Source organism: Cupressus sempervirens, chromosome 7 (assembly GCF_028749045.1).
Source record: "Cupressus sempervirens isolate cs-2001-9-10 chromosome 7, ASM2874904v1, whole genome shotgun sequence".
NCBI lineage: Eukaryota > Viridiplantae > Streptophyta > Pinopsida > Cupressales > Cupressaceae > Cupressus > Cupressus sempervirens.
In genome coordinates, this window is record NC_143124.1 from 241,746,064 (window position 1) to 241,890,242 (window position 144,179).

Consider the following 144,179-nt stretch of genomic DNA (forward strand, 5'->3'; position numbering starts at 1 on the left):
AAGTCTACTACAAGAATTTTAGATAGCCTTTTAGGCTTCTTGGTTTAGTTTGTAAAGTTTTATGTATTGAGAAGTGGGAATTAAAGTTAGAGTCATAGAAGTCATTGAATTCAATTAATTGAGGGTCTATAAGAAAAAATCATCATTTAGGAGTGTTTGTAGAAGATTCTAACAAGTTGGATCCTATAAGTAATTGAGTTGGCTAATAGGCTACAGTGCCTAAACCTCTCAAGTTTCTAAATCTTCTTGTGCTATTGTTACCGCCACCTTCCTCTGCATCAAAAATCTTCTTATGAATAGGTAAATGCATATTACAATTTTTTTAAAAAAATATTTAAAGTACTTGGAGTTTTAGGAAATTTTAAAGGCATCGATTCATCATTGTCAATCAACAATGATGTTTGCATAGGTCCCATGCTAGACACATGGGTAGCTCTAGGAAATGATGGTGAATTATCACCAATACATGCACTATGATTTATATCTAGCATAAAAGATGGTGCATCTCCTACTAGAAAAAGAATATTCCACAATGTGATGCACCCAAGATTAAAGTAAAAATTATCAACTCATAATTAACACAAAACAAAATATAGCAAACCAATTATTTTCCAGTTGGACATCCCCTAGTTGTTGACATTGCAGTCGACAATCACGTATGGACATCCATCAACCTCTTAGGAGTCTCTTGGACTTCATGACCTGAACAATAAATTGTTAGCAAAGACAATCTTAAATAATAGAAGTAAGAGTTAAGTTATGAAATTTTCGAATGTTCTACATAAAAAATTCCTTCTAACTTGTCAACTAAAAGATTATTTTACTAGTGGTAGTCGAAGATTTTCTACTATCGGCCTCACCATGCTATCCTCGACTAGGTTCTAGATCAATCGCCAAAAAATCCTATAACAAGAACACATATTACATATTTTACTTTACAACATAAAAGATGTTAGAATTCTTTAGAATAACTGAGAGGGGGGGGGGGGTGTGGATCAATTATTCAAGTTCAAATAATGTCCAACTCAAATTTTTAATGAAACAATAGTAGGCCCATGCATTCTACTACTCATCCAAGTTTAATCCTTTATCTTAGTAGGCTACTATAAATCAATATGCAATAAAGAAACACAAAGAATCAACACATAACACAAGGATTTATTTGGAAACCCAATTTGGAAAAACCACCAGTAACATGCTACCTTCTTTTGTCACCCTTCTAAAGTGATACCCTATTAAAGGCCTACCCTATTAAGGCTACAACATACTATTAAATGTGACCCTATTAAAGGATTTCAACACCCTATTATGAGTGTGCCTTGTTAGAGGACTTAAGAACATTCAAGTTGGAATGTCATCCTGTTAAAGGATTTACATAATGCTATTAGGCCCACCCAAATCGATGGGACTTTCTGTAACCTTCTTAAAGGTCTCTCCACCTAGCTATTAAGCTAACCTAGCAATGTAGGATTTCAATATCTAATACAATGGTAAGAAAGTATTAGAAAGATTTTGAATTGATATAGATTGCAACTCAAACCTTGCAGATTTTAGATCACTCTTCAGTTCCTCTTCCTGGCTTGGCTTTCCTTTCCTGTAGTTCAGATAGCTTGTTCACCCTTCAAAGTTTGTCTCCTTGAGTTCATCAACTCATCATGACAATGCTCACTATGGTCACTTGATCAATTCGGTGTCACAATGCTTTGTTCTTCCCCACTGTGTCTTTTCTCTTGATACTTTACACTTGTCTTTATTTGGCTTCTTCACTCATGACCACACCTTGATTTCTAAACCGTAACTCCTTATAAACAAGTTTTTTTCTTCATTTCCTGCTTAATTCTTCCCACTAATCAACTTGAATTGTCTTGAGAAAATGATATTGTTTTCCCTCCAAATAGTTTCTTTTGGAAACATTAAGGTAAATCCATTCCGTATTTGCCTTGAATTAGTTGCCATAAAATTATGTGATACCAACTCATCATCCTTATAATTTTATTAGATCACAAAAATCAATGTAAAAAACTTATTGTTACTAATATGGAAAATCTTTTGACTTTTCAAATAATGCAGCAACTTTTCACTGTCGAATTACTGATGCTCGACACTTACCTCATTACTTAGCTCCAACTATATTTTACTAGTGCTCAACACCTGAAGTAATTTTCTCAACACTTGAAGCATTTTTGGATCACTTGGCACTCAAAGGATTGCTCAACACCTACTAAAATTTGAACTTTCTCGACTCCAACTAAGAATTTGGTCAGCTTCAGCTAGCTTGCTTGGCACCCACATATGAACTCAATTAAGCTTTACAAATTGACTTAGTTGATCCTTACATTTCTAATATATCTGAGTCTATCTAGCTTTTGTTTCTTGGAATATATCATCAATACACTATTTCATCAATATCTTAACTAATCCTTATACTTCAATGCAACATCATAACTTCAACCCTTCTCTAGGTGCTCTAGTTACATCTTATTGATTAACTCCTCCTTGTTAATCAACTAAGTGATAGGGTTTTGGATCACTTAAGCAATTGTCATTCCTATAAATAGAAAATTTGGCATCAATGACAAAACAATGATTGAAAGCATTCTCTATCATTCAATGATCTTCAATCATTTTCAACAATCTCCCTCTTTGGCATTGATAGCAAAACAAAATTGATCAATTGATTAAGCCGGTCAACTTAGTTTCTACCAAACTTATGTGCCAAACTTGTTGTCATTGCATATCCATTTTATATTTTCCTCATTTTTTGATGCTGAATCCTATATTCTACTTTTCATTCCAAGTATCCCTCTTAATTGTTGCATCCTTTCACTATATTCTTGATCTTTTGTAGTTTCTCACTAATTAGTTTCTCATTTCTCCTAAATCTCCCACTTTTACATCTCCCTCTAACTTGTTATTGATAAGTTTCTTGTATATCTCGCTCTTTGACATTAAATCCAAAGATGTAGCATCTTTGACATGCTTTGATCTAAACTTTTCTTGTCCAATCTTTCTCCCTTTGTTACCATGCTTCTGACTGATTTGGAATTTCCATTCTTATTACTATCTTTTGCATCATTCTTTTAATATTTCATCGATCAACTTCTTCTGATGCAGCGCAACCTCTTTTTTGCTTCAAACTTCTTGAGCTAGGGGCTTTACCCCTAATTTTCCTCTGAGATACTCATAAGCATCCTTGGGTAATGGTTTAGTGAAGATGCCTACAATTTGCTCCTTTGTGTGAATGTATTCCATGTTTACTTGTTTGTCTTCAACCAATTCTCTAACATAGTGATATTTGATTGCAATATGCTTTGTTTTTGCATGCATCACTAGATTCTCGGATATGTTTATTGCACTTGTATTTTTACAATATAGTGTCAGTGGCTTGGTTACTTCTTCCTTAATTCCTTTCAATAGATTCTTGAGCCACACACTATTTGTTTAATTGACTGCTACTACTATGTATTCTGCTTCTGCTATGGATTGTGATGTATATGTTTGCTTCTTACTGGTCCAAGTAACCAGTCTCTTGCCCAAGAATAGTTCATCTCCACTTGTGTTTTTCTTGTCATCAATGATCCCTCCTAAGTTAGCATCTATGTAGGTGTTTAGTTCAAACTTGTCACTTTTCTTGTAGTATAAACCAAAATCATCTGTTCCTTTAAGATATCTCATTATCCTTTTGACTGCCACGAGATGATTTTCTCTAGGATTACCAGAGAATCTTGCTACTATTCCAAGTTCTAATGCTATGTCTGGTCTACTATGTACAACATATTGTAGCTTTCCAATCATAGATCTGTACATTGGTTGTTTGACTTCAACTAACTCATCATTCTTGGATAGCTTGTGTCATGTTGCCATTGGTGTGCTAATAGGTTTGGAGTCCTCTAATACAAATTTTTTGAGTATCTCTTTGATGTACATTGATTGGGTTACAAATATACCATGTTCTAGTTGATGTACTTGTAATCCAACAAAAAAAATTATTTCTTCAAACATAGACATCCCAAATTTATGCTTCATTTTGTCAACAAAGTCTTTGCTAAACACTTCCTTTCCTCCAAAGATTATGTCATCCACAAAGATTTTAGATATAAGAATGTCCTTACCTTCTTCTAATTTGATATACATTTTGTTTTTTTCATCAATTCTTTCAAATCCTATTTGCACTAAATACTTGTTAAGTCTTTCATACCAAGCTCTAGGTGCTTGCTTCAATCCATATAGAGCTTTTTGTAGTTTGCATACCTTGTCCTTGTTTTTTTCATCAACAAATCCTCCTAGTTATTCTATGTAGAATTCCTCTTCTAGTATACCATTTGGAAATGTAGACTTAACATCCATTTGGTAGACTTTGAAACCTTTGTAAGTTGAATATGCAAGTAAGGTCCTTACTCCTTCCATTCTTGCAACTAGATCAAAATTTTCTCCACAGTCTAGTCCTTCTTCTTGTGCATAAACTTTGTAGACTAGTCTTGCCTTATTCCTTGTGATTTCACCATTTTCATCTATCTTGTTTCTAAACACCCACTTGGTTCTAATCACATTCTTATCAATTGGTCTTGGGACTAAGGTCCATGTCTTGTTCTTTTCAATTTGTTCTATCTCTTATTTCATAGCATTTTACTAGTCATCATCTTGTATGGCTTCAATTACTACTCTTGGTTCCATTTTTATGAGCACACATGTCTCATTTCTAAGCCTACTCCTTTTCATTAGTCTGACGTCCTTGTCTCCAATAATCTAATCTACTAGACGGTGTCTTCTTACATGTTTTTCCAATACTAGTTCCTTTCTTGTTTCCATGTTTCTTTTAGCATCTAAATTATCATGCATGTCTCCATCAGGAAATTCCTCATTTTCTTCATGTGTGTTGTCTTCTGAATCTAATTTTGTATTATTTGTATTTTGTAGATTGACATCTGAATGTATCTATAGCTTGACATTCGCTATCTGTGACTTGATAGATACTAAATTTTTTTGTTGATTGTTATTTTGATTTGCAACTTCTCCTTCATTAGGAATACCTTCATAGAAGTATACAAATGTCTTGTATTCCTCTATTTTCTTGGAACTTTTTAGCATTTTGGACTTCTAGAAGCTCATCAAATTTTACATTTGTGCTTTCTTCTACTTTGTTAGTATTGACATTTAAGCACTTATAAGCTTTGCTTCTAGTAGAATAGCCAAGAAATATGCCTTCCTCACTCTTTGCATCAAATTTTCTAGTCCTTGACTCTTTAAGTATATAGCATTTACATCCAAATATTTTGAAATGTTTGACATTAGGAGAATGACCATACTATAATTCAAAAGGTGTTGCATTTGTACCTTTCTTAACTTGAACTCTATTGAGTGTGTAGATTGTAGTACTTATAGATTCTCTCCAGTACTTGAGTGCAACATTCTTCTCCATCATTAAAGTTTTGGCATAGTCAATAATTGATCTATTCCTCCATTTTTTTATACCATTCTGAGGTGAAGTCCTAGGTGCTAATGTTTTCTTTTTGATTCCTCTATCATTGCAAAATTCTTCAAATTCTCTTGATGTGAATTCACCTCCTCTATCAAATTTGAGAAATTTCACGCTCTTCCCTGTCTCTTTCTCAAATCTGGCCAAGTACCATTTGAACATTTGGAAAGCATTTGATTTGTGTTTCAAGAACATGACTGTCATCATTCTTGAGTGGTCATCCACAAATAGTATTATATATTTATCTCCTATGTAGCTTTACACTTTGATTGGACCAGACAAGTTAGTATGTACTAATTCTAATACTTCATTGGAAGTATAAGTCTTGCTTTTGAAACTTGACTTGGTCATCTTCCCTAGTTGAAATTGTTTACACATTATGTTCTCTGGCTTCTTCAACTTTGGTAGTCCTTTGACTTTGTTCATTTTTCTGATGCTGATCAGGTTGTCAAAGTTCACATGACATAGTCTCTTGTGCCATAACCATACATCATTTGTTTCTGCTATAAGACAAGAAGCATCTTCCATATCTAAGTAGAATATATTACTTCTAGTCTGGTCACCTTTTACTATTAGAGTTCCATGGGAATCATAGATCTTTGTAGTTCTATTTTCAAATTCTACCTTGCATCCTATGTTGCATAATTGTGAGACACTTAATAGATTATAATTCAAGCCTTCAACATAGTATGCATTATCACATGATATCTTTGAAAAGTAAGCCTAATACTACCTTTCCCTTTAATTAGACAAGGTGTATTGTTACCAAACCTAACACTATTTCTATCATATTGAGTGAAAGAAGTGAACTTACTTTTGTCACCAGTCATGTGATGAGAACATCCATTATCTATGATCCACTTGTCATTCTTGTTCATGCAGGTTACCAAGGTGGTTGCTTCATCTTTATCTAATTCATCCTTCATAGCCACATAGACTACTTCACCATCATTGTCATATGAGTCTTCTTCAACAATGTAGCATATTTTTCCCTTTGTCTTTGTAATCTTTGTTACCATCTTCTTTCTTATTCTTTAATTTTCTTTCATCCTTGTAAATCTTCTTTTGTGTACATCTAGTTGCAATGCGACCAACTTCATTATAGCCAAAACAAATTATAGGCAACTTAACTTTGAATTTTCCTTTTGCTCTATGAAATCTTCTTGCTAGCAATGCCTTCAATTGATCTATGTCATCTTCATTGATGCTACTATCACTTGATACATGTTTTCCTTTTCCATTTTTCTTCTTTCTTTGTACTTCCTCATTGTCTCTTACTATCTTCTTGGCTTTGAATGCAAATTAAAAGTTGTTTGGCTTGTAGTTGTCAAAGTTGGAAAACTCAAATGTAGCAAGTCTTCTAATTATTCCTTCAAATGTCAATGAGTTTCTTGATACACATCTTAGCTCTTGGATGGCTGAAACTCTTGTGGCATAAATAGGAAGTAAATTTCTCAAGTATTTTCTATTTACTATTTCTTCTTGTAGTTGACCTCCTAAACTTCTTATTGAACTTACCACTTCTTTCATCCTTGCACTGTATTGAGTAGCATTTTCTCTTTCTTCCATCTTCATGTCATCAAACTTTCCTCGTGAGCTTTCTCTTTTTCTCTCTTGACAATAGATGTTTGATAAAGTTTCCCACATTTGATGAGTAGTATCACATCCTTTGATATCATACTCAACATAGCTTAATTATGCTCCTTCCTTTTGCTTAGATCTTCTATAGTGAGGGGTCTTGTAGGGTTTACATGATCAACTAAGATTGAGGTCTGCACATAGTCACTTATTGATCCAAGGTGCAATTTCATCATAATTTTCTAGGCAAGAAAGTTGTCTCTGTTTAGCTTGGGGACTTCTCTTTTGGACATCTTGATCTTCCTACTACTAGTACCTTGAAACAAATCAGCAGTAGGCTCTGATACCAATTATTAGAATTTTTTAGAATAACTAAGAGGAGGGGGTGTGCATCAATTATTCAAGGTCAAATTATGTCCAACTCAAATTTTTAATGAAACCATAGTAGGCCCATGCATTCTACTATTCATCTCATCTTAATCCTTTATCTTAGTAAGCTATTGTAAATCAATATGCAATAAAGAAACACAAAGAATCAACATATAACACAAGGATTTACGTGGAAACCCAATTTGGGAAAACCACTAGTAACATGCTACCTTCTTTTCTCACCCTTTTGAAGTGATGCCCTATTAAAGGCCTACCCTATTAAAGGCTACAAAACATTGTTAAATGCGACCTTATTAAAGGAATTCAACATCTGATTAGGAGTATTCCTTATTAGAGGACTTAAGAAAATTCAACTTGTAATGTCACCCTATTAAAGGATTTACATAAGGCTATTAGGCCCACCCAACCACCTAGGTGTTAATCTAACCTAGCAATGTAGGATTTAAATATCTAATACAATGGTAAGAAACTATTAAAAACCTTTTGACCTGATATAGATTGCAACTCAAACCTTGCAATTTTTAGATCACTCTTTAGTTCATCTTCCTGGCTTGGCTTTCCTTCCCTGTAGTTTAGACAGCTTGTTCACCCTTCAAATTCTATCCCCTTGAGCTCATCAACTTGTCATGTCAATGCTCACTATGGTCACTTGATCAATTTAGAGTCACAATGCTTTGCTCTTCCTCACTATTTCTTTTCTCTTGACACTTTACACTTGCCTTTAGTAGGCTTCTTCACTTACGACCACACCTTGGTTTTTGACCTATAACTCCTAATAAGGAAGTTCTATTCTTCATTTCTCTCTTAATTCTTCCCACTCATCAACTTGAGTTGTCTTGAGAAACTGAAATTGTTTTCCCTCCAAATAGTTTCTTCTAGAAACATTAAGGTAAATCCATTTTTTATTCACCTCGAATCAGTTGGCATAAAATTCTGCAATACCAACTCATCATCCTTATCATTTTACTAGATCACAAAAATCAACTTAATAAACTTATTGTTACTAATATGGAAAATCTTTTGACTTTTCAAATAATGCAACAACTCAGCACTATTGAATTATTGATGCTTGGCACTTACTACATTACTAAGCTCCAACTATATTTTACTAGTGCTCAACATCAGAAGTAATTTTCTTAGCACCTAAAGCATTTTTGGATCACTCAGCACTCAAAGGATTGCTCGGCACCTACTAAAATCTAAACTTTCATGGTTGCAACTAAGAATTTGGTCATCATAAACTAGCTTGCTTGGCACCCACATATGAACTTAGTTAAGCTTTACAAATTGGCTTAGTTCATCCTTACATTTCTAATGTATCTGACTGTATCCAACCTTTGTGTCTTGGATTATATCATCAATACACTATTTCATCAATGTCTTAACTGATCCTTATACTTCAATACAACATCATATCTTCAACCTTTCTCTAGGTGCTCTAGTTGCATCTTATTGATTAACTCCTCCTTGTTAATCAACTAAGTGATAGTGTTTGGATCACTTTGGAAATTTTCATTCCTACAAGTAGCAAGTTTGACATCAATGACAAAATAATGATTGAAAGCTTTCTTCATCATTCAATGATCTTCAATCATTTCCAACAAAATATTATAAAATATAAATCCTTATTGAACTTTTGTTATAACTAAAGATTCATTACTTCTTGTTTCATAATGATGAGCTTGCACTCTCAAACTAGATAGCCTCTTCATCATCTCCTTGGATGGAATATTTGCTTCATCCAAAATTCTCATTATTTCTAATTTTTTTTAAAATTTTTTTTTAAAAATTATTATTACATTGGGAGTTTTAGCAATATCATCATCAGAAAGCATAGCCAGTGGCTTGGTACTTACTACAGGTGCTTTTCCCTTATCCTGAACATCAAATTGCGATAGGAATATTAGTAAAACTATCATAAAAACTCAAAACTTGTAAATAAAATAATTTAATAATATAAAATTTTTAAACTATTTAATTTGTACAATTTCAATAAGGTTTATGCTTGCTGAAGAATGGGTGAGAATAGCATCTTGGTGACCTCTAACATCTATCGAACCCCATATCATCCTATCACAAAGATTAAACATAAAAGCATCAGCTAATTGAAAGAAAAAAAAAAATTATTAACAAAATGGTATATAGTACTTACAATCATCATGATAGTAACTTTTTTTTGTATCTATGTGATTTAAATGGTAATCTATTAGTAGTTCTTCCCCTCTAGTTATTGATTTATTGCACAAAACAAAAAATTCATTCCCCTCATGTGCCTCAAATATGCAATTGGGTTGCTTACCAGTTGAGAAAGGTCATGTACTATTTATAAAAATTTCAATATTACTTATTTCTTTTGGTTTCCCATCAATGTACATAGAAAATCTTTCACTTTGATCATTTTCTTTTTCTTGTATATAATTAGCTGATAGTGCATACCTATGCATACTTTTTTTTATATCGAACAATCCGCATCCAATCATTGTAATTGTAAAATGGACTAACATACTTGAACAATTTGACAACTTTTTTTTAACATAGCTTTATCCCATCGATGTAAAATAGGCCCAACCATGTAATGAGGATGGAGCAATGCGATATATACTCTCATTAGCACAAAAAACTATGTTAATTAGAGGTAGCTCATTCGGTACCCATTCTTTCTCAATGTGTGTGTACCAAAAGGGCACTTTGATGTTGCCTTTGGTCTCATCATCATAAGAACATGACCCCCCATTAGCAAGAAAAAATTTCATGCATTTATCAAATTATTTTTTAATCTTTTGACCTCTAGTTGATCTCCCTATTTTAGCCATACTACATGTAGAGCTTTCACCTACCATTTTCACATTTTCCTCATTTGATGTTGGTCAATCTGAAAAGTACCTATTTGGTGGATCTTGCAATCCATCATATGAAAATTTGATAATATTTAAATAATATATATAGAATAATCAAGTCGTGACTCATACATGTAGTTCTTCTTTGTCTATATATGAGAGATATAAAATGTAGTAAATTGAAAGTGATTATACAATTATATTTCTATATGGAGCTTCTTTGTCTATTTGTACATTATATGATTATACAATATGTCTATTTATAGCATATGTGCTCAATGATAAACAAGAATAATATAAGAGAATTATGTCTATTTACTGACTTATACCCACTGATCCATGTGACTATGCACAATCCATACCAAAGGGGTCAAATTTCCTACATATGTTAATCATTTACCTTAAGTTAGCTAAAAATTACATGATACGCATAACCATGGACAAATTTACCTTATATATGGAATGCAAGATTGTCAATAGAAGGCATGATGATGTTTGTAGTCAATTAACTGTTTGCAAAAATGGTGATAATTAGACACAATTTAAACATTGGTAATTATAAATAAAATATGTTGTAATCATTAGAAATAAACACAATAAATATGTAATCAAATTTTCTGCATATGTTAATCATTTATCTTAAGTTAGCTAAAAATTACATGATACACGTATGCTACAAATAACTTAGAAGGAAACATGAACAATAGGCAACATTGTAAACATGAAAATTTTTACCTTATATATGGAATGCAAGATCATTAACAAAAGGAGTGACAATGTCTATAGTCAATTGACTATTTGCAAAAAGGGTGATAATCAGACACAATATAAACATTGGTAATTATAAATAACATATGTTGTAATCATTAGAAATGAACACAATAAATATGTAATCAAATTTCCTACATATGTTAATCATTTATATTAAGTTATCTAAAAATTACATGATACACATATGCTACAAATATAACTTAGATGACAACATGAACAATAGGCAACATTGTAAACATGAACAAATTTACCTTATATATGGGATTAAAGTCCGTCAACAGAAAGGGTGATGATGTCTATAGTCAATTGACTATTTACAAAAAAGGGTGATAATAAGACACAATATAAACATTGGTAATTATAAAATAACATATGTTAATCATTAATCTTAAGTTAGCTAAAAATTAAATTATACAGGCATGCTACAAATAACTTGCAAGACAACATGAACAAGTTTACCTTATATATGGAATGCAAGATCATCAATAGAAGGGGTGACAATGTCTATAGTCAATTGAATATTTGCAAAAAGTGTGATAATTAGACACAATATAAACATTGATAATTATAAATAACATATGTTGTAATCATTAGAAATGAACACAATAAATATGTAATCAATTTTTCTGCATATGTTAATCATTTATCTTAAATTAGCTAAAAATTACATTATACACGTATGCTACAAATAACTTAGAAGAAAACATGAACAATAGGAAACATCGTAAACATGAATAAATTTACATTATATATGGAATGCAAGATCATCAACAAAAGGGGTGATGATGTTTATAGTCAATTGACTGTTTACAAAAAGGGTGATAATTTGACACAATATAAACATTGGTAATTATAAATAACATATGTTGTAATCATTAAAAATGAAGACAATACATATGTAATAAAATTCCCTACATATGTTAATCATTTATCTTAAGTTACCTAAAAATTACATGATACACATATGCTACAAATAACTTTAAAGACAACATGAAAAAATTTGCCTTGTATATGGAATACAAGATCATCAACAAAAGTGGTGATGATGTCTGTAGTCATTGATTATCTTCTTCTTCATCATCCTCATCATCATAATCATGATAATAATTATGATCATCATCATCATCACCATCATCACCACCATCATCGCCATCATCACCATCGTCATTGCCATCATCATCGCCATCATCACCATCATCATTTCCATCATCACCATCACCATCATCATCATCATCATTACCATCATTATTATCATTATCACCATCATCATCATCACCATCATCTTGATCAAGTCATCATCTACTTCTTCATCATCTTCAATGTCTTCTTTTTTTATAACATTATACTTTATCGAACTTCCTCTTGGATCATGTCTAACAACAAATGACTAACCTATTTATGTGGAACCCCTAAATAAAACACTTGCTCACATGGGCTTGGAAGAACATAGGGTTCACCTCCAGCTGGGTTAGATGATCTTGTATTAATCATTGTAAATCCATTGTCATGTTGAATAACCATTTTATCTAGATCATTTTGATTTAGTTGTAACCTATACCATTTGATGATGAATAGAACTACCTTGAAGGAGTTAAAATCACACTTAATTATATCATCCAAGATGCCATAGTATTAATTTTGAGACTGTTGATGATGTATGTTATTTTTAGATGATATATTGGTGACCTCAAAAATTGTAGTTATCCCATAATCACAACTTTTCTTTGTATCATCCAACTTTTTTTATGCAAAATTTGTGGCCATGATAATAGATAGCCTTGTGTAGGTTGACCTATGATTTTTCAAGCATGTGTAAATCATTTGCATTGCTAGTTAATATGAAATATACATCAAGTTATAATCATTAATAAATTTATATGTACCTCTCCACCTCTTAAACCGTTTACTAGATCAACTACTATCAGCATAACATGGGAATCTCCACTATGATCAACTTCTATAACCAATGAAGCAACACCTTCCCATGTTAATGAACAACCATTTTATTGACATCATTGAACCCATACCATCATCCAATCAAGATTGTTCGCAATATACAAATGTATTGCATCCCACTCTCAACCACCTATTTAAAAAAAAATACACCAATTATAAGTAACTTATATTGAAAATTTATAAGAATTAATTAACTATAATAAAATCTTAGATTTACCTCTCACTTTCCTCGATCTACCTTTTCCCATCAAGTACTCCCCTTCAAATTTTTTAATTGAGTTGGGATCCCAAATACAATCTACATGAATCTTTGCCACAAACTTAGGAAGATATTCACTATTGTAAACCATAGTCTGGTATACCATATATCCCTCCACCATAGAACCCTCAGGATGTGCTCTTTGTCGATCCAATCCTATGAAAAATGTCAAGTGCCTCTCAACCATTCACATTGACTTGGTTGGTATAGGTCCATGCAATTCAATCTCCTCAACTTGATGTATGAGGTAGTGTTCTTATGCTTTGAAAAAACTTGGAGGCAGACACTTTTGCATCTCACACATAAGAAGAGGAATTTTTATCATCCAATATTTTATATCTTCTTTATTGATTTCTTTAGATAAAAACCACCTAATGTATTTTCCAAGATCATATATAACCTATTTGACATTGTTGGCAAAGTGGTGTGGGAGAGACAAAGGTAGAACATATTGCAATATTTATAAAATGATCTTGTCAATATTTTATAAAAGAATGCAATTAAAACTACATGCAGTATACAAATATATAGTGAGTACAAAACAACATGAATTACCTTAATAAATATATGCCGATCATGTATTTGCAACCCTATCCCAAATTCACTTTTCTTTGATATGAGATTATTTATGTTTGCAAAAATTCTTGTGGGAAATCATACTTTTTTAATGAATTCTTTTATAGCATTTCTCTTCTACTTTGACAATAACCAACTAAGGGCACTTGTATCAATCTAGTGTCATTGCTATTTGATCAAATGGAATTTTTCATTGCATGGTTGGATTCTTCAATGTCACTGCAAGTTTTGACAATTTGGTCTTTGTCATGCCTTCCATCCAAGATTTTTCATAATGTCTTTGTTACCTTCTTTCCAATATGCATAGGATCAAACAAATGTGATGCAGGAGCATCGAGAGGTATAAGGGTAATCTTGTGTCACCCAGAAAAATTTACTTAGACTTAGTTTCTATTTCATGTCTTTACATTTTTGGATACCCATTTGGGTCAAATAAAGGTTCCAACTCTCACAGTTCAACTATCAGTGTGCTAGAAAATCCCGAAAAAATAGGAGCATGCAATTTGGCCATCATTTTGGTGACCTAGAAGGTGTGAATTGGCTAGATGAATTTAATCGTGATTTAGAGCATTCCAAAAAAAGAATCAGGTCAAAAGGCCCCACGGTTTGAAAGTTATTGCAGTTTTTTGAGTTTTGGAGACCTCCTAAGAATGCTTCAAAGTCAGGTTAGGGGCATTAAATGACCTCAAAAAGGACCAAAAAATGGGGGATGAGTGAATCTTTTCCATAGGGCTATAGAGCGCTTCAAGAGCTTTTCAAAAATGTAAATGGTTCGTCAATCGGAGCTACGGTTCAAAAGTTATGCCTCCCGAAAGTTCGATTACCATTTCTGGATTCTTGTAGATTTGCACCGACTTCTACCGCCACTTCTGGAACTTTCTATTTGTTTGGTGGATGCCTACTATTACTTTCTAGAATTTACTCCTAGTTCTTAACCGTCTGGGGTCTATTTAAGGAGATTTTTGGCATTGTAAAAGGCAGTTCGGAGTGGAGTTTGAGAGGAGGTACTGAAAGTTTATTTTCTCTGTACTATTTATACTAGCTTATTTTCTCAGTTAATATATTTTCCCCTTTTTTGTTGTGTCCATTCTATTCTTGGTTTGTGTCCCCATCAAGTGGTATTAGAGCGAGTTTTCCTAAGTGTGTAGACAGAGCACCGACTGTGAGGCAGTTTGCACCAGGATTGTGTGGTTGTGGGTTTGAGTTAGAAGATGCCTCCATGAAGAGAGAATGGTGGAAGGGCTAGAGCTATTAATCCTGAGGAGGTTAGAGCCCTCCAGAGGCAGGTACAAGTATTGCAAGAGGAGCTCTGTATAGGAGCAAATGTTGCCACAGATGACAACAGTGAGGATGACAATGAAGAAGAAGTAATGGGACCAGAAGAGGAATTTGATGGGGAAGTTCTGAATCCTGAAGAGGAAAGGCTTTTTAGGGCCATTACTAAGTTTGGGAAAAGGCCTACAATTGAAGTGGGTGTATTTTCAGGATTTCTGAAACCAGATGAGTTGATCGATTGGATCAATGAACTGGAAGAATACTTTGAGTATGAGGATATCAGGGACCAAGATAGGGTTAAGTTTGCAAAGGCCAAACTAAAAGGCCATGCCAAAATCTGGTGGCAAGAGGTTCAATTGGAAAGAAACAAAAGAGGAAAGGAGAAGATCACAAGATGGGATCACATGGTGGACAAATTGAAGAAGCAGTTCATTCTTGTGGACTATGACCTTGATTTGTTTAAGAAGATGCATGGGTTAAAGAAAGCAGGAAGATCAGTCAAAGAATATACAGAGGAATTTTACCAACTCTTGATTAGAGCAGGGCATGCAAAAGCAAATAAGGAGAAGGTTGCTCATTATATCAATGGGTTGCGACCTAGCATCCAGGAGGAATTAAGTCTGGTAAGAATGACTAGCGTTGAAGAGGCATACCATTTTGCCCTATGAGTTGAAGAGAAGCTGAATAAAAGTTTTGAAGGAAGACAAAGAGGAGGAAGGGGAAGCGGTAGATCATCTAGAGGCCACAATGAAACCCAAAAGAAAAATGAAGATGAGGGTACTAGCAAGAACCAGAGGAATGATGGTTTCAACCGCTCCCATGACCAAGACTTTGGAAATCAGAGAGGAAGAGGTAGAGGAAATGGACAAGGAAGATGAGGCTTCCATGGTACCTATTTCCATTGCAATGAAGAAAGTCATCGTGCCTTTGAATGCCCTCAATGACAAGGAAGGACAGATAGGAGAGCTGAGGGCCAAGCTAGGGTTGCTCATGTGGATGAGGATGCACAATAATCACATTCAGAGGATGTAGAAAGAGAAGAGACCTTGGTAAATGAAAGAGTCCTACTAAGTGGTGAGATCAAACTAGGGTAACAGAGGAGTTTGTTTTGTACCAGATGCAAGTGTGAGGATAAATGTTGTGACATGATCATTGATGGTGCTAGCACTAATAACTTGGTATCAGAGGAGATGGTCTCTAAGCTAAAGCTCAAGAGGGAGAAACATCCCCAACCCTATCAAATTTCTTGGGTAAAAGATGATCATAAGGTCTTGGTAAGTGAACAATGTTTAGTGAAATTCAAAATTGGGAGTTACTATGATGAAGTTCTCTATGATGTTATTTCGATGGATGTTTGCCATCTATTGTTGGGTAGACCATGGCAGTTTGATAGACATGCAGTACATGATGGACATGCAAACACATACTCTCTGACAAAGGATGGAGTTTTCCACAAATTGAAGCCCATGAAAAGGGAAGGTTAAAAGGTATTTAGCAGTGTTAGGATTTGTCTTGTTGATGGAAGAAAGTTTCTAGATGGCATGAAACATCAACATATGTGCTATGCTTTGATTCCTAGGAAAGATAAAGAAGGTAGTAGTGAAATACCACTTGAAGTTTCAAATTTACTAGGGGAGTTTGGAGATATTATCTCTGATAATGTTCCATATGGATTGCCACCAGTAAGGAAAATCAGTCATCAGATAGATCTGATTCTAGGAGCTAGTTTGCCTAACAAGGCTGCTCACAGGATGACTCCTACTGAAACAAAGGAGCTAAATAGACAGGTTTAGGAGCTGTTGAGGAAGGGCTTGATTCGAGAAAGCCTGAGCCCATGTGCAATACCTACAGTACTTGCACCAAAGAAGGATGGATAGTGGAGGATGTGTACATATTCTCAAACTATAAATAGGATAACCATCAAGTATCGGTTTCCTTTGCCAAGGATGGATGATCTTATGGACTGCTTGAGTGGAGCTTAGTACTTCACAAAGATAGATCTGAAGAGTGGTTATCACCAGATACAAATTTGAGAAGGAGATGAGTGGAAAATAGCTTTCAAGACCAAGGAGGGTCTTTATTTGTGGTTAGTCATGCCCTTTGGATTGACAAACACCCCAAGCACCTTCATGCGGATCATGAATGAGGTACTCAAGAAGTTCTTGGGAAAATTTGTTATTGTTTATTTGGATGATATTATAATTTTCAGCAAGGTTTTGGAAGAACATTTACTACATATCCATAGTGTCCTTGAAAGGCTAAGGGAAGAGAAACTATTGATTAATCTGAAGAAGTGTATCTTTGCAAAAAGGGAGTTAGTCTATTTGGGGTTTGTTATAGAACCTGAAGGTCTCAAAATGGATCCAAAGAAGGTAAAAGCCATCTTGGAATGGCCTACTCCAAGGTCTGCTACTGAGGTAAGATCATTTCATGGTCTGGTTAGTTTTAACAAATAGTTTATTAAGAATTTCAGTGGCATATGCGCACCCATAACTTCTACAATAAGAGGGGATAGAAAAGAGTTCAAATGGACTGCAGCAGCTACATGAAGTTTTGAATTTCTGAAAAAGAAGGTGACAGAACAGCCTATGTTGGCACTTCTAGATTTTAGAAAGGTTTTCTAGGTGGATTGTGATGCCAGTGGTAGTGCCATTGGGGCTGTATTAAGCCAAGAAGGTAAGCCTATTGCATATTTTAGTGAAAAATTGAATGATGCAAAGAAGAAGTATTCTGTGTATGATCAAGAGTTCTATGCAATAGTTCAGACCTTAAAAAAATGGAGGCATTATTTATTTCCAAAGGAATTTGTTTTGTATACTAATCATCAGGCATTACAGTACCTAAATAGCCAAGGTAAATTGAATCAGAGGCATATGAAGTGGGTAGAGTTCTTGCAGAGCTATACATTTGTGTTGAAGCATAGAAGTGGAAAATCTAATAGGGTTGCAGATGCACTAAGTAGGAGACAGTCATTGCTTACAGTAATGCACGTTGAAGTAGTTGGGTTTGATGAACTCAAGAATTTGTACCCTAAGGATCCCGATTTTGCTGAAGCATGGAAAGCTTGTAAAGAACCTGTTGCTGTAGATAGAACCAAGTGGATAGACTATTTGATTCAGGATGGCATGTTGTTCAAGGGTAGTCAACTGTGCATTCCAAGGAGTTCCATGAGGGAAAATCTGATTAAGGAGAAACACAGTGGAGGGATGGCAGGACATTTTGGTTGAGATAAGACCATTGCCATTCTTAGAGAACATTATTTTTGGTCTCAAATTTCACAGGATGTGAAGAAGTTTGTATAGAGTTGCCAGGTTTGTCAAGTTGCCAAGGGGTTTAGTCACAATACTGGCCTATATCAGCCATTGCCTGTTCCATCAAGGCCATGGGAGGACATAAGTATGGATTTTGTTCTTGGATTGCCAAGGACACAAAGGGGTAATGACTCAGTATTTGTGGTAGTTGATAGGTTCTCCAAAATGGCACATTTCATTCCATGCCACAAAACTCATGATGTTGTCCATATTGCAGACTTGTTTTTCAAAGATGTGGTAAGACTACATGGTCTTCCAAGGAGTATAGTTTCTGACAGAGATACTAAATTTGTGGGGTATTTCTGGAGGATATTGTGGAAGAAGTTGAGAATGGACCTAAAATTCAGTTCCACGCATCACCCACAGACTGATGGCCAAACAAAAGTGGTAAACAGAAGTTTGGGCAATTTGCTGAGATGCTTAGTTGGGGATAAGCCCAAGGGATGGGATTTGATTCTACCACAAGTAGAGTTTTCTTACAATAACTCTATAAATAGGAGTACTAGAAAATCACCATTCCAAATTGTATATGGGAATAGCCCAAGGACTGCACAGAATTGAGGAAGATAGAGCAAGGGGAGAGGACAAGTGCTGAAGCAGAAGAATTTGTTGAACATATCAAGCGTCTACATGAGGAGGTTCAAGCACACATTACCAAGACGAATCAAGAGTATAAAGCTAGGGCTGATCAAAGGAGAAGACATAAGGAATTTCAAGTAGGAGATTTAGTCATGGTGCACTTACGAAAAGAAAGATTTCCAGCCGGTACTTACAACAAGCTGAAAATGAAGAAATTTGACCCCTGCAAAATTTTGAAGAAACATGACTCAGGAAATACATATGAGGTGGAGTTGCCAGATGGTATTCACATTTCTCCCATTTTCAACATTGCAGATTTAACAAAGTATCATGATGATGGTGCAGATGAGGAGCTAGTGTTAGAGCCATGTCCAATTCCTGCTTCTAAGAAGGAGGAGATAGAAGACATTCTAGATCATCGTGTGGGTAGTAGTACCAAAAATAGGCAATATGAAGATTATTTGGTCAAATGGAAAGGATGACCGATCGAGGACTCAATTTGGATTTTAGCAACTAAGGTTTCCTATTTGGGATTTCCTCTACAATCCATAAAGTGACATGGTCACTTTTCAATCTACCCTGGGTGTCTAATGCAGGAACATCGAGAGGTATTAGGGCAATCCTGTGTCACCCAAAAAAATGTAATTAGACATAGTTTCTGTTTCATGTCTTTACATTTTTGGATACCCATTTGGGTCAAATAAAGGTTCCAACTCTCACAGTTCAACTATCAGTGTGCTTGGAAAATCTCGAAAAAATAGGAGCATGCAATTTGGCCATTATTTTGGTGACCTAGAAGGTGTGAATTGGCTAGATGAATGTAATCATGATTTAGAGCATTCCACAAAAAGAATCAGCTCAAAAGCCTCCACTTTTTGAAAGTTATTGTAGTTTTTCGAGTTTTGGAGACCTCCTAAGAATCCTTCAAAGTCAGGTTAGTGGCATTAAATGACCTCAAAAAGGGCCAAAAAATGGGGGATGAGCAAAGCTTGTCTATAGGGCTATAGAGCGCTTCGAGAGCTTTCCAAAAATGTAATCGGTTCATCAATCAGAGCTACGGTTCAAAAGTTATGCCTCCCAGAAGTTCGGTTACCATTTTTGGATTCTTCTAGATTTGCACCGACTTCTACAATCGCTTTTGGAACCTTCTATTTGGTCGGTGGATGCCTACTAGCACTTTCTAGAATGTACTCCTAGTTCTTAATTCTTCAAGGTCTATTTAAGGAGATTTTTGGCATTGTAAAAGGCAGTTCGGAGTGGAGTTTGAGAGGAGGTACTGAAAGGAGAAATTATCTCCAGATTTATGCTATTGTAAGCCCTTAGGGCATGTTTTGAAGTTTATTTTCTTTGTACTATTTGTACTAGCTTATTTTCTCAGTTAATATATTTTCCCCTTTTCTGTTGTGTCCATTCTATTCTTGGGTTGTGTCCCCATCAAAATGCATAATTGGCAGTTTCTCATAGTATGAAAACCTAATAAATTGTGTAGGATAATTTTTTAGTCCTTTTGGAAGTTGGTCATTGATGCCTTGATGACCTTCACAAGCATCAATTACATCATCAATAAACAAAACACAATATCAAAATATAAATCTGAAACAAAAAATGTTAGATGGAATGACACTACCTCAACGATTTATTTTATTGTATGCCAACTTCCATAAGTGAGGTGTCATTCTCTATGGCTTTGACATAGTCTCTTCCTTCCCATTGAAAAGATGTTTTTTGGTAATTTGGTAATTATGATTTCTGTGCAACAAGTGTTTATTCTCATCAAACACCTACTTTCTTAAACTTTTTGAATGATTAGATTTCATCTTTGGACCACAAAATGGACATGAAAATTTTCTCTTTGTCTGAAGATCTACAAGATCATGTATAATTGGATAAATTGTGTTAACTTTGACATACCAAAAAAGAGGTGTTAAGAAGAGAACATACCACAAAAATGTGTTAGCCTAGGGGCATCATGTATTGTCCATGCAAGCATTGCATAACATTGAAATTTTCTTTATCCTATTGGTCTATAGTTGTCATACATAGTAACGCCATTCCATAACACCATCAAATTGTCGATAAGGGATTCAATATATGCATTGATATCTTTAACTTAGTATGTACCTAGTTGAATGAACAAAAACATTACATAATTATTATGACCATTTTGATGGATTAGAAATAATAAATTAATTTAGATCACCATTAAATCAAAAAATACCTAGAACAATCAGTCTCAACATTAAGTGCTCTCTTTTTATGGAAAATGAAGGAGGTATTTTATTGTTGACAACAAAAATAGGCCACACTTAGTAAGTAGATCTCATCTCTCCAAAAGGATTGACACTATCTATTGCCAATGAAAGCTTGAGATTATGAGGTTCTTCTTTAAAGTGTGGCCATTTTTTCTCTATTTCCTTAAATGTCAAACCATCTATAAGAATTGACATAATGTAATCTTGACTTCTATTGTGTGCATGGTAATCCATAAATTGTGCCAAGCTATTGCACCTAAATAATCATTGCAAACGTGGAATAATGAGAATATGCCAAAGAACCTTGTGAGGCACCTTTTTTGTTAATAAATCAAATTGATATCTACTAGTATGAAAAATAAGGCATTGTGTTGTAAATTCATGCTATTTATGATATATAATATGATCATTCAAACATGCATGTATTGTTTGATACTCCATTCCAATATCTTTTATGATGGTAGATAATTCTTGGTATGAGCGAGGTAGAATGTTTGATGGTGATAAAAAAAAGTCACCTATCAACCTATGACCAAAAATATAATTTGTTAATTTAAAGAATATTAATTTCTACATGAACCCAATCTTAATTTTAAGGGAACTATGAGTAAAATAATGAAAGAAGATAGCATACCTTAATATATGTGCCATTGCTACATTAGATAAACCATTCATAACCTTCAAGTTCACCAACAACAATACAATGGCAAGAAGAGTTGTTTTGGAGCCTTTATATAGGGACTCATGTTCCTTCTCAAGTATAGGTACATCAAGCTTTGCATATCATCATAATCATCTTCATCATTGTGATCTTCATTATCGTGGTCTTCTTCCATGGTATCATTGCCTACTACTTAAATATTCAAACCTCCATGTTCTTTCATTTGGAAATCCACATTCTCTAAATTGTCATGGTCCATAACTTGAAACTCAGGGATGTTAACCTATATGAAAATGATGACCTTATATTAACCATGACCATGGTGTCATCATCAAATAATGTTTTATGTAATATATAAATTATTAAAATACATCCCAATGAATGATATTAATTTCCCTCTTCAATGTGACCATGTTGACTACAATATTCCTCAGTTTTTTCGATTAGATATAATTGAGTCTTTAAGCCTTTACAACTTTTACAAGGACAATAACATTTTCCATCACCTTTTCTTTTTAAGTTAGACCATAGTCTAGAAATTGTCTCCCTATTTTTTTGTACATTGAAATCATCAAACATGATCTTTCTTAAATGAAATGACTCATTGGTGGAAGAAGGAAGATTTGTTTGCAACCTACAGATGGAGTAGTAAGAGGAAGACACATATAGAAATGGATACTAAAGTGAAACAGATAGAAAAAGGTATAGATAGAGAGATAGATTGATAAAGAGATAAAGAAATATAAAAAATGAAAAGAAACAAATACTTAGTTGACCTTCCATAAGTCTACCTCTACATATTGCACTTGCAACATACAAGCACTTCTTGAGAAAATGGGTAGTAGTAGCCAAGAAGGGAATAGGAGAGTCCATTTGGCTCAAGAGGAGGATGCACAAAGAGACCAAGAGGCAAGAGGAAATGCTGATCTAGATAGAGGAGATTCTCTAATGTTCAATAGAACCCTAATAAAGACTATCAAAGAGCAAGAACCTCCCCAAAGAAAGACATTATTCAGAACTCTCGGCAAGGCAAGAGGTAAGGTTTGTAAAGTTATTGTAGATTTTGGTTCAATTAATAATATAGCCTTAATACAAATGGTACAAGAGCTTGGATTGAAGAATTTTCCTCATCCTAATTACCTTTTAAGGTTTCATGGCTAAATAAGGAGGAGCTAGTCATAGTAAATGAACAAATTCATGTTCAATTTCAAATAGGGGAGTACAAAGAAAAGATTGTCTATGATTTTGCAAAAATGGATGCTTCTCACCTATTGTTAGGTAGGACTTGGCAATTTGATGTCAATTCTATAAAGAAAATGGAATTGGTAGGCATAAGGAAAGATGGGAGCTGTGGAGGTCACTGGGTTGCTGCTTTTTGGCCTTACAAACTTGGGATTGCAATAGTCTTGGAAGTTTTTGGCCTCCAAATTGATGAAGAGCATCTAATAATTTTTCCAAATTGGCAACAACCCAAAAATTAGATATGTCAAAATTCATTTTGCTTTCATAAAATTGGCAAGAAGAGGAAAATGATAACATCACCAAAGGTTATTTTCCTCATCCCTATACCAGTTGTAATCTTTAAATCAACAATGAAATATACATGTGAAATGCTTCAAAGAAAAATATGACATATACTATTGAAACCAAATCTTGCATATTCCATAATCTATTCTCCCTAGGCCTGTATCAAAGATAAACAATCCTTATTATCTAGATTTGGAACTATCTAGTGACTATAGCTGATATTTGTAGTTCTTCATAGTGGCACTGAAGCCAAACAATGACAAAAATTATATTTAAGAAAAACCACTAATCTTGAAAAACATTAACAAATTCCATCCACCTAATACCAATAATGAGTTGATTGATTCCTTCAATCTATTTCAATATTATTAGCTATCGACCAAAGGTTACTTCTAATTTGTTGCAAAAGCATCTTAGCTACATGAAGTTTGCAAGCTATATTAAGATATTTGGAAGCCAAAATATTATCCAATATGTGATGAGATTTAAATGTAGATTGCCTAATTCCAAAGGTAAAGTTTGTGAAGGCCTTGAACTAAAATATATAAGGAACCAAACTTCTTGACAAGGTGAACCAATTAGTCTAAGTAGTTTAATTTGTAATTGCATTATTTCAAGTTAAGGGGAGTCAAGAGGGAAGCTTAAATGTGAATTTATTTTGAGACCCTCTAACTATTGACTTTCATGGTCAATGTGTTTAATTTTTAGTAGAGGTTATAAGATTTCAATTTAGTTTCTAATTTTATCTTTTTTCAATATTCTTCTTCTCTCAAGTTGTTAGCCATAGATTTTTATTTTTATTTTTTAAAATTTTCTATCAGTTCTATGATTCATGATTTGAGGTACATGTTATGATTTCTATTTGGAACATAAATTGATTCAAAGAATCAATTTCACAAGTTAGAAGTTTGTTTTTTTGAACATGGACATCCCAACTCACAATAGTCTATTAAATTTGTGGTGGAGTGTAAATTATAGAACATTGGTCAGTTCTTATTTCTTGGAAACTATTCTTATATAATATGAAAATAAAATTACTTGTTTGGGTTAATATTGTTTTTTTTTTGATAAAATATGAATAGATATCATGTATATTTGTTTACTTTGAAGAATAATATCAGGTTTATAATATTTGGTATGTGATTTTCAATTTATAATATCAACCTCATATTGTGTTGAAGCTCGATTCTGGATTTAGAAATAGATCTAGGGAGACTTGACTCGTTGACTTTTTATGATCTATTTGCCAAGAAGTTGGATTTGAGGAAATATTGTCTTCTACATATCAAATAAAGAAAGATGTGTGGAAGGATATGCCTAGAATATCTGTAATGGTGTAGGAGCCATATCCAATCACGTAAGTCCACCTTGGAACCAAATGGAGTTAGAGGATCAATATCATTTTTGAATGTTAATTGGGAAATATTGAAGCCAATATTTGCAATTTGTAGTAATCAATTTGATTTAAAAGTTAAATATCCTAGAAGTCTTCGTAAGGACTTAGGACCAACATATTGTATGGGTGGCCAATAGTGCCAAATAGGGATCTAGATTGATTTTATGGGTCAATTAGGTCCTAAGAATTAATTAGAATAAATATTGATAAGTTAGAATCAGAAAAAATTAAATGAAACAATAGTTAGAAATTCAAAAACAATGAATATTAATGATTATATGTAAATTAGAGGGAAAATGAGTTTTAAGGCATAAAAAAAATTGCAAACACTTATAACCACTTGGGGTCAGTTATGGAAGTTAGGAATAATATTATAACCAACCTTTAATGCCTAGAAAATGGGGATGGTATGGATTGGTTAAGTATTTTGTACGGACTGTGAGGAAGACGGTAATAATAAAAAATTAAGGTTTTCTTATATTCTTGGTATCCATTTGATGTGTTGTTTATTTTGAATCATTTCTATGGATCAAACATATTAGTTTTGATCATTTTGAATCACATTCATCTTCCTTATATCAATTTTTGGCAAATTATGTTGACTAGTTTGTTATAGGTGTTGGAGTTTGCATTGATTTGGAAACATAAATTAAGGATTCATCCCTAAAATGTGATTACTATGACTTGGGATGAATCCATGACTTGTATTATGATAAAGTAACCTTATAAATACAAGAATTTAGGTAATATTGTAGGTGATCACCTCGAGAAGTTGATTTGTATGTTGAAGGACTAAATTTGTGGAAGGATTCCATAAGGAAATGCTTGGTTGGGAGCAACAGCCAATAATCTACCTAAAAAGGAAATAGTTTTAATGAATTTCATAGTCTTGTATGGACGAATCAACCATTTGTTAAGCCTAGAAGTGTTTGAAGAGGGTACATTGAGGAGGGCCTAGCCTTAAGGGCTTGTGGAAGATCAAATTGGGGCTTTGATAGTTGCAGAGACCTTAGGGTCATTTTGAGTTGATTTTTATTTGTTTGGAGTCATATTAGAAGAATTTTGAAAGTATCATTGTTCTCATGGAAAAGAGGTAGGCACAATTCTTGTGTAACTAGGGGGACAATTAGTATGGAATTTAATGGTTGAGTGGCAATAGAAGATATAAATTCAAAACCATGTAGCATATTCAATGATATCCTATTGTAAAGAAAAAATGTATCAAGATTAACATCAATACTAGAATATAAATTCACATATTTTCTTAATCTAACAAATATAATTCTTTGTATACCATTATCAAGCATAAGATCACCTTGAATAACATCATCTACTTGAAAATAGAGAAAAAAAAGAAGGTAACCATAATATTTACTCATGATTTGAAAAACAAGATCACAAGTGTGTATCTATCAATGAAACTCCCAAATAAGATATAATTTGCTAAAAGCATAAAGTTAGTAGAAAATTTGAGATTTAAAATTTTCTAAGATAATTAATTTGTTTAGTCACCTAGTTCAAGTATATGTTGTAGTCTTCCACCAGTCAATAGTGCTATTATGATCCATGATAGACTTATAAAGTCTAAACTGTCAGCAGTTAAATAGTTCATTGGGTAGCAATACAATTATGAGAAATACTACATTTATTTTAGTGAAAGACTTCCAAAATGATAGTATTGAATATAAGATGCAATTGATGATGTAGATAGTTCACTTGTAAGAGTACGCTATTCCTTTATAGTTACTCTCTTTTATAATGTTTAATGTGAATATTTTCAGAAGTTTCAGGGCCAGTGCTATTCATATCAATTGCCAAAACTTTTGCAAGTTCATCTGAGGATTTGGAGTGCTCTACAAAAACACAAGCTAATAATTTGATCGCTTTAGATTTAGTTAGTACAAAGAAAATAGACTTTGCTGAAAGGTTGGATGTTACTCTCTATCTGAAGTACATGATAAAGTTTGTTTCAAATGAGTTTATTGATTAGATTTGGATGTGTTGGGAATATGGAAAGAAAGAATAGCATTCCAATTATAGATTTTGACCTATAGAAGATAGACAATCTGCTACACAAAATTCAATGTAGTAGTACAACCCATTTTACATTTCACACTATTAGTATGGTACCTCAACTTACAAACCCTCCTATTTAGGCCCTCATAAATAGGGCTTCCTCAAACTACGCCTTCCCCCAATCAATGATTGTTTAAACAAGAAGGTATCACCAAAGAAGTCTTCCCCCAATCAAAGATGAAAAGAAGAATGTAAACAGTTAAATTATTTTTCAAATTTTGTTTCTTAGAAAACTACCCATTCCTAGACTTGGAAATTAGAAAAAGTTTTAAATTTTTCAACTCACCTATTCACCTATTTTTGAACTCTTTATCAAATCTTCAAATGATGGTTTAAATTTTTCTTAAACAAAGGTAATTTCAGTTTGTTCCAATCCAAATTTTGTTTATATGTTAGCAAGTATCAAATTAGGGCTTTCACAATGATTGAATACCTTTAATAGTGGGACTGTTGCAATGTATGCTCGAAATGCTACAATTTATGCTCAAAATGTTGCAATGAAATAATGCAATGTATGCTTGAAATACTTCTGAGAATTCTAGTTTAGGGTTGCACTAGAAATCCAAAATGTAGCTTATTAGTGTAATTAATAATGTCTTTATAAAAACATGTGGGTTAAAATGGAAAGACAAATATGCACTTTTAATTCAATTTAAGTAGTTTCAAAATTCTCAATATTTTCTCAAGAAGTTGTCAACTTCTCTCCAATATTTGTCGAGAATTTTATTTTTTGCCTCACCAATAAGTGGAAAAGAACTAGAATTTGTACTATGGTTCAAACAATCAAGTATAATAGTATAGATTCTTACAATTCCACCTATCACCACAAACTCACCTATTTGTACAATCACTCTTTAAGGCTTCACCAATCTCCTAGATGACTCTTCACCTTCCAAGAAACTTATGCAAGCCCTCTGTAGGACCTATCAACTCCAACTTTACAAAGGAATCCCATAAGCATGACTCAATCAACTCAATCAAATTAGAAAAACTATCTTTTAGGTTAAAAGGTTCATTACCAATGCCCACAAAGAGAATTTCCAAGATAGGCCTAAAACAAACCTAAAATAGTTAGGCTTCCATATTGAATTTTTGGACCTTAATTCAAAATTCTTCCAAAATACCTCCAAACCAAAATGGACTTTTAGACTCCCATTTCAAAGTACTTCAACATTAAAAAGTTTACGTTTTCAACTCTTTTCTAAACTCCTAACCCACAAAACCCTAATTTTAAGGGTTTTAGTCCTACTAATTAGGGCATATGCTAGTTCAAGGTTCTAGGGCATACCCAATGTCAAATCTCAATTCCTATAGAACATTTCATATGTATCCTAATGTTCATCTTCACTAAATCAACACCCTTCCTACTTCCAAAAAAATTAACTAACTTTATCCTGGTTACTCACATCGAAATGCCTAATCTCAACAAATTGAATTGAACTTGGAGATTGTGAGTTACATAATTTTTGAGTGTAGAATCCTATAATAGATTTGTCTACCTCCCTCTCTAGACAATATCTCAATTTCTCTATGGTTCAAAGTTGAGATAGCAATTTTGTTTTAAAACCCTAGGTATCATCTTTACTAATAACAAAGAGAAATAAGTTTATGTAAAAGCTCTTAAAAAAAAAACTATTAATAATTTTTCTTAATCCATGCAAAATGCAATACAAAACTTGTATAATTTCCAAAGCAAACAACGAATTACAGGCTATAATAGAGAGAGAGAGAGAGAGAGAGAGAGAGAGAGAGAGAGAGAGAGAGAGAGAGAGAGAGAGAGAGAGAGAGAGAGAGATCCTCATGCACTTATCTCCCTAGACATGCAAAGTGGATTGTTCCTTGCTAACCCAGCCCACAATTCAAGTAGTAGGTGTATGCACTTCTTTCCCTGGCCAATTAGCAAATGTCTATCTCCATCCCCAATGAACCTTTACTCTATAGGTATACATGGGAAGAAACTCAGCAGGAAAAGATTGGATGTCTATACCAAGTAAGCGAGAGGATGTAAATGCTCAACTATTCTACATTTGCCAAAATGCTCAAAAGTGAAATGCAGAATTATGTTTGGCACATTTTTATATCTTTGTGTCAACATGTTGGTCACAATTGAGACCAACAAAAAATAGAATGCATTGGTCATAATTGTGACCAACACGCGCATGCTATTTAAAAAAAAAAAAGTTTCCTTTATAATGTGACCAACCATTAAGCAATTTATATTTTGGTCAAAATTTAAGGTCAAAATTGGTTAAATGTACTAGTGAAGTGATCCCTCCATTGGATGTACTTGCTCCATCCCTTCTTTTCCATGTCCTATTCATCTCTACCCTAATTTTTTCCACATCAACTTTCTTTTTACCCTTTTTGACTTCTAACTTGGATGCCTTGGCCCTTGTTGGACAATACCTGTTGATATGGCCAGTCTTTAAGAAACTAAAACATGTAGTTTGACTCAACCACCTACTGTAGTTTCCTCAAAAATGTGTTTCTATGAAATTATTAGGAACATGCCCATACTCATGACAATAATGATAGCTCTACCTAGTATTATAATCCTAGTTATAGTGGTGTGCATGATTGTTTCTCTTTGTAGGTTGATTAGGTGTCAAAATAGGCTTTGACTTGCACTCAAAATCTCTATGTCCATAACCTTTGTAGTTGTAACAGTGACCATCAAATTTTGGTGTCCTCATGGTCTTTTTTCTATATTCTTGTGTCAAGTGTCCTTGCTTGTTGCACTTGTGACAGTGACCCTTTTTCTTGGGTTTGTCTTATTGATAGGTCTTACTACTCCTACATACGTTAGCAGTGTGTCCCTTTTTACCACAAAAATGAGAAGTGGGTTTAGAGTTCTTGCATTTGTCACTCCTTTTCATAGCACTATTTTATGTCTCTCCTTCTTCAATACTAGTGAATCCTAGTCCTAAAGTTTCATTGCTAGATCTTGGTGATTTCAAAAATTGTTCAAAGTGCTTAATGACTTCACTTGATTTTTTGAAGATCATAGCTATCTCCTTCTCTCTTTTCAATTCATTTTGCAATTTTTCACTTTGCATTTTTAGAGTGGATATCTCAATGTCCTTCATGTTTAGTTCATGATGAGCATTCATCATCTAGCTAAGCATATCTAACTACAGGTTGGAGATCTTTGTGAGCTCTGTGGACTTCTCCTCAAGTCTATTTGCATGGTTTCTTTTTTCATCCTCAAGCATGGCCCTATCCTATATGGCTCTTTTCTTCTATTTAGTTATCTCACATAGCATCATGGCTTGTGACTCTTGCTCCATTTTAAGTGATCTTATCTCTTCTGCTTGGGGTTTGTTCCTCTCTATCAGTTTTTCCATTGTTGCATCAAATTTATTGGAATCTCCATTGGAAAACACTTTTGTGGTATCGATTTCCTTGTAGTATATGTCATTTTTATCTATGGCTATGTCCTTCCTTCTTTTTAAGGATTTTCTCAATTCCTCTCTAGCTTCCTCCAACTTGTGTAGAGTGAGGTGTACATCAATCACCTAGTTGTCTATGATCTTCCCAAGTTTGAAGACTTCCATCTCCTGATCTTTTCTCTATGTTGTTGGGCTTCTCCTTATGATTACCTTGCTCTGATACAAATTGTTGGAACATTCAAATGGGAAGAGTACTTCTAAGAGGGAGGGGGGGTGAATCATAAGTAACTAATTTTTAAGCTTTTCAAATCCTTTAAAACACATAACTAAAAGTATACTGCATGCATATAAACATATAAATAATCATAAAGTAAAAGCATGTGTCAACACATAACACCAGATACTTAATAACCCATAAGCCCTCTAGGAATAAGAAGGTAAAACTAGGGTGGGGATGATACCTACAAAATCACTGCAGCAATAATTTTTTGACCACTTCTAATGGTCTACTTTGTTAAAGTCCTGTCCTATTAAAGGCTTTACACTATGTCAATAGTGACCTAGTAAAATAATTTAAAACACTTTACATGAAGTGTCACCCTATTAAAGGATTTACAAAAGGTTGTTAAGCCCACCTATTTCTATAGGACTTTTAATCACCCTCTTAAAGGTTCTTCCACCTAGCCATTAAGCTAACTTATCAATGTAGGATTTCATTTTCTAATACAATGGCTATAAAGTTTTAGAATCATTAACTTGATAGTTTGCAATCTTCAATTGATGGATTTAGACACTTGATATACTCTCTCTAATGTGGTATTTTCTTGATCTAATCTCTGTTCGTATCCCTTCTTTTGTTCTGATCACTTGAATGTGCAATTGTTGTTCAATTCACTAAGTCCTCAACACCCCTACTGCTAACCCTATTCTGCAATATGTTGTATGCTTAACAATTTCCATAACTTCTTCTTCAACAACTTGAAATCATGGTTTTAAGGCTTCTTATAAAGACTTCATAGACTTGGGGTTAGAAATGAAATCATGAACTCAAATTTCATGCTTAAATCCTTAGATTTAGCATATTGGTTGCATGTTGTCTCTAATTTTCTAATTGGTTGCACATTGATAGCATAGGTAAATGAAAATATTTGATCTTATCTTCTTATCCCTTCATGAATCATCCAAAAATGGTTTTAGACCTAAGGTTGTAAAGCCACAAACATATATGTTGATTCTATGTTACTTGGCACATATTGAATTATTGGTGCTTGGCACATATACTATCCTAGTTTTCTTAAAACCTATTACATTCTAACATAGCTTGAAAAAAATTACACTATGTTTGGCTTGGCACATGTATTTTTCTAGCCCACTTAGCACATGTTTCATTCTAACTTGCTTGACATCAACTATGACTCAACACCTATACATCACTTGACATCTATTGATCACTTGGCACCTATTGAAATTTTGGCCTAGCATATACTATAGCTCAACATGTATAGTGTACTAAGCATGTATAGAAACATTGGTTAAGTGTGTTGACACTCAAATTTCAAGACCATTCTTGAGACCAACATAAATAAGTCACTTTCAAAGCATTTCAAAATTAGGAGTGTCAAGTGAATTCTTCCCCAATAAGCTAGTTGGTCAAGGCTATAATATTATAAGGACACAATGGTGTAAGGAAGGGAGGCTTATGTTATTCCCATTTTGAGATAGTCAAGGTTTTGGGATCCTTTTTAGAGTTATTGGGATCAAATTAGGGGATTGTCTACCCACTCTCTAACTCTAGAGACACTTAAGGGTTTGGAGACTTGGAGGAAAGGAAAAGGAAACTCTTCTTCAAATATTCAGTTTCCATTTGTAGAGAACTAACTTTGGTGATTCTTTCTCATGTAGTTATTCTTTACTAAAAGTCTTGCATAATGGTGTTCCATTCATTAACATGTAGAAGTTGTTGGAAATATTCAAGACTAGGCTAGGTTACTGAGAGGGGAGGAGTGAATCAATAAGCTTAATAACTTTATCAAATTCAGATCTTAATTGCAATAATCAGATAATCATTTAATTCATTAAATTAAATCTAATTGCATGCATGATAAACTAAAAACATAAACATCCATGGCACATGAACACAATAATTTGGTGACCTAGAAACCTTCCAAATAGAAAGTAAAATTGGGGTGGAGATGATACCCACAAAACTTCAATACTGCAACATAAAGTTGGCTTGTTAAGACTTACAATGATCACTTATGATGATTTTCCCTATTAGGAGCAATTAGGACTACTAGGTTCACCTGGTTAGAGGATTTACAAACATACAATGAAGTATGCACTCTGTAAAGATATCTAACAAAAGATTGTTAAGTCTACCTTGTTAGAGGATTTTGGACTATTTCACCTATTAAAATGAAATAGAGAGATTCTTTGAAGTATTGATCACTTTTATGTGATAGAGATGACTCTACTACTCCTTTGCTAATACTGTCTTACAATACACTTTGCTGCTAATTCACATTCACATGCTTCTTACATATTCTTCACTCTTACTTTTCTTTCATGCATACATACATCTCTCTATATGGATATGATATAGTATATTACATATATACATCAATCCAATTTAAAAAATTACAAATTTGACCAATATACAAGTTAACACCATTATTACAAAGTTGACTCAAGTAAAGACACTTGGGTTCTAAAGACTAACTTGGTGAAGTTATGATACTCGATGTCAACTATCATTACTTGACATCATCATGCATTTAGTAGAAGTGGAAGCTCAATCCATAATAATCATCTTAGAGTTGTAATACCCTAAAATTGGATCATTGCCATTATACCAATTCTGGTCTATTACTGATCAATCCTAAGACCTATTCTAATAGGCAACTCTTATTCTGCTACTTGCTACTTGACTTAATTGTCAATTGCTTGAAACCATAATCTACATTAATCAAACTCATTATTTAATCTCTATATTACGCACTCAGATTAGCCACATTAAATCTATTTGATTTCAATTTAATTTAATCTAAAGTGTGTATACTTCAATTAAATTAAATTATCTCCTAGGGCTAATGTACTATAGAATTAAATTTATTTAATTTAATAAATATGCCTATTTTGATTAATTAAACAAAATTATTTAATCAAATGGAAAAACTATTTCTAATTATTCAAGTAAAATTATTTAATTAAATGGGAAGCCATTTCTAAATTAGTTAAATGAAGTTATTTAATTAAATAAGAAAAGTGTCTCTAATTAATTAAATAGAATTATTTAATTAAATGGAAAAGGTAATTATGAGAGCATATCTCTTTAAATTAAATTAAATATCTCTCCTAATTTTCTCTTCATTTCAAGAATGGAAATTTCTAGTTCACTACTAATCAAATTAGAAATGACCTAGATCACTCACTCTGACACTAAAGTCTATCTGAGTTGACTAAATCTTACTCTCAGATCTGAGCCACTTAACTCCCTTTGATTTGGTAATCTTCTTTTATGACTAAACTTCATCTTCAATCCTAACCATTTATTGAAATCAATCTCAACCATTGGAGGTTTTTAGGTAATTCTATTTAAGAGACCCTCATCTCTTCATTTTGAGAGGACGAATTAGGATTTGCATCGAACTGTTGCCAAATTGCATACTCATTTAAGCTTATTACATTCTCATAGATTTTCATTGTTAGCTTAATTCTCATCCAGATCTAATATGCATACATCTTTAGCATAGTTTCTTTTATATGTTCTTAGACTAGTTTGCATATCTCATTTAAGATTAATTTGCATATTCACATAGATTAGTTACATCTCATTTTCAAATCCTTCATTCTTAGAAGGTCTAGTTGCTTGCATGTCGATTCTAAGGATATTAATAGGCAAAATCCCTTTAGATAGAAGGCAATAGGTCAGCTTGTTGGATGATTTTTGGATGGACAATCCAATGTTCATTCCAGGATGAATCCTCATATAAATATCGTGTTGAAGTGTGTGTGTTAGTATAGGCCACATTTACACATATACATTTCTAGTGCCCACCATGAGGCCAAGAAAATCAACTTTTCTAGTCTCTTTCTACATTCTTTTAATTATTTTTATATTCTCTGTCCGTATTGTTCCATATAGATTCGAGAATCTTTGTGCAAGACTGTTCATTTTCATGTGAGGATCTAGAATCTTCGTGTGAAGATTCTTTTCATATTGTGTGAGAAAGTGTAGCATTTGTGAATCTTCATGTGGCACTCATTTTCTTTGAGTGGGCCATAACATAATTTTGTGCAGGCTGTAGAACAATTTTGCGTGGCTCTAAAAGAGATTTCGTGTGAAATCTTGTGATAGCAACTTCAGTTTTAAGCATTTTTTGATTTATAGATTATCTAATTTCACTAATGTGTTTTATGTTAAATCTATTTCTTTGATTTCTTGTAGCTTAACTATTGTTTATAGGACATTTGTGAAGGATTCCTTTTAAAACCCACTTGAAAACAGATTAATAGTTTAATTGCAGGACGATTGTTGAAGATACGCTTGTCAAATATCAATATTTTCAAACCCACAAAACAATGCGTGTCTTCTCTTATTGCTTTGAAAACTAGATAACTAGGGCTTTTGAACTTCTTAGGATGCAAGATAGAAGAATAGGGGAATATGCTCTTCACTTCTTGAAGGTCACGATTGAGAGTGAATAAAAAACCTAGTCACTTCCAAAAGACTGCATTCTGAATGAGGCAAGCAACTTGGTTCTCCAATGCTTGCTCTCTTCTATGATAAGAAAATGATTTCCTTTAAGGGAATCAAAATCTTTAAGGAAGAATGAGTTTGGATTGATTAAGCCAAGTCAGTAATTAACTTGCTTTGCATGTTTGGGTGAGGAAATAAGGTAGAGGATTATGGTCTTTCCCCTTGAGGAAAATCAAAAACTCGGACCCTTAGATCTAAACCACCAGTCTGTGTCTATCCTTTAGAGGGCCTATTGGAGTGATCCAACCTCCGAGAATAAACCAAGTGAGCACACTCCTTTCATTGGATATTCCAACTCACTATAATCAAGAAGCTTTGTAGAGAAAAAGACTCCAAAGCTAGATTAATTTCTTCCCCCTGATTTTTGATATTGCATATCAAGGGGAAGCTCTGTCTGTGCACTGGTCAGTTCTAGCCCTAGGCTTGCTAAGTAGGTAGTGTGCACTTTTAGATGTTGGTGTGGGCTGCTAGTCTCAAATTTTCTTGCGGAGCCATCAGGAATTAATTTGAATGGAAGCCAAGTAAAAACCTCTAGTTAGAAGCCACCTGGTTTACCTCTGAAAGGAGGCATAATCTTTTTTCAAGGAGAGGGAAGAATCTCCCCTATAGAACTCACCATAGGCATGCTAGTAGATGTTGGAAGGTGGTATATGTGCTCGTCCCCTACCACAAGGGTGCTTGTTTAGTGTATACTATTGAGTCCTTTGAATATATCAAAAACATGGGTGCCCTCTAGGGGGTGATATGGCTATGTGAGGTACATGCATGAGCATAAGATGTGGGACAAAGGTTTTTCCTTCTCTACCAATTTTTCTTTCTAGGGATAAAGCGTGTTTGTTATCGAGTCACAACAAAGTCTAAACCATTTTACAACAAAAAAAAGTCAAGACTCTCCTATCCTGTCGAGTTACTTTGTCCTCGGCAAGACTATTTTCGACTGTTGCTTGCTTCCCTCTATCTTCTTTGAACACATTCCCTGAATTTGCAAACTCAAAACATTGTCCAAACGTCTTGCTAAGTAAACCTCACTGTTTGTTCAATTGAATTTGTTTGATAAATTCTTCTATTCTATCTAAACAATCTAAAAATCTTGTCAAAATCAAATGCTATTGGAAAATTGTTCTGCCTTCTCACATGAAAAATTTTCAATCTCGGGTGAAATCATTTTTTCCTTGAACGAAATCATTTTGTCCTCATGTGAAATAATTTCTTCTGAGGTGGTTTCCCAAGTCCTTGCACAGTTTGTGAAACTTCCTCATGCAAAATTAAAACACGGTTTTTGGTCTTCATGTAGTCCAGAGTATTTTCTTGCACAACTCTTAATGCTTCCTCGCACAACCTATGAAGGTTTCTCACATGATACTTTTTGTCAGCATTATGACTTTTGGTTTGTTTTAGTTATCTATGGCCTGCACGCTGCCTTTTTTAGTGTCCATTTATCACTCTTTGTCTATGAACAGTCCTAAAATAGTGGCACTTTTCTTAGATGAAGACTTGTGTCTTGCACTTTGACTGGGCTTGTCTCTTAAGTTACCTTTTTCTTTATCTCTTAATGCTTGTCATACCTTGTGTCACATTTCTCATAATCTTTGGCTATTCTAGCCTTTAAATCAGGCCATTTGTGCTTTGTTGGACAACATTCTTGCCATTATCTTGTCCTTTTTGAGACTCAGTCTTAGTGTAGTCCTTATCTAGGTTCTAGCTTCTTGTCCTTGTCTATGACTGTCACGACCAAAAGCAGCAATGTGTTTTATCCTCTTAGACTTAGACATGGTCATGCTAGGGGTCATAATCATAGTAGAGGTCACTTACCTTTTGCTACACAATCTGCATCTAGCTCGGATAGTGAGACATCTTCACAATCTCCCTCACTTGCCAAGTCACCTCGAACTAAACAAATATATTGCATCGACTTGCAAAAAATTAGTTATCTTTTGTACCAAGAAGACCCTGAGGTAGGTAGACGTCCTGTAACACCAAACATGATGTTTGATTCCTTTTTTAGAGGACCTTTTGAAACACAACACATTCAAACTGAACACATTCCTACAATGACTCATCGTGAGCCTGAACACAGTAGTCATAGTCGACATCAAGAACCACCTAGGAATGATAAAGAGAAAGAGAAAGACTATGACACTAATGAGGAATAGGAAGAGGTGGAAATACTCCTTGAACACATAAAAACATGCCACAAAGGCAAAAACTTTGAAAAGGTCATGGGAATCCTACTCAATAAAGAAAAAGAAAAGTACTTTCTCAAACTTTCCCAAGAGGGAGGTAAGTTGCCCTCTCATTTTAATCTAGAAACCATTATCATGCCTGAAGAAGAAATTGAGACTTCTAAACTCCAAAAACAACTAAAACTTATGTAAGACCAATTAGCTCAGATGATGCATGAGAAAGAGAAACCCACAAAAACATACACATTGGATGCTCTTTGCCCCTTTCCATTTGACAAAAGCATAAACAAGCCACTTTTTCCATGAGACGTAGAGCTCCCCAAATATGAAAAATACTTTGGTACTACTGATCTCTAAGATCACTTGCAAGAATTTGGTGCTTTGTCCATGGAGTTTATACATGACCAAACCTACCTCATGCGATTATTCCCTAGAAGCCTTGGTGGTCAGGCTTTAGAATGGTTTTCACATTTACCTCCTAGTATCAAGACGTTAGATGAAATTTCCAATCTCTTTGTTCAACAATATTCTCATAACATACAACAACCTATCAATATTCGAGATCTATGCAACCTTAAAGAAAAAGGTGGAGAACCTTTTCTCACATTCCTCCAACGGTGAAGGTAACTATACACTAAGTATTCCCATAAAATTCCAAAAATAGAGAAGCTTGAAATTTTCACTGATAACCTCCTACCTAATTTTAGATATAGAGTCCAACTTCAAGGTCCACTTACCTTTGAAGACATGATTAAACAAGCTATCTGTATCGAGGAATTTATGGTCAAGAAAGGTGAACTCACTCTACAGAGAGACATAAAACAAGGTTCCACCTCCAATAGGGATAAAACTAAACATGTCAACAAGAACCAAGATATTATACATGATGGAGTTGTTGACAATTTCACTCCCAAACCTGCTAAAGTGGCATTTAATCTTACAGATGGCCTCAAAGTGGCCAAAAATGCTGAGAAACCTCCCCCTGACAACAAAAAATACAGGAAAAAACCAAGAAAATCATGGAGAGCATGCCCCAAGTGAGAGTATACACCCTTGGGAGAACCTTTGGATGTGATTTAAAAAACATTGCTACAACATAAGCTTATTTCACTAATGGATAACCCTCATCCCTATGATCCACAACCACACCCACCATCGTGGAATGAGACCTCATTCTGTGAATATCACCAAAACAAGGAACACAAAAAAAGTAACTATATAAACTTGCACCATAAAGTCCAAGACATGATTGATGCTAGTGATCTTGTGGTAGATGGACATAGCAAAAACTCAGACAACAAGGCATTCAAAGAACCTTTCCTAGCTTATGAAAAATGAGAGACTTCGAAACCACAATCCAACAACAAGGTCAACCATGCATATTCCAATGATAGCAATGTCATTCACATGATTGAATGTGTGGATTCTAAATAGTATGACATTATTACCATTAACAGAAAATGAGATGATGAAAAACCCAAGACACCATTTTTCTCGAGGGGCCCTACTCCCAATACAATGGATAATACACCTTTGCAACATTGTGCTAACATTATTACTCACTCTTGTGCCAAGTTGGTGCTCAAAGGGCCTACAACTCCTACTTTAGATCTTGAACAACACAAAGAAAAAGCCCTTGCTGGTCCATCTGGAAAAGGTGCAAAACCCACAACAAACTTGACAACAACTAGTTATAGTGTTCTTGATCAACTGAAATGAACTAATGCTTAGATTTCCATCTTTGACCTACTTAAAATCTCACCTGCTCATAGGCAGATTCTGGAAAAAGCCCTTTCTAAGGCGAATGTTCCTCAAGATCTTGATCTTGAGCAATTTTAATCTATGGTATGTCACTTGACCTCACCTTATCTTATGACTTCCTTTGAGAAAGATGACAACTCGTTGAGTCAGCCAGACAATCAACCTCTACACATCGAGGTTATGATCCATCAAACATGTGTTCATCGGGTACTCATCGATAATTACACTAGCCTAAATATTTTCTTTGCTACTCTTCTTAGACAATTGAATTATTTTGAGGACTCTATTGATCCTCAACAAAAGATGACTATCAAAGCGTATGAAAAAGTGGAATGAAAGTCTCTAGGTCTTGTGGTTTTACCAATTCAAATTGGTCCTATAGAAAGGGATGTCACTTGTGAGGTGCTTGACATTCCCTTGGCTTACAACATTTTGTTAGGATGGCCATGGATACATGAGATGCATGTTGTACCATCCACATACCACCAATGCATCAAATTCCCATTTCATGGCTCCAAAGTTACTATTCCTACCACTACTAGCTATACCTGCAATATGCTCAAAGCTACTTAAACTTTCATACCTGCTAACCGTGCATCCACTAATTATTACAAGAGCAAGCTAAAATAAATTGAATAGTCATTCAAACTAAAATATACTGGCATGGGAGAGTATCACATTGAACTAGTGTTATCATTGACATCTCTTCTAGAATCCCCTCATCATTATGGGAGACCCTCAGAGGAAAAGAGGCCATTTGTGCTAAAACCTCAGACTAAGTACAATGGCATGTTTGTCAAGGCTACAGTTCCCTTAGAAGATGAAAGTGAAAATAGAGCTATTGTTGCATGGCTTTATAGAGAAGAGGCCCCAGTGGACCTAATAGAGCAAGCTCAAAAGATCACTCCTGAAAAATATGGACCTGGTCTTAGGCTTATGAAGCATTTCAATTACAAGGAAACTGGCCCTATTGGGTGCAATAACAATGGCCTAATTGATCCTATCAAAGAAATAACTCGAAGTAACAATGATACAATTGGCTTCAGATTTTAGAAGGTTCCTTTTCATTTGGGATCAAATAAATTTATACCAAAGCCTGAGAGTTCATCAGGAAATGAGTCACAAATTGAGTCAGATACTCGAGAGGAAGAATTTGATGACGAGGATTCCTATCCTCACCCTATTCCTCATGATATTGCTAAATTCTTTTCTAAACGAGATGACTTTGTGCCATGTGTTAGCATTGTGGATGATACTAGTGATTCTTTTGAGGACAATACTAAGCAACTCAAACATTATTCAGAAAAGGAGGAGTCCAGTTAGTCATTCCATACTAAGTATTTGTGTAAGAACCCAGAGGATAAGGGAAAGTATGTCCCCATCACCATTGGAGAATTTTATAGTCTCTCTTCATGCAACATTGATTCTCACAAATACGAGTTTGCCTCCCTTTTAGAAGAAACTATTGATGAATACATTGATCAAGTGCATGTCTATGAAAACCAACTTGAAATGGGTGAAATGTTTAGGATTAGGTCACATGGGTATGATCCAACTAATGTCCTAGAGTCACCAATTGCTGACATTCATACTCAGAGGCATTAAACACACCTATGGATGAGGTCACCGTAGGTCTCAAATTACTTATCCAAGCACTTAATGACTATACTGTGAATGCAATTGAACCAGCCACTACTCTCTCACTCACACATCCTGAGCTTATAGATTGGAATGCCAATGCATCTAGCAAAGTCTCCATGTTCTAGATTGATTATGCTCTTGCTTGTTACCTAAATTCTATTGAACTTGTAACATCTTCCACCAATGAGTAGAGCATTAACATGATTGGGGCTGACATCAAATATCTTAGTCATACAATTAAAAAGAAAAAATGCAAAAGGTCCGATGGTGAAAACCACATCGTGGTAGTATTAGAACCCAAAAAAGTAAAAACAAAAGATGTATCGAAGGGTGAAAACCTTACTGATGTGCCTGTGGATGATATATTTAATGTCCTTCATAGTCATTTTTAGGAGAGATCATCAGTGTTGATAGAGCCAACACAACCAATTAACCTAGGCATAGAAGAACATCCTCATATGATACATTTGGCATAGTTGCTGTCACCTAAAGAGATGGAACAATTCATTACCTTTTTCAAAGAAAAGAAAATAATTTTTTCTTGGACATTCTTCGACATGTCAGGATTGGATTTTAATCTTATCATGCATCACTTGTCCGTAGCACCAGGCATCAAACCAGTTAAACAAAACCTCTAAAAAATGCATGCCTAGGTTGCATTGCTCGTCAAAGCAAAATTGGAGAAACTTCTGAAAGTTGGTTTCATTCGTGTAATTGATTATGCTGAATGGATATCCAATATTGTTCTAGTTTCCAAGCATAATAAATCTATCAAGGTTTGTATAGACTTCTATGATCTTAATTTGGCATGTCCTAAAGATGACTTTCCACTTCCTAATATTGATATGATCGTGGACATGACAGCTGGCTATGAGATGTACTCACTGATGGATGGTTTTTTTGGATACAATTAGATAAAAATTGTGCCAGAAGACCAGGAGAAAATTTCTTTCACATGTGCCTGGGGTACCTTTTGTTAGAATGTGATGCCATTTGTCTTGAAGAGTGTAGGTGCTACATATCAGTGGGCTATTACTACAATTTTCCATGATATGATGCATAAGACCATGGAAGACTAGATTGATGATACCTTGGTCAAAAGTGCTAAACGTAATACTCATCTACAAGATTTGGGACCCATCCTAGATCGTATGGAAAAATTCAGTCTTTGACTCAATCCTAAGAAATGTGCATTTGGTGTCACATCAAGAAAGTTGTTAGAATACATTATTTTTGCAAAAGGAATTGAGGTAGATTTGGAGAAAGAAAAAGCAATATTGGACATGCCACCACCTTGAAACATCAGTCAAATGAGAGGACTATAGGGAAGGCTTCAATCTATTTGCAAGTTTATCTAACAATTGGCGAATAGATCACAACCCTTCACAAAAACCTTACACAACAGTCTAAAATTCAATTGGAGCCAGGATTGTGAGCAAAGCTTAACACATATCAAACATTATCTTATCAATTGCCCAATATTGATGCCTCCCATCCATGGGAATCCTTTTCTTTTATACATTTCAACCACTAAAATGTCTCTGGGCATACTATTGGCTCAAGAAGATAATAACAACAAAGAAAGAGCTATTTACTACTTGAGATGAATATTGGTCTCTTATGAGAAGAACTACAACATTATTGAGAAAGCTTGCTTGGCAGTTGTCTTTGCTTCCCAAAAGTTGAGACACTACATGCTTGCCCACACTACATGGCTCATGGCTAAAATAGATCCACTAAAGTATTTGCTCAACAAGGCATCTCTCACAAGAAGATTGGATAAATGGGTTATAATACTCAGTTAGTTTGACATTCAATACGTTGATTAAAAGGCCATCAAGGGATAGGCAGTTGCAGATCAACTGGCCAAGGCACCCATACAAAGTCTTCTACCAATGAATATTGATTTCCTAGATGAGTCGATTCTAACACTCACACACCACACATGGGTTATGTTCTTTGATGGGTCCTTCACATAAAAAGGATCAGGTGCTCAATTGCTCTTTATTGCACCACAAAGATACTCATTTCCCAAAGCATAAAAGATTATATTTCCTTGTACAAACAACATTGCTGAATATGTGGCTTTGATCAATGACATGAAAATTGCAGCTGAATGGAGAATGGATTAGTTGGACATCTTTGGTGAATCTTATCTTGTTATCAACTAGGTTAATGATGTGTACCAAACAAAGGATGAGAAACTAATCCCTTAAAAGTGCATGGTTGATGACTTAAAGAAGTATTTTGCACATATCACCTTCCAAAAAGTTCCATGAGTAGATAATAAAGCAGCTGATGCCATGGCCACTTTGGCCTCCCTGCTACAAATGCCTAAAAATGATCTTTGATACGAGTTCTTGTTGGAAGTGTTACACTACCCAACCTATGATTCCCCTAATCCAAGATGATCTATTCTATCATTGGACACAAATCATCCCACTATCATCACATTTATTCCTCCCTTCACAATCAAACCATTCAAAAAGCTTTGACTCAGAATGAAAAATGTTACCTAATCTGTAATGCTTTGCATTATGTCATTATTGCTGATGATCTGTATAGGAAAGGTCTCAATAGAACACTCCTTAGGTTTTTAGAACTCAAAGAGTCCAAACGTGCACTAATTAACATTCATGAGGGCATTTGTGGATCTCATTCCAATGGTCTGACACTAGCTTGCAAACTCCTTCGTGCTGGTTACTACTAACCTAAAATGGAGCAAGAAGCTATCAAGTATGTTAGATCCTACAAGCAGTGTCAACTACATGGAAATCTCATCCACACTTTAGCTAGAGAGTTGATTCCTTCTACTACAACATGGCCATTTCAATAATGGACCTTTGACTTGGTGGGATAGATCCACCTAACCTCCTCTAATGGACATAAGTTCATTATCACAGCTATAGATTATTTCACAAAATGGGTAGAGGTAGTACCTAACAATTGCCAATGGAAAAACTATTGCACTTTTTATCACAAACTACATCATCTACAGATATGGTGTACCATCCTCAATTGTTATTGACAATGGAGGAAAATTCAAGAACAAAGACCTCAAGGAACTATGTAATAAATTCAAAATCACACAACATTGGTCTTCCATTTATTACCCCAAGGTAATGGCCACATTAAGGCATCCAATAAGGCTATTCTCAAAATTCTTCATCTCATAGTAAGCAAGTCAGGGAGAGACTGGCATCTCCAAATCAACCCAGCCTTGTGGGTGTATACGACAAGCATCAAAACTCCAACGAGCATGACTCCCTTTGCGTTGGGGTATAGCGTAGATGTGCTTCCCATAGAGGTTGAGATTCCTACCTATAGAATCTCTATGAAGGGCCTTATCACTGATGATGACTATAGGATAGCTTAACCACAAGAGCTTGTGTTACTGGATGAATGATGAAAAGTGGCATGTCATCATCTGTGAGCATATCAACAAAGAATGGCCAGAAGCTACAATCAGAGAGTCAAGCCATGTGACTTTCAGCTCGGTGACCTCATCCTGAGAGAGAAACCCAAGAATAAAAAATGACAAGTAAAAAAGGTTAAGTTTAAACCAAACTGGCTTGGTCCTTACATCATTACTATAGTATTTGGTTCCTATCAACTTTCCACAACCAAAGGAGAAGTGCTTAAAGAGCCTATCAACACTCTCCACCTGAAGCAATTTTACAATTTATCTAATATCAACAAGCTCTTTGTACATATCTATATGTCCTAAAAAAATCTAAAATAAAAAAAATTCTTGAAAAAAAATTGTTACCCTAGTGAAATCCTAGAAAATAGGTGCCTTGGTAACACCAAAAAAAAGTGAAAAATCTCAAAAATACAAAGAAAAGTAAAAATAACAATACAAAAAAATTGAAAAACAAAAAAAGTGTCATTGGTGAGAACCTAGAAATAGGCATCATGGTAGCAAAAAAAAAAAAGAAAATCCTGCCAAGAAGGTGAAAACTTGGTAAATATGTGCCTCTTGTTCCACAATGCCTCATCTTGCAGTGCATCTTCTGGCTATTTTGTACAGTCGCTTTCATGTTCTCATTTTTTTTTGCTTTTTCTACTTTTCACTCATATATCCATGGATTGAGTCTTGTTATAGCTTGAGGGAATTCTCCTTCAGTATCACTACTTTTGAGATTCTTCTCATAGAATCTCCTTCACAAAAGTCACCAGTGTTCCTCACTATATTTCCCTACTATTGCTAGTGTCACTCTCTTTGAGATTCTCCTAATAGAATCTCCTTTACGACAGTCACCAGTGGTCATCACTATGTCTACCTACTATCGCTAGTGTCACTCATTTTGAGATCCTCCTCATAGGATATCTTTTGTGATAGTCAATAGCTATTCTAGTTGTGTCTACCTACTGTTGCTAGTGTCTCTCATTTCAGGATCCTCCTCATAGTATCTCTTTTGCAAAAGTCTCCAGTTGTTTTAGCTGTGTTTGCCTACTATTGCTCGTGTCATGTTCCAAGTTCTCTTGACAAATATCTTTATCCATCAGTCACTAGTCATTCTAACTATGTCTATCTACTATCGCTCCATCCTCTTCAGAATCTCCATCTTGGAGATTTCTCTTCGACTTTAGTCACCAGTCATTCTGACTATGTCTATCTACTGTAGTCACCTTATTTAAAGAGATTCATTTAATGTTTATTTGGATAGTAACATCTCTCCTATAACACATCCCTCTGAATTCATAATGATAATTTTTTTTGAATATCTTAAGCTTTTCTTTGTTCTTTTTCTTATTACTTTCTCACGTCTCCTCGAAAAACTCAGTGATGTCCTTATCGACTAGAGAAGTAAGGACTAGGGGCATTATATTTTCTTTCTTTTCTCTTTGTGGTTTAGTTTTAAAAATTTTGTAATATTTGTGAAAGAGGGGTGTCCACTATAAGAGCCTCTATCTCATGTTGGATGGCCCTGTGTACCTCAACTCCTCTTCATTGTTCAAATTTAGAAGTTTGGTGCTTTACCTTGTCTGTTGAAGTGAATTCTCCATGCTATAGCAAATGTCTCAAAACTCATCCTACTAAGTGAATGAATGGGTCACTACGAGTATAAAATGAGAATGTTGTCCTAGGTTATAGATGCAAAGGCCATTGTGGACATACTACTTACTAATTGCTTAGCATAAGAATGATCTTTCATGTGTTTGGCATGTTTGTATGCTAGCAACATTCAGGTCATCCTAGCATTTATGCTATGATGCTTATGTTAACTTGCTACATTAAAAGGGACAAATGTTCTAGTCATTCTGGTTTCTTGTGCTTTGAATGCTTACATTCAATCCAGACAAACCAATAATGTATGTTATATTCATATTTCCATGATTGTAATGTTGGTGGGAATTGTATGACCTATGAGCTTTGCTCTATATCTGATGATGATTAAATATTGAGGCTTGGTAACTACACTTAGGGTTGCATTTAGCATAGTCTCACATTTCATGCTACATTTGCATAAGCATGCAATTCAATGGTCATTTTGTTCCTACCCTTTGTGATAAAGGATTGGGGGCATCTCCACATGTATCAGGTTTCTCCATGGCTGCACAAGCATTTAGTCTATTGATTTGTGTTCCTCGGTGAAATACCTATCATTGCCAAGCAATAAACATAAAAAACTACATGAGATGTCAGTCCATTTCCATGTGCATTGCATCCATATACTCATAATATCTAATCTACATGCTCATAATCACATCATGATCAAACTCAAACATACATCTCATAATCATCATGTCTACATCCCATGTACATCAAAGTAAAGAAAAATAGACAATTACATGAATACAGGGATACTTAGCTCAAGATCTCATATATATATATATATATATATATATATATATATATATATATATATATATATATATATATATATATATATATATATATGGATTAGTAAAAAAATAGGTTCTACTCAAGTGCAATCAATAAAAAATGATACATGTTGTACTGGCACACCAGTTGCTACATAGCCAAAGATCAAAATTAGAGTCATGAACATAGTGTCTAACTCTATCTCGTACCCTCACCTCTAGGAGGAGTTGGAGTAGCAGGTGGGGGAGGTGATAGTGGCATATCTAGTCTGGCAAGAAGTCGTGCACCTCCAGACTCTTGTGCATATTGAGAAAAGCACTAAACCTAAAGTATCTTATCTGGTACTGCACTCATATATGCAACATACTAGTAAGCTACTCGAGCTGATTGAAAGTAGATCTCATCCTGCACCAACTCCATTCTCTTCTCTATAGTCTCAGCATGCTCTCTCCATCAATCTATCTCCCATTGTCTCTCCACTAGTTGCACATCCCAAACTGCCACTAAAATCTATAGCTCTCCCAACTACTGGGAGGCCACATGAATCCTCTCTCAGTAGCGGCACACTATCTCCTACACACCACCGACTGGCTGATCCATCATCTCCTCATCTAATAGCTTGGGAGCCCCCTATTGTGGTGCCTATTATGGTGACTCCTACTACTAAGGAGTCTCCTAATATGGAGCCTTCTCCTCTATCCTTTGTCTATGATGTTGACACTATCTAGTCCAACTACCCCCAACACCTAGGTCTGATCCCATCTACCATGAAGGAATCTGCACCCGATGTACCCAGTGTCAGGCTTGTGGCTACTACTGTGGCTGACCTAGTGACTGTAGTTGTGCCTACTACTGCTAGGGACCTACCTTTGTGCCTATCCTGCCATCCCCAATGGATCTGTAAAGCATGGGAATGGATGGCTGATCAAAAATACATAGGTGTCATCCCTACATCTACTACCTCTAGTAGGTAGTCACATTGAACTATAGCTAGGCTATGAATATTTATCATGGACCACCCTATATCCATTCGTGGTAGCCATCCCCACTCAACATCCTTCTGTAACCTGGCATAGGCATAATACTCATGAGAAATGTCCTATGGTCGGCCATACTACTACCACACTCATGAAATCACAAATCTCTCTATAATTGATGTGGTCTTGCCCACTAGAGGTCAAGAACTAAACATCCATGGTAGCTCTCTGGGGACATTCTCCTAGTCCTTTGTCTCTTGCTAGGGTCACCATACAATAGAGACCACGTCATCAATATGTGTCCTCTAGTGCTCAATCTTACCCAGGTGGACTTGGGTAATGTGCCCTTGATATCTGCATATATAGGGCTCCATAAGCTCTTGGGCATCCTCATTAATGGGCCTGCATAGGTAAGGTGCTCCCATGCCCATATCTGTAAGACATACACTCCAACTGCCATCACCTTCCTCTCATGGGAGACTACCTTGTGCATCTCATGAAAAAGGTGGGCCAACATGCACTAATTCCACCCAAAGATATCAAGTGCCTCAAATATCTTGCGGAGCAAGACTCCCCACCCACACTCAAAACCATGTTGTCCTCTATCAGGATATAAGAAATAGCTCAAAAGTATAGCTGGCATAGATGCCAGCCTGTGTGTTGATCCATAGGTGTGCATTAGCTCATCCCAACTGATGGCCCTGCCCCTTAGTAGCTCTCTCCCAAACATAATGGATAGTGCCTCTATCCCTACTCGAGACATTGTATCATAAATGACTTGGGCACTATGAAATGGGATCCTCAGTATCCTCCATATATCCTCAAGCGTGATCATCATCTCACCCACCGACAAATGAAAAGTTTTCATCTCCAAGTGGAAATGCTCCACCAAAGGAGTAAGAAGGCTATGATTCACCATCACTACTAGGATCCAACACAAAGAAGATAGACCTAACTGCTCAATATGTGCCAGGTCAATAGCATCAAGACTCTCGAGTAATGTGTTGTAAGGTGGGTAATGTGATCTAAATGTGACATCACCAAAGACCTCCTACATGCACAACAAAAATGACAAATGAAACAATTAGTATCAAGTTGAAACAATACATCAAAACAAATTAAAATACAATTTTTGAGCACAAAAGTGAAACTTTTAAACATGACTATCATAGGATTTCACATGAAGTTTTTGAAATCTCGCGTGAAGTTTGCAAAGTATTGTGTGAAGATCTTAGATCTCACATGAAGAATCACATCGCCGAGCGAAAAAAGATCTTCGTGCATGAGAAATGAATTGCCTCTGTGTGCATAATCTCATTCTTCATGCAAGAGATGAGTGCCTCCCACGTGAAGATCCTCCCTGTTGCATGCAAAGAAACAGCGAACCCTATTTCTTCACGCAAAGAAAAAGATCTTCGCATGAAAAATGATAGGTTTCACGCGAAGACCAATTGGACCTCCTAAAAACATTATGATAAATGCAATAAATGACCTAGAAATGCATAAAAACAAAAGTATGAAGGTAGGGAATCGATGACTCATTGGTGGTCCATAGTCTACTACCTGATTGTGACATCTAGAGTACTTGAATCAATGATATCTCACATTAACTACCATGTCTCTCTCAAATCCCAAAATCACTAGAAGACAAAAGCACAAATGAATTTGAAAATGACACCTTGGACTCTTATATAGGGATTGACCTAAGTTTTGAAAGTGCTCAGATTTTTGTAAAAATCACCCCCTAGCCAATTGGACCATTCTTTGATCCATTTTTGAGATTGAATTCAAAATTTGACACACATAAATGCCTCAAAAATGTATTTTAATGTTTTGGAGACCAATGCGATCAAACGCTTGTGCAGTCTAAATTTATCTCATATCTTGGGATTCCTTAAACCCTTTCAATTCTAAATTCTTCATATTTCCAAAATTGATTTTTAAAATCTTCAACTCAAGTCAACTTTTCTTAATTTTAGTCAACTAATGGTCAAACTTGGTCTTCTAGACCTCAGAAGCACGCTAAACTGACTCTAAATCATCTTATGTTCATTCTAATCTCTTCCATATTCTATTGAATCTTGGATTTCTCCAATATCTCTTTATTCTTCCTACATCATATTTTTGGTGTGTCATATTTTGATTTTGCCCTCGAGGGGGTAGGATGATTACATTATTGAACTAAATTCCAACTCAATCTGAATCTCATTGCTTGGGGCATCTGGTTCCCATCTTATGTCCTTATCACTTGGGGCATCTCATCACTTGGGGCATCTTGTCCCCCTCTTTCTGGAATCATTTTCATTTGTTTCATCGTTTGATCATTTGATCACATCTTATAACATAATTGGTTTGAGTTCAGTGGACAGGTATCGGGACAGTCTAAACCTCGACTCCTGAGAATCAAGCCTCATTTTGGAGATGATTCTATGATTCATAATTGGATCTTATCAATCTTAGGTATCTAGGTATTCTATCTGGATCCTTGAAGGTTAAGATCTATTTTGGAGATAATATTTTAAATGCTTTCAATCTCAGGTATCTAGGTGTTCTATCTAGATCCTTGAAGGTTAAGCTCCATTCTAGACTTAATCTTCTAAATTCTTTCAATCTCAAGTATCTAGGTGTTCTATCTAGATCCATGAAGGTTAAGCTCCATTCTAAAGATAATCTTCGAAATGCTTTCAATCTCAGGTATCTAGGTGTTCTATCTAAATCCTTGAAGGTTAAGCTCCATTCTGGAGATAATCTTCTAAATGCTTTCAATCTTAGGTATCTAGGTGTTCTATCTAGATCCTTGAAGGTTAAGGTTCATTCTAGAGGTAATCTTCTCAATGCTTTCAATTTCAAGTATCTAGACATTCTGTCTGGATAGTTAAAGATTAAGCTCCATTCTGGAGATAGTCTTTTAAATGCTTATCAATCTTAGGTACCTAGCCACTCTACATGGATCCTTAGGATCAAGCTCCACTCTAAAGATGGTTCTTAAAAGCTTATTGATTGTTCTTCATATCATCAACTTCAAAACCAATCTCATCTTCACATCAAGCCCTCATTTTGGGGATGATTCTATGATTCATAATTCGATCTTATCAATCTTAGGTATCTAGGTGTTCTATCTAGATCATTGAAGGTTAAGCTCCATTCTAGAGATAATCTTCTAAATGCTCTCAATCTTAGGTATCTAGGTGTTCTATGTGGATCCTTGAAGGTTAAGCTTTGTTTTGGAGGTAATCTTCTAAATGTTTTCAATCTCAAGTATCTAGGTGTTCTATCTGGATCATTGAAGGCTAAGCTCTATTCTAGAGATAATCTTCTAAATGCTTTCAATCTCAAGTATCTAGGTGTTCTATCTAGATCCTTGAAGGTTAAGCTCCATTTTGGGGATAAAATTCTAAATGCTTTCAATCTTAGGTATCTAGGTGTTCTATCTGGATCCTTGAAGGTTAAGCTTCATTCAGGAGGTAATCTTCTAAATGCTTTCAATTTCAGGCATCTAGACATTCTGTCTGGATCCTTAAAGATTATGCTCTATTTTGGAGATTGTCTTTTAAATGCTTATCAATATTAAGTATCTAGGCACTCTACTTGGATCCCTTAGGATCAAGCTCTACTCTGGAGATGGTTCTTAAAAGCTTATCAATTGTTCTTTGTATCATCAACTTCGTAACCAATCTCATCTTTGCATCATACTTTCTGATTATCTTTGAATTGAACATGCTGCTCACACATTCATTCAAAGAGGGGCATACCCAAAAATTGGCTCATTGCCATTATACCAATTTTGGTCTATTTTTTTATCAATCCTAAGACCTATTCTAATAAGCAACTCTTATTCTACTACTCTCTACTTGACTTAATTGTCAAATGGTTGAAACCCTAATTTGCATTAATCACACTCTTTATTTAATCCCTATAGTACGCACTCATATTAGCCACATTAAATCTATTTGATTTCAATTTAATTTAATCTAAAGTGTTTATACTTTAATTAAATTAAATTATCTCCTAAGGCTAATGTACTATGGAATTAAATTTATTTAATTTAATAAATATGCCTATTTGAATTAACTAAAAAAATATTCTTAATCAAATTGAGAAGCTACTTCTAATTAATTAAGAAAAATTATTTAATTAAATGGGAAGCCATTCCTAAATTAATTAAATGAAGTTATTTAATTAAATAAGAAAATTGTCTCCAATTATTTAAATAGAATTATTTAATTAAATGGAAAAGTTAATTATGAGAGCATATCTCATTTTATTAAATTAAATATCTCCCCTAATTTTCTCTTCAGTTCAAGAATGGAAATTCCTAGTTCACTACTAATCAAATTAGAAATGACTCAGATCACTCACTCTAAAACTAAAGTCTATCAGAGTTGATTGACTCTTACACTTGGATCTAAGCGAGTTAACTCCCTTTGATTTGGGAATCTTCATTTATGATTGAACTTCATCTTCAATCCTGACCGTTGATTGAAATCAATCTCAACTGTCAGAGGTTTTCAAATAAGTCTATTTAAGAGACCCTCATCTCTTCATTTTGAGAGGATGAATTAGGATTTGCATTGAATTGCTGCCAAATTGCATACTCATTTAAGCTTATTACATTCTCATAGATTTTCATTGTTAGCTTAATTCTCATCTAGATCTAATATGCATACATCTTTAGCATAGTTTCTTTTATATGTTCTTAGACTAGTTTGCATATCTCATTTTAGATTAATTTGCATATTCACATAGATTAGTTGCATCTCATTTTCAAATCATTCGTTCTTAGAGGATTTGGTTGCTTGCACCTCGATTCTGAGGATATTAATGGGTAAAATTCCTTTAGATAGTAGGCAAAAGGTTGGCTTGTTGGATGATTTTATGATGGATAATCTAATGTTCATTCCAGAATAAATCCTCATATAAAGACTATGTTGAAGTGTGTGTGTTATTATAGGCCAGATTTACGCATATACAAGAGTAGTCTTGAACTCAGTTTGCACTGGTGACTCGGTAGATATTATGTAACTTGGTAGAAACTAAATTATTGAGTTACCATGACTATACATGATAAACACTAATCATCAGATCCCTCGATTAAAACTAACTTTTCTTCACATGAACTAATGGCTCGATAGAAATTATGAAGCTTGGTAATCACTGAACTACTCAGTAGGAATTGTAAGACTTCATACTACCTAAATTCACTTGGTAACTGCTGGAATGCTTAGTAGGAACTGTAAAGCTTGTTGGTGATTGAATTATGTGGAAAACACTATAGACTATTCAATGAGCTTAGTAGTCATACAAAATCTAAATAAGTGTTGTCACTAATAAGAAACCCGACTTAATGTCAACAATCTCCCCCTTTGGCATTAGTGAAAAAAACACTTACCAACCAAAACTTATATACATTATAGTGTGGTACTAGCTTGGCACTGGTATACTGTCTTTGAGCTTTTCCAAAATTCATCTTTGTAAGTATATACAATATACTTTCCTTCCATTTCTTAGCATGATCCTCCCCCATACAATATACATGTTGCCTATCATATATATATATATATATATTAAATTTTTTTAATTTTTTCTTTTCTTTTTAAATTTTTGTTTTGTTTTTTGTTTCTCCCTTTTCTTGACAATAATGACAAAGATTTATTCAAAACTTATTTACATAGAGACACCAATATAAGAAATAAACTTAGAATGTACCTTAAGTATGAGTGCTAAATTATTATCCCAGTTTTCTTGCAAAACTTTGCACATTTGTAGAGCAATTTTGACTTCTGCAGAGAGTTCTATTATGTGATCTACAATCAACAAGTTGTTGTCATGGATCAATATTTTTGATAAATAATGTTCTTTTGCATTGTGTCCATGATGGGAAGGATGATATTTTGAATATCTATCAGTGAAGACTGGATCCTTGCTTCTTCTCTCAACAATTCTACCTGCATATCTGACAAGAATCCAATTTTCATATGATGTACAAAGCTTGAAATAGGGTCAAGTTTCAAGTACTATTCACTAGCCTTCAAATCTTAATCAATCTTTGTTAGTTTTCTCTTTATTTCCTTTGTGAACCTGATAAAATTGCATAATTTTCCAAAAAATGATGTTACATTTCTGCGAGAGTTTTCAAGATTGGTCAAAATTGAGAAAAGCTCCTCTTGCTAAATATAAATTTGTTGAGTAATGTGCTCAAGCACTTTGTTATCAAATTTTTTTGTCTAGTAGAGTCCTTATTAAACTTTTGGACTGCCTCTTCTAATTGAAACAAAATATATTAAGAAGTATCAACTTCAAAACCTATCACCTCAGTCAAAATATTCTTAGCACTTTCTACGATTTTATATTCTCTATCTCTTTCCTCTCTCAATTTCTTTTGTTTTGGTTTCTTATGGAGGAGTTCAATACCTATTTACATTTGATTTGCAATGGCATTATCAAAATCCCACTTTGGAATCTCAATTTCCTCATCTAGGTCAATATCCTCCTCTATCTCCTTTCCACTCAAAAGTCTTGTACTAGGTTGAGCCTTAGACTCAACTACCTTTGTACTTAATGCCTTAGAATCTATAATGGAAACAATAATAGAGATAGTAGGACTAGCTATAAAAATGTATATAGTACCAATAGATGGAATATTGACTAGAATTCTTACTAAGTCCAAAACTGATGTACTTACAGATGTATCCAAAGCTAAAGAAAATAAATTATAGAACATTTTATACTCACTACTGATGATGCTGACTTGGGAACTAAAGAAGAGGGAGGTAGTAGATCAATAGATGAAGCGGTAGTAACTTCCATTAGTGATGCACTGAGCTATGAGGGAGCAAAGAATGATTGGACATTTGATGTATCTAGTATGGTCACAATCAAACTTACTAAAACTCAAACTTACTAAAACTAACTCCAAAATTAATGTAGCTACTTATTTTCTTGGAGAATGAGGAAGTGAGGAAATTAATGTTGTTGTTATTTTTATAGGATAAGTCTCCTCATCTTCTTGTTCGTCTTCCTTGGTAGCTTATTTGTCTTTATCTTCTTCAACTTCTTCATTGTTAAACTGTATTGTCTCAACATTTGTTCCTTCTTCCTCATCATCACTTTCATCATCCTTGACTTTCACTAGAAAGTAACTTTGTTTATCCAAGTGATAAACATTATTCCACATACCTATAGCATTCTTGACTACATTCTCTATATCTTTTAATAGAATTAAACAAGTATGAAATCTAAGAGTCATCTTGTCTTCATTTTTCTTCATAGACTCTTTTACCTCAGCATTAGTAATTCTTAGTAACAACTTCCTCAAGGTTTTTTCATGGATATATTTAGTTATCTACATGGTTGAGTCCCATCTTTTCTTCAATCTCTCTAATAGGTCATTATAGATTTGAGACGCTATCTAATGAAGGGAATACTTCCATTTACCTATCTTGGTTAGCACCAATTCCTCAATCTATTTCTTCTAAGCCTTTGTCCTAGTCTCATACTTCAATCATTTTAAGTTGGTTATGCATGTACCTTCTTCCATTTGTTTTAGTTTTTCCTAGAAGGTGAGAGGAGGATTTCTAAACATAACTTCACTACCTTTTTTTGTAGATCTCCTGGTAAAAACTGTAGTTCATGTCTTGGGTGGCTTGGTGATGATCACCTTTCCTTTCTTCTTTACTGGCTTTTCTTCCTTTTCTAACTCATCTTCATCCTCTACTTCATCATCATCATCTTCTCCTTTACCCTTTTTCAACAAAGAGGTGTTCTAATTTTGAGTTTTTCTATTCTCCTCTTGCCTTTGTTAACTACCTATGGAACCATGATTTCAAGCTCTATTCTTGCCTTGGTCATGTGTTCTAAAGTGTGGTGCCTTTCAATCAATATGTCTATTTATCAAGGCTTCAATTTTTTTTTCTTGATTAATTTTTACCTCATAGGGAAGAAGTTTTACCCATACATTTCTTGGTTTACTTGCCTAAATGTAGACTTTGTCATTGTCTACCATGAGACAAGCATCATCTTTGGAATCGTTAACCAATTTCTTGGGAATCCCAAATCTGTTATTAATTTTCTCCTTGAAGACATCAAAGTAATTATCCATTATGCTGACAAAATTCTCACCCATTTTTTTAATATACTCATTAATCTGATACAAAACTAGCACATCCTTTCTCCATATGACTGTAAGTTTAGAAGGGAAAAAATTTTGAACATAGAAACATAGACATGTCAAAAATGTACCAAATTTACAAGGATTGTTCTTGGATATTCTTATACTTTCCATGTTTTTGTTGAACTATTTCAAAAAATCTGCAAGATCATATGATAGATTGTTCTTCACAACTTTGAATGCCATGTCTACCACTTCACATGGAACACTATTTAGATGACTATAATTGTAGATCTTGTGAGCTATCACATGTATGCCAAATTTAAGTTTTGCATCTATTACAATGCTAATCTTCATGCCTCTGCCATCCCACTTAGTAAGGGTTTTCTTCTCTAACTCCACCTGACCTAGGATTTTAGTAATTTTAGCTTTGGAGAGCATGGGAAGATTGATGATATGATGAATCATCCTCTTAGTGATTAAAACTAGTTGCTTAAGCCATAATTAACTGCTGTAAACTTAGCTTAGAATGTATTTGATCCATTTGATTTTGAAATTTTGGGGCAAGTGGGGATTGTGGGTTAAAGCCTTATCATCCAAGTGCTTATGTTTAGATTTAAGAACACCATTCACACATAATTCACCTAGGGCATCATCAATCTCTAGTGTTCCAATTTCTTGAATTGTACACTTAAAATGAGTATGAATATTGTTAATGAGTGGTATCTTAGGAGGGATTTATGATTGTGCTCCATTTGGATTGAGGCTTTCTGTAATTGCTGGTACAAGTTTGAAATTTGGTGGTTTCCATTCGACTCCTTGGACCAAAATTTTTTACCCTTTTTTTGCCTTGTTGTTGCTTGATGCTACCATGGCTACTCAGTATGTTATGGAAAAATTTAAAAAAATTATTGTAAATTCTGCTTAAAATCACTTGATCACTCTATAATTTGCTTGATCGCAATAACACTTTAATATTTTGTTGCAAAATGAATTCAATTTCCTACCTTTTGATAACATTTTTCCATTAATACTCAATATGACAGTAGTTGTGTTGAAATCATTATGTATGATAGGCTATCATCCACTATCTATTCAGATTTCTCAATGAATACTTCATAACTTAGTAACCAAACAATTGTGACTTGTTGCTCCCAACGTTGCCTAGTAGAGTCCACAACTCAACCTTACTCAGTGATAATTGATACTACTCTTCTATGATCCCCTTGTACCTTGAATACTGATTTGGATCTTTACTTCCCTTAAACTTTGAAACTATTTAAATGTGATCATGATAACATAGTTCCATTTCTAACTTAAGAACTTAGTTGGAAATGGTGGAGTCACCCACTTCTTGAGTGACATAACCATCATTTCTTAGACTAACTTCCTCATGAATTTAGGAATCCATTGCTTCCTCATTTTCTTTTTGATGTTATCTACTTTTTCTTTCTTTTCATCTTTAATTCTACCTATATTCATGCAATTCTTGGCTAGATGACCAAGTTTTGTAGAAATATAACATCTTATGGTGGTACCTCTCTTCCTTGTGTGATGTTTAACACAATTCATGCCAATGTGTCCATACTCTTCATAGTAATGACATCTGCACCAATTGTTATAGTCCCAACCAAATATTGCTTTCACAATTTTATTTGCTAAATTGAATGACTTGGTTCTATATTTTGATGCCTTGTGACCTTGTTTCCTGCATTTGTGACATTTGCCTTCAAATTTTGGTTTCTCTTTACATTCATTAGCCTTGTGACCATGTCGATTGTAATTGTAACATTTACCATTGAATTTTTCTTTACCATTACTCCAACATTTGTTTGATGTATGACATCCTATCTTACCACAATGATTGCAAGTAGGTCTTTGATTCCTTTGAGCAACTTGTTTGGAGGATTCACCTTCTTCTTTGTATCCAATTCCTGCTTTATCTTTTTGTCAATAGAGATTCTACTCATTTAGTTAAATCAATTGATTCATGTCTGCTTGGGATTTCATCATTCTCTCATTGACTTGCTTTTCAATGTTTAGCTCATTTTTTAATCTTTGGCTAATTTTTTTTTTCAGATCTTAGCTTACTTCTTATTCTCTTATTGATTTGTCTTTCTAAATTTAGATCATTCCTTAATATTTCATTGATCTATCTTTGACTCATGATTTCTTCATTTGCATTGGAGATTTGATCTATAAGATCTTCATGCTGAAGGTATTAGTTCTAGATCTCATTATTTCTTCCATCCATTTCTTCTTTCATCTTATTCCTTTTCTCCAAGATTCCACATAGCCTTACTAACTAAATGTCTTGTTCTCTTTTGAGCTTTCTTATTTCTTCTTGTAGGGAAACATTCTTTTCTAACAGTTCTTTGATTGCATCATTTGCTTCATCTAAATTGCTTGAAGGGAAAAGATATTCAATTTCTTGTTCAATGTACTAGTGATAATTCATCTGATTTGCAAGTTCATTTCTTCTTTTTAGGGATTGGGCAAGTTGCTTCTTAGCTTTCTTGATTTTGAAAATGGCCATTTTTAGTTCTATCTTTTCATTGTCAATTGCTTTATCAAGTCTGAATATCTTGATTGTCCTTGATCTTTTCTCAGGTTTTCAAGCTTTATCTAAAGAACCACAAACCTCTGTTACCAATTGTTGGAAATATTTTAGACTATGCTAGGTTACTACGAGGGGTGGGGTGAATATGTAACCTTAATTTATTTTATCAAATTCAGATCTTAATTGCAATAATCCAATAATCATTTAGTTCATTAAATTAGATCCAACTACATGCATGAGAAATTGAAAACATAAACATTCATTACACATGAACCCAATAATTTGGTCACCCAAAATCCTTCCAAATAGAAAGTAAAATTGGGGTGGGGATGATAACTACAAAACTTCAATAATGTAGCATAAAGTTGATCTGTTAAGACTTACAATGATCACTTTTGATGATTTTCCCTATTAGGAGCAATTATGACTACTAGGTCCACCTTGTTACAAGATTTGAAAACATACAATGAAGTATACACTTAGTAAAGAGATTTGACAAAAAATTATTAAGTCTACCTTGTTAGAGGATTTTGGACTAGTTCACCTATTAGAATGAAACATTAGATGTTTGAATTACAACTAATTTTATGATAGAGATCCTTTGAAATATTCATTATGTTTATGTGATAGATATGACTTTGCTGCTCCTTTGTTGATATGGCCTTACAATACACTTTTCTACTAATTCACATTTGCATGCTTCTTACATATTCTTTACTCTCACTTTTCATTCATGCATACATACATCTCTCTACATTACAGATATATATATATCAATCCAATTTATATAATTACAAAGTCGGCCAATATACAAGTTCACACCAATATTACAAAGTTTGCTCAAATAAAGACACTCAGGTTCTAAAGACTAACTTGGAAAAGTTCTAATACATGATGTCCATTGTCATTACTCAACATCGCTATGCATTCGGTAGAAGTGGAAGTTTGGTCCTTACTAATCATCTTAGAGTAATCTTGAACTTAGTCTACACTGGTGACTCAGTAGATATTGTGTAACTTCGTAAAAAATAAATTACTCATTTGCCATGACTGTACTCAGTAAACACTAATGATCACATTGCTTGGTTAACACTAACTTCGATTCACATGAACTAATGGCTCAGTAGGAACTATGATGCTTGGTAACCACTGAACTGCTCAGTAAGAACTATAGGACTTCACACTACCTAAATTCACTTGCTAACCATTGGAATTATTAGTAGAAACTGTAAAGCTTGGTGGCCACTAAATTATATGGAAAACATTGTAGACTATTCAATGAGCTCAATAGTAATATAGAATCTAAATAAGTGTTATGACTAATAACAAACTTGACTTAATGTCAATGGAAGTGTCATTTCATATTATAACTAGATTTTATTATATTGTGTTGTGGTGTGCATGAAGATTGGTTGCATTGGTTTCTTGCCCCTTGATTTCACTATTTTTTAAATTAGTGTTTTTTAGGGGTGTGATGACTTCCCTCACCCTTTGGGAAGAGAAGAGAATTCTAGGGTGAAGGATTTAGTTGAGCTTTATTAGCTCATGATTTTAAAAACCTCTTAGATGATTAGAAAACCTAGGAATTAGCTAGATACAAAAATGGGTACTCTAAAATATAAACTAAAAGTGCAAACAGATGAAACTCTGATGTCTTCTCCACTTTGACTTCTATAAGATTCAGGTGGTATACCAAGGAATTCAATCTTTATCTTCACACATATGACACAAGATATGATTACCCAAAAACCCTCCAATGAGAAGGTAAAATTGGGGTAGGGATGAAACCCACAAATCTTTGACCATAAACTACGATCTACCCTATGAAAGGTCTACCCTAAAGGATTACAACATTATTATATCTTATCCTATTAAAGGATTTCAACACCCTATTGGAAGTGTTCTTGGTTAAAAGAATTAAACTTACAATGAAGTAAGCACCCTATTAAAGGATTTACAATAGTCTGTTAGAACTACTCTATTAAGAGATTTAACTGATTCACCTATTAGAATTTCTCAACAATGATCTTGTGGTTAGCACTTTTCTATTAGATAACTGATCACCTCCTTGCATGTATCTTTGATACTCTCTAATCTTATGTATCACCTATGTCCCTTAATTCCTTTCCTATGTTCTCCTCTAAGTGATTCTGTAATTCATAACATATGATCACAACTCCTTGTTCACTATGAAATGCTCTATTAGTACATGCAAATTTCTCTCTTCACACATACATTGTTTTAGGGTTTTCCTTCATTAAGAAGAGTATGTTGAAGTAAGCTTAGGGGAGAATCAACAATTGTGATTCACCCATTTTTCCACTTAATTCACCCCTTCAATTGATTGGCTACATGCATTACATAGGGATTCCTTTTATAGATTCTATCTTATCATCTAGAATCATAAAATAATCGATAAGGAAGTTCCAAAATATTTTAAATACAAGTTTGTGCAATTACAAACTAATATATAAAAAACTATTTTACTTGGCACTTGAAGTCCCTGATGCGTGACATCCATTGTATCTTCAATGTTGTAACTCAACCTCTAAATGACTCGATATCCATTGATCACTTGGCATTTGAATCACTCAACTTTAACTATCTGTCTTGCTTGGTACTGGAGTGACTTGGAACTAACTATTTACTTGGAAAATAACTATATATTTCACTTTGAATACACTCTTTAACAACTTATGCTCAACATGCATTACTAGCTTGGCATGAACTAAGTTCTATTTTGTAAATGACTTAGCATATTGTCACTCATATGTCAAAACCAAAATGAGATCAACAATCTCCCATGCAAAAATACTTATTCAAGCATATAAATCCTTAACTTATGAGCATAACTCAAATTATGTCTATATATTTCCCATCTTCCATACAAAATTTCAAAACTTCAAAATTTTGCAAAACTTGTGACTTGTTAGTCATACCTCAAATCTTTATAACTCCCCCTAAGTTGATTATGTATTTCTAAATCTAAATTCCAAAGTTGTTCTTGACTAATATTCTTCTTCTTTTTGACACTTATGTCATGGGTGACATAGGAATAGTGTGTTTTTCCATTAACAATTTGTACACCTCTAGTATTATCTTTAGTGTTGCATCCCAATTATCACACACTATCTCTAGAGATTAATTTTGTACTTCTAGCTCAGTAGCAAGGTGGACTAAACCTTCATGAGTAGAAAAATGAGGATCTTTGTTCATCAATGTTTTTGCAAAAGCTAGTTCCTTGTGTAATACCTCCATATGTGGAGTCAACATGAACTAGATTTTGATCAATGTAGCCCTTATATTGGCATCTTGAGGATGTAATGTTGCTAACTGAACTTGGGAATACCTCAAATTTATAAAATGTTTCTAACTTAGAGTAGGAGATTATTGTAAAGGTTTACTTATTTGCAAATCTCCATCTAGATTGGAAATATGTCTTTTAACTTTTTGTGTGAAAAAATTTACATCACACAACTTTGTTTATAAAGAAAAAATATTCTCTAACACCTTTTTTACACTTTCAATTTTTATTGCCAAGCCAACTTGACTGAGTGCAATGGAACTAGATATCTTTTCATTTATCTTTGTTTGAAATCTCTTCTTAAACCATTCTAGTAATTTTACATTTATATCTAGGTCTTCATCATTAATCTTGTGCACAATGTTTTCTAACTTCTCAATGATTAGCTTGTCTTCCTTAGGTGCATGTAGGCTAAATGCATCAAAAAACACATCCTTAGTGTCATGTAGTGCTTGTTTCTTCCTATGCTCCCTTCTGAGTAGTTCTTGGTGCTTCTTCCTATAGAGAGCATCCTACACTATGCTCATCTACTTAATGGTGACTATTTTCAAATCAAACTTTGGTAGTTAAATCACATCATCTAGGTTGACATCTCCATAAGATGTAACTTAACTGATCTTAGATGTACTAGGACTAGGAATCGATGACTACAGTGGTTTAGCATCTACACTTAGCCTTTAAAATGCTTGACTAGGATTTGTTGGAATTATAGTAAGAAAGGTAAACTCTTTTTTTCTTTTTTTTTTCTTTTTTTTTGGGGGGGGGGGTAGTGATAAATGTTGAAATCAAGCCAATCATTCTTCTAGGCATCAACCTTCCTATTCATATATGATAAATTTGAATTTGAAGTTGAACCTTTGGGCCAGTTCTAGTTCAACTTCAATTTCAAAGCTCAAAATTAGGCCGACAATTTCAATGTCAAAGTTCTAGATTTTGACATGCAAGATGAAATTTAGATCTTTGAGTTTTAAGCTTAGTCACAAGAATGAAATCTTAAAATTGGATGACCGGCCTCTAATAATTTGATCTATCTATTCACATATGCTAGAGTTGAACTTGAACCTTGAACCTCAAAGGTCAAGTTTGAGTTCAAAGTTCAAAAGGTCACCTTTTTATGCATAAAATACAAAGTTAATGTCATGTTATAAGTTTCTCAAGAGTCCAAGATCTAAGGTTAAAAGGTGGTGATGAATAATGGGTCATGTTTTGTCATGAAAAAAATTTAAAGAAAAAAGTAAAATAACTTCATTACAAGAAAGGTTAAGATGATGCCAAGCATACCAAAGTTGGAAAATGTCTTTCATATAGTAATCATTATACCAAACTAATATTTTCACTAGCTTCAATTTATCCATTTGTGGTCATCAAATGAAAAAATAGGTACAATAGTGAAGCATTCAAAAAATTAAATTGTTCACTTTATTGTGGAAGGTAGATAGTGTTGCAAGGAACTGTCGAACTTGAACCTAAAGTACATAGTTCAAGTTAAAGTTCAAAAGCACAAGTTTCTTAGTCCAAAAGAACAACTATTTCAATTTAATCTTCAAGATTTCAGACCTTAATGACTCCAAATATCATGATTATGGATCAGTTTATCAAGCTTGATATTATGTTCACCATCTATTGGTTTATAAAGATGGAGCAATCGAAACCAATTTTTCTGACTAAAAGTTAATCATAGACATTTTCTTGTTAGAAAAATAGTCACAATGTAGAGGGCATAATTCTCAGTTCCATTGTTGGATCGTATTGAATTTTGGGTGTGCTATCAAAACTCAAGTTATCTAAATCTTCTCTAGAGTGATCTTGAAAATTTGTCCAAGGTCAAAAGTTGTAATAGACTATATGTAGGTCTGTCAACATACTAGCAAATACAATGTGCTGCAATCAAAAAAATAGTCATGTTGTGGGGGTCACAACTTTTAATTTGACTATTGGATTCAGCTGAATTTGGGATATGTTTGAGTATACCTAATTATATAAATTCTCTCCAATTCATTTTGTAAAATTCATTACCAATCAAAAGTTAGTACTATTTACTAGCATATGCCACTTGTCCAAGAATGCACATGGGATTCATTTTAAATTTGATAAATATGTTTGTCATAAACTATGAAACTTTAAAATGGATCAACTATTAAATATAATAAAGTGATAAGAAGAAGATTATTCACAAGAATGATTAAAATGATTTTCAAGAAATGGTTACCAGAACCAAAATGGAAGTGAAAGCTATTATTTATTGTGAAGATTTCTTTATAGTGAGGGTTCTTCTCTTCACCAAGAGTTTTGTAGCTACAGGAAGGAGAGAATACATTTTTATGAATAGTGATTGTAATAGGGAGGAGGAATAGAAGTTTTATTTTTATTTTTCTACAACTTGAATGTAATGATAGAGATAAGATGATATTGTTATTATTCTTTTATGCATCTAAAATAAATGATAGTTTCATATATCAGATTCTAAAGTCTAAATATGATTTTATTGGATTGAAAATGGTTATATAGTCATTTCTTTCATATTTTAGGTATAGTTTTGCATTATTAGTTATACTCAATAGAATAAAATAATGTTTCTTTGCACTTCTCCTGTAATATGAAAGATTGGATGTATGATCATGTGGTTTTTTGTTCATTTTCATTTCCTCATTGTCCAATTTATTAATCTTATAATTGCATTTCTTCCATATTGATGGGTAAATGCTAGAAAGCCTTTGTGTCTTCTGGTAAAAGACATAACGAGCTATTTAAATTCTTTCAATATCTTTCTAAGGAGTTGTACTTCTCAATTTAGAGGAAACCTATCAATCTCATGATAGTATTTCCAATGATTAGTGGTAGATATTATTCTATTTGGGCATTTTGAGTCATTCTTTGTATTTAATTTTGGAAGGAAAAATCTATTTACTAACACCTTATATAGTTTAGGGTTTTTCCTCCTTAAGAAGACCTAGGTGACTTAGGGTTAGGTATGAATCAATGATTGTGATTCATGCATTTTTCCACTTAAACCTTCCCTTCTTTTATGATTGGATGCATGTAGTTCATAGGGATTACAACTTAATATTCATCCTTATCACAAAAATATTATAATTCAATCTATAAGTTAGCTCCAAAATGGGTTACATAGTAGTTTGTACCATTACAAACAATAATGAAAAAATTATGTTACTCAGCATCTGAAGTCTTTGATGCTTGCATATACTAATTTCTATACCATGGCTTGGCATCTTATTGACACCGCATGCATTACTTACTTAGCTCCTGAATCACTTAGCATAGACTATCTTCTTAGCACTTGAGTGACTTGACACTCATTGTGGACTTGGCATGCTCTATCTTATGCATGTTGTGCTTAGTATGTACTACTTGTGCAACATGTACTAATTAAATGACTTGTGTATAGACACTCATTAGTCAAAACCAATATGCAATCAATAATCTCCCCCTTTGACATGAGTGTGAAAAATAATTGATGATGCATTAATATCCTTATTCTTATGAGCATAACATATCTATTGTTTAACTTACGACCATAAAAACTTCTACCTCAAAATTCTATAACTCCATAAATCCCCCTAAGTTATTAGATCTAGTTACGTACTAAAAATATGGTACTCTTGCTGAGTAGATATGTCATATTGTTCCTTGCTTGCTCCCCCATGCTCTTAGTCTATCTTAGCTTAGTTCTCTTTCTCTCCATTTGTTTAAGCTAAAATTCTCTTTTTAGCTCTCCTTCTCTTTCTTTCTCCCCCTTTTTGACATTGATGTTAATGGGCTATACACTAATAGCATGTTTTTCTAGGAAATATTTATGGACCTCAAGTATAATTTTAGATTTTCATCCCAATTGTCACAAGCTATATCCAAAGATTTAATTTGGATATCCATCTTGGTAGCAAGGTGAACTAGGCCATCTAATGTAGAAAGATTGGGGTCTTTCTTCTTAAGAGTTTCTACAAAGCCTAAATCCTTGTGCAAAATATCCATGTAAAGAGTCCATGTGGTTTGGATGCTAGTCAAATTGGCCCCGACGTTGGCTTCTTCTAAAGATAATGTTGCTAACTAACTTTGAGTTTTCAATAAAGTTCTAAAATGTTTCTTATTTTTAGTTGGAGTCATAGGAAATTTAGCTCTTGATGATTGTATGTTACTCTCCAAGCTTAGAATGTGATTCCTTGTTTCTTGTGCGAAGAGTGTGGGATTGCATAGTTTGATCTATAGTGAGAAAATTTTCTCAAGTACCTTCTTCACACTCTCTACCTTAGTTGTAAATGCAACTTGTATATGTGCTATCTCACTAGATATTTTCTCATTTACTTTACTTTGAAATTTCTTTTCAAATCATTCTAATAGTTTTGCATTAGTATTAAGGTCTACATCACTTACCTTTTCTATTATATTTGTCAATTATTCAAAAAGTGGCTTTATTTCATCTGGAGTAGGTAGACTAAATACATCTAGGAAGATGTCTTTAATGTCATGCAAATCTTGCTTCTGCATATGCTCCTTTTTGAGTAGCTCTTGATGCTTCTTTCTAGCCAGGGCTTCTTGCAGTATACCCATCTTCTCTATTGTCATTGTGGCATAATCATATTTTAGAAAAATAATTTCTTCATCCAGGCTTATATCTCCATATTGTATTACCTCTTCTACTTCTAATGAGCTTGGACTCGACACTAAGAATTGCAAAGGTGTTGCATTCATACTCAATCTCTAGAGAGTGTGACTGGAAGGAGTGCCATATTTTGGTAAATCTCTTTTCCTTTTCTATGACAATGTCTTGAGTTACACCTTGAACCTATGCTAGAGGTGAAGATAAGTTTGTCTAACCTATTTGACTCTATGTTTTAGTAGTGGCTTGAGTTTCCACTTTATCTTCTCTAATTGTATCAACCTTTGTTGGTATAACTTCTGGTATTTTATCTAGAGGTTGTACACTAGTGACTTGAGGTGATGATAGGTGGCTCTTGTGTTTTCACCTCTTCCCTTGTAGTGTTAGTCATTGATTTTTGAATTTCATCTACACTCACTAACATAGTGTTTTCACACAATTTATCCTATACTATAGATTGATCAAGTATCTTTTTCAAGTCTTCTTCTATTAAGGAATTGATGTTCTAATAAGTTAGATAAGAAACATCCTTTACTATAACTAATTTAGTATTCACACTTCTTATTTATTGAGGAATAACGTTTGGAAATTATGTAAGTTGTACACTCCATTCTAATTGTTGCTCTACCTTAGCTATTTCTGAATTATCTACATTAATTTCAGTAGCTCCATCAATTGTGTCTTCATTATTGTCATCTTCTTCATCAATGTTAACCTCAATAGGCTCTTGTCCACTTGCTTTTACTATATATATCCCATATGTAACTTTCCACATTTCTATTGTCTTATTTACAACATCTTCAATATTGTTCTACAATATGCTAAAGGCTCTATGTTTTTGGACAAATCTAATACCATATTTCTTTATGGAACTTTTCCAAGTGATGTTTCCCTAATTTATGTTTCCAAGTTCAAACAATAATGTCATTTGTACTCCACTCTTTCATATAAACTTTAGGCATATAATTAGTAATCACTAGAGGGGCCCTTTCTTAAAATTTTCCATCATGGCATATATTGCCTTCTCCACTTGATTATTTTCAACTTTTCCAAGATTATCAAAATTAAAGTGAGAAAATCCTAATGAATTTTCATTATTGCTAACATTTTACATAGGTTTTCTAAATCTAAAGATGGATTATGACTCACCACTTGGAATTGGCTATTGTCATCAGATTCTATTCTTTCCTTATCATATTCAACTTGAGCTATGTATTTTCTCCTTGGCCTTTTCTAAGCTCTTTCTTCCTACTCTACAGGTATGGCTTTTTGTTTAGCCTTTTGTACAGTGACACATGCACTAGCCCTTGTGGTAGGTGTTGTAAGTTTGAGATGGCTTGGTTTAACAATCTTTTTGGGTCTTGTCACTATTTGTTCCTTACCCTTTCTCTTCTTCTTGTTAGTAGGAGTAGGTGCTTCCTTGACTTCTTCTTCCTCAGCATGGGCTACAATTTTTGCTTCTTCCTCTTCCTAATCTTCTCTCATTCCTTATGTTAATGAAAGTAAGACTTGGATCTAGATGTCTTCTTCCTCTTCACCCTCTTCCTCTTTATCCTCTACCTACTCAGCACATTCACCAAATTTAGCTTTCAATTTCTTTACCAACTTCTCCTTCTTCTTAATAATAGAGGTAATCTTTAATTCCATGGTAATCATAGATTTGGCCATCTCATAATGGCCAAATTCTTTGGCATCTTTATCTATATCTTCTACAAGTAATGTTGTTATTGTCATAGAGGCCTCATATACATTAATTTCATAGCCTAATGGCCTTAGCCATCTCACTCTTGGAGTTAATGCTTGATCAAATGTATAATCAACATCAACTAGGAAACAAAAATCATCATAATGTTTTTCCACTAATGATACTAGAATCCTCAATCTTTTCTTCATAGATTTCTTGAATTCTTCAAAGTAACTAGTCATTACTGACTCAAAATTTTCACCTAATTGTTCATTGAACTGCCAAAAAGTTTTTTCCTTCCATGCTACACTGCAAAATGTAGGAAATTTGTTTTGAATAGAAAAGAATATGCATATCAAAATAGATTCAAATTTGCACTAAGCACTCTTTGACTTCTTTATTTCTCCTAGATTTTTAATCAATTATCGTAGTTGTAGCTTGGCAAGATCATATGTATGATTCTTCTTCACAATTTTGTAACCCACATCCACTACAATATAGGGCATACTATTTAATCTACTTGATTGGTAAAGGTTATGTACAATTATCCTTATTGCTAGATCTATTAGAGGATCTTCAATGGTATTTATTGTCATTCCCATCTTATTCCACATAGCTCCTATGTTTTTCTCAAAAACTTATTTTGACTCGCTCCTCAAAGTCTTTGGTCAATCTATGGCTAGATACCCTATTACCCTATGGATTATTCTTTTGGTGATTTTGATTGGCCCATTGTCTAACCATAGTGAATTGTCATGAATCCTACTCAACACAATCCTAATCTATTCAGTTTTGAAAACATTCATGATATCTAGGGTGTGAGTTAACCCTTTATTCTCTAAAATCTTGAATTCATTCTTTAATACGGAATTTTCCAATAATTTACCATATGGTTCTCTAATTTACATGTCTCCAATACTCCAATTTTGCAATTGTAACACTTTTTGACATCTTGAATCATTAGAACTTTTGATGGTATGATGGATAATGCACTAGAGGGATCTTATTTGTATGCAATGTCTGGCATGGCTTTGAAAATAAGTTATTTCACTTCATTTCTAACCAACTAAACATTCAAAACCTCTTTACCCTCTACATCCTTTGAACTAGATGTCATTTTAGAAAACTAGGGATTCTAAAATTTAAAATAGCATAGCCCAGTACATGATAAATACCTTACAAAATATGATGAAATGATGTTGAATCACTATTAAAATCTTCTAAAATCACTTTGAATGAATTTCTAGATCACCTATAGATCTTCTAGATCTTTCTTGATTTTGAAATGATGTTAAAATGAGCTGAAATTGATCAAATACCACTTTGAAGTACTACAATTAATGTTGAGTGATTACACAACCATAAGATCAACATCAACTAATTTAAGGTCACTCAGCATCCTCTATTCTTTTCATTCATTTGGTAACCATTACGAGCTTGACATCCTCTAGCATTTCACTCGGAAATCATAGGAAACTTTTCATGCTCGACATAACATAAAAAACTTAAGGATTTTTCTTTGATTTCTAATAAGACCTTGCATCTTTATTCATGGTCATGTAATCTTTCTAGTAATAAATCCTTCTAAATTAATGTATGATATAACCTTTTAATATTAGTTCCACATACCTCTTGATTTTTTACTTTGCTAAGGTGTGATCACCTGACCCATTGGGTGAAGTGATCCCTTCTCCACTGAGTGTGTTGTAACCTCCATTTTCTTCCATGTCTTATTCATTTCATTTATGACATTTTCAACATCTGCCTTGCCTTTACATTTATTGAACTCACAACTTGGTGTCTTTGACCTTGTTGGACAATATCAACTGATGTGACCAATCTTTAAACAACTAAAATATGTGGTTTGACTCAACCACCTATTGTAGTAACTTATAGAATGTGTTCTAGTATAATTCTCAAGAAGATTTCCATACTTTTGACAATAATAACAACTATATCTTGTATTATAATCCTAGTTATAAGAGTTGTCATTGTCTTTTACCTTTGTTTTCCTATTTGATGACCACATGGGTTTAGATCTACACTCAAAAATTCTATATCCATACTTCTAATTGTTATAACAACATCCCTCAAATCGTTGTCTATGCATGGTCTTAGTTCTAGATTCATGTGCCTAGTGACCTTGTTTATCGCACTTATGGTAGTGAATCATGCTGTTATGCTTCACATTTTCATTTCTATTTTTCTTCTTGTACACATTAGCAGTATGTCCTTTCTTACCACAATTATGACAAGTAGCTTTGGATTTCTTACCTTCATTTCTCCTTTCTTAAGAACTTTTGGATGACTCTCCCTCTTTAGTACTTATGTATCCTAGTCTAGATGTATCATTATTAGATCTAAGGGATCTCAATAATTGCTCAAAGTATTTGATGGCTTCATTAGGTTTATTGAAACTTTCAAGAAATTCATTTTCCCTTTTAAGGTCATTTTGCAATTGCTCATTTTGAAACTTCAATGTCCTTGACATTCAATTCATTATCAAAATTCTTTTGTCATCTTTAATAATGTTTTTTTCTTCCATATCTTTCTTTTTCTATTTAGTCACCTCACATAGTAGTATGGCATGTGACGCTTTCTCTAACATGAGATTTCTGATTTCTTTAGCTTGAGCTCTATTATTTTCCATTAGATCTACAATTACCATGTCAAATTCATTGGAGTCTCCATTAGAAAATAGCTAAGTAGTGTCCATCTCTTTGTATTGTGTGTCATTTTCCTCAATTGCAATTTCCTTCCTTCTCTTCAAAGATTTCTTTAAATCGACTCTTGCATTATTCAGTTGATGTAGAATGAGTTGTATTTCAATTCTCTAATTCTCAATGATCTTTCCCAACTAGTATATTTCCATATTCATGTTGTTTCCTCAAAGCTACAAAATTTATCTTTAAGAGAACAAGGCTTTGATACCAATTTCTGGAATTACGTGGGGGTTGGAGAATCAGTAGTTTAAACTTTAAGAGAACAAGGCTTTGATACCAATTTCTGGAATTACGTGGATGTTGGAGAATCAGTAGTTTAAACTTTGACCCATTAAATTTTTGCCACATAGCCATCTCCTACATTCAATAAGTCAACTAAAATACCATGGAAAGCATGTACATCTAAATCATGTAAACAAGTAAACATTCATGCATATATGACACCAAATATTATTGCCTAAATACCCTCTAATGAGAAGGTAAAATTAGCGAGGGGATGACACCTTCAAATCTTCACTATTGTAGTAATAAAGTGTATCCAATGAAGGTTACAATGTTTGATCATGAAACATGATCAACCCTATGAAACGTTTACTCTGTTAAAGGCTCACAAAGCTTGTTAGGTCTTACCCTGTTAAATTATTTCAACACCCTATTAAAAGTGTATCTTGTTAAAGGACTTTAACTTATAATTAAGTAAGAACCTTTTTAGAGGATTTCAATACATTTTTTTAGGACTACTCTGATAAGAGATTTAACTAATTCACCTATAAGAATGTCTTAGCATTGATCCTATAGCTAGCACTTTTTTGATTGATAACAAATTACCTCTAAACTAATGTACTCTTGATCCTTCTTGATCAAATGTCTTGATGATGTATACTATTCCCTTCCTCTATTCTCCTTTGACTAATTCTCCAATGAAATTTCAAATAACAATTTGTTAGCCATTGTGAGTACTCTATTTGTGCATTAAAACTTCTCTTTTCACCCCTTCCACATTCCTTACAAAGTTTAGGGGTTTTCCTCCTTAAAAAGACCTAGGTGACTTAGGGTTAGGTATGAATCAATGACTTTGACTCATTCATTTTACTTCTTAAACCTTCACTTTTTTTCTAATTGGATGCATGTAATTCATAAGGATTCCAACTTAAGCTTCATCCTTATCACAAAAAATCATAATTCAATCTGTAAGTTGGCTTTAAAATGTTATGCATAGTAGTTTGTGCAATTACAAACAACTATGAAAAAATTGTGTTACTCAACATCTAAAGTCTCTAATGCTTGGCATATACTAACTTCTATACTATGAATCAACATCTAAATGATTTGGCATGTATTACTTACTTAGCTCTTGAATCACTCGACATACACTATCTACTCGACACTTGAGTGACTCGGTACATGAGTGTCTCGGTACTCACTGTGGACTCAGCATACTCTATTCTCTCCTCATCTGATTCATCTTTGGCAATATATTTCCTCCTTAGTTTCTTCTCAGGCTAACCCTCCTTAGTAGTTGTACTAGCCTCTTGCCCTTAGGTATCTTAACTTTCTTTAGTTTTCTTGTTGCTTACTTCTTTTCTTTTCTCTTCTTCTTTTCTGTAGTAATAGATTCTTCATTGGCTTCTTCTCCTTTCACACCTTCATCACATTCTACTTCTTCTTCTTCTCGGTCCTCACCTTGACCTTTAGTTATAGCAAGTGGTGCCTGGGAAGGTGTATCTTCTTCATCATCTTCTTCCTCTTCATCTCCTTTTACCTCTTCACCAAATTTTTATTTGAGTTTCTTCACAATTTTATTCTTCTTCCTTATTAAAGAAGTTAACTTCGACTCCATTATGATTTTAGACTTACCTACATCATAGGTCCCAAATGCAGTAGCCTTCTTATCTACTTTCTCCTTAAGTAAAACAATAATGGTTGCAGATGCGTCATCCACATTTATTTCATAAGGTAGTAGCCCAAGCCATATAACCCTTGGAACAAGAACTTGGACATGAGTGAATTCAACATCATCTAGGAAAAAAATATCATTGTAATGTTGCTCTACTAGTGACACCGGTATTCTCAGTCTTTCCTTTATTGACTTCTTAAACTCCTCAAAATAGCTTGTCATTATAGTCTCAAAATTTTCTCCAAGTTTTTCTATTTATTTTCCAATATGTATAGCAATAGACCTATTTGTATTCCAAGAAACCTTTCCAAATGGAGGAAATGTGTTCTACACAAAAAAATATGCAAATAACTATTGAATTGAATTTGTATTAAGCACTCTTTGTCTTTCTTATATCTCTCAAATTTTTTGATAAGTATTGGAGTTGTAACTTGTCAAGCTCATAATAATTCTCCTTCTTTACTATCTTATAGCCTAAACCCATAGCTATACATGGTATACTATTTAATCTACTAGATTGAAATAACTTATCTATGATGACTCTTACTGCAAACACAATTAGGGGATTAGTGATTGTATCTATGGTCATTCCTCTCTTGTTCTATATTGTCCATGTATCCTTTTCAATTACATCTTTTGTATCACTCCTCATGGTCTTTAGTATGTCTTGGGTAGGATACCCTCTTACTCCATGAATAATCATCTTTGTGAAATTAATAGGACCATCTTCTAACCATACAAAGTTTTCATGTATTCTTCTTATAACTATCTTAGTCATTAAAACTTGTGGTGGTATAATGGATAATGAACCAAACAGGTCTCAGTTTGTGTGAAATATTGGGAATTTGTCAAAAATGTGGTTGAGTAATCTCATTACTAATCAATTGTACATTGAAAACTTCTTTTCCCTCTTTAACCATGATAATAGAGGATATAAGCACCATTATAACTATTTAGGGTTTGTGAAAATTCAAAAAAATGTAGCTCAACACATGATAAATACCTTAACAAATTTGATGATTGGTGGTGAGTAGTGGATGAATCCAATTTGCAAATGCTTGAACCCATTTCTCCAATTCTCATGATTCTCATCATGCTCTCTCTAATCTTGAATGATAAAAAATGAGCCAAAAATCTTGAATAGTAATTTTGACTCACTTGACTTCCATGTAATTTTTACCATGATTGATAATAATATTGAGCTTAACTAGCACTATCACCTTTGATTGCTTGGCATCAACTAAATTTTCACTTGGGAGAAATAGTGAATTTTTTTCATGCTCGATAGTAACATGAAAAATAAAAAATCTTAAAAATTTCTTCTAAGTTCTAATCAATACCTTGCATATTTATTTATGCATATATTACCTTTTTAGGACTTGAATCCTTGGAACTGATGTATAATTGAATTTTGATATATCAGTCCCACACATACCTCTTGATTTCCTAGTTCCAAATGGTGTGATTAATTGGTCCACTAGATGAAGTGATCCCATCTATGTTTGTTGCATTGAAATCTTTTCATTTCTTCCATGTCTTGTCCATCTATGCTTTGACTTCTTCAACATCAATCTTTCCTATTCCTTTATTGAATTTTTTGCTTGGTGCCTTTAACCTTGTTGGACAATGTCTACTAATGTGACCAGTCTTTAAGAAACTAAAACATGTAGTATGACTTAAGCATCTACTATAATCACTTCTAAAATGTGTTCTAATGCAATTCTTAGGAACATGTCCATACTCTTGACAATAGTGACAACTATAAATAGTATAATAATCACAATTATAATATTTTCCATTATGATTTACATTTGACTGCTTGTTCACTGACTATTTGGGCTTGGATCTGCACTCATATGCTCTATGTCCATACTTTTGACAATTATAGTAGTATCCTTCAAATATATCTGTGTTTATGGTCTCGGTTCTGCATTCATGTGCATGATGTCCTTATTTTTTGCACTTATGATAGTAACCCATGTACTTCTACTTAGTATCCTAATTTGGAGTCTTGCTTCTACAAACATTGGTTATGTCCTATCTTTCCACAATTATGACAAGTAGGTTTGGACTTCTTACCTTTGTCACTTATTTGTTCACCATTTTTAGATGATTCTCCTCCCTTAGTTTTGGTGTAACCTAACCTAGTATAATCATCATTAGATCTAGGAGATCTCATCATCTTCTGAAAGTATTTTGTGGCTTCACTTGGTTTGTTGAATCTTATAAAAATAAATTGTTCCCTTCTTAGGTCATTTCTTAGTTGTTGATTCTATAATTTTAGGGTTGTTATCTCAATATATTTACCATTCAATTGATGATCTGCAATCATCACTTGATTCATTATCTCTAATTGCACACTAGCAATTCTTTTTACTTTTTATGTCTCGTCTTCTTATTTATTGATCAATATCCTTTTGTCATCTTTAATCATGACTTTTTCTTCTTCAACTTTTTTTCTCAATCCATTTTTTTGACACAACTATATAGCTTGTGCTTATTGTTCTCTTTTGAGATTTCTAACCTCTTTAGTTAAGATACCATTCTTTTCCATCAGATTTGCAACTGTTGCATTGAATTCTCCAGATTTTCCTTCTATAAATAGTCCAATAGTGTTAAACTATCTGTAATGTGTGTCATTCTCTTTAATAGCTATCTCTTTCCTTCTGTTTAGTGAGCATTTCAAATTATCTCTTGCTTCATTCAATTGATGTAGAGAAAGGTGTATTTCAATCTTTTGGTTATCAATAGTCCTTCCCAACTTGTGGAATTCCATCTTCAAGATCTTTCCTCAAAGTCACAAGGCTTTCACTTCCAAAAAACATGGCTCTAATACCAATAGTTAGAAGTACAATAGGTAAAGTAAACTCTTAGAGGGTTGGGGGGGATGGATGAATCAACACTTAAAAAATATAAACATAAAATAATTTACATCATATCCTTCTCACAACTTGCATGTAAACTAAAATAAGAAACTAAACAAATTTATCTACAACATGAAAACTAATAAACATTCACACATATGACACAAGATATGATTATGCAAAAACCCTCTAATGAGAAGGTAAAACTAGGGTGGGGATGACACCCACAAATCTTCACTACTGCAGATGTAATTTGTATCCAATGAAGGCTACAATGTTTAATCATAAAGTATGATGTATCCCGTGAAAGGTTTTCCCCATTAAAGGCGTACAAGATTGTTTGATCTTACCATGTTAAAGGATTTCAACACCCTTTTAAGGGTGTGCTAGGTTAAAGGACTTAAACTCATAATGAAGTAAGCACTCTATTAAAATATTTACAATGGCTTTTTAGGACTACTCTTTTAAGAGATATAACTAATTCAAATGTTTGAATGTCTCAACAATGATCCCATGTCTAGCACTTTGCTCCTAGATATCAGATCACCTCTTTGCATGTATCTATGATCATCCCTGATCATATGTATCACTTTTGTCTTCTAATTCCTTTCGTCTATTCTCCTCTAACTAATTCTACAATTCATAAACTATGATCACAACTCTTTATTCATCAGGAAATGCTCTGTTTGTGCATGTAAACTTCTATGTTTACACATACAATATTTTAAGGTTTTCCTCCCTTAGGAAGAATATGGTGACCTAAGGTTAGGTGAGAATCAAAAATTGTGATTCACCCATTTTCCACTTAATTCATTACTTTAAGTAACTAGCTACATGCATTGCATAGTGATACCCAATATCAAATCAATCTTATCATCTAGAATCACAAAATAATCAATAAATTAGCTAAAAAATGATTTGCATACAATTTTTTTCAATACAAACTAATATTTACAAAACTATTTTACTCAACATTTAATGTCCCTGATGCTCGGTCTCCACTGTAACTACAATACTATAAATTGGCCTCTAAATGACTTAAAATCCATTGATCACTTGACATCTGAGTCACTTGGCTTTAACTATTTTTCTTGCTTGGCACTTGAGTGACTCGACACTAACTATTTACTCAACACACACTATATATTTGACTTGACATACACTATCTAACAACTTATGCTCAACCTGCAGTACTAGCTTGACATGAACTAAATTATCTCTTATAATTGGCTTAAGTGTATTTTCACTCATATGTCAAAACCAAAATGAGATCAGCACATTCTTCTAACTGTAGGACAATAAAGGAGATGACAAATGACTATTTTATCAAACCTTAGAACTACATGAATCAAGCACAGGCTACCAGGTTAAGAATTCAATAATAGAACATTAAATAATTGATTTATATGAATTTTTGCACCATATAAGATATTCCAACTAGATCAACTTTAGAGAATGATCAGTGCCTTATCTATTGGGCTATTAACTCATAGAAATTAGATATCTACTTCTAGATCTATCTTAAAACTTTGTGATAAGATTATTGATATTCACTTCCAAATCTCATGTACTTGTCAAAATTTTCAACGAAAACCTTAAATCTCTTCCAATTACATTAAAAATTTGCATAACCCATTCGATTATGAGAAAATGTAAATTGAAATATAATTAAAAATGAATTACAACTGAAACTTAATAAACTTTTTCATTAAATCTTAGAGAACAAAATGGAGATAAAACAAGAGACAAGATATAGGATGAACAACTAGCTTTCAGATTTTTGTATTAACTTTTTAAAAAATTGTATACAATTCAATGATAATCCCTATTAGAAAACAACTCTATTAGACCAACAACTATTAATTTCTTCATTCAAACTTTAGAAAAAAAATATACAATATGCATGGAATGATCTCAAACATGAACAAAACTTTGTTTAGAATAAAATATCTGACCCTCACTCCATATCGTAGAAATATTGTTATAGAATAAGGATTGCAACATGCTTCATATGGGAGGACACATGTTGTGGTGATCAACAGTCATCATGTTTTGGTGAACTATCTACCCATTTTCTAGAAAGAGCAAGATGCTACCATAGGTTGCCATTTTGGTGTTTTTTCATGCACTAGTGTCTTTGTGAGACTCTAAAGCCTAAAATTATGTGAGATTTTACCATGCATCTCTATTCCAATGCTTTCTCAAGGTTTGAAAACCTTAAAATCCACCATGTGGCAAGTGCCCCACTATTTTTTCTATTTATTTCCTTCATTGGGAGGAGTCTCCTGATTGCATCTTAGCTTTATGTTGGAAATAAAGCTCATCTATATTGATGATTATATTTTAATCTCTCACTAGGGAGATTCTCGCCACATCTAAGTTATCTATTTTGAACTGATAATCTATTTAAATGACCATCATTTTTCTTGGGAAAATCAAATTCTCCCCCATGGTCAACTCTTCATTTTATAGGAGGATAACACACTGTGTTATCCTTCCCCATGCTTCTTGTGGCCATGGAACACTATCAAGGCCTATTCTTCATCATCAAGAAACTTCTTAGGCCTTGTTGGCATGATAAAATTGCACTCTACACCTCTTTAATGCATGAAATGATCATATTTTTGGCCATTTGATATCTTGTGGCTAGGTGCACTTGTTTTGGTGTCTTCCTATCACTTCCAACTACTGATCGTACTTCATGATAAGATTTCTTTCTAATTCTCAATTATTTCTCTCCTTCACAATCCAAATCTAGATGAAAATTTACTTTCTTGTGTCTACTTCAAATTCTTTTCAATTGATAACTCTAGCTAGTTTGATCACTCTTTAAATAAAAACCTTCATGTTTAATGCCTTAAATCAAAAAAAAAATTCATTTATTAAGGGTAGCCTTCTTTATCACAACAATTACAACATGAATTTGTGTGAGAGAAAAATTTAAAAATGCAAGCTTCTCCATTGTATTTGTTTTGATTTTGAATTTTGACCATTGATGCAATCTAGTTGAGCTTTTAGATGATCTTGATCTCCTTTTGACTTTCCTTAATATTCCATGCATCACCTTGGGCATAGCTTCTAGCCAATGAAAAAGTGAGAATCAACCATGCAAGAAACTATTGAAATTCTTAGAAGAGGGAACAATCTAGACATGTGTCATTATCTCACTCGATTGCTAGACCAATGCCCTTTATTTGGGATGATACATGGATCATTTATCTTCTAATATCTTGTTTAGAAAATTGATGACTACAATTCATTCAAGATTAAATCCTAACTATGGGAAATTTCCTCATTGTTGATCTTAGATTGGTTTTGACAATTGAGTGTTAACATAGTTAAACCATTTACTTATTCCATGTTCAACTAGTAATACATGCCATGCACAACATGTAAATATTAGACCATGTTGAGTAGCAATTAGTGTCAAGTAACTCATGTGTCGAGTCACTCTAGTGCCAAGTAGATAGACCATGCCAAGTAATTTAGGAGCTAAGTAAACAATGAATATTGGGTAATTCAGGTGTCAAGTTAGAAATATAAATACAGTGCATGCCGAGCATTAATAACTTCATATGCTGAGTGATACAATTTTGACATATTTGTTTGTAATGGCACAAATGACTATGTAAACCATTTCTAAGCCAACTTAAGGATAGATTAAAATATTTTGGAGATAACGATGAATCTATATTTGGATTCCCTATGAAATTGCATGTAGCCAATAAAAAATTAGGAAGGTTTAAGTGGAAAAATGGATGAATCTTAGCTGTAGATTCATATCTAACCATAGGTCACCTAAGTCTTCTTAAGGAGGAAAAAGCCCTAAAATTTTTATGATGTAATAAAGGGGTGAATGACCAAATTGAAGAATTGAACAAGATGGTTTGTAGAGCTTTCAAGGTGACTTAGTAGTAAGAATGAATTGCAAAATTAGTTAGAGAAGAAGAGAGAATAGAGAAGGATACACCATTGATACATAAGATTGTGAAGGATCAATTGAACATTGTGTAGAAGTAATCTATTATCAAGAAAGCAAGTGCTAATCAAAAGATCTATGCTAAGAAATTCTAAAAGGTGATTTCAGTTAAATCTCTTAATAGAGTAGTCTTAACAAGCTATATGAAATCCTTTAATAGGGTGCTTACTTAATTATAAGTTGAAGTCCTCTAACAAGGCACACTTATAATAGGGTGTTGAAATCCTCTAACAAGGTGAGACCTAACAATCTTTGTAAGCCTTTAACAAGGTAGGCCTTTTATAAGGCAAACCATTATTCATGGTCAAACCATTGTAACCTTAATTAGATACACTTTATTGTTGTAGTAGTGAATATTTGTAGGTGTCATTCCCACCCCAATTTTACCTTCTCACTTGGATGCTTTTTGCGTAATCATAGCCAGTGTTATGTGTGTGAATTCTTACATATTTTAGATGTAGGTTATTTCATCTTACTTGTTAATGCATGCGATGAACAAATGGTGAAAGTTTTATGAGTTTGAACTATTGATTCACCCCCCTCCCAGAAGTTCACCTTCCCTATTTTTAATTCCAACAATTTCTAGTAGAGCCAAGTTCTCAAAATGAAAAGATTTGTTTCTTTTAGGGAAAGATCTTGAAATGGAAGTCTACAAATTGGGAAATATTATTGAGAATCAAGGAATTGAGATACATCTCATTCTACATCAACTAGATAAATCTAGAGGGGAATTAAGGAAATCCTTAAAGAGAAGGACATAAATTTCCATTTTAGATAATGACACACAATATAGAGAGATTTCCACTATCAAGCTATTTCCCAATGGTGACTCCAATGAATTTCATTTAGCAATTGCAGATCTACTAGAAAAGAATAGAGTACAAGCTAAGGAAATAGAAAATCTCAAGCTAGGGCAAGAATCTCAAGCCATGATGCTATGTCAAGTAACTAAACAAAAGAAGAAAGTAATGGAAGACAAGGCCATGCTTGAAGAAGACAAACAAGTTCTAGACAATAGAGTGGAAGAGAAGTCAACAGAGCTAACCAGGATCTCCAACATGCAATTGGATACTCTAAGCCAACTGATGAATGTTCATCATGAGTAGAATATCAAAGACATTGAGATAACTATATTGAAGTTACAAAATGAACAACTGTAGAATGACCTAAAAAGAGAAAAAGAAATTTTTGAAAGCTTCAACAAGTCAAATTAAGACATCAAGTACTTTAAGAAGTTATTGAGATTCCCTAGATCCAACAATGATACATCAAGATTGGGCTACACAAGCACTGAAGAAGAAGAATCATCCAAAGTTGTAGAAGAAAGGAACATCAAAAATAATTGCTCCAAACCTATTTGTCATAATTGTGGTAAGAAAGGACATGTTTCTAATGTGTGAAAGAGAAAGTTTTAAAATTAAAATGCCAAACCTAAGAACATGACTCATTGTCATAACTGCAAAAAGAAAGGATACCAAACACATGAATGCAGAACTAGGACCATGCATACAGAAACATTTGAAGGATATTGCTACAATTGTCATAACTATGGATATATAGATTTTCCATGTAGATCAAAGACTATGTGGTCATCGAACAAGCCAACAAAGGTAAGAAACCATGGAAACTCTTACAATTGAAATTATAACACAAGATATAACTATCATTATTGACAAGAATATGCACATATCCCTGAGAATTGTATTAGGACACACTTCAGTGGTAACTACAAAAGGTGGTTGAGTCAAGCTACATATTTTATCTATTCAAAGACTACTAATATTAGGAAGCATTTTTCAACAAATTCAAAGGCACCATGTTGTGAAGCAAACAAAGGCAAAGGAAAGGAACATTATCAACACATTAGAGATGAGATGAACAAGACATAGAAAAAGAAAGATATTTGTAGCACATCAAATCAAGTAGGAATCACTTCACCTAATAGGTCAAGTGGCCACACCTCATCAAACTAAGCAATCAAGAAGAATATGAGACTGATATTCAAGTGTTATATCATACATTAGGTCCAAAGGAGATAGTACTAAAAAGACTACATTAGAATGAATAAAGATTCAAGATGTTGAAAATATAAAATAAATCTTTAATTCTTTTATGTTGTTTCCGAGCATGAAATGTTTCCTATGTGTGCCAAGTGAAAATCTAGTTGATGCAAAGTTTTGAAGACTATCTAATCAATGTCAAACTTGTAGGAGCTATCAAGTAATGGAAATATCAATAGATGTCAAATGATTATGAAAATGGTTGATTTTGAGATTACAATTATGTAAGTAATAAGCATTAAATGTAAGGTTTTTGAAGGGTATATGATCAATTTCTACTCATTATTTATCATTTTGAATTTGAGCAAGAGTAAGAAGAGTAGAAGGAAATTTAGAAACTTGTTCAAGGCATTTGCAAATATTTTAGTGACAATTTCACGCGAACATGCAAATTTCACAAGGTATTTACCACAAGCTGAGCTATGTAGTTTTACTTTGCATAAACCATAGTTTGATAAATGGCATCTAGTTCAAAAAATATTTAAGGGAAAGAATTTTTACATGTTTAGCTTGTTAGTAATGAAGTCAAAAAACCCATATTCAAGGCCATTCCTAACATAGCTTACAAACAAGAAACTTCTTGTGCCTTGTCAATGATCTTGCCAAACTTTATTATGGTGCAAGATGTAAGGAGATGCTATAATTATAAGATCAATAGAATTGAGGACTTATAAATTAGAGAATAATATGATAGGTTATGTGAAAATGGTGTTCTAAAGGAAGAATACAAAATCTTTGAGAGAAAGGGTTTAATGGGTGCCTTAGATTTTCCCACGGTATTCAAAACTGAATGGATTAGAATTATGTTGAGCTAAATACATGATGGATCTTTATGGCTAGAGGGTTGACCTATTAATATCACCAAAAAAATAATTCATAGAGTAATTTTTTATCCAGCCCTAGATTGGCCAAAGAAACATAGAAGTGACTCCAAGGAAGTGATAGAGAAGAAAATTGGAGTAGTGTGGAATAAATGAGGTATGACTATAGATACCATCACCGATGCACTGCTAAGCTTTGTTGTGAGGCTGATTTCTAATAAATTATATTAATCTAGTAGATTGAACAATGTGCCCTATATTGTTGTGGATGTTGGCTATAAGATTGTGAAGAAACATCATACTTATGATATGGCAGAGCTACAGTTACAACAACTAATGGAAAATCTTGGAGCTATTAGAAAGACCAAGAGTGCTCAATGAAAATTTTGTTCAATTCTAGTTTGCATATTCTTTTATGTTCAGAATACATTTCCCTCTTTTGGTACTATAGGATGGAAGACAAACAAGTCAATTGCAGTGCAAATAAATGAGTTTATTGAATAGATGGGAGACAAATTTTGAGACATAGACGACAAGTTATTTTGAAGATTTTAAGAAATCAATGAAGGAAAGAATGAGGATACATGTTTCATTTTTTGAGAAACATTATAATGATATATGCTTCCTTATTGATGCTAATATACATATGTATAGGCTGCCACATCAAGGGTTAGATGGTTAAGACCACTTGGATATGAAATTAATGTTGATGAAGGTTCAACAACCATTACAACACTCCTAGAAAAGGAAGTGGAAAAAAATGCAAATATATTTGGCAACTATGAAATGTTAAAATCAAATATTACCATGGAGTTAAAAACTGTCTCCACACCCAAAAAGAAAGACAAGTTGTTGAAAAAGCTAAAAGCTAAATTTGGAGGAGTAGAGGAGGAAGAAGAGGATGAAGAGGATGAAGAGGAAGAACAAGCACAAGAACCTCTTGCATTAACTCAAGGCATGAGAGAGGATAAGGAAGAAGAGGAAACTAAAGGTGTTAAGGGAAAAGAAGTTGAGGAAGCACCTACTCCTATCAAGCCAGAGAAAAGGAAGGCTAAGGTACAACCACTGGCAATGACAAAGAAAACTATCAAACATAGCCCAGCCAAGTCAAATGCACCAACCACCATAGCAACCACATGAGAAACAACTTAGAAGGCCAAGGAAAATACAAATAAAATAGAGAAAGGTGGATTGCAATACAAAAGACAAAGAAGAAAATATGTTGTATAGCCAGATTAAGATGAAGAAAGGATAGAATCTAATGAAAATAATAAATTTAAAGTGGTAAGTCATAATCCCTTATCTAATCTTGACAATTTCTGTGAAAACATCAAAAGTAATGCAAATTTATCTAGATCAAAGCATATTGATTTCGATAAACTTAGAAGAGTAGAGAAAAATCAAGTGGAAGAGGCATTATATGCCATGATGTCTAAGTTTAAGAACACTCCACTAGAATTTTCTAGCACAATACCAAAAATTTTATATGACATTATTGAGAAAAAGTGGCATTACTATTTAAATTTGGAGAAATAGATTAACAATGGGATAGATTGCTAAGGCTAATAAGAAATATGGAGGTAGTCTCACACCAAAATATAGAGCCTTCAACATACTTCAAAATAACATTGAAGATTTGGTCAAAAAATTAACCCAAATGTGGAAACTCATTTATGGGTTGACCACTTTAAAACAAGGAGAAGTTGAATCTTTTGAGGGTAAAGATGATGATAAGGATGAATATGACATTGAAGAATATAATATAGTTGGGGAAGAGACATAAAATAAAAATGATGACAAGGCAACATCTAAACAACGACAAGATTGAACAGAGTCATGACACAACCACAAGCATTGAGACCATAACTGTAAAGGATGTTTTTGATGCATCATCATAGAACATCAATACACTAACTATAGAAGACTTACAAAAGATTCTAGATACATGTACATTGCGAGCTAAGTTATGTGATAATCAAGTTTTGGTCAGTATAGATGAACTTTGAAAGGTAGTAACTATTGTTACAAGGGACAAGGTAAATCCACAAGAACCACTTTATCTCATCTATTCAATTTCTCAACTACAACCTTTGACTCAAACAATATTAGATACATCTGCTAAGGTTGATATAAGTATCAAAATTGACATAGTTGAGGAGAAGCAAATTGCAAAAGAAGAAACAAGGACAACATTATGACAAATAGGACGGATAGATTCATCTCTACCTAAAGCACAAGAATAAGATGATATTCAAGTTATAGTAATAGATCAAGAAAATTATAAATAACATGAGAAAATAGCTAATGTTAAGGAGTAGGAAGCCATCCAAGCATTGGTAAATCTACCAACATCTAGCAGTGCTTCTACACACACTCTTTAGAAGTACAGCACAGAAGCCATACCATTGCAAATCTTAGTACCAAGCCATAGTTCACCAAAAGTTGAAAAGGTAATTCATTTTGGATATGTCACTCTTGATGAGAGATTATACCCAAATTTGATTATGATATAATGGAAATAGACCAAATAAGAATTGTGTAGTAAGCCTTAGAGAAGAAAAAAGCATCAAGAAATGCTTAGGATAGAACACAGGTAGAAACAATCTCTCCAAGACATAAAATATAACTTTTTTAATGCATTTAGCCTACTGAATCTTGAAGAGACCAAGCCACTACTAGAAAAACTATCAGATATAGTGGAAAAGGTCAATAATTAAGACATTTATACTAATGCTAAACTCTTAGATTGGCCTAAAATGAAATTTGAGAGCAAGGTAAATGTAAAGATATCTAGTGATATAGAACTCACTCAAGTTGTACTAGGAACAAAGGTTTGAGGATGTGAAGAAGGTAATTGAGAATATATTCTCACTATACACCAAATTGTGTGACCCTACACTCTTCACCCAAGAGGCTAGACATCATGTTCTAAGCCTGGAGAGAAATCTCACCATATGAGGTACTCAACTACCTCAAAACCTAGCTCAAAGTGAGAAGCATATTAATAAATTTCTTTAGTCACAAAGTCAATTAATTGTATTAAAAAAAAGAGAGGTTAGCTTAAGATCCAAATTGACATGTATACAGGTGTCCCTCGCCCCCTATATGGAGATAATGCATAAGAACCTAGGTTATGCAAAGACTTTAGTAAAGAAAGACACCAATATTTCTACTTTAGATGACCTAGTCCACCTTGCAGTTGAGGTTGTAATTCAAAGCAAGTCATTAGATGTTGTATGTAACAACTGGGATGTAACTCTCAAAATTATACAGGAAGTCCAGAAATCATTTTTAGAAAAACAAACTATACATGTATAGCCCATTTGACATAAGTGTCAAAAAAGTGGGAGAGATAAAAAAGGGGAGAGATTGGTAAAAGGGGGAGAGATAAAAAAAGGAGGAGCAACAAAAAGGGAGAATAAAGAAAGAAAAGAGTTACTAAACATCAGTAACTAGCCAAGATAGAGCATATTAGATGAAAGTGTATCAAATACAGTGCATTTGAAGTCAAAGATAATTAGAAAAGACACACTTATCTAGAAAGGAGCATAGATTTTGGATACAAAATAGATATATTAACTCAAGGGGGTTATCAATTTTGAGGTGTATAAGTCATTGCAAAATTTTGAAAATTTGAAGTTTTGTAGATAAGCTGAGTCATGGATATGTTATGCTCAAGAAGATTAAGATTGATAATGGTATTCAAGTGTATTTAACACTCATGTCAAAGGGGGAGATTGTTCATCTTAGATTGGTTTTGACAAGTGAGTGTAAACACACTTAAACCATTTACTTAGTTTATGTCAAACAAGTAATACATATGGAACACAACATGTAAATATTAGACCATTCTAAGTAGCAATGAGTGTAGAGTCACTTATGTGCTAAGTCTCTTAAGTGTCGAGTAGATAGACCATGCTGAGTAATTTAGTAGCTAAGTAAATAATGGATGTCAAGTAGTGTAAGTGCTAAGTAAAAAATAGGAATACAGTGCATTCCAAGCATTAGTAACTTCATATGCCGAGGGACACAGTTTTGACAAATTTGATTGTAATAGCACAAACAACTATGTAAACCATTTCTAAGCCAATTTAAGGATAGATTATGATCTTTTAGAGATAAGGAAAAATCTATATTTGGATTCCCTATGAAATTACATGTAGCCAATCAGAAATTAGGAAGGTTTAAGCAGCAAAATGGATGAATCTCAATTGTAGATTCATACCTAACCCTAAGCCACCTAAGTCTTTTTAAGGGAGAAAAAGTTCTAAAAATTTTATGATGTAACAAAGGGGTGAATGACCAAATTGAAGAAGGGAACAACATAAATTCCAAAGCTTTCAAGGTGACTCAGAAGTAAGAGTGAATTGCATAATCAGTTAGAGAAGAACAAAGGATAGAGAAGGATACAACATTGATACATCAGATCCTGAAGGATTAATTGGACATTGTGTAGAGGTGATATATTATTATGCAAGGAATTTCTAATAATTAGATCTATGGTAGGACATTCTAATAGGTGATTTTAGTTAAATCTCTTAATAGAGTAGTCCTAATAGGCTGTACAAAATCCTTTAACAAGGTGCTTACTTAATTGTAAGTTGAATTCCTCTAACCACATACACTTCTAACTGGGTATTGAAATCCTCTACCAAGGTGAGACCTAATAGTCTTTGTAATCCTTTAATAGGGAAGACCTTTCATAGGCCAAACCATGATTCATGGTCAAACCATTGTAACCTTAATTTGATACACTTTATTCCTATAGCAGTGAAGGTTTGTGGGTGTCATTCCCTCTCTAGTTTTACCTTCTCACTTGGAGGTTTTTTGGGTAATCATATCTAGTGCTATATGTGTGATGTGAAATCTTACATATTTTAGATGCATGTTATTTTAGCTTACTTGTTAATTCATGTGATGAATAAATGGTGAAAGTTCATAAGTTTGAATTACTAATTCACCCCCTCTCAGAAGTTCACCTTCCCTATTTTTAATTCCAACACTCATGCAAAAATTGAGAGTCATAATCCCCAGCATTGGGTGGGACACATGGAGTCATCAGACTCTATCTCAAAACAAAGCCCATAGAATTGCAAGAAAGCATGAACTATAGATTTTTCTTACATCATATTCCACTTTCCTTTCATTCATGGGCCCCCTTTGATCATCAATCAAGTCTTTCTATTTCATCAGGTCCCATTCCCATCATTGCTACTCAAAGGATGTCATGTTTTTACATCTCATTTCTTCACTATCAACTTTTATTAAAATAGTGAATCCACATGAAGCATAGATCTTTCCTTATTACTTTGATGTAGTGGTCCTACCTACCCCCACATATTTTCATCTTGCGTGTTTTCTATGACGAGTTGTGTAAAATGAGATATACTGTGATTTGCTAGATCTTTTAATTGTGAAGCTATAATAGGACATAGAAAGAATATTAAGACATAGGAATGAATCAAGAAAATAATGATTAATTAAACACAAGGAGATATGGGGTCAAAAATTGAAGTGATTAACCCTAACCAGTGGGGCATAACTTAAAAGGAAAAGGGACTCATGAAGCTAGGTAAAAGGTAATGACAAAAAAAAAAGAATTAGGCTAAAAGATTAGGGTTTTTTTTTGTAATATGGGTCTTACCATTATGGATTATTTTCTCTATAAATAAATAGATTTCAAGGCCAAAGATGGAGGAAATTTTAGGAAAAAAATCCAAGGCACATACAAAAATTAAATATTGTTTATAGTGGTCCTTTCTAGGGATGCATGTCCCTTGTGAACAGGGAAAGGTTTCATAACTTATGAAGAAGTAGACAACCCAAAGAAACTCTCTTGAACAACTTTATTGAAAGCAAGAAAAATAACTCTACTATACAAATGATGGCCCCAAGCTACTAAACTTCAATAAAACTTCTTAGCTTTGTCATAGACCAGATTTTCATTTCTACTTTCATTAGATAAGCTTAGAATATCATTGCCATCAATTTCACTATTCAAATTAGCATCTTCAATCAATTATCTTTGCAAAAAAAATCCACATATTCACTTTCATAATGCATGTAAACACTATAATCATTCCCTACAACTTGCTCATTATGAAAGTATGTATCGTCATGCTCTTGAATTTTAAAATCAGATTGAAATTCATATCCATGAAAATAATTTTGCATGCTATCCAATGGAAACAAAATGGAATTATAGTTTACTTAAATAAAGGAGTCACATATATCATGAATTTGGAACACACCTTGTGTAACTAGATATGAAGGGTATATGAAATCTCATTTCTCCTCTTTTGATATCTTGCTATTCATCCAATATGATTCAACACATCCTTCAAACAATGGATGATCTACCAAGTTACCAAACATACCATCAAAGTGTTCACATACAACATGTTGATTCTTGTCACTGTCCTTTTTCCAAAATCTCATTGGAATGAAATTTGAATATATCAAACTTATAATCTTGTGACTCATTAGCACAAAAGGAAGAATCACAATCAATATCACAATTTCCAACCATTTTCTTTTCATCATATTATTAGTAAAAACTCATTGCAACATCATCAACATGAGATGAATTTAATCATTACTAAAGATCCCTTTAGTATATTTCTCCACATTAGATAATTCATCATGTGTATTGGAATTTGAGCTAATGTCATATACACTTCCAAAACTTTATGCAAAATATTCCAATTTTTTATTTCCTTCAACATAAAACATTAGGAAAAGGACTTCATCTTGGGAAAAAACATAACAAGGGAAATCGTTAGAATCCTTAGAAAAAATTTCATACCTTTCACAATCATGGGCCAATAGTTCTAAAATTTCATCAGTATTTAGCAAGACTTCATCACAAGTCTTTTCTCCTTGGCTATGATAAAAATATGGATGATCTGAAACACTTATAACATTAGTATCATTAGTAGAGCAATCTAAAAAATTAGAATTCTTATTTCCTCTTCTCCTCACAATACCTACCCTTTAGGTACCGCATCATAATCATTTTTATCACAAGTAGAGTTATCCTTACCACTGCTAGAGTTTTCTTCACTCTCACACATACTATCACATGATTCATTTTTAGTTATATACTCATCTTTCTCATGCTAACTAAAATCACATGATTCACTAAAACTTGAATCATTCTCTTTAGAATGAGAAGAAAAATTATCATTATATATGGATTCATCACATTCACTATGACTTTCAACAAACTCAATGTCACTATTAGAAGATTCTACATGAATCCTAATGTTATACAAATCACTCTCCATCTTCTTTATATACTCTTCAATTTGTAAATTTTTTGTAATCCTAAATATATTGGCCAATTAAATGAATTAGGCATGAAAAATTCTAGGAAAACAATGGGCAATGAAGATACCTTAGGTCTTAAAGAAATATGAAAATCCATGAGTGCTAACTTATACTTCATATAAACTTGAACATCTCTTTGAACTTGAATGATTCCTACTACATTTTTATGAAGCTAGAAATCTTATTATGGAGTTCTCCTTTCACCATAACAACTTCTTCAATTACGCTTTCATGACCTAGTAAACAACATCTAGACTTAAAGTCCTAATCTATTTTGAAACAATTTCTACCTCTTTCCTTAGTGCTGAAATCTATGAGAAGAGGGAACCATTCTTATCACTTAATTTTTATGGTAAAAAAATGCATGAAAATTAAAATACTTTTAAGTGTTGATTTTGAAACTAGATATTCTAATTTGGCATAGGTGTAAACATGAACTGCTTCACTCCATTCATAAAAACCATGTAGATCCAACATCTCCTTGAACGAGGACAATGAAATCACTTCTATGATCTAATTTTTAACACTATGAATCAATAAAACAAGAGAAATATGAAACATTAAAACTTGTTAATCAAAAAATTATAACTTTCATTTCCAAAAACTACTATCAAAAGCTTTAGATCTTCCCTACAAAATGATGAAATTCTTTTAAATATTCAATAGGAAATCAATTGGGAACTCATACAAAGATCTTTTAGAGTCAGTACTCACACTTGTGAGAAAGATTTTAAAACATAATTTGTAACATGAAAAATCTAAACCAAACTTTTAGTTTATCCAAACTTCCAAACCATCAAACCAAATTTGAAGATTTACACACCTAGAAAAGAGGACAAACATCTAATCATTCTTGACTCTTAATATTACACCAACACCTTGCACATAGTTGAACTAATTAATGATAAACTTATTATGGTTGTAGCACAAAAATTTCGTCCAAATTTCAATATATTATTTGTTGAAACAATTGATTAATTTTATATTGTCTTTGATGTTACACAAAATGTCATGTCATTACTAGTCAATATATGGCAAGCTTAATTGAGTATTGAAGATAGTTTTTTGTGTCTACCAAGCAGTCTAGAGTTTTCCTAGTTTAGAAGGTAGTATTTATTGAGTTCACTTGTGTGCCAAAGGAAAGTCTATGGAAGATGAGGGTTAACTAAGCTCACTTAGATAATGAAGGAAATTTTGGATAGAACTAGTGTTAAACAAGCTCAATCAGTTACCAAAGGAACTTTATGAGTATGCAGTGTTGACTGAGTTCACTTGGTTAATGCAAGAAAAAAAAATTCCAAGTTAATGTGTTCTAAGAATGGTCAACTAATGAACGATTTTCTTGTTTTTGCATATTGAGTTAAATTAATTTATCTATTAGTTCTACCCAACTAAGAAGATGAATATTAATTATTCTACATTTATTCTAGCAAAGTTGAAAATATAAAAGATATAACTTCAAGTTGAGATTTAGAAAGTGTGAATGAATGGAAGATAATTGAAGATGCTAAGAGGAAGAAAATTAGATTGATAAGAATAATATTCTTGTAAACCTAAAAAGATATATTCAATCAACAAGGATCTAGTATACAAGCTAGAATTGAAATTTGTAATTAGAAATTTAGTTGCATCCTAGTTAGGTCATGTCATTGTTAATCTCTAACCATTGTAGTAGTGATCTAAATCTCTTAACAAAGTTGGCTTAATAGCTATTTGTAAATCCTCTAACAAGGTGACATTTCTATTGAATTATATAAAGAAATCTAACAAGGCCACTCCTAATAGGGAGATTAAATCCTCTAATATGGTCACACCTAATAGTGTGTTTTGTAACCTTTAATAGGGTTGGCTCCTAATAGGGCTCACTTTAGAAGAGTGAAAATTAGTAACTAGTTGCAATTGATGGTTTTTTCCAAATTGACTTTCCATGTTAAATCTTTGTGTCAAATTTGTTCATGCTATTTTTCTTATGTTTTTTCAACTAAATTAAAGTAATGGTAATTAGAGATAACATCTTAAGTTTATCATGTTAAGTATTTGTGGAGCATTTTTAGTGTTTACCGACTTACAACATTTTTGTGTGTTTGCTGACCATCAACAAAGCTTAGTTTTTAGAGGTTTTTTTGTGACATCTAAGGGATCTAATACTTATTTTAGTGGTAACTGATTCATCCCTCCCCTCTTAGTTACTCCTCTTATATTTCCAACATTGCTATCACGAATAATACAACACTGGGAGATATGAATCTTCAGCAAGGAAATGGAATAAACATCACATCCTTACTACTATATAAATTGTCTTACATGCCTTTCTTTTTGATGTATTGAATCTCTTTTTAGATATTAACGGTTTGTCTACTAGAGACATTTAATAGAAATCTCTAGTAGAGTCACAATTGTATTGGCTCTTGATTTAATAGTGATTTTATCAACGTCTTAGATGATCAAAAAACCTAGAAATTAGCTTGAGACCATAATGGGTATTCTAAAATACAAACTAAAATGACCAACTACCAAGACTCTAATGTCTTCTACACTTTGAGTTCTATAGGATTTAGGCAGGTTTACCTAGGAATTTAATCTTTATCTCTTTAAAACTTAAACACTCAATGTGAATTCCAACATAATAGATGATTTAGCCTTCATTCATATATTTCTAATATCATAAAAGGGTGTGTGCGAGATCATGGTGTGCCAAAAAGTCACGATTTGACAAATATGTAATTCTGAAATGCCTCAAACCATTTCAAAATCAATTTCAACATTTTTCCCACCAACCCTAATACTAAATGAAAATAATTAATATCTCTATAAGGTTCACTATATCTTTTGATACCAACCCTATATAGTCAAGTTTAAAAGCATCCTAAAAATGTGTTTTTGGCCTGTTTTTATGTGATTTTTACTTCAAGCATGTAGTTGACAACTTTTTTTTTCGCCAAACTTTGATGAGATGAAAAGGGTTTCTTAAGAATGTTCTTATTTTTCCATACATTTCTATATATGTCATATTTTTCAAATTATGAGCTTCATAAGTAATTATTACTTATTTTCTAATGGAGTTATGTATAAAGTGTTGAGTGACACACTACTTTAAAAATTACTATAACTTTCAAACGGTAAAACATTTTTTAAATCCAAAAGATGCACAACATTCTATTTTTCTTCCACTATAAGGAAAAAATGAAAAAATAAAATTTGCAAAGTTTTGAATTAGTTGAGGTGGCCAGACACGAGAGTTTTTTTATTCCAAAAATACTAAAGTCAATAATTAATTAATTATTATTTATTTACAATAAAAATTCCCAAAAATATGTGTCACATCTAGGCATGCATCAACTAATTATATGTAGAATATTATTTAAAAACTATCACTTGATTTTGATTAAGGTGGTTAGACATACGTCTACTTCTTATTTTTGTTCTAAATTTTCTATAATATTGCATTAAAATTCAAAATTTTGACCAATCAATTTTAATTCTTTTGAGATAATTCCTAGTAGTGTAGAAACTAGATTCAATTTCCTAGAGATTGCTTTCTCTCAAATTTTTGATATAAAGCTAATAACAAGTAGACAATTCCATGTCAAGTTGACATAACCCTAATTTTTTATTTTTTTATTGTCACTTAAGAGCATAGTTTGGTTGACCATGATCCTACACATACCCAAAAGAGATGAAAAATGATTACTTTTATCAAATCATAGAACTCCATGAAATAAATCATATGTTGATGTTTTAAAACTTCAAAAATAGAGTATTAAATGATTTACTGACATGAAATTTTGCACCATATAAGATATTCCAACTAGATCAACTTCAGAGAATGACTAGTGCCTTATCTATTATGCTATTAACTCACATGAATTAGTCATCTACTTTTAGATCTATCTTAACACTTTGTGATAATATTAATAATATTCATTTCTAGATCTCATACTTGTCAAAATATTGAATGAGAACCATAAAGGTCTTCCAATTTACAATAAGCATAAAGTAAACCAAAATATAATTCAAAATGCATTACAAATGAAATTTAATAAAATTTTCCATTAAATCTTAGAGAACAAAATGGAGATAAAATAAGTGACAAGATCTAGGATGAACAACTAGATTTCTACATTTTGTATTAACCTTTGTAATATTGTATACAATTCAATGAAAATCCCTATTTGAAAACAACTTCATTAGACTAGGAACTGTTAACTTTTTCATTCAAACTTTGGAACAAAATTACATAGTATGCATGCACCAAATCAAAACATGAAAAAAACTCTATTCAGAATAAAATTTTGGACCATCACTCCACATCCTAGAAATACTTTTTTAGAGTAGGGATTTCAACAAGCTTCAGAAGGAGGATCCATACTATGATGATCAATGACTCTCTAATTTTTGCAAGCTATCTACCCATGTTTCTAAAAGAGTGAGATACTACCATGTGTCATCATTTCAGCCTTTCTTTATATTCTAGTGTCTCTTTGACACTCCAAAGCCTAAAATTGCATGAGATACTTCCATGCATCTTCATTTTGATGCTTCCTCATACTATGATTCTTTCTCAAGGTTCCAAAACCTAGAACTCTACCACGTGGTGGGGCCCCACCTTTTATGCTATCTACTTCCTTGAATGGGAGGAGTCTCTTCACTCCATCTCATCCATCTGTTAGAAATAAAGCTTATCTATATCGGTGGCTACATTTTAATCTCCCATTGGGGAGATTCTCTCTACATTTGGGTCCTCTATTTTGAAGGGATTATCTATTTTGATGACCACCATTTATTTTTGGGAAAACTATATTCCCCCCATGGTCAACCTTTGTGGGTAGATAACATGTCATGTTATCTTTCCCCGTACTTCTTGTGGCTATGGCATACTATCAGGGCCTATTCTTCAATGCTAAGAAACTTCTTGGGCCTTCTTGGCATGACACCATTGTACTCCACACCTCTTCAATGGATGAAATGATCATATTTCTAGTGATTTGATCTCTTACAACTAGGTGCACTTGCTTTGATCTCTTCCTATTAGTTCCAATAGCAAATCATACCTAATGATCCGACTTCTTTCTAATTCTTAGTTATTGCTTTCCTCTATAATCAAACTCCACATGGAAATTTTATCACTTGTGTCTTCTTCAAATTCTTTGCAATTGATAGCTCCAACCAATTTGATCACTTTGTAAATCAAAACCATCATGTTTGATGCCTTAAATCAGAAATTTTATTCATTTATGAAGGGGATTCTTCTTTATCACAACATTTACACAATGAATTTATACAATAAAACATTTGTAAAATTTTAAAATGCAAGCTTCTCTATTTTATTTCTTTTGATTTTTAATTTTGACCATAGATGTAATCTAGTTGGACTTATAAACGATCTCAATCTCCCTTTGACTTTTCTTAATATTCTATGTATCACCTTAGGCCCAATTTTTAGCCAATAGAAATGTGAGAATCAGCCATGCAAGTAACTATTAAGAGTCTTAGAAGTGGGTATGGTCCATACACGTGTCATCATCTCACTCAATCTCTAGACCAATGCCCTTTTTCTTAAGATGATAGGTAGATCATTGATATTCTAATCTCTTGGCGAGAGAATGGATGGCTATGATTCATTCAAGATTAAATCTTGGCCATAGGAAATTTCCTCGTGCACAAAATGAGTGTTATAATCCACGAAATTGGGTTGGACATATGGAGTCATCACGCTCTATCTCAAAACAAAGCACATACAATTGTGAGAGAGGTTGAACTGTAGATTTTTCTTATGCTATAATCAACTTCTCTCTCATTCGTAGGCCCCTTTTTGAAACCTTTCAAATATGGACCAATTATTATTTAGGTCCCACTTGTTCATTAGGTCCCACTACCAACATCACTACTCAAAGGATACCATGTGTCTTCAGCTCACTTATTTACTATGAGGTTTTATAAAAAATGTGAATACATGAAAACCATAAATCTTGCACTATCAATTTGATGTAGTGTTCTTGCCTAAGTCCACATGTTCATGTCTCACATGTTCACTATTAGGAGTTATCATAAATGAGATATAATGCAAGTTGCTAGAATGTTTAATCTTGAAAATATAATAGGACCTAGAGAAAATATTTGGAATTAGGAATGAGTTGAGAAAATAATGATTAATTAAATATAAGGATATATAGGGTCAAAACTTTAAGTGATTAAATCTGACCAGCAAGGCATAACTTAAAATGAAAAGGGATTCATGCAGGTAGGTAAAAGGTAACGACAAAAAAGAGAAGACCTAGGGTAAAATATAATTTGGGTTTTTTCTATCTATTTTTTACCAATAGGGCTTCTTTTCTCTATAAATAATTATACTTCAAGGCGAAAGATGGAGAAATTTTCATAAAAAATTCAACACAATGCAAAAATTGAATATTCCCAATAGGCTTGACAATGTAGTTGAGAACCTTGGAGCATGGGGTCCATTGTAGCCATAATAATTTATATCTTTCTTTGGGAGTGATAAGGAAAGTATGGTTTACAGATTTTTTTATATATAGATTATGGGCTCCAAGAAAGCTATAGTTATTGGTAGCATGTTTATGAATTTATTATGAGGAGGAGGATGATTGTGAAACCCCCGAATGGGCATGGAAATTACTTATTGAAGTTATTTTTTGATATAAAAAAGTCTCCTCTTTGACAATCCCACCTTCACCCTATGTTGATGGTTCCATTTGTGAACCATTGTGAAAATACCTTGGGTTGGGATTTTTCAATTCTTTCATTGTGGTGATTATGGATTTGCAAGATTGTATATTGTATCCCATTTGAGCATTAAGCCTATGGTTGGAAGGAAATTCTTCATGGTTCTTGTTGTTTTAGTTTTATTTAAAAAGAGATTTGTGCTCAATGGACCAATGGGAAAAGGCTAAATTGCTCAATAGGTTGATGTAGCATGAGGAATGATCTCATCATTCTGTGATTCACTTGAATGAAGGATTTGTTAGTAATTTATGTTCACAATATAATTGAGAGGGGGAGATGGAGTGAATCAGTTATAAAATTATCAAACTCAATATCAACTTTAATCCAAATTAATCATGTAAGCAATATAATTAGTAATCATGAAAGAAAAATATATACAGTGACACTAGAGATGTTAATTAGGAAACCCTTGATGAAAGGGATAACCCTAGTGAGAATGATACCTACAAGATGATGTACTAATATAAATATTCTTCATGAAAGGCTAGACCCTGTTACAAGTCTAATTAATCACATTTAGTACATATGAGTCCCTGTTAGGAGACTTTGAATCCTTGTTAGGAGATTCTAACCACCTTTTTAGGAGTTGTGGAAGGTAATTGAACCCACTTTCCAAATAGCTTTAGGATTAGATTAGTGAATCCACTATCCAATTGACCTTGGTACTATTCCTTTTAGAATAATAAATGTGAAACAAGCATTTTACTTCTTCTTATGTCCAGTATGTCAAACTTCTTCTCCTTTAGACTATGCAATCAAATCTAGATATTTGTACTTAGTAATAATAACCCTTAAGGTCACTTACACACATAGGTAAGTCACTCTACTTTTTTAACACTCTTCTAATAAATAATTTTCAAGTCTTATCTACTCTCTATCTCATCTTAAACACAAAAAAAATATTTCCTTTATACCATGCTCAATAATAAATCCTTGAGTCAACTTCCCACTTAATTATAACATGTTAATTAATGAATACACATTTAATTAATTTTGTTAGCTCACAATTATAAAAAAAACTTATACATGTGTGACTTCCTTACATGCACACTTTTTGACATCATCAATGGCCAATATACTATCTATAATTAATTGTGCAACCTTTCACTACACTTGTGATGAACTGTAGCAATCACACAATAGGAATTGCATTCCTAATACACTATTTCCATATAGTTCTCTATAGATCAGTCATATCTTTTGTACACTATCAATTTAGGTTCTATGCACCTACCTTGTAACAAAGACATATGATAGTATGCACTCGAAATTGTGCATTAACAAATAAGCAATATATTGTTCTTAATACAAAAATCATAATATTTTGCTATGTCAGTCTTAACAAACTTATTACTATGTTGTCATCAATGGCAATTACAATCATGAATACATCATATCAATGTTGTACAATTCTACCCCATAGCATCAAAATTCATGGTAACAATCTTGCCCTTTGGCATTGATGGAAACATAGATGAAAAACATATAAGTTCCAAGAATACCAAATATACACCTTCATCATCAACTAAATCTTGCTTCATTTTAAATTTTTTTCATTTCACTCTCTCCCTCATTGACATCAATGTCAAAGGCAATATACAAATAGTTCAATTGCTCAAAGATGCAATAACTTACCAGCATGACCACAAGTTGGTATGTTTCTCTATCAATCCATAAATAGCTCAAGTGTCTAGAGACACTATTGCATACCAATTACTAATTACCAATAGTCCTTTGCTGACATTGTTCATCACATATACTCTCATATTGAGGAAGCATTAGCATTCAGTTCAATTTGACAATTGTGCTATGTTCCCTAGACTAGTGTAGTTTTGAATCTTCTATTATGAAGTAGGCAAGGGCATAACCCCAAGCATACATCTAAGGTACTCAAATTTATCCTTTTGTAATGCCTTTGTGAAAATATCTACAATCTATTCCTTAGTATTAACATACTCTAGTTTGATTTCTTTCTCTGCAACTTTCTCTCTCAGCACATGATACTTTATAGAGATGTGCTTAGTCTTAGAATGTAAAACAATTTTTTTTGGAAATTTTAACTATAATTGTGTTATCATAGTAAATGATAGCAAGTTCTTTGAATGTAATCCAAATATCCTTCATCATCTTCTTCATCCATATAACTTGATTACAATTGTTTGCTACTACAAAATATTCTACCTTTGCAGTAGTTTGTAAAGTGAAATTTTGTTTCTTGCTAAGCCAAGGAACTAGTATTCCACCAAGAAAGAATGCTCCTCCACTAGTTTTTTTTCTATAATTAATATCTCTAGCTCAATCAACATCAGTATAAGTGCAAAGAGTAAAATCATTACTTATTTTATACCAAATGCCATAATTAGATATTCCTTTCATATATTTGAATATCCTTTTGACTGTTGTGTAGTGATATTCTCTAGGATCAATCTGAAATCTTGCCACAATTCCAACTACATTAGCTATATCTAGTATACTATGAGTTAGGTACTGTAATCCTCCAATCATAGACATGTACTTATTTCATTCAAAAATAGGCATCTCATATTTGTTAGATAACTTGTGACTAATTACCATAGGGTTCCAAGAGGTTTACAATTTTCTAGTCCAAATCTTTTTAGTAAATCTTTGAAGTACTTAGTCTGAGAAATAAAGATAACTTTTTTATTTTGAACAATTTGTAATCATAAGAAAAATTTCATCTCTCCTATCATACTAATCTCAAATTCATTCTTCATATCTTCTAAGAATTTGTTACTGGCTTCATTGTTTCCTCCAAAAATGATATCATCAACAAATAAAATCATTATCAACAAACCATTTTCTATTTATTTCAAGTACAAGTTGTTATCTATTGTTCCTTTAGAAAATCCAAGCTTTGCTAAGTATTTATCTAACCATTCATACTAGGTTTAGGGTGCTTGCTTTAATCCATACAAGGCTTTCTTGAATATGTATACCATATCCTTCTCTTCTGTCAAAGGAAAAAATTCTAGCTACTCAATATAAACTTCTTCTTCAAGTTCTCCATTCAAGAATTCTGACTTGACATCCATTTGATATGCTTTGAAGTTCTTATTTGCTGCATATGCCAAGAACATTTTGACTACTTCCATATGTTTCCTCATAATATATTCCTTCTTGCTATTGCCTTTGCATACTAGTCTTTCTTTTTTCTTATTACTTCTCCTTGGTCATTCATTTTGTTTCTAAATACCCACTTTGTGCCAATCACATTCTTCTCCTTAGATCTAGAGACTAGTTCCCATGTGTCATTCTTTCTTATTTGTTTGAGTTCTTCCTCCATTTCTTTCACCCAATGATCATCCTTGATTGCTTCATTTGTGCTCTTTGGTTTTACTTGAGATATTAGACATAGTTCTTCATTGATTATACTTCTTATCATTACTCCTTTTCCTTTACTTCCTATTATCTAATCAGTGGGAGGATTTCTCATGATATTTTTATTTGGGGTAGAAATTGTTTCTTCAACTATTATTTTAGGTACTACGCTTTATTCTTCTCTTACTTCTTTAGTTTGCATATTATTTTGCAAGTCATTGTTAGTTTGAAGAAATAATTCATTGCATCTATTTATCATCTCAGAGTTACCTTCATTGAATGTTATCATCCATCATCTTTTCTTTGATACCAAACTTTTCATCTATTCTCACATTTATGACTCTACTATATTCTTTCTTCTATAATTAAAACATATGTAGGCTTTTCTTTTTAATGAATAGCTAAGAAAGATACCTTAATTTCTCCTTGGATCAAACTTACTAATATCATCATCTCTTTTGTTGTAACATTTTCTCCCAAATATTCTCAAATATTTAACTGATGGTGAGTATCCGAACCATAATTCTTAAGGTGTTTTTTTCATGCCTTTCATAATATGTACTATGTTTAGAGTATATACTATTGTATTGACTACTTCTCTCCAAAATTTGTTTCATACGTCATTCTCAAATAACATAACTCTTGTTGGTTCAGTAATTGATCTTTTTCTTCTTTCATTAATCCCATTCTACTCATTGAGTGAGGTGAGGATAGTTATCTCTTGATTCCACAGTCTTCATAGTAGATGTTGAATTATCTAGAAGTGAATTATCCTTCTCTATTAGATCTTAAGCTCTTGATTTTTACTCTTGATTCATTCTCTACTATATTCATGAATATCCTAAATTTTTTAAATGCTTTTGATTTTTCTTTAAGAAAAACTACCTAGATCATTCTGGTAAAATCATCAACAAAAATTATAAACTACCTTTTTACATAGAATCCTCTTGTTCTTGAAGGACCACTTAAATCTGTATGAACCAATTCCACCTTTTGCATAGTACCAAACCACTTATTAGGAAATGAAACTTTATTCTTCTTAGCCAAGGTACATTCCTTACAAATAAAGTCAACAAGCTTACTGATCTTAGGTAAATCTCTCAGAACAAGTGTATTACTAACTTTCACAATGTTATCAAAGTTTACGTGAAAAAATCTTTTGTTCCATAACAAACTATTGTCAAAGTTAGCTACTAAACATGTTATTTCAGTGGTGTTTAATTGAAATACATCACCTCTAGTTCTTGTGCCAATAAGAAGAAATTTTCCTTCCTTTTCCTTGATGATGCATGTGTCATTACCAAACTATAATTGGTAACCTTTTTCTGCAAGCTATTCAATACTTTACAAGTTATGTTTTAGTCCATCAACAAAGTACACATCATTACTATTTTTTTTACAATCAAATGTGATGGATCCAATTCCTATAATGTGATAGGCTGCATTATTCCCTACTCTAACTATCTCTTCATTATGACTTTGAATTTCACAAGTTTGCCTATATCACCAGTTATGTGATGTGAAAAACCACTATCAATGATCCAATCTTTCCTTTCAACTTGTGAAATTAGCACACTTTCTTCTCTTGTCTGTTTGTCAAGGTCATTCCTCCTCATCATCACAAATTCTATGTCTTCTAGGTTTGAATCTTCTGTTAAACTTATTTTCTCTTTTAGGACACTTAGATGCATAATGACCATATTAATTTCATGTCTAGCACTTAAAAATATTCTTACCATATTTTTCTCTTTCCACAAGAAGAGCTACTCCTTTTATATTTTTGTCAATAGTTTTGTTGCTACTAGCAATGTATTCTTGTGCTCTTGTATTCTTTGCTAGACCAAGTTGAAAATTTATTGCACTCAATGCTATCTCAACTTTTACTAATTCTCTAGATTGTTTGAGATCAAATTCTACCACTTATAATCTACCAAGCAATGTTTCTTTGGTGAAATTTTCAATATAGGGTATCATCAATTGAATCATCTGTGTTATTGTCTAGATAGGTGGTGTCAAAATTTTCAAGATCTTCCATATTATTTCATCATCCAATTTGGTTCCTTCATAAGATTTTTTCTTGGAAAAATCTCATATATTTTGCCAATATAGCTTCTTACAAATTCATCTTCCACCATTCTAGCATCTTGAAATGCGCAATGCAATTTTCATAATCTAATTATTTTTGCATGTCTATCACCTTCATAGTTAGCTTCTAAAGTTTTCCAAATTTCATGAGATGTTTTGATTAGATTTACCTAACTATACTCACTTTTAGGTAGGGCTGACAATATTACTTCTCTAGCCCTTATGTTGTAGATAGATACTTTTCTATGCTACTTAGTAAACTTTCAAGATCATCTTCTTCCATAATATCCTTAGATACCTTGGTTACAAGAAAATATGTTGGACCCATGCATAAAAGATGAGTTTTCATCTTGTTCTTCCAACTGTCAAAATTGGTGCCATAAAATTTTAGGCTTTCCTTCTTGGACATATTCACCATAGATCTCTTTAGGTTTTTAAATCCTTTCTTCAAGGACCTAATTCTCTAATACCAACTGTTAGTAATTAATATTCACAATATAATTGAGAGGGGCGGGGGGGGGGAGGCTGGGGGGTGGGGGGGTTGGAGGTTAATCAATTATATAATTATCAAAATCAATATCAACTTTAATCCAACTTAATCATGTGAGCAATTTAATTAGTAATCATGAAAGACAAATATACATAGTGACACTAGATATGTTGACTAGGGAAACCCTTGATCAAAGGGAAAACCTCAGTGGGAATGATACCCACAAGATGATGTACTAATATAAATGTTCCTTGTGAAAGGTTAAACCCTATTAGGAGTCTCATTAATAAAATTTAGTACATACGAGGTTTGAGTAGGAGACTTTGAATCCCTATTAGGAGATTCCAACCCTGTTAGTGTATATGAGAAATATGTTAGCAAGTAATACTAATCTCTCAAGAGAAAAAAACATTAACTAGCATAAAAACCATAAAATATATGAGAGACAAAGTGAAAACCCTCAAATGAGAATGTGAGCCATGGAATGGCTCTCCTAATGAGAATGGTCACTTTATTTAGAGATGAATCTATTATGTGGATGTGGGATGTATGATCAAGGTTCTCAAAATAGCTTCAATGGAGATGAAAATGGAAAATTGGTAGCTTTGTGAGCTCTCAATTTTGCATTATAAGGGTATGGTTAAGGCTTTTGCTTCTCAAAACTGGCATTATAACTTTAGCTCAAAAGGTTGTGTTGAAATGGCTTGGGAGGGGATTCAATTTATAGGCTAAGGGCTTGAGGGATGGAGGGTTAAGATGTAAGGATGCGAAAATGATGCAAAGCCCTTTGTATTTATCTTCAAGGAATCTTATTTAAACTCAAGGGATTCAAAATAGGCTGGTACACCTTCAAGGAACCAAGAACATATCAAAGATTACAACAAAGAACCCTGACATTATACACCGATAAAGACAACATCTTCACTCACACAATCAGATTTCTATGTCTGATTGAATTGTTCATAACTCTAGTTCTAAATATCCTCTTGAAAAACCCTTTTGAGGAATTGTTCTAAATTAGTAATTATAAAACATATCCAAAGATGAGACCAATAAAATAAGCAGATTATAAATTATGTACTCTGAACCAAGACCCATATTTTCTGTCATAAACCAGAAACAAAACTGGTAACCCTGCCTAGGGCATCAGATATCTTCCTCAAAATAAATCTAAATTAAACCAAACCAATTCCATATTATCCATTCTTGAGTATAGTTTCCAAATATGTAAGACATTCATTTTTCTCATTCATATATAAATTTTCAAGCACAAATCACTGTCTGTAACTCCAATAAAAATTGTTAAAAACAAGTTTTTAGTCAAATGCCCATAAATTTCACAAATCTATATAAAAACAACCCAAACCAAAAGGAAATGAAATTTAATTCATGTATATTTCCAATGAATATTTTTAGAGGTCTTTATTTTCCAAAATATTCCTGTACCAAACGTTTCAATCTGACTGTAGTTGGTCATTCTCAAATCTGCAATTTACAAGCTTTGCTAAAACCTGCATAACTTCTTCATTTCTAAATGAAAAAAATCCAAACCAAATCCAAAAGAAATTTTATTCACTTATCTATCGAAATATACAAAATTTACATGGTTTCCAAACTGTACATGGTCGTACAAGACCTGGAACCAACACTAAAACTGAAAACCAATCAAAATAACAACTCAGAATATTACCAAATTTGTTTCAAAATGTATCTATTCCTTTCATTCATGATTTGGTTCGACCTTACATACATTTTTATAGATTTTTTGATTGGTTATAACTTCCAAACCACCTTTTAAACTAACCCTTCACATTCTTTTGACCCCTTTGCATTCTTGACAATGTTTTATGCATTTTATGCATTTTTTTACATTACAACTTTCATACAAACCCAACCTAGACCAACATTATGACTCAAATGACTTTAGATGGATGCTAATAGATTCATTCACCAATTAAATAAATATTTTTACATTATTTATCATATTAAGACCTCCTTTGACAACTTATTACAAATGGGTTCTCTAGCTTTTATATCTTTGTCTTCTTGAGATTTAGGTGCCTCTTCACCATACTCTCAACCTTGAAAAGTTTCCAAGTCCCTTGGAAACATAGAATCAATAACCTGCAAGAAAAAATATTAGATCAAAATCCTCATCTTTTCCTTTGCCTCTTCATGCCTTTATCACCATCATCTTTTCCCTTAAGGACATAGGACTGTCCTCAAAATCATCTTCTCAAATACTCCTTTTAGTGGAGCATTAATGGCTACAACTTCCACAGTGCTTTATCAGTAAGAGATCCATCTTTACCATTGCTACTTCAAAATCTCCCATATGCCTCACCTAGGAGTCCTCCTCTTTCCCTCTCTCGCTAGTCTCTTGGCAATCAGCTAGACCAATCCTTGGCCCTTGACCATTCATCTTACCCAATAGTAGATCCTGGAAGATGCCTCACCTTCTTTGTGCCATGCACCTTCTACCCAGCTTTATCTCCATTGGAGAATGGTTATGATATACCTTCTCTTGTCTACCCATACATCCCAAACTTCATATGTAGCAAGATAGATAACCACCTACAACCAAAACCCATCAACAAAAAAAATACCAATTCTTCGTGGACCTGGTGTGGATTGCCTCCCTCGGTGCTCTACCCACACACTCAAGATCTTCAAGCTCTAATACCAATATGATGCAGAGCCCTCTGTATTTATCTTCAAGGAATCTTAGTTCAGCTCAAGGGATTCACAATAGGCTGGTACACCCTCAAGGAACCAAGAAAATCTCAAAGATTACAACAAAGAACCCTGACATTATACACCGATAAAGACAACATCTTCACTCACACAATCAGATTGCTATGTCTGATTGCATTGTTCATAACTCCAGTTCTAAATATCTTCTTGAAAAACCCTTTAGAGGAATTGTTATAAATTCATAATTATAAAACATATCCAAATATGAGACCAATCCAATAAGCATATTATAAATTATGTACTCTGAACCAAGACCCATATTTTCTGTCATAAACCAAAAACAAAACTGGTAACCTTACCTAGGGTATCAGATATCTTCCTCAAAATAAATCTAAATTAAACCAAAACAATTCCATATTATCCATTATTTAGTATAGTTTCCAAATATGTAAGACAATCATTTTTCTCATTCATATATAAAGTTTCAACCACAAATCATTGTCTGTAACTCCAATCAAAATTGTTAAAAACCAGTTTTCACTCAAATGCCCATAACTTTCACAAATATATATAAAAACAACCCAAAAAAAAAGGAAATGAAATTTAATTCATCTTTCCAATGAATATTTTTAGAGGTCTTTATTTTCCAAAATATTCCTGTACCAAACGTTTCAATCTGACTATAGTTGGTCATTCTCAAATCTGCAATTTACAAGCTTTGCTAAAACCTGCATAACTTCTTCATTTCTAAATGAAACAAATCCAAACCAAAGCCAAAAGAAAGGTTATTCACTTATCTATCAAAATATACAAAATTTACATGGTTTCCAAGCTGTAAATGGTCATAAAATACCTAGAACCAACACTAAAACTGAAAACCAATCAAAATAACAACTCAGAATATTACCAAATTTGTTTCAAAATGTATCTATTCCTTTCATTCATGCTTTGGTTCAACCTTATGTACATTTTTATAGATTTTTTGGTTGGTTATAACTTCCAAACCACCCTTTAAACTAACCCTTCACATTCTTTTGACCCCTTTGCACTCTTGACAACATTTTATGCATATTATGCATTTTTTTACATTACAACTTTCATACAAACCCAAACTAGACCAACATTATGACTCAAATGACTTTAGATGGATGCTAATAGATCCATTCACCAATTAAATAAATATTTTTACATTATTTATCATATTAAGACCTCCTTTGACAAATTATTACAAATGGCTTCTCTAGCTTTTATATCTTTGTCTTCTTGAGATTTAGGTGCCTCTGCACTAGGAAATAGTTAAGGAGGGTTGAGATTGCATGAGAGGAGAGCACATGGATTGTGCTTCCTTAGAGACAATCAAAGAGTGACACATGTCACAGGGTGAGTGGATGGAGGAAAGGGGATGGATGAGTCAACAAAGGAGGCTCAAGGGATAATATCTTCATAAAGACCGTTCATTATGGCTTGTAAGAGCTTGTAAGAATCTTTATGGCTTTTTTAAGAGCATTCATTGTTGGGTGGTTGGGATATTTTTGAGGGAGTTGAGATTGTTGACTTTCCTTGGCTTAGGAAAGTCTTAAGCTTGTTTAGGGAATGTGACAACATTAGGGGGTGGATTAGGCTTGGGATTAGGATTAGATTAGGGATGTTAGAGATTTGCAAGTGGATGGCATTCATGAGGGTGGTTGAATTAGTGGCTAAGCTTGGTTAGTATGGGTGGATGGGGTGGATTAGGCTAAAAAGGGGGATTTAGGATAGGTTAGGGGTTATTAGCTTTGATGGTTTTATTTATCAAATAGTTTTATTTAATAAATGGGGATTTTGGAATTAGATAGAAGAATAGGATTTAATTGATAAATAATAAGTTATTTGATTTATCAATTAGGACTATAGATGATTAATTAAATTAATTAGCTAGGGGATGGAAAAGGATTAATTAAATAGGAATTTAATTTATGATGCCTTTAGAGATAACTAAATAGGATTACCAAAGTGGTGTAATCAAATTTAGGTGTCTACATTTTTTCTCTCTTTGACATAGTGTTGAGACAACACTATTTCAAAGAAGTTTGAATGAAGAAGACACGAGGAAGATGTTTTAGCAAGAAGGTTGCCCCAGTCTCGGATAAGAAGAGGAGAGACTAGACTTAGATGATGCCCCCTCAAGAAGGTGGTAGAGAGAGAAATGAGGCTCGATGGATTCTTGAAAAATACAAAAATTTGAGATAAGCAAGGAGACTCAGATTGGCTAAGAGAAGGGGCTGAATTAGCTCAAACTCTCACTACAGGAGAATGGTAAAGGGCTATTAGATGCACAAGAGGAAACAAGTTTAAGACTTCAGGGGAGATGGAGGATGAAGGAGTGGAGTGATATAAAAAAGAATCTAGGATAGGGAGATGGATGATGGGATGGAAAAAGCTGATGCAACAAGATTTCAAAGAGTCAGATTGGCGGAAGATGGGTTTCAGAGATCCCTAGGACTAGGATTGTGGATCTTGAAAGATGAGGCTTGGTGGATTGATTGGATTGGTGGATCCCTAAAGCTAAGAGTGATGATTGATTCAAAGAGATATAGTTGCACAAGCTGGGGTAGGAGAGACAGATGTTGGAGATGGATGGGGGATAATGGAGATGAAGGGATTCCATTGAAGCTTTTTGAGTGGGGGGATACTTCAAAGAGAAGTATGACCATGTAGTTGAGCACTAGATTTGCTATAGGACTGTTGGTTAATTGCCAAGGTTACCAAGAACATCAAGGCCTTTTCACCAACTGTCCAGAGGACTGACGAACTGACTCAAAAAAACACACAAGGATTGCCCCAGCATCACACATGAATCCCAAAGGAAGCAGTGGGAAACCGACACTAGGTAATCCACAAGCAAAAAAGAAAAACAAGCAAAAGACATGATCAAGACCTTATGCTCGAATTGCCCCATTCGCAGCATATCATGATATGGAATATCATGGCAAACTTTAGGATGGAACAAAAAGATTGTTTGGAAAAGATACTTCAAGACCCAAAAGGGAAGATCCCGAATCAAAAGAAAGTGAAAATCTAAAAGAGAACTATTTTCCAACGAGATGGGTAGGATGAGGTACTAACGGACCAAGATTAGATATGAGGAAAGCTATATCCTACAAGGATCTATCAGAGAGCACCTAAGATGATGGATTTGGATAATGCCTCTAGCAAGCTGAACTAAGAAGAATAATACTTTGGTGACAGGAGGTCTAGCTAAAGGATGTATTGGAATAGCTAACCAAGGGTTGTGTGATGTGTGCAAGATGCTGATCAAGGAGGAACTTGACATGAAAGCTAGATAGATACAATGGTACTAAGCTAAAGAGGATGTACAAGTTGACGAACCAAGATATGTTACAAATGTATAAGGTTATTCATGTTTGGGTTTTGTGAGATGGAAATGTTTGTGAAGTGTGGGATGTCTGCAATAGTTGATAGGTAGATAGGTAGATGGTTTGTGAAAAGCTTAAGGAAAATGGGATTCTTTGTGTGCATGTGATAGGATACAAGCTAGGATACAAGATTATTTACAAGCTGGAATATGGTACAAGATTTGGACAAGATTTGGATATACAAGGTATGATACAAGGGATGATACAAGATTTACAAGTTGAGGTATAAGATTTACAAGATGAGATACGAGATTTACAAGCTGTATAGGAGGTATTTACAAGCTCCAATAGATTTTGGATATTTGGTTGGAACACTAAGGGAACAAGGTGTTTTATGGGATGGTGGGTGAATGGATGAGGGATAGGATAGTGATAGATAATGGATTAGTCTTAGTACACAGGGTTCCTGAATTATCAGGTTTTCACCAAGGTACCTATCCAAGGTGCTTGAATTGCCAAGTTTTCACCATTGGATGCTTATTTCTCTTTACTATTTTTTTTTGTATTTTTTAAAAGCTGTGTATACCAAGGATCTTCAAGCATAGAACTTCTTGAGATGAATGATGTTAGTAGGATCATTCAAGAGTTCTCATTTTGGTGTAGATAACTGATAGGCTCTAGAGCCAAAGGATGCAGTGACAACATAAGGACCAAGCCATGTAGGTTCAAACTTGCCTTTCTTTTCTCGATCAGCTTAGACTTTCATATTTTCTTTGAGTACCATGTCACCTAGTTGAAACTGTCATGGGAGCACCTTCTTGTTGAAATTCCTTTTGAGATGAATTTGATAGACTGTGAGATAATCATAGGCTTGTTGTCATTTCTTGTCTAAGCGATCTAGCTGGGTGAGCCGAGCTACTCTGTATTCTTCATCTGATATTTGCCCTTGCAAAGATATGTGCAAGGAGGGAAGTTCAACCTCTATAGGTAGTACCACTTTGGCACCATAGACTAGGGAGTATGGAGTTGTGCCTATGGAAGTATGAAAGGAGGTTTCATAGGACCATAGGGCTGGATTTATTTGTAGGTGCCAATCACGGTTGGAATCATTGACAACTTTCTTTAGGATTTTGAGGAGGGTTTTGTTAGTTGCCTCTGCTTGGCCATTACCTTGTGGGAAATAAAGGCTAGAAAAGTAGTGAAGGATGCGGAGGGAAGTGCATAATTCTTCCATGTTGAGATTTTCAAAGTTACCTTCGTGGTTAGTGAAGATGGTGGATGGGATGCCGAAGCGGCAAACAATGTGGTACAAGATGAACTTGGAGACCTAAACTCCTATAGTTGAGACTAGGGGGACTACTTCCACCCATTTAGTGAAATAGTTTGTAGCTGTTATCATCCATTTGTGTCCATCAGATGAGAGGGATGTGATAGTTCCAACTAGATCAAGCCCCCAACAAGTGAAAGGCTAAGGTGGTGCAATAGGCTATAGATCTTGTGCTAGAGCGTGCACAAGATTTGCATGTTGCTGACATGGGAGACACTTTATGACAAAGTCACATGAGTCTTCTTCAATGGTAGGCTGATAGTAGCCTACTCTAAGGATTTTTTGTGCTAGGACAATACCACTCATGTGGGCACTGTAAAGTCCAGAGTGTACTTCTTTTAACACCATCACAGCCTCATTTTGGTCTAAACATCAAGAGAAAGTATCGTGATAACCTCGATGATATAGGGTATTGGCTATGATAACATAGCAAGAGGATTTTTGCATGAGGTTCTAGCATTGGGTACGTGTGAGGTGAGGGGATATGATACCATTGTTAAGGTAAGCATGAATCTCATGGTACCAAGGGGATTGGGGACCAACCAAGATACAAACATGGTTTGAGTCATCATTCACATAGGTAGGTGTGAGGAGCTGCTCGACTAAAAACTGATACTATGTAGCTACTTGGGGAATTTCCAAGAGTGAGCTGATAGTAGCCATAGCATCTACTGCTTTGTTCTGTATTCGAGGCAGTTGTGTAAACTGAAGCTTTGTAGAATGTTGGGTTAGCTAATCAACTAGCTCTTTTTAGGGTAATAGATTTTCATCTTTAGTTTGATATTCATTTAGGGCTTGCTTGATGATGAGCTGAGAATCACTAAAGATTTGTGACTCAGTGATGTTCCATTCTGTAGCTATCTTTAATCCTACTATGAGAGCCTCATATTTAGCTATATTGTTGGTGCTAGGGAATTTTAGTTTAAAATCTTTAGGAATATAATCTCCTTGAGGTGTGACCAACAATATTCCTGCCCCTGATCCATGAGATGTGTATGAACCATAAAAATAAAGCTTCCATGGGGGTTGTTCTTTAATTAGTCAGATATGCTCATCTAGAAATTCTGTGATCAAAGGATATGCATCTATTAGAGGTGCATCAGCTAGGTGATCTGCTATAGCTTGCCCTTTGATTGCCTTTCTATCCACATACTAGATGTCAAATTTGCTAAGGAGCATAACCCATTTGGCCAAATGGCCTGTAAGTGTTGTTGTGGAGAGCATATACTTGAGAGGGTCAATCTTGGAGACTAGTTGGATGGTATGACTTAGCATGTAGTGGCGAAGCTTTTGAGTTGGGAGAACAACTGCCAAACAAGACTTTTCCATAGGATTGTAATTGAGTGCATAACCAAATAGGTTTCTACTGATGTAGTAGATGGCTATTTCTCTGTTGTAGTTATTGAGTTGTACTAGAAGTGCCTCTGGAGCAGTAGGTGTTGCTGATATGTACAAAATTAGGGGATGACCAGGAACTGGTGGAACCAAGATAGGCAGATTGATGAGATACTACTTGAGATGGTCGAAGCTACATTGACATAGAGGATCCCACTTGAAGTTCTCCTCCTTCTTCATTAAATGTGAAAATGGTGTACACTTATCTGCAAGCTGGGAGATGAAGCACCAAATAGATGGAAGCTTTCCCTGAAGAGAATGAAGCTATCATAGTTTCTGGTGAGGAGGCATGTCTAAGATAGCTTTAACCTTCTTGGGGTCGATCTCTATACCTCATTTAGAAATTATAAAGCCTAGAAGCTTGCTAGATGTGACCCCAAAGACACATTTCTTCGAATTAAGCATGAGATGATATTTGGCTAACCTATCAAAGACTTTCTCTAGGTCAGCAAGATGATCCATGAAGGTATGAGACTTGACCAAGATATCATCCACATAATCCTCCAAAATGCTATGGATGAGATCATGAAAAATGGTTGTCATAGATCTTTCATAGGTAGCCCCAACATTCTTTAGGCCAAAAGGAATCATGTTGTAGCAAAAGGTTCCCCAAGGGGTAGTGAATGATGTCTTATGTTGATCCTCTTCTGTAATCTTGATTTGATTATACCTAGAAAATCCATCAATGAGGGACAAAATTTCATGTCTAGCTGTAAGATCTACAATCATATCTATGTTGGGCAAGGGAAAATCATCTTTTGGACAAGCTTTGTTAAGATCTTTGAAATCAGTGCAGATTCTGATGTCACTGAGAGGTTTAGTGATGGGGACCATGTTGGAGATCCACTCTGAGTAGTCGATAGATCAGATAACCTTAGTAGCTAACATTCTTTCTAATTCAGCTTTGACCAATAATGCTACCTTTGGGTGCATTTTTCTAAGCTTTAGTCTGATGAGCTTGATCTTTGGATCAACTGGAAGATGATGAACTACAAGCTTTGGATCAAGTCCTGGCATGTCCTAATATGACCATGCAAATTGACCAACGTTCTCTCTTAAGACCTCAAAGAGGAGGTTAGCTTGGTCTTGTGATAGGGATGCAGCAATGTGAACAAGTCTAGGGATCTCTAAAGAACCAATGTTGACTTCTCTAGTATCCTCAATTAGAATAGAAGATATCTCTAGTCGATTACCTTGAGAAGGTAATGCTAAATCCTCATGTTCTACTTGTGGCTCTAGATGTTCTTGCTGAGGGGTTCTCTTTGCTACCTTAGCTAGTCTCAAATTCACCTTAGTTCCAGTTTTGGGTGTATCGGAACTAGGTTGGGGATTTTCTCCAAAATACCCCTTGGGATCTAGCTTGTAGATATAGGAAAAATTTTGCTTTGTTTTCTTGTGAGGCGTTTTAGCTCCCATGAATCTTAGAAGCGCTTCCTCTAATGTGAACTCATTAATGTGTATATGCTTGGTTGGTCCCAATCTATGAGTTGTGGATGGGCGAGAGGTAGGTCAATGAGGTGGATGGATAGTTCTTGGAGAACAGAGTCTTCATGGGAGATTTGATCTAGGATATCGTCGTAGGGCCTTTTTTGAACTTCCTCAAGAATGTCTTTGATTTTGACAAGGTCACGGTGAATGTTCAAAAAAGCGTGACCATCCATATTGGTGCTTTCAGTTGTGGGTATGCCAAAGCCAAGACCAGACTTTGATTCCCACTTGTGTGTGTCAATGGGGAACTGCATGCCTTTCTTCTGGTACTAGACCACCACCTTGATAGTTCCATTTGTTAGTGATGACCTTATGTTCTTCGAGATACTTCTGGCTGAAGTGATCAAGGTGTGCCTGATTTCTTTGAGGTGCATCCTTATGTAACCAATTGTTGATATCTGGAGTGAGCTCCTCATGAAGAGGGTTTTTTGAGGATACAAAGGTTGTTGGGCCAAACTGTTTGTAACAAGGAGGTGGAATCTCCTTAGCTTTGTGATATGTCAGTCATCCATGGGCGTGTGGATCAAGTGGGAGTGCCCTAACAGCAAATGCATCTGATAGACTATACTCTCTATAGCCTTTTTTATTGATCTTCACAATCGACAGGGTGGAGGCGAGGATGGTTTCTGGGTCATTACAAGTGTGGGATGAGCTAGCGATGGCTATGCCGATATAAATTCCAAGGCAATGGTTTGTGTATGAAGCTTCAACTGCATTGCAGTAAGCAAAGGGTTCAAGATCGACATGGATGATTACCTCAGTGCCTTGATGAGGAAATTTGATGCACTGATGGTAAGTGGATGGAATAGCTTTCATGGAATGAATCCATGGGCGACTGAGGAGGATGTTAAATGGTAGGTTTAGATCAATAACATGGTAGAGTGTCTCTTGGATGACTGACCCAACCTTGATTGGCAGCAAAATAGTTCCTTTTGTGGTTCTTTCCAAGTTGTCATAGGCTTTGATGGTGATAACCTCATTGATGATATCTGCCTTAGTATACCCAGCTTGTTTTATGAATTTTAGGGTGAAAATATTCAAGGCTGATCCATTATCTATCATTACTCTTTTTATGGAAAAATTGGATACCATGATGGCTATGCGAAGTGGAAGGGTGTGATCTAGCTTGACCACAAGTATGTCGATGGGTTTGAAAGATAGGGCACATGAGGAGGATAGATGTCCAACAAGATTACAAAATTATTAGCATTGATATATGAAGGGACATGAGATTCTATAAGGGCACTATCAAGGATGTTCTTGTACATAGAACTAGTGTGAAGAAGGTCTAAAATGGAGATTTGGGCTGGCATGTTCCCAAGGTGTTCCAAGATATTGTACTGGCTTTTTGATGGAGCTGATGGTGCTGGTGAAACAGGTGGGCCTATAATGTTAAATTGTGCTCTTTGAGTGGTGACTGCACACTCATTGTTTAGTCCTTGGATATTGATAACATTGACAGAAGGCTCTTTCTCAGATATACAACCTATAGGGCTACCATAATCTATATAGGATGAAGTGTGGTCATTTTTCTTCCCATGCTGTTGGTTTGGCTGGCGATTGTTGGTGTTTATGTTGTTGGCTTGGATAGGTGCTTTTCCAGGATTTTGGTTGTTGTGTGGAGGAAAATCATTTTGATAGATTTTTAAGCCTACATTGGGAGAGGTTTGGGCACCAACGATGATTTATTTCCAATCAATGAGGTCCTACACGTAATCCTTCAGTTTCATGCATCTGAGGGTAGTGTGACCTTTTACCCTATCAAATTTGCATTATTCATTATCTTTGTACCCTGTAGCTTTAGATTGGCTTGGGTTGATTTGCTGGGTAGGAGGAAATTTGATGAGGTTTTCCTTGACTAATTTCTCAAAAATGAGATCCAATGGCTCACCAAGGGGTGTATAGTTTCTAGGTGTAGGTTGGAATATGGGCTTTTGCCCTGCAGCTACATTGATGGCATTAGCTTGATCGCTAAACCCTTGAAAGTTGGGTCTTGGATTGTAGTTTTGATAGCTTTGGTGGTTCTGATGTCGGTAGTTGATAGCTTGTTGATTGTTTGGTTGATATGGTGGGTTGGACTGGTTTTGAGAAGGACCAAAAATATTCACATGTCTGGTGTCAGTGACGCCATCTGTTGCAACTTGCTTATTTTTGTTCCAATACCTAGACTTGTCATTGGAATGTGATTGATTGTGGTTGGCTTCCTTGTAAATCTTGACCACACCATCTTTAATGAGTCCTTGTTCAAGGATCATTCCTTTCTCTTTGATGTCTTTGTATGTCTATAAACAGTTCATGGTCATGTGGTGAGCCAAGCTAGGATGGGCATTATCAATAAACATTTTCACCAAATGGTGCTCTGGCAAGGTGCAAGATATGCGGGTGGTAAGGGTTTGCCATCTTTGTAGATATTTAGGAAGGCTTTCTCCACCTTTTTGCTTTGTGTGGACAAGATCAACTACTGATAGCTCTATTTCAACAAGATGGGCATATTGGGCTACAAATGCCTCAGATAATTCAGCAAAATTTTTAATTGTGCCATATGGTATTCTATAAAAACATTCAAGAGCTGGTCCGGCCAAGCTTTTGGGAAAGAGACGCAAGAGGAAGTCATCATCATATGCCACTTCTTAGCAGTGCATGTAAAATTCTTTGATATGTGTGACAAGGTCTCCTTTTCCTCTAAATTTGTCAAATTTGGGTGTCTCAAAATGCTTGGGAAATGGTGTCATGGTAATGGCTCTATCAAATGGGTAAGGACACACATTCTCAAACTTGAAGGTTTTTAAGATCATTTCCTTCCAGGATGCTCTTCAAAGCTATCTTCATGGCTTCCCATTCTGCATTAATGGGTGATGGCTGGGGTGCCCCCAATGTAGGAGTGGCCTGAGGTAGGTATGTGCTAGACGGGGCAATGGAATATGGATGGCTTTGAGGTATGGACTGGTAGGGATTGTACATGGCTTGGGGAACTAAATGGTGGATGATGGGTTGCTGAGGTGGACGGGGCACATATTGCTGCATGTGTTGTGAGTCTTGCTGCTGATATTGGATTTGAGGTTGGGATTGAGGAACAGAAGCTGGGTATGGGATAAATGGATTTATTTGTGGAGGTAAGGTATAAGATGGTTGTGAAGCTTGGGGAAAGCATCAGGGAGTTTGTGGAACTTGACTTTAGATTTGAGGAGTTTGACCAATATATGTGGGTTGTGGCCCCATCTAGGAAGGTTTCTGCATGGAAAAAGAGGCCAAATAATTGGTGGTTGGTGGTGGTGGATTTCCTCTTAGAAGTGGCATAGAAAAATAGTTGGTAATAGGAGGTAATGGATTATTTGGCGGTGGAGGTGGTGGGAATTGAAATCTAGGAAATGGAATTGATGGGGTTTGATAGCTTGGTGGCTGGATTTGAAAGCTTGGTAGAGTGGTGGTAGGAGCTTGGGTCACTTGAGAGCTGGGCAGAACATTGGTAGTAGCTGGTGGGGTTTGATAGCTTTGTGGAGTGATGGTAGTAGCTTGTGGATTTGTGGTTGATGGCACTAAGCTCCAAGGACCTAGTGGAAATGATAGAATTGTGATCTGAGCTAAGGTAAACAAGCTGGGGGTGATGAAGGGTTGATTACTTGGCCCCATGGGTGGCATCCCTGCTGTATATTGTTGAGGTTGGCCAAAGATGCTAGCACTAATTTGGGAGATGGGTGGATTTGGAAGGTTGGGTTGGAGAGCAGAAGCAACAATAGTGAAGGGAGTGAATTGTGAGGAGTTTTGGGCAAAGGGGGTTTGGGATGGAGTGTTATGGACCAATGTTGGAGTGGTGGTGACTGGATTTGCTTGTGGAAGGGAGATTTCAACTTGAGTGGAGGCTGGTATATTTGGGTCTGTTGGATCATATGGGGTGGGTTGAGGCTCTTCTTTTGACATATATTGAGTATAATTTGAATCATAAGAGCCTATGGGTGGTGGGAGTTGTCCAAACAATGGGTGAGATGGCTCTAATAGGGGAGGAGGTCTTCCAAATTTGAAGGCTCCAATGTTGTCCCTTCGAAAGTTAGCCATGATTGTTTCCTTGTTTTTGTCTATAATGGCATTCACCAATACTGCATTTCTTGGTTGGTTTATGAAAGCTTCTATGTTAGTAGGTGATGGTATGGTGTTCTTTGGGTTGAAGGATGGTTGAGTGCTCAAGGGGAGAGATTCTATTGGATCCAAATGATAGGGCTCCATTGTTTCCTTCTTCTTCTTGCCTAAGCAAGTGATGGGTGGCATAAAAAATGCAGAATGTTTCCTAGATATGAGATGCAACAATGCTGATGGATGCAAAAGGGGAAGGCTTTTCTATGCAAATGATCTCCTAGGTTGAGGCAAAGCTATATGACAAAACCTAAGGAGGATTGGGTTGGGGATTCTAATTGCAAAGATATGTTGCCAAAGCATGAAAGGTCTGCTTTCCTATGTGCAAGCTTGGTGGTGATTGTGTCAACTTAAGGATAAACTGACGATCCTTTAGGAAGAACATGAGATTGAACACTTGTGGATAACAACTTTTAGCTCAAGGTGATGAGGGATGACAAGTGACAAAGCTAGATTACCCTAGACAAAGCTCTGTCAAAGGGATAACCTTGGTGAGATTGATGGATTTGGAAGATTTTAGGAATGGAAAACTTTTGGTAGGGTGACAACAATTTTGAAGGCTTGCATGTGAGGTTTTGATTGCTGGCTAGATGGTTTGGTTCTAAATGAGATGAATGAGCTAAAATGCTTAAGGGGATGAATAAGGATGGCTAGCTTACCTACAAAGATGACTCTAATGCAAAAGTGAAGCTTATGCAAGAAGATGTGGAGAAACAAGGGGGTCTAATCATAAAAGTCATGCCTAGTTGGTAAGGCATAAGCATTGTTAACTCCTGGATGTTGGTTAAATTGGATGGTGCGATCTAACTAGGTTTCTATAAGGGCTTCTTAAGCAGCTTTGTCCTCTTCTTTGTGGAGTTTGGCAATTCGAGGGCTTGGTGTTAGTTCCTTTCTCTTGGCTGAAAGTTCTTGGTATGCCTGAGATGGCTTGAGTTTGACTTTGTGAAAGTTCTATTTGGGTTTGGGTTGCTCTGACACAATTCCTGAATTTGCTTAGCTTTGAGAGATCTTGGTTATTTTTCTTCAAATTGTTCAACTTTTGGAATACGCAGTGACTACGCTAAGTGTGCCCTAAGCTAGGATTGACCAAGTTTGGAAAACATGCATTCAATAAGTAAAAGACCAAGCAATAGATAGAAACAACCAGATATAAGTTTTGATTCCCAAAATGTGATACTTGCACCAAGGAGTGTGTATGTTCTACAAATGTTTCGATCAGTCACTTCAAACACATTAACATCCTAGATGGTTGTCTACAAGGTTGACAGTTGGTTTAGCTAGGGAGTCCTCGATATACCCAAGGTACATGGGGCCCAAATCCGTAGATGAAACCAAAAAGATGTCACACAGCCGAGAGGAGCAGTAACCCACTTCTCCTCTTTCACTTCTCAAGGGTATAAAGTTCCTTTAGGCTTAGCTCAAGTGACAAAATTTTGATCCCAAGAGAGGTGTCTTTCGATTCACCTCCCAGTTCTTATACTCTGTCGAAACGCTGGAGTTGAGGTCGTCCAAGGGGTGATTAAATCCCCAAGTAGGCCTCATAAAAAGAAACAAGGTTTTGGATCCTAATCTTATGCACCTAAGATGGCCTCGAAAGATGATAAGGGGAGAGAAGACTTGGATGACCTTGGGCTAAAAAACATGCTTGTTCTTTTTACCAACTGACTCTTATGTGTGCTGATCTAGACTTTGCAAGCACTCATGTTTAAGAGACAATGTTCAATTCCAACTTTGAAATGAACCAACAAAGAAAAATTGAGCGAAAAATGAATACAAGAAGAAGAGTTAGGGTCAACAAAAAAGTAAACCCGCATGCTCGGAGGCCCTCCACGTCAAGTATCGATTAATTTTCTTTAAGGCATTCAAGAGTTGGTGTGATTTTGTTTTTAAGCCCAAAACAAAGATGCGTGAGATTCAATTTCAAGTGCATGCCCGGAGGCCCTCTATGTCAATAGTTGTTCAATTTTAGTGCCCAAACTTGAAGTGTGATCAATTTAGTCTAGAGTTTTGGTCATTTAATAATTTTGATAAAGTTAAAGCAAACGTTCAAAGACCAAGTGAGTGAGTTAGATTGTGGAACATTTAACACCTTTTTGAAGTCGACCCATCCCCATAGATGGCGCTGAGATTGCAACCAATGGTTGAATTGATGGGTGATTAGAAAAGAGGTGAGTCCAAGGAACTACTCCAATTTATTTTTGCAAATTTGTTTTTAACTTAACGAAGTTTCTTAAATGTCCAAAAATCAAGCTTTACCTAAATTGCATGTGGAAAAGAGATTTGTTTTGTTCAATTTTAAAAGCTCCAAATGAAGTGTTTGATATTGCAATGGTTAATTGATCTTTTTCATTCAAGATTGAGTTGTTTGTTTTAAGCATGCATTCCAAAGAAAATTTGATTTTAATCCATGGCATTCAAGAGTGTGTTTTGAGCAAAATTCATTCAATGGAAAATGTGTTTAACCATTCGAGTTCATTCCATGAATAACTTAAAAAATATGATTAAGTTTGTTGCTCCAACCTGCAATAAGACAAAAAAAAAAAAAAAAAAAGTGATTAGTCACCCAAAATCTTCCAAAAGGAAAGCTTAACTATGGAAAAAAATTTTTTAACTTTTTTTGTTATTTTTCCTACGTGTGAAAATGCTTAGAATGGTCTAAATTCTACGAAACCACTAAAAGTACAGGAACTGATATGCTAAAATAGAAATACAACATAAATAGGTAGAGATGACAGTTTATTAGGCAGAGACGTCAAACTGCAGAGACACTGATCTACGAAGACGCTAGTCTACGAAGACAACATAGAAAAAGAAGCAGAGATGACAGGTTAGATTTGCAGCACAAAAAATAGGAGACAAACAGAGATGCTGATTTGCAGAGATGCTGATTTGCAGAGATGACGATTTGGGTTGGCAGCAGCAAAGACAACAATTTGGTTAGCGACGATGGTGAAGACGACAGAGTATCTGGCATACACACTGATCTGTAGAGACAATAGTTGAGAATGCGCAGACGACAGTCTAGTGTCAGTGCCGATAGCAAAAAATCAGGCAGGGATGCCAAACTGCAAAGACATCAATTTGGTTTTGGAGACAACAAAGTAGCTTGCAGAGATGACAGTTTGCAAGCACAGATGCCAAACTACAAAGATGACACTGTGCAAAAAGAGCTGAAAAATGCAAATTTTTTCTAGAAAATTTTTAATTTTTTGATTGTTTCAAATTTTCGAAGATATTTCTTCTTCCTAAGTGCATTCTTTAACCTGTAAAAACAAGCAAAACACCCTACAACACATTTAAACAACAACAAACATTAGATGGTTAGTTTATAAGAACAAAACATAGGGTGAAATGGATGAATGAATGACCCATAGTGGGGTCCCAACAGGCATTCCAAAATGTATATGAGAAATATGTTAGCAAGTAATACTAATCTATCAAGAGAACAAAGCATTAACTAGCATAAAAACCATAACATATATGAGAGACAAAGTGAAAACCCTCAAATGAGAATATGAGCCATGGAATGGCTCTCCCAATGAGAATGGTCACTTGATTTAGAGATGAGTCTATTATGTGGATGTGGGATGTATGCTCAAGGTTCTCAAAATATCTTCAATGGAGATGAAAATGGCAAATTGGTAGCTTTGTGAGCTCTCAATTTGGCGTTATAAGGGTATGGTTAAGGCTTTTGCTTCTCAAAACTGGCATTATAACTTTAGCTCAAAAGGTTGTGATGAAATGGCTTGGGAGGGGATTCAATTTATAGGCTAAGGGCTTGAGGGATGGGAGGTTAAGATGTAAGGATGGGGAAACGGTTAAGGAGGGTTGAGATTGCATCAGAGGAGAGCACATGGATTGTGCTTCCTTACAGCCAATCAAAGAGTAACACATGTCAAAGGGTGAGTGGATGGAGGAAAGGGGATGGATGAGTCAACAAAGGAGGCTCAAGGGATAATATCTTCATAAAGACCCTTCAGTATGGCTCGTAAGAGCTTATAAGAGTCTTTATGGCTTTTTTAAGAGCATTCATTGTTGGGTGGTTGGAATATTTTGGAGGGAGTTGAGATTGTTGACTTTCCTTGGCTTAGGAAAGTCTTAAGCTTGTTTAGGGAATGTGACAACATTAGGGGGTAGATTAGGCTTGGGTTTAGGATTTTATTAGGGATGTTAGAGATTTTCAAGTGGATGGCATTCATGAGGGTGGGTGAGTTAGTGGCTAAGCTTGGTTAGTATGGGTGGATTGGGTGGATTAGGCTAAAAAGGGGGATTTAGGATAGGTTAGGGGTTATTAGCTTTGAGGGTTTTATTTATCAAATAGATTTATTTAATAAACGAGGATTTTGGAACCAGATAGAAGAATAAGATTTAATTGATAAATAATAGGTTATTTGATTTATCAATTAGGACTATAGATGATTAATTAAATTAATTAGCTAGGGGATGGCAAAGGATTAATTAAATAGGAATTTAATTAATGATGCCTATAGAGATAACTAAATAGGATTGCCAAAGTGGTGTAATCAAATTTAGGTGTCTACAGTTAGGATATATGGAAGGTAGCTAAACCCACTATCCAAATAGGTTCATGATTAGATCAAAAAACCCATTCTCCAATTGACCTCGTTACTATTCCTTTTGGAATAATAAATGTGAAACAAGATTTTTACTTATTTCTCTATCTAGTACGTCATAATTCTTCTCCTTTAGACCATGCAATCAGATCTAGAACACCATACTCAATAATTAAGATCACTTACATGCATAGGTAAGTCACTTTACTTCTATAGCACTCTTCTTCTCAATAATTTGCAACTCTTATCTTCATTACGTTAATGATGAACTATAGCAATCACCCAATAGGAATTGCTTTCCTAATACTTTGTTCCATACAGTTCTCTTTAGATAAATCATATCATCCATACATTGTCAATTTAGGTTCTATGCACTCACCCTTGTAACAAAGACACCATGTAGTATGTGTTAGAAACTACGCATTAACAGATAAGTAATATATTATTCTTAATACAAAAATCATAGTTTTCTACTCTATTAGTCTTTACAAACTTATTAGTATGTTGTCATCAATGACAAACATAGTCATGAATACATCATATCAATGTTCTGCAATGCTCCCCCGATAGCATCAACATTCATGCTAATAGGATTATCCATCTTAATATCAATTTTGATATGTAATAATTACATTGAAGCCAAGTAGAAGATAAAAACCTTGTTAATGGCTCATATGAAATGTGTCATTTTCACATTATATTGCATTTACATGTTCATGAAATGAAATATTAGATTATCATGGTTATATGTAGTTGTAAAAAGTTATTTCATTATACTTGTCATGGTTAGGTGTAGAATTTACTATGTAAAGAATATTTTAGTATGGATTAATTAAATGAGAAATATCATTTAAAATCCATGTTGGAAAGGAAGGACAAATCCATTAGTTTCATTTATCATGTTTCATAGAATTGCTTGAGTTAAACACATTCTTTTCAAATGATTAAAATAACTTCATTTAAAATAGTTATCTACATTGGAATGTTGAAGTAAATGTATGTTGTCAAGTTATTACACTTCCAAGGAGCTTATTGTCATAGTTGAAATAAGGGAAATCAAATGGAAACTCTTGTATGGAAATAAACATGTACATACATTTTAGCTCTCTAGACTTTGTATGGGAAGTGGGAAGTAATTTCTCTCCCCATTACAGTTCAATAAAATATTGCTAGGGAATATTCCCTAGGATCCATTACCTTAAAATAAGATTATACAACATGCCATATGTACTAAAGCCAAACATGATACATAAAATAATAATAAAAATAACACTATAACTTAAGTGTAATAGTAGTCCTAAAAGCTTCCCCAAGAAGGGTCTTTTGACCCTTGGGGAGCACATATATGTCCTAACTACAAGTTTATAAAACACAAGAAGAAAAAAATCTAGGAAATTTCCTACTCTTTTTCTTGAGAAAATTGCACCTTGTGCTTATGACATAAAAAGAATTCCTTATCCATCTATAACCTATTGGCCTATTGGCATGAGGTAAAAGTTAAAATAAATAAATACATGTCATGTTTTTCACTTCCCAAGGTATGAACCATGACTAGTTGTGCACCACAGTGGAAGGGATGATACTTTGTTCAATGTAGAGTAGTTCCCAACACACCACCTAGTACCCACTCCTTTCCTTTCATGCTCCCTCTATTTCCATGGGCTTTGGGGGATAGGTTCAAACATGCATGGACACATGAATAGAGGTTTGACAGGATATCACGTGGCCTTGGAAGGAGAAATAGCATTATGTAATGAACATTTTATTTTGTGGGGGTGGGGGGGGTGGTGGGGGGGGGATTATGAGTATAAGTTAGTAGAATAATGAGCCCATGTAGAGTGACATGGATATATGAGGGTCATAAGAAAATAAGCATATGGGTTGGGGGTTAGGTTAGTTAGGAATTGGTGTTAACAAGGATATATTAATATGCTAGTTAGTGTTTAGAATAATTTGTAGTTAGTGGTTAGAAAAACATCAGTAGTTAATTCTTAGTACAGACTATAGTATGTGCTAGGATGGGTTAGATATTAGAAAATCAAGTGGGTTAGAGTAAGTGTGAATATAAGTAGTTGTGGGTTATGTGATTTGGAATTGTTATAATCATATATTTAATCCTTTTATCAAAGTTAATTTTTTTATTAATTTAAAGAAATGTAATTTATTGCATACATTAAGTAATGTGCATAGTTATGTTGTATCATATGTAATAATTTAGCCATGATATAAGACTATTAGCATGGATGTTGATGACATTCCTTTGGTGGAGTATCCTAAGTATTGAGGAGAACGTGGCATAAATGACATGCTGCATTCATGATTGTGTTTTTCATTGATGAAAACATAGTATGTTTTTTGTAAAGCCTTATAGAATAGAGGATAGAGATCATGGTTTTATGTTCAAGTGATGTGGGATTAAGGACATGTTCTACACTATGTCCTAATGATGAGGTTAAGTGTACATATAAAATTTCAACAAAATGCAGAAGTTATGTTTTATTGACAAAGTGCAATAGAGAGACAAAGTGACTACTGAGAAGTTTATGATGATGTTAGAAAGTGTGCAAAGTCTAGAGTCCCACACATGAGAAGTTGTAAAGATTTTGAGTTGACAGTGTTGTGTGATTATAAAATAATTAATTATCTTAATGTGGTCCTATTATTAATTGAAAAAGCCTCAAGGCCAAGTCAAGGATTTTTTTTGAGGACATGGTATAAAGGCAAGATATTTTCCTTGGTTGAGATATGTAATTGAGTGCTAAAAGTCTAAGAATGAGTAGATTATTGGTAAATTTGAGTAAGCAATTCAAGGGATTATTGGATGTGAAGTTGGTGATCAGGTATTGGGATGAGAAAGACAAGAAGTTTTATTGAAAAGGTAGAGGAAATGGAAGAAAAAGTATAGTTCAATTCTATTATTCTAGAAGAAATAATACATAGATCAATTCAATAGTTAGTTCATTGGTCTTGCCCCTTAAGTTGTATGGTTAGTTGGTCCATCTTTCATCTACAACTCCTAATAGGTTTGGAAAAACTCCTAATAGGGATTCAAAGTCTTCTAACAAGCACTAATATGTCCTAAATGTATTCCATCGACTCCTAACTAGATACATCTACTAACAAGGAATTTATGTTAGTACATAATATTTTATATACCATTCCCACCAGGGTTTTCCTTCTGATCAAGGGTTTCCTTAGTTAATGTATCTGGTATTATTGTCCATGAGTATTTTGTTCTAGTTTTTGGTTATATTAACCATATATTAATAAGTTAGATAAAAAAAATTAATAGTTTGGTAACTAATTCACCCACCCCCACAACACCCCATCCCCCCCCCCCCCCCCCCCCACCAAAGTTATATTGTTGGACTATATATTCTAACAATTGGTATTAGAGCCTCAAGTCATTGAAGAGAATGATTAACAAGTTTGGGAGATCAATGTTGATTCCTATGATAGCTAGAACAACAAGATGAAGACTCATCTACTATGTATGGATCTAGGTTATTGGATCTTAATGAAGAGTAACAACGAAATTGTGGAAGAGAAGAAGCTTGAAGAATTTAGTAAAGAAAAGAGAGATTTGTTCATGTGTAATATGTGAGCAAAAGAAGCCTTACTGTCAACTCTTCCTAAGAATGAATATAGCTAGGTAAAATCACTAGCAACATCTTATGAGATTCGCAAAACTACTTTTGAAGGAGATAAATAAACAAAAATAGTAAAATTATAGAATTGGATATGATTGTTTCAAGATGAAAAAATTTAAGAAGATGAATCTATAAGAAGCCATGTTTGTAGGATATCCAAGATTTTTGTAAGAATTAAATCATGTGGTGGAACCAAGGAAGAAGATGAGGTTGTATGGAAGATCTTGAAAACTTTGACACTACCATTCCAACAAGTAGCACAAATGATTGAACTACTAGTACCCTGCATAGAGAAGTTTTCTAGAGAAACTTTTCTTGGAAGATTAGAAGTAGTAGAGGAAAGCTTGAGACAATCAGGAGAATTGACAAGAGTGGAAACAACTTTTAGTGCATTAAGTGTTTATCCATGCTTATTAACAAGTAAAAGCAACCATTAAGATTTTACTATCAGAAGTAGAACCAGATTTGAAGGAGATAGAAATATTGAAGAGGGTATAGCCCTTCTTATAAGAAGAGAACTATATGATAAGAGAATCTTTAAACGTTGGACTTGTAATGAATTTGGACATTGTGCATCTAAGTTTCCTAAATGAGAGAAAAAATATAAAGGAAATTTAAGTTGAGAAGACCTAGAAATATTTTGTATGCAAATGAAGATGAGGAATATGAGGAAAGAGTTCAGAGTGAAAGTTATGACAAGCACATATTTGTAGCCATAAAAGAAGATGATCTTGACAAAGAAATTAGAGAAGAAAATGTTCTAGTTTCTAAAGTAGAAAATAAATTTGATTAGATAATAGATAGTGGATGTTCACATCATATGAATCCTAACATGAAATTTTCTGTTAAATTTAGAAATCAAAATGGAGATATTGTTAGATTTGGTAACAATGCAACCTACCACATCATAGGGATAGGATCTATTACTATTGATGGAAAAACTAACACTGATGATATTTAATTTTTTGATGTTTTAAAGGATAATGTATTGAGTGTTTAATAGTTTTTGGATAAAGGTTACCAATTTCAATTCATAGAGAAGACTTGTATCATCAAGGATAAGGATGGTAAGCTAATTGGAATAGATATAAGATCCAAATGTAATGAATTTTAGTTGAATCCTACTAAGATGACATGTTTGGTTGCAAAAGTGAATAATAGTTGGTTATGGCTAGGAAAAAATATTTTTTCATATAACTCTTATAACATAGTGAAGGTTAGTAGCACTTTTGAAGTTAGATATTTCCCTAATATAATGAATCCTACCAATGTTGTTTGTAAATGTGTATCATGGCTATGAAGAAGAAGGTAGCATTTACAAGAAGTTTACTATAGATCTAAGTGGCCCTACTAGAACAAGAGGATTCTATAGAGAAAGGTACTTTATTATTTTTGTTGATGATTTCACTAGAATGATGTGGGTAGTATTTCTTAAAGAGAAATTTGAAGCATTTGACAAATTCAAGATATTTAAGAATAGAGTTGATAATGAATCTGGTGTTGAGATTGCATGATTTGAGATAAAATAGAGGTGAAGAGTTTAGTTCTAGAGAGTTTAACATTTTTTATGAGGAAAATGAGATTAAGAGATAGTTATCATTAGCTAAGGTCCCTGAGAAAAATCGGATAAAAAAAGGAGAAATAGGTCAGTATTAAGGCAAGAAGAGGAATGATATTTTAGAATGATGTATGCAAGATATTTTGGAGAGAAACAGTCAATAAACTAGTGTACACCATGAATAGAGTACATATCAATAAGGGTATGAATATGACTCCTTATGAATTATGATTTGGTCAAATGCCCTTAGTAAAGTATTTCAAAATTTTTAGAAGAGAGTGTTATATTAAAATAGACGATGATGTTGGTAAGTTTTATCCAAGAAGTAATGAAGGTATGTTTCTTAGTTATTCATTGAAAATAATAGCTTACATATATTTTAATAACAAAACTATGAAAATTGTTGAGTGTGTAAATGTAAAAGTTGATGAAAAGTTTGGAATTAAGGAGAAGATGATGGATTATGATTATGGTGAGGAAGAAGAAAATCCTAGAAGTGTTTGAGAAAATGTGGAATTTTTCTTTGAGACTAACAATGAATTATAGAACTATGTGAAAATTATTTAGAAAAGAGGATAAATGATATTTGAACCAAGAGAAGAGGTAAGAGTTGAATTAGCAACTCCTAATCCTATCAAGAACCTTACAAAGAATCACCTTCCATAGTAGATAATTAGAAGCAAAGACAAAGGAGAGATGACAAGAATTAGAGTAAATGAGGAATTATGTTTAATTTCTCAAGTTGAACCTAAGAGTGTAGATGAGGCATGCAAAGATGATCATTGGATTCAAGCAATGAAAGAAGAACTTGATCTAATTATGAAGAATGACACATGGGAGTTGGTTTGAAGGCCTAAAGATAAGAATGCTATAGGAACAAAATGGGTATTCCAAAACAAGATGAATAAACATAGTGAAGTTGTGAGAAACAAAGCTAGAATAGTATGCAAATATTACTCATAGCAAGAAGGAATAGATTATAAGGAAACATGTGCCCCTATAGAAAGAATGGAAATAGTGAAAATGTTTTTGGCCTATGCAGAAAATAAGAAATTTAGAGTGTATTAGATGGATGTCAAATCAACCTTCCTTAATGGAGAACTTGAAGAAGAGGTACACATTGAGTAGCCTAAAGGTTTTCCTTTGACAGAAGATAAGGACATGGTATGTTAAACGTAGAAATCTCTATATGGTCTAAAGCAAGTACCTAGAATGTAGTATGCAAGGTTGGAAAAATATTTGGAAAAGCTTGGATTTTCTAAAGTTACAACATATAGTACATTGTAATTGAAATATATTCACAATGCTTTGTTTATAATAGTAATATTTTTTGATGAAATAAAATTTTGAGGCAATCATGAAGCAAGTGATAAGTTTTCCAAAGAAATGAAGAATGAGTTTGAAATGAGTATGATTGGAGAAATGATGTTTTTCCTATATTTAGAGATTATGAAAATAGTGATGGTATTTTCATCCCACAATCTAATTATTTGAAAGAATTGTTGAAAATATTTGGTTTGGAAAATTGTAATCCTATTAGTACACCAAAGATAATTGGTCACAAGTTATCTACCATGGATAAGAAACCTTCAATTGAGAGAAATTAGTATAGAACTATGTTGGAGGTTTACAATATCGAAATCACACAAAAATAAATATAGTAAATTCAGTTGGGATTGTAGCTAAATTTCAAGATGATCCTAAGGAGTATCATTATGTGTTAATAAAGAGGATATTCAAATATTTGATTGGACTATTTAATTATAGGATATGCTATGAAAGATCAAGTGATTTCACTTTATGTGCTTATAGTGATGTAGATTGGGTAGTCAATATGGATCATATGAAAAGCACTAGTTTTACAACATTTTTCTTAGGAGGAACATTTATTATCGACTAAGAAAGAAATAAGATTGTATTTCACAGAGTATAGTTGAAGGAAAGTATGTAGTAGTAGCAAACAATTGTTATCAAGTCACATGGATGAAGCATGTTGGTGTTTTAAAATGCACTAAAACTACTAAGTGACAAAATGCTTAATACCAGGATGACAATACATATATAAACTAGAAACTAGCCAATTCTTATTAACAATTTCATATACAAAGTATTTGGACCCAACTTCAACAAAACCAAAGATGGTTTTCTACTCTTTTGGCTCTGCAAAACTAGGGTGGGTATACCCAGGGATGACTCAGCACTGGAACAACTGTATGAGGATTATTCTTAGCTTCATTCTTATTCTCATTTCAAAATCCTCAAACATATACATAATTCTTACTAACTTGATAAAAACATCCCATTAAATAGATATGGCCAAGAATTTTTCTATAGATCTGCAGATGTTCTATAGATCTACAGGAAATAAAAGTAAAATTTGATTTGATGCTGCATTTTGATAATCATTTATGATATATTTCTCCTTCAGCTGAATCAACTTGATTAGTGCCTAATCCATTGGGGTTCAGATTCTATAACAAATTCTCACATCTAGTTTGTTGCCTTACAACAAATTTTATCAGCAATTCTTATCAGAATTCATCATTCAAAACCCTTTCCACTACTAAAGAAACCTTATCACATTCAACAAAGCTTTTATTTAATCCATTGAATTAATAGCAATGATAAATAGACATACAACCTAACTAGATCGCATTCAATTGCACAAGCCTTTACTTATACAATATCAAGACAACCAAGTAATTGGAAGGAGACAAGGTTCAGAAAGAACTGATATGGGGACAATTCACAATTTGTATTCATTTTCTTTGAAAATGGTATATCCTTTATAATAGACTCAGAATGACCTTCAGAAAGAAACACAACTCATTCTATATTCATGTGTTCTCAAAGAATTGACAGAGAAAATACATCATAAACTTTCTTTCAAAATTTGGACCAAAAATAGACTAAGCATATTACTTAGAAAAATAGAATTCAGACCATTCTTTAGCCTTGGAATCTCACTTAAATAGTGTGAGATGCAACAAGCTTCAGACTAAAAGAAAGTGATAGGTTTCCTTTTACAAAATTGGGTATATTACCCCTTTTCAAAGAAATTGAACACCTTAACTCAAAAAAAAGAACAAATAAAATAGTAGCAGATGACAGCTAGAGAAAAAAATCTTCAATTTTGTCCTTTTCACTAACTGCTCCCTATTGGTAGTGCTTTGATTTCTATGATTGCTTCCCAGACAAATATTTCTCTTTTAGTGGGCCATTCACATTCCTTAACTGTTGTTAGTTCATCCACAGTTTTCTGCCACATGGCATCAATAATCACCCTTCCTTCTATGGTAAACCTATTCACTTCAGTTTCAATCTTAGAAAGGGTATCAATTAGTTTATTGAAAAGACATTCATCAATACCATCTTGGAGAATGGATACCACTTGTGGCAAGTCTATAATGCAATCAAAAGAACTAGACCACTCATTAAAATCTTTTAACTTATCATCAGAATCAATAACAGAAGGAATTAAAAAATAGAAACCATTTGTTAGCATTTTCAATTTACTTTGAATTATTGCCAACTTCCCTATGAAGATTTTCAGTAATTCTTTCACTTTGTCCATACACTTTATCTGGGAGGTCTTGCTTCTTGGCTAACAAGGGTATCACCCTATCAAAAAATTGCATATATGGCCCCCATTGTTGAAAAATGTGCTAAAGCCATCTAACAGCATCCATGCATACCTATTCTACAGACTGTAGACTGATGAATGTATTATAAGAATATTGAGATATTATTTTCAAAATGCTTATTCTATGATTTAATACATTCATCAAAACACTCTTCTTTCTATTACTATCAGCTTGGGAAACTTTTGTTTCCACACTAATCACATGCACTGGCACTGTTAATCCTATAGGTATTCCTTTTGTTCTGCCTTTCCTGCTACCTTGAGTTGTTCTTTGAGAGATTTTTTTTCTGTTTCTAGAATTTTAATTTTTTCCTCCAACACTTCTATTCTTTGTTTTTGTACATGGCTCATTTTGAGCTCTTCTTCATATGTTCTTCTAATATCAAGGCATTCATCGAACATTTCAGCTAACTTATTCTCAATTTCATCAACCTTTTCTTCATTCATGAGAGTAAAATGTTTGACCAAGATGGAGATCTCCTTCCCAATAGTGCTCTCCAATGTCCACACAATCATATTTCCCTAAGCAGTTTCTTCTATATCCATCATCTTAGGCTTCTTATTGTTAGGGGCCACACTCCATACTGTTAGGGTTTTAGTTTCCACATTAAAACCTAACCCTCTTTTAAAGCCTTCACTACTAGTGGCTTCATAATTGATGGCCTTATCTTGTCTTCTCATTTGGTACAACACAAAGGCTTTCTAAATATCCCAATGTGGTATTAGAATCATACCACTCCTATGTACCAATTCTATGGCTTCTGCAGTAGTCATTGTTTCACTTTCACGGTCATAAGCCAATAATTTTTAAACTAACTCTTTATTTTTCTCTAGATCTTCTCCTGGCATGAGACTCCATGTGAGTTCATTTTGTTTGATCTTGTAGAGAAAACTTTTAAACTCCGATGATTTAATAAAATCATCATCTTCCATGAACTTTTCAGATTGAATGAGCCTATCATCCAATCTTGATGCTACAATTTGTAAATCAGTAGAAGCTTTTCCTACTTCAGTAGCCCTTTGGTGAAAATAATTTTGCCTAATATCAAAAAAATACTCACTATTTCTATACATGACTTGTATAGCTCTTCTTACCACCTTTTCAGGGATGTACATTGTCTTTTGTCTTTTATTTCCTTGTTGCAACTAGGCTGAAGTTGATGGTTGCTCTTCTTCTACCTCAATTTCCAATTGTGTCTCTAGCTCAGGGGATTCTCTATTTAAAATGGCTTCCTCTCCCTCTGTCTCATTAGGCATTCATAACATAATATGGTCAAATTTTCAACCATCTTCTTTCGATTATTAGGATATGGAAATTCTATATAGAAACCCTTAAAACTAGGTTTGGTCCTCTTCAAAGCATTCTCCACTTTCTTTATTTCTTCATACTTCATTAATAACTCATCTGCCTCCCCTATTGCTACTATGTTGGAAATTAGGTCCTCTATAGGGATAGGCTTGCTTGGAGGCAGAATAAAACCCCTAATGGCCTTGACCTCATTTGCAATATAACTGTCAGGGTCATACATCCTATAGGGCCCAGTAGAAAATTTATATTGACCTAAATAGTCACTTAATTCCTCAAATGCACTCTTGTCTATTTCAAAATCTCCTACTTTAAAGGTTCTACATACAAAAGTAGGCTTATGCAAAGAGGGAGGGATAATTTCTCTATTCATCAATAAGAATTGCCAAAAGAATTCAATAATGGCCAATCTAGGGTTTAGATGTTTAGGCAATAGATGAGGAGGTTGTGGGCATGCAAAAAATTTGATTAAAGTACATTTTTTTAAAAAAAATATACTTCCCCAATTATGATTTAATTTTGTTTTTTCATCTAAGAAAGAGGGCCTGAGTAGAGTCTTCAAAACATTGGGTGTCCTAAAGAAAGTATGATCTAGTTGCCTCATAATAACAGAACTAAAAAAATTAAAAAATACTAGAGCATTTGAATAAAAGAAATCCTTATGCCAAATACGAGTCTAGAGTTGCATAGGTAACTCACCAAATTCATTAGAAGTTTGATCAATGAAGTCTCCACTGATGTACCCAATGTTGCTATATAGGATAAGGTGCATCAATAATGAATAATGGTGGAACTTGAAATCTTTTAGCTCTCCTCTCTTAGCATCACAAATCTACATGTGCATACTGTCAATGATAAAGGCCACATAATCATACTCCTTATGATGAAAAGGATCCTGTATGTCAAAGGCCATCACAAAATGAGAACCATATACACAATCCTCTACACCATAACTCCCCAATACTTTGTGCAACCCATACACTATGTTTTTGAAGTAATTTTTGAACCTACTCAAAGGTAAAAAGTCTCCCACCTTTCTTGGAATTGACCTTGCCTTCTTAACTATGTAAGGAATATGTGGCAACATGACATTGCTTACAAAATAGGTTTTATTCCTGGCGAATTTCCTTGTAAATTTGCAATGTCAATAGGTACATCCATTTGTCCCATCAATCCAAAAGCCTCAACAAAAGAAGTTCTATACAATGTACATAATACATTCCCATCAGGCCTCTGGAAAGTCCTAGTTACTGGATTGTATGAATTTATTAGGGCCTTCAATAGATCAACATCAATGAACACTTTTGGGAATATTAATTTTGCCATAATTCGGTTCCATGGGTTACATACTGGCACATTCTCTATTCTATTCTGATAAAAGTATATAAAAAGATCGTAACCAATCATTCTAGGGCATTTAGCATCTCGAACAAAAGCATAAGGGTCTCTGAATATGTGATCATTTGCAAAAATTGTGTTTGACAACACTAGAAGGAGTTTTAGCCAGTCTTTTGCATGCTTGTTTGATTTTGTGACCCTTGTCCTCTTTTCTATCTTAACAACAGATTTCTTTCTTTTTCCTTCTGGTGTGACTTATACAACATCATCACCTTTGTCCTCGAATTCGAATTCTTCTTCGTGCATTTCTTCAACTTCTTGGTCAGCCATGTTTTCTTCAAACTATACTTTGAATTCTTTTGCAATTGCACAGGATACACAGAGCTCTGTAACTTTCTAATTTTAGAACAGAACAGAAACAAGCTTCTTGATGCTGATAATTCAATCAAATCCTTGACGTTTTAATTACATATTTGCCAGCCTTTTTTTTAATAAATTTGGCATGCATGAGATTTAAAAATTATGATCACAAGTTGCCATTAGGGTATATCAGCAACAAAATTCGATTTTGATGTACTTTTCAAAGCTTTATTTTGCTTGGTTATAGTAATTTTTTCCTTTTTGCTTATCTGTCATGGCACATGAGATGTTTTCTCTTTAAAAGACTATCTTCCATTTTTATGCTGAGTCAAACCTTAAATATTCATAATGTCGAAGGTTCCCTCGATGGTTCTCTACATTCACTCAGATAGGCTTTAAAATGCCCTAATCTTAAGAATGTAATGGTGCCTTGACACTATTTTGCAAATACCTTTTACGTTCTTATGATGCCTTTTACCCTGTAGGATCTCAAGCCCTTTAACTGCATACTTCACCTTTTATGATTTAAGCTTCTTTTTTATAAGCATAAAAATCCTTATCTCAGCCTTCTCACCTTTTATGCTCATACGAAACCCTTCATAGTGAAGCATCAGAAACCTTTCTACTAACATCTTCATTCTTACGATTCAACCATTCCTCGTATGAGCGTAAAACCTTTGCTCAAGATTTCCTTCTATCCTTTATGTTCATACGTGCACGTATCTGCGAAGACCTTAGAAATTCCTTCTACGTTGCTCTGCTTAATTCATTTCTTGGGACACCGTAAGGCTTCAAAACTTAGTTTCCGCTTTTACAATTTATCTTCATTTCTAGCATCAGAGAGCCTTCTCAACTGATATTGTGTTCTTACATTTACCCTTTATAGTATAAGCATAAATCCCTTTATCTTTATCTTCCTTTATTCACCACTTTATGCTTACACGCTAAGACTGAGCTCATAACCACGGAGAAAGGAAAAAACAACCCTTCGTTCATATGCTTAACTTGCAAGTGTAAGGGCATAATGACAAAAATTGCCCTTCTGAGATATCAATGACTCAAATTTGATCTCAAAAAATTTAAAAATAATGTTGCCATTGATTTCGTGCACATGCAAAAATCATACCTCAAGTCATGTGCCATGCAGGATGGGCCCATTTCACATAGATGTCGTGCCTCCACCTGATTCGCTGCAACTGGGCCCTTCTGACACTTCAACAGGTCCCACTTGATGCCTTTACTGCTAAAACAAGGCTTAATGGTTGTCTGTAAACTCAAGAATGTAGGCACGTAAACACCATTGAACCTTGGCTTCGCTCTTATAGAATTCTTTTACTCATAACACTATAAAACCTTCGTGCACCCTTCAGATCAAGCTTTACAGCTTGTTAGAGTATTACACTTTTACGCTACCAATTGAAACGTATATGCATAGATCACCACCCAATACCTCTCCGCTCCTTTGCTCAAGTTTCTTACTCGTAAGCTTGTAACATGGGAATATTTTGATGAATAGTCCTTTTCAATTAATAAATTTTACTAAGATTACAATTCACAAAAAAGGAGCCAGGGGATACAGGATCACCCCGCGAATGAGTTCAAACGGTCAAAGCTGGAAAAAACAATAGGAATTTTAAAAGCACGATAGACCTTTACGCTTCTTTGCTGTGTTACAAAACCTAGCCACAGAAGCCAAGAGCAAAAGCCATTCCATTCTTATGTGAAACCTCACACTATAAGATCGTAAAGGATGAACTTAAAGCATTTTACAATTCCTTCTCATAAATCCAAAAGGTAAGCAAGGGTTTTTAGACTCAAGACAATTTCATGGCTGTGTTAAGAGACCAACCTTGAGAAGTTAATAGAAACTGACAACACATGAAATAGGGAAAAACTAGGGAAACCTAAAAAAATTCTAGAATCTCTTGAAATAAAAACCCCAGTCTGCAGTATTTAAAAACTCAAATGATTTTTCACCAAAAAATTTCAAATTTTCTGCAAATGTGAAAATTAGACCAATAGTGGCTCTGTCTAGGGATGATAGGCTACTTGGTTCTATGCAAGAATTCAGAATCTATGGGAGAGAAAATCATATACTTGGTGCAAAAATGACAACTTCTTCACAGAGCATAGAGCAATACATAGAAACAAGTAACTAGACTACACAGGGATGTTAACAAAGATTTACAGAATATACAGAAAGTACAAAACACTAGGAAACCCTACAACTATTGTTCATGGAGAAAATAAGTATCTTTCAAGAAAAATACCTCTTCAAGAACTATCCATGAACTGGCAGTTCAAGAATATTGTCCAATAAATCTTTGAGTATATATGAATCCTCACCCCAAGTATTTTTAATCAAATAAGGGCCTAACCAGATAGGATCAAATTTTCCATGTTTCCCTTTATCTTCAATTTTGGCATTCCACATTAAGACTATATCTCCATCTTCAAACTTCCTACTTACAGTTCTTTTATCATAGAGTGTCTTAACTTGCAGTTGCAACTTTTGGTTCTTTAGAGCTACTTTTGTTCTAGTTTCTGTCAGTCCCACTAGCTAATCCATCCTCTCTTGCATTTCATCTATATTGTCTTCATCATACAACTGAATGTAATTGTAAAGTCCTACCAAGTTATTCTGAGGCATTCTAGCTTGAATTCCATACACTATATCAAATGGAGCTACACCAATGGCTTTCTTTATACTTACTCTGTCAGCCCATATTGCCAATTGTAACTTGGAATTCCATGCCTTTTTATTCTCATCCAAGGTTCTCTTAATGACCTTCAATAGGCTCTTCTTTGTGGACTCGGCTTTTCCATTCCCTTTTGGATGATATGGTGAAGATGATGACCTTGTTATTCCATATTTATCACAAAACTTAATGAATTCCTCAGACTTGAAGCACATAGCATTGTCTATTACAATTTTCCATGGACAACCAAACCTAGAAATAATATTATTTAGTAGGAAATTATTGACAACTTTACTTGTTGCATTTCTTGTGGGGATAGCCTATACACATTTTTTAAAGTAGTTAGTAGCAACTATCATCCAAGAATAGCCAGTGCTAGACTTGGGGAAAATCTCTCCTATGAAATCCAAACCCCATTGTTGAAAAAGTGCTTGAATCTCCACTGGTTTCAATGGGGTATTTCCTAAGAACTTTAGCTTTCCAGCAAACCTCTGACAATGGTCACACTTCCTAACCATAACTTGGCCATTCTTGAAAAGGGAAGGCCATGAAAATATAGCCCTCATTATCTTATGTGCAATAGTTTTGGCGATATAGTGTCCCCCACACAATCCAGCATGCATTTCTTTCAAGACCTCTTTTGCCTTTTCTTTATCAACACATTTCAATAATACTCCCTCAAAATTTCTCCACCATAGGTTTCTTTGGACAATTACATACCTGATGGCTTGCCATTTAGTATTCCTCTTTTCATTTTCAAGCAAATGGGGAGGAGCGTCCATGTATTGCAAGTAATATATGACATTGGCGTACCAATCACACTGGTCCATATCACATAAGTCAGCTCTGAGATCATCATTTACCAGATTTATCTGATTAGCCTCTAGATTAGCTTCAACCATGAGTTTGGCCAAACCTTGACCCCTTACTAACTTTGTTATCTATATATCAATGTTGAATTCCTGGATTCTATTGATCCATTTACACCTCCTGCCTGATACTTCCTGTTGAGAAAATATATCCTTGACTGCAACACTAGGTACAAAAGCGATAATAGTAGCACCTACCAAGTAACATCTAAAAGCTTTTACAACCTTTACTAAAGCATATGCTTGCTTTTAATTTATTTCATATTTCAGTTCAGTAGGCTGCAGTGATTTACTAAAAAAGGAAATAGGCTGCTCATATCCTTCTTGATTTTTCTACAATAAGACTGCAGCTACAGTGTGGAAGGATGTAAAAGAAAAAATATGCATGGGTTTTGAATAATCTGGGGTTCTCAATATTGGAGCATTTTTTATTGCAATTTTAATATCCTAGAATGCTTGTGAAGGCTCACCATTCCAATCTATAGTGGCTCCCTTCTTTGGCATCTTTGAGATAGGTCTACTGATTTCAGCAAAATTTGTAACAAATCTTCTAAGGAAATTAACTTGGCCAAAGAAAGATTGAATTCCTTTTACATTTTTTGGCTTGGGGACTTTGTCAATAGCTGCTACTCTCTCAGGGTCTATTTTCACCCCATCCTTAGACACTATATGTCCTAGTAGTTTGCCTTCTGTGACCCCAAATGTGCATTTCTTCGGGTTTAAAGAAACTCCATATTCCGAAGCTTTGATAAAGATTTTTTCCAAATGTTTGCAGTGATCCTCAGCCTTATTAGAATATGCTGTAAGATCATCCTAGTACACAACCATAAATTTATCAATATAATCATGAAATGCTACATCCATGGCTCTTTGGAAGGTAGCTCCTACATTAATCAGGCCAAAAGGCATCCTCGCATATACATATGTTCCCCATGGGGTTGTGAAGGTTGTCTTGAGTTGTTCACTTTCCTTTACTAGAACTTGATTATATCCAAAGAAACCATCCATCATTGACATTAACTTAGAGCCAGTCACTTGCTGCAATATGGCTTCCATATTTGGTAGCCCATAATTGTCTTTTAGAGATACAATGTTTAAATTTCTAAAATCCACACATAGCCTAATATCTCCATTCTTCTTCCTGATAGGAACCTATTTTGAAACCTACATGGAATACCTAATTGGTTTAATTTTCCCACCATCCCTTAGTTTCATCAACTCTTCTTGCATTTTTGGGACCAGGGTAGGATTCACTGATCTCTATTTTTCCCTGAAAGGTTTTACATTGTCTTTTAATGGTATGACATGCTGGAAAAAATCCTCACTATAAGCCTTAAGGTCATCATATGACCAAGCAAAAACATGTCTATATTTTCTAAGTAGGTCAATCAATGTTTTCCTAATTTTAACAGGCAGATTTTGGCCGATATAAACCCTTTTGGGAACTTCATCAGTACCCAAGTTTATCTCTTCTAACTCCTAAGGTTTGGGGTCATCAACTCCTGATTTTACTCTGTCCTAGTTATCAAAAATATTTTCCAAGACTACTAACCCCTTTGGCACCTTATTTGTTTTCAATTGCATAATCTCTTGACCAAAAATGGTTTCCTTTCCATTTATGGTTTCAATCAGTTCACTGCAATCCATTTCCTGACTGTGGTACTTGTCTTCATTTAACAAAAAATTTGTAATATCCATGTCATCCTCAAAGACCTGCAAATTTTCAATGTTATCAATTATTGAAGGTTTATTTTGTACCTCAATCTGAGAGATTCCTGCAAATGATATCTCTTTTGGCTTGATTGCTACATTTGCTAACAAATCAGCCATCTTATTTTGAGTCCTATCTCTCCATGAGATCCCAAATACATCAAAGAATTCTATCTGATCCCAAACTACATTTCTATACTACTTTAATCTCTTATTCTTGGATGAGTAGGTTCCTTTGATCTAAGAGATAATTAGTTCAGAATCCCCTATGACACATAGTTTCTTAATTCTATAATGTGTGGAAACTTTCAGTCCTAGCAATAATGCTTCATATTCTGCAATATTATTTGTGTAGGAAAACTTCAAGGTGAATGAATATCTAAAAGTGTTATTTTCAGGGGACACAAAAACTACACCTTCCCATGCACCCTCTTTAGAACTAGCCCCATCAAAGAACATTGTCCATAATTGTGGTGGGTTCATGCAACATTCAACCTCATGTTCAATGATAGCGTATAAATTTTCAACTTCCTGAATAATTAATTCAGCCCTAAAAGCATTGATCCTAGTATCTACGAAACAAGTGATATCTTTGTCAATTTCTTCTCCTAAAATGTGATTAACCCTTGGCTCCCTATTTACCATGATAGCTTTGTCCCCTATGTGGAAAGTGGCATAAGTCAGATCACACTACAAGCTTGCCCCCATGGCATCACTCCATTTCCTGGAGAGTAACATTCCATAATGTGGAGGTATATCTACCACAAAAACAGACATGGTTAATTCTACTTTAAGATATGCAACCAATTTGAATGGTAAGGCATTTATGGTACCTATGACTGGAACATCCCTAGCATCCATTCCTCTACATCTTCCTTGCTTGGTATCCACCTTCAAACCTAAGACTTCCATTACATTGAAAGGCATTATAGTGTTGGAAGCTCTTGAGTCTATCATGCAATTTTTTAAGGTCTTCCCTTTTATGATTAGACTGAGGAAAAAAGGATCAACATCTTCTATAAATGCCACTGAGGAATCATCTAAAAACATTTGAGGAATTTGGGATATGATACCACTATCCTCTATTACTAATGGGGTTTCTTGGGACACAGTTTGATCTACAACAATATTATTGTTTCCTATTTCACCCAACCTTGACAAAGCCTTATTCTTATGCTCTTCAATTCTAAGAAGTTTAGACAAGGGCACTTTTACAGTAATTTGAGATAACATAGATATCATATAAACAGGTTCAACAATAGTGGGTTTTACAAGAGTACCTGGACTTGGAATCTTTTGAGCAGTAGGCACCACTATTTGCTTGATAACATTAGGTTCTAATTTCTTTCGTTGCACCCCTGGTTTTGTTGCTTCACTTATCTGAAATTGAACCTTCTTCTTTGGTTCCCATTTCTTACCCTTATTTTCCTTGATCTTAGGCACATCTACATTGACTTTCTTGTTTTGATCATTCATCTTATGAGTGATATCTTTGATGAATACAGTGGATGGCTTTCCTGCATCATTGTTTACTACTCTATTTCTCAAATTGTAGTTACTATGGACTTGTGAAATCATTTCTGCTGTAATTTTGTCAATCTCCTCTTTGGAGGGCATTCTTAAGCTTGTGAGACCTACATCAGAAAATGTACTGCATACCTTATCTGTATCATACCCTTCATCATCTAAAAGCACTTGTTGATGATGTAAATGACATGTAATTCTCTGGCTAGTAATATCATTTTTAGGCTCTTCTGAATTAGAATCTATCAAATCATCACACATGCTTACCATCTACAACTTATATCATCATGGATTTTCTCTTCAGTTTCTTCTTCAGGTTGCACTCCTTGACCTTGGGTAAATGACTGAGCAACAGCATAATAATTAGTAGAATGAGGTGATTGACATATAATGCACCATGGTACATCATCATTCATATTGCAGTGTTCCTTTGCAAGGGATCTAGAGTACCCTTATCCTTCACATTGTGGGCCTGGTTGAAAATTGGCCTACCATCTTTCCACTGAGTGGTGTAAGGGTAATTTTGCATTCTAGGCTGCGTATTGAAACTATTGTTATTCACAGGGGGTCTTTTAGCAATATTTGGCTTATTGAAATTAGTGGGATTCATCTTCTTGAGAAATTCCAAAACCTGGCCTATAGTAGGTCCTTCAGGTTTCTTTCCTATAGGAGTTTTGTCACCCTCACTTTTATTATTGTTCTTAGGATTAAAAAGCTTCAGATCATCCCTCCTACCCAGTTTACCAGATGCCTTCCTATTATTCTCTATATTTACTAGAATTTTATAGGCATCCCTTAAAGTCTAAGGATCCTTATCCCTCAATTGATAAGCCATGTTTCTATCAAAAGCATTGAAATATGTTGTGAGACAGGCATCTTCATTCAACCTCATAACTTGAAATAGTCTATACATACCTTTTTGGAATCTTACATTGAAATCAAATGTGGATTCATTTGGATTCTTCTTAATGTTGTTGAACTCATTCAACATGAATCTTGCATTAGTGTTGTCTCCATATTGCTCCTTGAATAATTTCTCCAATTCATTCCACGACGTAATACTGTCATCAGACAACCTCCTAAACAAATCCCTTGCATCCTTAGTTAGTGAATGCACAAAAAATTTCATTTCCATATCTTCATGTTCAACTTCATAATAATTCAACATATCAATCAAAATTCTCAAATGTTCTTCACTAGTAACAACATTATTCCCAGAGAACTTAACCACTTTATCTCTTAAATCAAATGATATGGGATGTGCAACACTAGGAATACCAGCAAATGATATTTGTTTGTACTTTTCCAAGTATATAGGTTTCTTCTGGAAACCAAGAACATTTGAGGTACTAGTTATATTAGCTTGAATCAGAGGAGCAGCTTGGGATTGTTGAGGTGGGACAAATGGGACTTGTGAGCCAATAGTGGAAGATGAAGGAGGAGTAGATTAGGGTACTCCCTGAGTTGAGATTATTGGACCACTAGCTAGTGCAAGAATTGCAGGTGGGATAGACAAATTGGGCCATGAAGCCAATGTAGAATTAGATTTTATGAATTGGATTTTCCTCCTAGTTTTTGCAACTTGAGCTTCATTCTCAACCTTCTCAATTTTTTTTGCAAGATCTTCCCTCTCTTTTTGAGCCCTCTCCAGATATAGATCCAATTTTGACATGGAGGGTTGTATGGGTTTGCTTGCTATAACTTGAGGCTCATTTATTTGGATTCCTATAGCCTTGCCTCTCCCTTTATCTGGAGCTTTTGCAGTGGGCTCTACAGGATCAACTTGAACAGGTTTATAGGCTTGGATTTGAGCAATAACTAGTTCTTGCATTTGATTTAGGCATTTCTCTTATTCTTGAACTTTAGCTCTCAGGTTATCAACATCTCCAAAAACATCCTTATGGAGAGTTTTGGTATTTACTTCTAACTTATTATTTTTCTCCTTCAAAATAGCCATCCTTCTTAGCAAAGTGTCCCTTTCTATTATGGCATCCAAGGTGGCTTGCTCCTTTTCTTTTTCAAGATGAATGCATTTAGCTTCTTCCTTAGCAATCCATTTCTTCAAAAATCCTATTTTAGAGTGCACTTCTTTAGGATTTGCAAAGGTTTCCTCTGAATCAGCAGGGTCATCCAGATCTATAAGATTTGGCTCTACATATGGGGCTGCTCTGGGATTAAAAGGATTATCAAACTAACTCCTAAATCCTAGCCTATAGTTCATATCTACTATAGGATCTAGCATTGATGAAGAAACTCCTATTGTAGACATGTCTTTCTCTTGAAAGACTCTCTCATCTAGTAATGGGGTACTAAAAATGCCTCCTAAGAGTCTTGTAGTTTCGGATTCAGAACTAAGTGAAGAAGACTCTCTTCCTACTACTGGTTGATAATGGGAATTGATGGATACATTACCTCTAGGTTTCCAAGTGGGATTTGGATCTGTCTTCTTATTTTGGTTCTTCCTACCACCTTGGGGTAGATCAATATACATTGATACATTGGGATTGGCTCTTATGTAAGCTCTTGTGTTCTTTCTCTTGTCAGCCATACTCACCTTTTGTTACAATAAGCACTAGCTTCAAAACCTTGACTAAGTCACCACCCTATCTCAAGAAAATATGTAATGACACTAATTTACGACTCAAGGAAAACAATACACAAGTAGAAACAAAACTATCTGGCATAGGCAGACCAATCACTGATGTCCTAAGACTGCAACTCTTGCTTGTTAGATAAGACACTTGGATCAGCTGGATACGTCAGTGTGTAGCAATGGTACTTGGGCTTTATCTTCTTTAAATTCTCAGTGTTTGTCACTAAATGATTCCCTTATAACCATGGGAAAAACTTAGATAACATGACACACATGGACACAGTAGGACCAAAGAAACTGTAGTACTTTTCAAAGATGTGTTAGACAACTCACTAGCAGAGTCACCATTTTTTTGGTGTTTTAAAATGCACTAAAACTACTAAGCGACAAAATTTTTAATACCGGGATGATAGTACATACGCATTCTAAAGACTAGCAAATTATTATTAACAATTGCATATGCAAAGTATTTGAATCCAACTTCAACAAAACCACAGCTGGTTTTCTACTCTTTTGGCTCTACAAAACCAGGGTGGGTGTACCCAGGGATGATTCAACACTAGAACAACTGTATGAGGATTATTCTTAGTTTCATTCTGATTCTCATTTATAGTATAAGCATAAAGCCCTTTATCTTTATCTTCCTTTATTCACCACTTTACGCTTACATGCTAAGACTGAGCTCATAACCACGGAGAAAGGAAAAAAGAACCCTTTGTTCATACGCTTAACTTGCAAGTGTAAGGGCGTAATGACAAAAATTGCCCTTCTCAAATATCAACGACTCAAATTTGATCTCAAAAAATTTAAAAATAATGTCGCCATTGATTTTGTGCACATGCAAAAATCATACCTCAATTCATGTGCCATGTAGGCTGGGCCCATTTGACATAGATGTCATGCGTCCACCTGATTCGCTGCAATTGGGACCTTCTGACACTTCAACAGGTCCCACTTGACGCCTTTACTGCTAAAACAAGGCTTTATGGTCATCCGTAAACTCAAGAATGTAGGCACGTAAACACCATTGAACCTTGGCTTCGCTCTTACAAAATTCTTTTACTCATAACACCGTAAAACCTTCATGCACCCTTTAGATCAAGCTTTATGCCTTGTTGGGGTATTACGCTTTTATGCTACCAATTGAAATGTATATGCGTAGATCACCACCCAATACCACTCTTCTCCTTCGCTCAAGCTTCTTACTCGTCATCCCGTAACACGAGAATTTTAAAAGCATGATAGACCTTTATGGTTTTTCACTATGTTACAAAACATGGCCATGGAAGCCAAGAGAAAAAGGCATTCTATTCATACGTGAAACCTCACACTGTAAGACTGTAAAGGATGAACTTAAAGCATTTTACAATTCCTTCTTAGAAATCCAAAAGGGAAGCAAGGGTTTTTAGACTTGGGACAATTTCATGGCTGTGTTAAGAGACCAACCCTGAGAAGTTAATAGAATCTGACAACACATGAAATAGGGCAAAACTAGGGCAACCTAAAAAACTTCCAGAATCTCTTGAAATAAAAACCCCAGTCTGTAGTATTTAAAAACTCAAATGATTTTTCACCAAAAATTTTCAATTTTTTTGCAAATGTGAAAATCAGACCAACAAAGCAAATGATAAAAGATATTAGGATGGAATTTCTAAACCTATTATAATATATTATAATAACATAAATGCAATGAGCAAGTCTAAGAATCATGTATTGCATTCTATGACTAGGCATATATTAGTTAAGTATCATGTTTTGAGAGAAAAGATTTCAAAGAAAGAGACCAAATTAGAGTATGTTAGTATTAAAGATAATATTGTAGACATATTTACGAATACCTTTCCTAAAGATGCATTTGAGTGCTTGAGAGGTATGTTTGGTGTTATGCCCCTAACTACTTCAGAAT